This window comes from Schistocerca piceifrons, chromosome X, assembly GCF_021461385.2.
Source record: "Schistocerca piceifrons isolate TAMUIC-IGC-003096 chromosome X, iqSchPice1.1, whole genome shotgun sequence".
In the NCBI taxonomy this organism is placed as follows: Eukaryota; Metazoa; Arthropoda; class Insecta; order Orthoptera; family Acrididae; genus Schistocerca; species Schistocerca piceifrons.
Genome location: NC_060149.1, coordinates 117,346,266 through 117,490,444, shown reverse-complemented (window position 1 = coordinate 117,490,444; position 144,179 = coordinate 117,346,266). Strand labels below are relative to the sequence as shown.

The following is a 144,179-nucleotide window of genomic DNA, read 5'->3' as shown; positions in this document are numbered from 1 at the left end:
GCAGAGGGGGGGGGGGGGGGATAGTTGAACGTGCGTTCTCCTCCATGTAGAGTCACAAACTGCCAAAAATCGAAACCCTCTCACCACCTACCGGGTGGATGGACCGAGGGAGGGAGCTACTCCGCCATCAGACTCGCGGCTCGTGATGGCCGCTGTCCGTCTTGAAGTGATGGTCCTTCACCAACACAAATGCAGGTATAGATAACAGAACCATAGGGGATAAAAGGGCGGCTTTCCCAAATGCGTTTTGGTTGTCTAAAGTACAGTGATGCAGCTGCCCCTAATGGTTAGGGGCGCAGCTGCGGCCACGAGCTGTCACAGACTAGACAGGTCACCAACGCCTCCAATAGGCCTCTTGTTCTGGAATTGTAGACACTTTCGTTTAACGTCACGTAGGACTCCCCAGCTGGGACCGGGCGAGAGCCACGGTCTCGTAGAGGACTCACTCGCTCTTCTGCGCTGGATTTTTTAACATCAACTCGACCCCTATAATAAAGCAACTATTCAAAAAAAAAAGGAAAAAAACATTCGTGGGGATAATAAATGTCCTCTTTCCACGAAAATTGACGAAGTATCATATAGTTTTATGAGCAAAATCAGTATAGTTTTTTACATTCGCCTGAGAAACTTACCCTGTCTGTGAAGACCTTTACGTGAAAACTCGAAAAAAATAGAGGAAACTGGTATTTCCATTCGCGAATACCGATGTCGGTGATATAACAGATTAAAAATCATCCTTATAATTTACAAAGTCAACTAAGGTGCATCTCATGTCTAAAGAACCAACAAACGTGTCCTCCACCGGTCTTTCACCTGCTAGATGCACTCAACACACACCACAATCGATCTTCTCTCAGCCAAATAAAGATGGGAAATCTGAAGAAGCAGTCAATCGGACAGTTTACATGAGAGGGAATAATGGTCCAGCGCAAACACGTGTCCACATGTCTCAAATTTCCACGCGATCACGAAAGCTGTCCGACACACACTAAGTATTAGTCCCCTATTCGGCCGTCTAGAGGACGAGATGGTTAAGTCAACTACATTCCTGCAATGCAACAGGACGCTCCATTCAGGCGTCTCCTGCCGTTAGTGGGAAACGTGAATCATTCCCGCCAAAGGCCACCGCCACCGCCGCGCCAAGCACGCATAGACAGAATCATCCTACGAAATCGGTCACATATATACGAGCATTGGAACTTTAATAGTGGTAACTATTTATTTACAGCTCGTACAAAATAGATATGTGTTTCACAGTTTTACTGACCTTCAAAGTAGTCACCAGCATTATGTCGATGTGGCAGTCATAGGATACCGTACTCTTAGCAGTGCCAGTTGTGTTGACAGTTCGAATAGTGCGGTCTATTGCCCGATGAATTTGTAGCAGTTCTGAAGCGAATGCCATGAAGTGTTCCCTTCAGATTAGAAATCGAGTTGAACTCACGAGGGCTTAAGTTAGAGGAGTGCAGTAGCAGTAGGTGGTATAGCACTTAGCAGTCCCATCAGTCAAACAAATCGCTAACAGCTTGCACTGTACATGCTTGAGCATTATCCTGCAAAATGATGGTCAGGTCCTGCAGAAAGTGTCATTACTTCTGTCTCTATGCTGTTCATTTTTGGAGAACGACCACTATTAAAGTTCCAACCCTTGTATTTGATCGCTATACTTACAATTAAACGTTAGGATTGAGGTTTCAGTTGAACGCCATTCGACAATGAGCGAAGTAAAATAAGCCCTGCTGACAGCTGTGCCTCTGGAAATAGAAATATCTGTACCATTCTTATGACTTGACATATTCGTCCCTTTGCTATCACAGTATTCCACGTCAAATCCATACCTTCCTTACTACTGGAAATAGTCATTTCCTTTTGCACACGAACAGAAACATATACTTTATACACTTGATGTTGAAGGCAAACCTCTCACACACCCCTACTACTAAGTATGATACTTCACCAATAACTGATTGCTAGTGAAACGAAATAATACTGACCGAAAATCAATGATGGGTGGACATGTCTCATAAGTTTTTTTTAGAGTGACACCACTGTGTCCTAGAAAGAGAGGTGTAATCGTCTTACAAACAGCCAGATGTTAAAAAACACAACCATATTACCATCACAAACAATCTTGGTTCTACAGGTGCACACTTTACTTCCGCCAGAACCTCGTCTCCTACCTTCAAAAGCTGTGAGGACGGGGCGTGAATCGTGCTTGGATAGCTCAGTTGGTAGAGCACTTGCCCGCGAAAGGCAAAGGTCCCAAGTTCGAGTCTCGATCTGGCACACAGTTTTAATCTGCCAGGAAGTTTCATATCAGCGTACACTCCGCTGCGGAGTGAAAATCTCATTCTGGATGCGACAGCTTGTTTCCCAGCTTCAGCATCATAGCTAAATTGTCCCTTCTCTACTTTGCTAGTATCATTGTGAATGTAGATAGATGACTGTGCAGTACGTTCATTCAATGTTAATTCTCGAGCACATAAATCATCAAGGTATGCCAGAAAGCGCTCTACATATCTCTAGCACTTCGACCGTAGTGCGTAGCTTATGATCTTTCTCTATGTGGATGGGACTCACAGAGCATTCTCGCATTCTTAGGATAAAGTTAGAGACCGAAAGATCTCCTCGCATTGTCTTTGACCAACACTCCCTGCAGCTGATAAGAAGTAGACTGCTACATTCCACGTTTTGTGTAAAAACAGTGCGAACCGAGGCTGCAACTACTGCCCTGCACCCATCAAAGAGCACAAGATTTCTCCAGATGCGTGAATGTCGAGGAGTTACCACCCCTTATCGGTGTACAGTAGATATGAAACCGATGTGATGATGTAACAGACGCCTAAGAACAGGAAACGGGCGGTTTTTATGCATGATGGAGCTGCAGACGGACGGAGTTTGTTGCTTTTTACGCAAATCAACTGCATCAGCAATTCTAAAGTATTGTTCCAGTGTCTGGGGTCATTACCAAGAAGCATTGGTAAGAAAGATCATAAACACAGACACTCCTAAGGCTACATGTTCTGCAGTTAAAACACACTAGAATGTTAGATCGTTGTGGTTTCCCACCTTATTAGTCGTGTGGAATGCAACACTGTTACTATCCCAATGTGAGAAATATATTTCCAGCGCATGACATAAATTCTCCTTGCAGGTTTATCTACGACGAACTATGGTGATAAACTGTAGAATGAAAAACTGCTTCCTTGAAACATCGATTCCTTGTGATACACGTACAATATAGTTTTTCAGAGGTGTATAGCCCCCCCCCCACCCCCCCACTATTCTCATTGGATGATGGTTCAGAAATTATACTATGCTCGCATCAGTCCAATATAAAATTATCTTTAGTAACAGAGAATGCCTCTTACAAGGAAAGAGACAAACACCTAACAGCGGCGTCCGACATGTGAAATTACACGTCATTTCGCCACTAACTCTGTAAAGCAGATGTATACGTGGGAATTGTAGTACCTCACAAACACCTGTCGCTAACTTAGAATCACCGTAGTTATGAAACTGAGGACTCGATTTTATGCCCAAGTTGCGGCAGTGGGATGGTTCAAAAATGGTTCAAATGGCTCTGAGCACTAAGGGACTTAACAGCTGTGGTCATCAGTCCTCTAGAACTTAGAACTACTTAAACCTAACTAACCTAAGGATATCACACACATCCATGCCCGAGGTAGGATTCGAACCTGCGACCGTAGCAGTCGCGCAGTGGGATGGAGTGTCTCGCATAAATCTTCGTTCGTCTAGAGGAATGTGTCGAAACAGGATGGTCACGTTTCATCACACATGAGATGGAAGTCCTCTGATGACAGAGAGGTTTGCTGTTAACGATCGCAAATACACAGTGCTCTAAGTGAAATACAGAACACGTGGTTGTATATGAGTCGAACGCAGGCTATGTCACGTGACTGATGCATCCTGACAGAACAGCGGAAAGAATGGTCAAATGACCTCCGCCATCATCTCCTTCCCTCTCTAGAATGCATCATCAGTCTGCCATTAAATCGTACCTTATTACAGCTCCATCTCAATCGATCACCCCGTCCACTCTCTGTTATCCTCTAACGCAGATGCATGTAAGTTCAGAGGCAGATGGTTCACTGTTTTCCTGCAAAGCGTCAGATAGAGTAGTCAACTCGCATGCATCACTGTTACCTCAATACACATACAGTAGAATGCTGCCTCGACGGAGAAAAGTGACTATTTCTCTGGCTCCCTTCGCTTAAATGTCGAAGTTTTCTCGGATTCCTCTTGCTGCCCCATGATTGTTCCCATGTACAAGAATTGTTCTGCGCCAGCCAGAAGACACGCAATTACCTCCTCAATTTCCCTGCATTTCAGCGTATTTTCGCTCAATTTATACGTATTTTCCATCATTTTTCGCAATTCTATTGACCTAGACATGAGAATCACCTTGGTTGACTTTGTAAATTATAAGGATGATTTGGAAGCTATTATATCACCGACATCGGTATTCGCGAATGAAAATATCAGTTTCCTCTATTTTCGAGTTTTCACGTAAAGGTCTTCACAGACGGAATAAGTTTCTCAGTCGAACATAAAAAACTATACCGATTTTGGTCATAAAACTAAATGATAATGGACTTTGTCTATTTTCGTGGAAAGAGGACATTTAATATCGTCGCAAATGTTTTTTTTTTTTTTCTGGCAACAATGGAGAGTGGGGTGACGCCCCCCCAACCCCCCCCCCCCACCCCCCCTTGTTCTACTACTGTCCTCAACCGTTCTTTGGTGGCAATTGCTGACTTCGAAAAATGATGCTCAGGTGTTGGTACTCTCGATGTACACGTAGGTCACATGCACAACGCTGAAGCTTTTCTATGTGGATACTGTAGTCCACATTTGTACGAAAATGACGTTTGCAGGATCCAATGCTCTGTAGCTTGCAACGATAGCTTGTATATTAGAGGGAGAGGAATGAAGCGCGAAGCAACGCAAAAGATGAGTGTGGGTCCGAAAAATGATGCAATTACGTTGTACTAAGGAGGAATTTTACACACACTACAATGAGCTCGAGGAAAAAAAATCTACATTTTATAAACATTTTAGAATGTTGAAACACCATTTTTTCATGTGTTACGTCAAAATGCACCAAGAATTACTAAAAGGAATAAAGTGTTACGAGGTGCCATCACATCATGTCGAAAATTGCTTTGTTAAAGGCAAATCTTGGTTGCGTATCAGTGCAAATTTATGTGTAATCGTCGTATCTCCTTCATTATCTTTCGGCTTCAAGATTAATAGGTTTCCTTCAAGCCTTGTATTCATCTTTGAACCTTTCAAGTGCCTTATATGTACTGGAGTTAACCAGTGAAATCACATATTGACCACTGATACTTGCAACACTGTTTCACATATAATGTGTAGCGCTACTTAACAACAAATAAGCCTGCTAATATCTATAAGACATATTCACTTCCCATCAACCTTTCATCAAGCTCTGTGTTTGGCTGCTAAATTTTCCAGATTTCTTACCTGTACTAGGGATAATTAGTGAAACCAGACAAAGATTGATTACAGATGCTTATTGCGTTCTGCAATTAAATTTGATTGTCATATTATATATACAAAATGGCTGGGTGCCTTGATTCAAAATCCAGTGAAAATGAGCTCAGGGTGTTGGTATTTAAAAATAAAAAAAAAACGGAATCTCTGAATTATTTTCTCCAGCTCTGCCTTTCACAGTAACTTGACATTGATAAAGTTTTATGCTATCGCTCATGTACAGTTCAGACTGCTGGCTGACGGCTTCAGTTAATCTTCTGTCATTCATTATACAATTGCGCACAAATTTTTAAAAAGAAATAACGAAAAGAAACAAGTTACAATAAATAATGAACGATGAATAACAAAGGTTTAGAACAACAACTGATATCAAACACGAAAACCACGACCTAACACAGGCACAAAGAAACGAAGTATGGAGGTTGACATTGACCATACAAATAATCTCAACTGACGTCATATTGAAAACAGTACCGTGCCATTTTTGACAGATGGATCTGTATGCAGGCAAGTAAATTCAGGTGTGACGTTATTATGACGTGTACACGTTGTATCCAAGACATCAGATGTCGTGTATCGACTTTTGTGAGTGGTTGGGATGCTTAACCGCGGTACCTAGCTACACTGTCCAACCACATTAATGTGAACGCCTGTCAAAAGCCTGAATAAGCACGTTTTGCAGCATGGATCACAGCGAGACATGCAGGAAGAGAGCCATTGAGATTCTGAACAGAACCAACAGGGATGTGGGGCCATGCTGGGTGTAGTGCCATGGCTGATGCGCTAGGGTTCTCGGTTGAGAACCCATGTTGCAAGTAGCCAATCAAGGTGGTCCCACGGGTTCTCAACTGGGTTTTGATCTGGGGACTTTGGTGATCAGGGGAGTACAGAAACTCATCCTAATGCACTTCGAACCCGCACAAACACTGTGAGATGTGTGAGACATTGGATTCTCCCACTATAGATGCCATCATTCCGAGAAAAACCAAACTGCATGTAGTGGTGGACATGGTCAACAAGGATAGAGACATACATGTGTTGATCCATTGTGCCTTCCAAAATGATGAGGTCACTGAGGGAGTCCCCTCCAAGTTGGATACTTGTGATGACTGTTGCAGAGCATAAAACGTGATTCATCTGAAAAGGCCAGCTATCATCACTAGTTGACGTCCAGTTGCGGCATTGACGTGCAAATTCCGGCCTTCATCGTTAATAAACAGCAGTCAACATGGGTCTGCGTCTGCTTTGGAGACCCTTATACAGCAACATTCACTCAACAGTCATTGAGGAGACACTGTTGGTAACCCCTTGATTTATCTGGGCAGTCAACTGCTCAACAGTTTCACACCTATCCGTACTCATCTCCACAGCCACCGTTCAACCCTGACATTTATGGCCCATGGTGCACGACAATTGGCTTGATGCCGATTTTGGATGGCATCAATTTGCTATTCATGGTATACTTTAACCGCAGCAGTACACAAACAGTTTAAAAGCTTACCCATTTTGAAAGTTCTTCCATCGTTGGCCCGAAAGCCAATGATCATGTCATTTTTTATTTCAGATGACTCGCTCCGTTTCAGCATTCGACAGCGACTGCACAGTTTTCCGTGTCCCCTGTCACGCTTTATACACTGAAGCACCAAACAAACTGGTATTCAAATACAGAGATATGTAAACAGATAGAATATGGCGCTGCGGTCAGCAACGTCTATACAAGACATCAAGTGTCTGATGCAATTGTTAGATCAGTTACTGCTGCTACAATGGCAGGTTATCAAGATTTAGGCTGTTGGGTCTCACCCACTCATCTTGTATAGGGTGCCTAAGGGATGCTGCATTCTCGGAATGCTGTACAACAATTCAAGCAAATAAAATTAGTAGTTTTATTTCTATAAAGCAGAATCAACAATACTTAACTCTGGAGTTACATCAGTGTCGCAAGTAACATGCAAAGAGTAATTATCTTCACTATACACAAAGGTATTGCAAGTTGACGCAAATCACTGATACTGCTCTGCGAATCCTGTCCACTATGTCCACTACTGAGTACTAATGTCCGTATACGGAGCCGATCTGAGTCGGCCGAGGCTGGCAGGAGCGGCACTTATATTCACTTCGACTTCAGTGGGCTCCTGTCGTGGTGCAGTCCTATTCCACGCACCATTGGTCGACGTCGATTTACCGCCTTCTCTGGTCTTCCGGTCTTCATCTGCGTTCCAGCGCTTGTGGTTACAACAGAACACAAGCGAGTTTGAACGTGGTGTTACAGTCGGCGCACAAGCGATGGGACACATTATCTCCAAAATAGCGATGAAGCAGGGATTTTTCCATATGACCATTTCACAAGTGTACTTTGAATAACAGGAATCTGGTAAAACATCAAATCTCTGACATCGCTGAGCCCGAAAAAAACATCCTTCAAGAACAGGGCCAACGACTACTGAAGACAATCGTTCAAAGTGACACAAGTGCAACCCTTCCGCAAATTGCTGCAGATTTCAATGCAGGGCCATCAACAAAGTGTCAGTGTGCGAACCAATCCATGGACCCAGCATGTCAGAAGGGACTGTTTAAGCTTATGAAGGCTCTGTCATGGTGTGGGGCGTGTGCAGATGGAGTGATATGGGACCCCTGATACAACTACATGTGACTTGGAAAGGTGACACGTACATAAGCATCCTGTCTGATCACCTGCATCTATACATGTCCATTGTGCATTCCGACGGACGTGGGCGGTTCCAGCAGAACAATGCGACACCCCACACGTCCAGAATTGCTACAGAGTGGCTTCAGGAACACTCTTCTGCGTTTAAACACTTCTGCTTCCCATCAAACTCAACAGACATAAACATTATTGAGCATATCTGGGATGCCTTGCATCATGCTGTTCAGAAGACATCTCCACCCCCTCGTACCCTTACGGATTTATGGACAGCCCTGCAGGATTCATCATGTCAATTCCCTCCAGCACTACATCAAACATTAGTCGAGTCCATGCAACATCGTGTTGTGGCACTGCAAATTGACGTCGAACATAGATGGTGATCACAATAATGTGTCTAGACCACGTATTATTGCAGACAAGTTAAAAGGGGACTTCACATGTGTAGTAGACCAAAGAGATAGCTGGCAGAATTTGTTAGTGCAGGTTGCCAGGTTGCCAGGGTCAGGTATGCTCTCAGGGGCAAACCTATTGTTCTCCTTTGATTGACGGGTACTTAACCTATCATTCTCCTTTGATTGACATGTCCTTAACCTATTGTTCTGCTAAAAGGATCCTTCCTTTTGATGGCATACACGTGATGTATTGTTCCCCCACCCTCTCCCACTCCCCTCCCCCTCAGGAAACCTCACCTCTCGCTGCTACAGGTACACTTTCAGACCTGAGTTATTGGATAGACCCTCTCACTCTTATCAATTTGATTGACTTCTTAATTAAATTGATCAATTAATTAACCTATCCACCTCTGGTAAATCCTATCCCCTGCCACCCTCCCTCCCGAAAATTGGCTGGAAAAAGACTCAGTTGATCGGTGATTAGGAGGAAAATCGATTGCAGTGTATAGAATATTATTTAATTGTTTATTGCATTGTATGCAATATAGTTTATTTATTTAGTTAAAGAATTTGTTCAGAAATCGATTGCTGTGTATGGAATATTGTTTAAACAATTTAGACAATGTGTGGAATATTGTTTATTTAAACAATATAGGGGATTCAAGGCAGTGTATGGACTATATGGAAATTGGTGGCTCTTTGGTGGAGAGGATGGATCTCATAACAGGAAATTCATGGGTATATTACCAGAATGAGATTTTCACTCTGCAGCTGATATGAAACTTTCTGGCAGATTAAAACTGTGTGCCAGATCGAGACTCGAACTCGGGACCTTTGCCTTTTGTGGGCAAGTGCTCTACCAACTGACCTACCTAACCATGACTCACGATCCGTCCTCACAGCTTCAATTCTGCCAGTATCTTCCAAACTTAACAGAATCTCTTCTGGGAACCTGCAGAAGTAGCACTCCTGTAAGAAAGGATATTGTGGAGATATGGCTTAGCCACAGGTTGGGGGATGTTTCCAGAATGAGGTTATCACCCTGCATTGTAGTGTGGGCTGATATGAAACGTCCTGGCAGATTAAAACTGTGTGCTGCAAAATGATGGTCAGGCCTGCAGAAAGTGTCATTACTTCTGTCTGTATGCTGTTCATTTGTGGAACACAACCTATGACCATCATTTTGCAGGACAATGCTCAAGCACATGCAGTGCAAGTTGTTACTGATTTGTTTGACTGATGGGGTTGCTAAGTACTACCCCTGACTCATGAGTTCAAACCGATTTCTAAACTGAAGAAAACACTTTGTAGCATTCGCTTCGGAACTGCTACAAATTCGTCAGGCAATAGACCACAAAGCTCGAACTTTCAACACAACTGGCACTGCTAAGAGTATCCTACGACTTCCACATCGCTGGCAACGAGTTATAGACAATGCAGGCGACTACTTTGAAGGTCAGTAAAACTTTGAAACACGTATCTATTTTGTACGAGCTGTAAATAAATAGTTACCACTATTAAAGTTCCAAACCTTGTACTTAGTATATGTTGGACAGCTTTCGTATTCGCATGGCAATTTGAGAAGATCCAAAATGGACATCTTTTTACGCTGGACCATTATCCCCCCCATGTAAACTGTCCGGTTGACTGCTTCTTCATATTTCTCGATTTTATTTAGTTGAGAGAACATCGACTGTGGTGTGAACATCTAGCAGGTGAAAGACAGGTGGATGACTTGTTTGCTGGTTCTCTAGACATGAGAAACAGTTTAGTTGACTTTGTAAATTATAGGGATAATTTGGAATCTGTTACATCACCAAGATCAGTATTTGTGAGTGGAAATATCAGTTTCCTCTATTTTTATCGAGTTTTCACATAAAGTATAATTTTCTAGTTCCTCAGTGGTTTACACCATGCTACACCTAGCTAAAGTTTCGAGTTTCTGGAGAAATAACTTCCAGTCTATATTTTCGGAATTATGTTGCATGAGTGATACTGCTATGCAGACGATATTGCCCTGTGCCTGATATCGAGACGTATCGTGTAAATGGTATAATATTGTGGCAAATTATGTGTGAAAGTACATGTGTTCTTGTAATCCCCAGAGTGTGGATATTAGTGTAGAAACCAGCCGATCTTTGTACAACAGTTCGGAAAGTGACTTCGGTCTGCCGAGGGCACTCTGGTCAAGGGTCAGAAGTGGGTGACTTGCGACCATTGGCTTTGGGAAAATATCTAGTGGTGTGAGGTGCTGTCTCTCTTCCCGGTATATGTTAAGAGTGTCTGGCGGTCGATAGCTATATGAATGATGTAAAAGGGGCGATTTTGTATGGTGCAGGATACGAATTGTATGTTTACTACATCGACATGGTATGCAGTGATATATTGTTGGGATGGAGATTGGTTTCATACTCTAATATTCAAGTTCCCATCCTCAGTGGCAGAGCAGTGTAATTGAGTGAGAGTCTTTCCGTATTTCACGATATGTAGGGCACTTTTGCAGGGTTTAACTGTCAGTGCAATATGGCGATCTGTACAAAATAGTTTTTTTGCTGCTGAAAGTCTCATCTGCAGAAAACAATGACGGATGGTGCTCACACACCGGCAGCAGTTTGACGGGTAAGTTCAGTGACGAATGGGTTGTCCTGTTAGGATTGCTAGGAAGAATGCCACCTGTGCTCTTCTGGGAAGCATTGCAGCAGATTTCTATGGCGAGTCCAGAGGGGGGATTTTTCTGTTATTTACATAGATATGTGATGTTGGTATAACACTGAGAACCTTTTAGCTGCTATGCAAACATCTCTTGGTGCTGGATCTGCATCACAGCAATGCGTCATCACTGCAGCAATGCTGCCTAGGTGAACACGTGTTTCGACAGGAATTTCTCAGATGTCAAATGAAAGGGGTGTCACCACCTCATGCTTGCGGGACCCGAACAGACACCAGTGCATGGCTCGGCAGCTGACGGTCATAGCGTCACTTCGCTCGAGCTGCCGGTGCACCCCAACTCCTGGGGGCATGTTCGGAGTCAGCGGTGTCGGCGTCGGGTGTCAGGTGGCGGGATGTATTTTTTACTAGCGATCTTTTGTTTGAACTATAGACCATCGGTTTCACCGACCAACAGGATGCTGTGGACTAAAACAAAACTACCCCATACATGTGAAAAATATCGATTTATTTATTTGCATAATTTTTTATATCAACAAGATGTTAGCAGTACAATAGTTAAGGGGAGGTTATGTGTTAGTGGGTTAGATGGAGCAGAACAGCAGGTTAAGTGCAGAACACAAGGTTAATTTGCATAATTTTTATGTAAAACGGGACAAAGACGAATGCGCCAGAAATGGCGTGCAAAAACATGTGAAATTCGAAAAGTGTACCAGAAAATGGAGGGCGGACATAACTAACTACTTAATTTGGTATCAAAGGCGGTACAACAGTTTAAGGAAATGGGGGTGACATGGAAATCCACTTAACAGAACAATAGGTTAAGTGCCAAGAAAGGGCTGAACATTAGGTTAAGACACCCAGGTTACAGTGCAGAACATTGGGTTATGCAACATGTTTGCCCCATGTAATTACTTCTTACAAGACCTACATGTTTCCGAACAGCAGAGAATGATGGGCAGAAGAAACTGAACCCCACAACCTAATTTTTTTATAAATAAACAATATACCTTTGAATTTCCTGTTATGAGATCCATCCTATCCATCAAAGAGCCATCAATTTCCGTATATTCTATACACTACCGTGAATCCCCTAAATTGTTTAAATAAACAATATTCCACACATTGTCTAAATTGTTTACACAATATTCCATACACAGCAATCGAATTCTGGACGAATTCTTTAACTAAATAAATAAACTATATTGCATACACTGCAATAAATAATTAAATAATACTCTACACACTGCAATCGATTTCCCTCCTAATCACCAATCAACTGAGTCTTTTTCCTGCCAATTTCTGGGAGGGAGGGTGGGAGGGAATGGTGTTTTCCAGAGGGGGAGAGGATAATTAATTGATCAATTTAATTAAGGAGTCAATCAAATTGATAGGAGTGAGAGGGGCTATCCGTTAACTCAGACTTGAAAGTGTACCTATAGCAGCAAGAGGTGAGGTTTCCTGAGGGGGGGGGGGGGGAGAGGGCGTGAGAGGGGGGGGGGGAGAACAATAAGTTAAGTGCATGCCAATCAAAAGGAAGGATCCTTTTAGCACAACAATAGGTAAGGACCTGCCAAACAAAAGGAGGGCTCCTTTTAGCAGAACAATAGGTTAAGGACCTGTCAATCAAAGGAGAACAATAGGGTAAGTACCTGTCAACCAAAGGAGAACAATAGTTTTGCCCCTGAGTTAATACCTGCCCCTGATGTAGGTAACTTGTACTAGCAAACTACACCAGCTCTCTCTTTGGTCCACTTTTCACATGTTCAATATTTATTGACACAAGTAGTTTGACAGAACTTCAATATTTTCAAGCAACCCACATATCATCAATGTTGCTGAAACTTCTTGGCAGGTTAAAACTGTGTGCCAGACCGAGACTCGAACCCGGGACCTTTGCCTTTCGTGGGCAAGTGCTCTACCAACTGAGCTACCCAAGCACGACTCACGACCTGTCCTCAAAGCTTTACTTCTGCAAGTACCTCGTCTCCTACCTTCCAAACTTTACAGAAGTTCTCCTTCAAACCTGACAGAACTAGCACTCCTGAAAGAAACGATATTGCGGAGACATGGGATAGCCACAGCCTGGAGGATGTTTCCAGAATGAGATTTTCACTCTGCAGCGGAGTGTGTGTTGATATGAAACTTCTTGGCATATTAAACTATGTGCCGGAAAGAGACTCGAACTCCCGAGTTCGAGTCTCGGTCCGGCACACAGTTTTAATCTGCCAGGAAGTTCATATCAGCGCACACTCCGCTACAGAGTGAAAATCTCATTCTCAATGTTGCTGGCAGTATCCTCAGTTGGCAAAACCATTTCACAAAGTTATCATGAACTCCCGAAAGAAAGCGTGTGCCGCAGTTGTTGTTGTGGTCTTCAGCCCAGAGACTGGTTTGATGCAGCTCTCCATGCTACTTTATGCTGTGCAACCTTCTTCATCTTCCAGTAGCTACTGCAGCCTACATCCTTCTGAATCTGTCGGTGTATTCATCTCTTGGTCTCCCTCTACGATTTTTACCCTCCACACTACCCTCCAGTACTAAATTTGTGATCCCTTGATGCCTCAGAATATGTCCAATCAACTGATCCCTTCTTCTGGTCAAGTTGTGCCACAAATTCCTCTTCTCCCCAATTCTATTCAAAACCTCCTCATTAGTTATGTGATCTGCCCATCTAATCTTGAGCATTCTTCTGTAGCACCAGATTTCGAAAGCTTCTCTTCTCTTCTTGTCTAAACTATTTATCGTCCACGTATCACTTCCATACATGGCTACACTATATACAAATACTTTCAGAAACGACTTCCAGACGCTTAAACCTATACTCGATGTTAACAAATTTCTCTTCTTCAGAAACGCTTTCCTTGCCATTGCCAGTCTACATTTTATATCCTCTCTACTTCGACTATCATTAGTTATTCTTCTCCCCAAATAGCAAAACTCATTTAATACTTTACGTGTCTCATTTTCTAATCTAATTCCATCAGTACCACCCGATTTAATTCGACTACATTCTGTTATCTTCGTTTTGCTTTTGTCGTTGTTCACCTTATACCCCCCTTTCATGACAGTGTCCATTCCGTTCAACTGCTCTTCCAAGTCCTTTGCTGTCTCTGACAAAATTACAATGTCATCGGCGAACCTCAAAGTTTTTATTTCTTCTCCATGGATTTTAATACCTACTCCGAATTTTTCTTTTGTTTCCTTTACTGCTTGCTCAATATACAGACGGGAAGAGGCTACAACCCTGTCTCATTCCCTTCCCAACCACTGCTTTCCTTTCATGCCCTTCGACTCCTATAACTGCCATCTGGTTTCTGTACAAATTGTAAATAGCCTTTCGCTCCCTGTATTTTACCCCTGCCACCGTCAGAATTTGAAAGAGTGTACTCCAGTCAATATTGTCAAAAGCTTTCTCTAAGTCTACAAATGCTAGAAACGTAGGTTTGCCTTTCCTTCATCTATTTTCTAAGATAAGTCATGCATCGAAGCTGCTTACAAGAATAATATACAGAAGAATGGAAAAGAAAATTGAGAATGCGCTAGGTGACGTTCAGTTTGGCTTTAGGAAAAGTAAAGGGACGAGAGAGGCAATTCTAACGTTACGGCTAATAATGGAGGCAAGGCTAAAGAAAAATCAAGACACTTTCATAGGATTTGTCGACCTGGAAAAAGCGTTCGACAATATAAAATGGTGCAAGCTGTTCGAGATTCTGAAAAAAGTAGGGGTAAGCTATAGGGAGAGACGAGTCATATACAATATGTACAACAACCAAGAGGGAATAATAAGAGTGGACAATCAAGAACGAAGTGCTCGTATTAAGAAGGGTGTAAGACAAGGCTGTAGCCTTTCGCCCCTACTCTTCAATCTGTACATCGAGGAAGCAATGATGGAAATAAAAGAAAGGTTCAGGAGTGGAATTAAAATACAAGGTGAAAGGATATCAATGATACGATTCGCTGATGACATTGCTATCCTGGGTGAAAGTGAAGAAGAATTAAATGATCTGCTGAACGGAATGAACAGTCTAATGAGTACACAGTATGGTTTGAGAGTAAATCGGAGAAAGAAGAAGGTAATGAGAAGTAGTAGAAATGAGAACAGCGAGAAACTTAACATCAGGATTGATGGTCACGAAGTCAGTGAAGTTAAGGAATTCTGCTACCTAGGCAGTAAAATAACCAATGACGGACGGAGCAAGGAGGACATCAAAAGCAGACTCGCTAAGGCAAAAAAGGCATTTCTGGCCAAGAGAAGTCTACTAATATCAAATACCGGCCTTAATTTGAGGAAGAAATTTCTGAGGATGTACGTCTGGAGTACAGCATTGTACGGTAGTGAAACATGGGCTGTGGGAAAACCGGAACAGAAGAGAATCGAAGCATTTGAGATGTGGTGCTATAGACGAATGTTGAAAATTAGGTGGACTGACAAGGTAAGGAATGAGGAGGTTCTACGCAGAATCGGAGAGGAAAGGAATATGTGGAAAACACTGATAAGGAGAAGGGACAGGATGATAGGACGTCTGCTAAGACATGAGGGAATGATTTCCATGGTACTAGAGGGAGCTGTAGAGGGCAAAAACTGTAGAGGAAGACAGAGATTGGAATACGCCAAGCAAATAATTGAGGACGTAGGTTGCAAGTGCTACTCTGAGATGAAGAGGTTAACACATGAAAGGAATTCGTGGCGGGCCGCATCAAACCAGTCAGTAGACTGATGACAAAAAGAAAAAAAAAGTCGTAGGGTCAGTATTGCCTCCCGCGTTTCAACATTTATGGAATCCAAACTGATCTTCCCAAGGTTGGCTTCTACCAGTTTTTCCATTCGTCTGTAAATAATTCGTGTTAGTATTTTGCAGCCATGGCTTATTAAACCCGATAGTTCGGTAATATTCACATCTGTCGACACCTGCTTTCTTTGGGATTGGAATTATTATATTCTTCTTGAAGTCTGAGGGTATTTCGCCTGTCTCATACATCTTGCTCACCAGATGGTAGAGTTTTGTCAGGGCTGGCTCTACCAGGGCAATCAGTAGTTCTAATGGAATGTTGTCTACTCCCGGGGCGTTGTTTCGACTCAGGTCTTTCAGTGCTCTGTCAAACTCTTCACGCAGTATCATATCTCCCATTTCATCTTCATCTACATCCTCTTCCATTTCCAGAATATTGTCCTCAAGAACATCGCCCTTGTATAGACCCTCTATATACTCCTTCCACCTTTTTGCTTTCCCTTCTTTGCTTAGAACTGGGTTTCCATCTGAGCTATTGATATTCATGCAAGTGGTGCTCTTTTCTCCAAAGGTCTGTTTAATTTTCCTGTAGGCAGTATCTGTATTACCCCTAGTGATATACGCCTCTACATCCTTAAATTTGTCCTCTAGCCATCCCTGCTTAGCCATTTTGCATTTCCTGTCGATCTCATTTTTGAGACGTTTGTATTCCTTTTTGCCTGTTTCATTTACTGCATTTTCGTATTTTCTCCTTTCGTCAATTAAATTCAGTATCTCTTCTGTTACCCGAGGATTTGTGCTATCCCTCGTCTTTTACCTACTTGATCCTCCGTTGCCTTCACTATTTCATCTCTGAAAGCTACCCATTCTGCTTCTATTGTATTTCTTCCCCCTCTTCTTGTCAATATTTCCCGTATGCTCTCCCTGAAACTCTCTACAACCTCTGGTTCTGTCAGTTCACCCAGGTGCCATCTCCTTAAATTCCCACCTTTCTGCAGTTTCTTCAGTTTTAATCTACAGTTCATGACCAATAGATTGTGGTCAGAGTCCACATCTGCCCCTGGAAATGTCTTACAATTTAAAACCTGGTTCCTAAATCCCTGTCTTACCACTATATAATCTATCTGAAACCTTCTAGTATCTCCAGGCTTCTTCCATGTATATAACCTTCTTTCATGATTCCTGAACTAAGTGCTAGCTATGATCAAGTTATGCTCTTAACAAAATTTTACCAGGCACCTTCCTCTTTTACTCCTTACCCCCATTCCATATTCACCTACTACGTTTCCTTCTATTCCTTTTCCTACTGTCGAATTCCAGTCACCCATGAGTATTAAATTTTCGTCTCTCTTCACTATCTGAATAATTTCTTTTATCTCATCATACATTTCATCAATCTCATCGTCATCTGCGGAGCTAGTTGGCATATAAACATGTACTACTGTGGTAGGCGTGGGCTCCGTATCTATCTTGGCCACAATAATGCGTTCACTATGCTGTTTGTAGTAGCTTACCCGCATTCCTATTTTTTATTCATTATTAAACCTACCCCTGCATTACCCCTACTTAATTTTGTATTTATAACCCTGTATTCACCTGACCAGAAGCCTTGCTCCTCCTGCCACCGAACTTCACTAATTCCCACTATATCTAACTTTAACCTATCCATTTCCCTTTTTAAATTTTCTAACCTACCTGCCTGATTAAGGGATCTGACATTCCACGCTCCGACCCGTAGGACACCAGTTTTCTTTCTCCTGATAACAGTGTCCTCCTGAGTAGTCCCCGCCCGGAGATCCGAATGGTGGACTATTTTACCTCCGAAATATTTTACCCAAGAGGACGCCATCATCATTTAACGATACAGTAAAGCTGCATGCCCTCGGGAAAAATTATGGCTGTAGTTTACCCTTGCTTTCAGCTATTCGCAGTACCAGCACAGCAAGGCTGTTTTGGTTACTGTTAGAAGACCAGATCAGTCAATCATCCAGACTGTTGTCCCTGCAACTACTGAAAGGCTGCTGCCCGTCTTCAGGAACCACACGTTTGTCTGGCCTCTCAAACAGATACCCCTCCGTTGTGGTTGCACCTATGGTATGGCTAACTCTATCACTGAGGCACGCAAGCCTCCCCACCAACGGCAAGGTCCATGGTTGATGGATGGGGGAGGGGGTGCCGCAGTTATATTAGCTGTAACAACAGAAAGCAACAAAAAAGGGGAAATTGGCTGAAAAAGAGGAGCGATTTGTCACTTGTTAGCCCACTGACTGAAATCAGAATTATGTCCCCGAAAGATTTCATAAACTAGTTTCGGATCAGTCCTGCAGTGTACGAAAAATTACTCTCATGTACAGAAAAATCAGAACACCTTGAACGTCTAGAGATACGACGATCATATTCTCAGGACATGTACATTAGTATGTTCTACAGAAATGATTAGCATTTGAACGATGTCGGCTCTCGGATTCAAGATCAACATCGATATCGCGGCGCAGCACCACCTACGGGCGAAATGTGCCTGCGGCTCTCGTTGTCGCTATAAAACAAAGGTAATGGATCTGTGTCACTTGAGCAGACATACAGGATTCCTCGCAGACGTAAGCGCGAACCGTTCTGTCAAATCAGTGAATTTGAAAGAGGGAGCATTAAGGCATACCAGAAAGTGATGCATCCATCTGGGAAAATGCTGCTTATGTGGAACGAAGTGTCCCGGCAGTACAACATGTGTATGCAGAATGATTCACGAAAGGCCATAGAACATGTCGAGATGGACCAGGTCGCACTACCCAGACTATCCCCAGAGAAGATCGAAACCACATCCGAATACCATTGCAGGACAGATCTCTGTCCTCCTGAGCTCTGGCGCAACAGTGGAACAGTGTAACACATCGTACACTACCAGGGGTGACAGTCCGTCGCCGTTTATTACAGCACGAGTTATGTGCGTGTCGTCCACTTCTCCGCCGACCTTTGACTAATCTGCATAAACATGCAAGATGGCAATGGTGTGTAGAATGACGTCATTGGGGACAGCTATGGCACCAGATAGGGTTTTCGGACGAATCGAGGTTCTATTTGTTTGAAAATTATGGCCGCAGTTAGCCGGCCGAAGTGGCCGTGCGGTTAAAGGCGCTGCAGTCTGGAACCGCAAGACCGCTACGGTCGCAGGTTCGAATCCTGCCTCGGGCGTGGATGTTTGTGATGTCCTTAGGTTAGTTAGGTTTAACTAGTTCTAAGTTCTAGGGGACTAATGACCTCAGCAGTTGAGTCCCATAGTGCTCAGAGCCATTTGAACCATTTTTTTTTTGGCCGCAGTTTGGTTTACTGCAGACAGAGGGAGCGGCATCACAGCGACTGTAAAAGACATAAAGCATCAACTCAAGTCCTTATGGTGTCGGGTGCTATTGGGTACAACCAAAAATCACAGTTGGTGTGTGTCCAGGACACTGTGACAAGTGTGACCCACATGAATGACATCCTGCAACCCGTAGCCACATCCTTTCTGTACAGCACTCCAGACGCCATTTTTCAGCAAGTCAATCCACGACGATATGTTGCTGCACGAACATGTGCCTTCTTGGTGTCACAGGACGTCAGCCATTTGCCCTGGCCCGCCAGATCACCAGACTTGTCGCCAATCGAAAATTTGTTGAATATGGTGAAATGACGGATGAGGTGCTGAGGCCCATTGCCAACCACCACAGATGAACTTTGGAGCCAGGTGAATGCAGCATGGATGGATAAACCACAGGACGCCATTTGCGCCTTATACGCATCGATGCCATCACGCAAGAACAAATTATCGGGGCCCATGTCAGACCCTGTGCCTACTAGGCAACACGACACGTGCTGAACCAAGGTGACTAAAATGTTAATCATTTCTGCAGAACATACTAATGTACATGTCCTGTGAATGCGAACGTCCTATCTCTAGTGGTTCAACATGTTCTATTTTTTTCTGAACATGGTGTAGTAATATCAAATGGTTCAAATGGCTCTGAGCACTATGGGACTCAACTGCTGAGGTCATTAGTCCCCTAGAACTTAGAACCAGTTAAACCTAACTAACCTAAGGACATCACAAACATCCATGCCCGAGGCAGGATTCGAACCTGCGACCGTAGCGGTCTTGCGGTTCCAGACTGCAGCGCCTTTAACCGCCGGCCACTTCGGCCGGCGTAGTAATATCGATAAGTAATAAAATAGAGAATAAAATACGTTAATGAGGGGTCAATCGTTGTCGATAAGAAATTAGGAGTTACTTCGAGATATCTGGTGACAGCCAGCTCATTCGAGTGCTTCAAGTTTCGTTCTGTAATTAAATCAAATAGAATTACATGTACTAAAATTGCATGTAAACCTCTGAGGTAATTGTATCTGCCTAGGCAATTAACACAAAACAATTTTTCACGTTTTGTGATAATTTGATGAAACTGAAGTGCATTTCACAAACCTCTTACTAGACATTGCTGATATTAAATAACGTATATTTCGAAGTGGAGGCGTTTTTCCAAACTGCTATGTAATTCATCAACCTACACTATATTTTCAATTTAATACAGTAAGCAGTGTCATAGAGAATCTCTCAGTTACCATCCGAAAGTGCTATATACAATAAGTACTCTTGCACTGGCCTATTAAAACCGTTTTGCGTAAAAAGACAACTTAAAAAATTGAATCTGAGATACAGTATGAACAAAGGTAAACTGAAAACATAAACAGTGCACTCTGCAACGCCACATGGCTGGTTTATGAAGGTCTATCAACATCCGAATCGAGCATTTTGTCAAAATGTCAATCCTTGACCTCACACGTTCAGTGTGTGTTGACAGTACTGAGATTTTTTGACGCCCATCAGTGCTTCTCGTCAATATTTTTAGTACTGACAGTACGTCAATTGGCGCCCTCAGACGGTCAATGTATTGAGTGTTTGACAATATTATTCAGTGTGTAAAGGCCCCTTAGAAGTAGCAGCTCATTAATCTTCTGTTGGTATAGTCTTTGCAATTTTGGAAGCCACTGATTTCTTTTCTTTCTTTGAAAGCAGGAACTTGCCAACATTCCGAAAAATGACCTCACAATACGATATATGTTGCGCAATTTCTGTTTTTCGCCAAGCTAGAAATAAAATTAACTGGATCTTAACCCTGCGGCAGGCGCGCTTAAGATTGTTGCATCAGCGGGTGCGGGCGGCACTCAGTGCCGCCTACATTTAAATACATAAAAAAGCAGTTTTTTTTAAATTTTTTGGTGGAATTAATTATTTATTGTTTATACATCATTCTTAACAGCAAATTTTAACATGATTTGTATACATGTACTCAAGGTGCATGGGAAAATTAAAATTGTTACAGAATATTTGACATACGTTTCCAGAATATTTCCTAAGCACTACTTTAATAACAAATTCTAAATAAATTATAACCACAGATATGATTCGATTGTTTACCATTGCTAAAGCAAGTTTTACAAAAACGTATAATACGCATAAAAACTTTGTAGTAATAATAAAGAATAAGGCAGTGAGTACATACACATCAAGAACCACACACTTTCTTCCTCCTGAGAAGCTCTACAATCATTACATGTGACAACATTGTGGCAAAGTTGCTTGCAAACTAATCTTTTGCAGCTATTGCAAGTGACAGTAGTTTTATTATTTTTTTACCACCACAAAGATGACACCTCCCACTCCTCCTTACAGTCTCATCGTGATTGGTGAGAATTGATTGATGAGGTGACAGAAATCCTTGAATATCTCGTGGTAGAGTAGAGAGCTGAGCCCTTTCTTTCAAATGGCAGTCCATCAGAGCCAAGGCCAGGTTTGTTAGGTAGGTTCTTCTTCTGGATCTTTTCTCTGGATTGCTTGCAAAAAACAAGACCTGGGAATTTATCCCACCAATATCCAAATAACGAAAAAACAATGCTAAGGGCCATCTTCTTGTGTTCCTTTGTGTAGAGTTGGATATACACATATAATCCACAGTATCGACTCCACTTTTTGTTGCACTGTAGTCCAAATTTGCAACAGACTTGCCTGTAGCGGTGTCGATTTCAGCAGTTTCATTCATTGACGACAGGAAAAGCACAGCCTTGTTCCTTTTTGTTTGGCACGAAACAAGACAGAAATCATCTTGAAATCAGAAAAGACAATTTCCAATTTCCCGCGATCTGTTGGGCAAAAATTCCGGAGGAATATCCTTCTTGTTCACTTTCAATGTTACAATGGACGTTAGCCCATTCTCTAAAAGATGTTGGGCTACAGGGTAACTACTGTAGTAGTTGTCCGTAATTTCATTCCTGTGAGTTCCCTTGATTGGCTCAACCAATCTCTTCACAATATCCATTGGCTGGTTGTATGCAACATATGGTCCAGGAGTCTGTCTGCCGCAGTATACTTCAAAATTAAAAGTATAAAATGTCTTGCTATCGCACAATGCATACAACTTCAATCCATACTTAATGGGCTTATTGGGCATGTACTGAACAAAACCACAACGTCCGCTGGACTGTAGTTATTTCTGCAGTTGTTCAGAAATGCTGAGTGGAGATTGCGGATGGGAGCAAGTTTATCAGCTGCTAGTCGTTCTTTTCTTGTAGAAGTATCGTCAAACCTGAGTGACCAGAGCAAGAAGAGAATGCGCTTGTAGCTAAATGCTGCCCTTAGAATAATCATTCCTGTTCCATTTGATGCCCACAGTTCTAATACATTTGTGTGTCCTCCTTTCTGTACAGCAAAGAGAAACACTGCTCCTAAAAGAGCCGATATTTCAGAAGCAGAAGTAATTTTGCCATCTCTAGCCCTTGAGTAATTCTCAGGTGGTCTCTTGTTATTTATGTACTTGTTTGTGTTTGCAACGACAGAATCAATTATCTCAGGATCAAACAATTTGAGAAAACTTTCAATTTTAGTTTTAGCTCCTCTACTATTGCGTTTCGGGCCAGGTAGGACTTTCATTATATTCTTACGTTTTGGTTTCCCTGGTAGTGCTAACGGATTATTTATCTACAAAGTTTCTTGGTCCTTATCAATATAAAAATGGCAGTCATCGTGTGGCATTCCTTTCACTTTATTCCCGTCAACGCATGACTACTCAGATTCGCTGTAATGATCTGCAGTTTCAATTATTTCTGCTTCCTCATCCCTGTCAGAGAAATCTGCGTAATCTTCTTCGTCAGATGATTGCAGAAGGAGACGCTCAATTTCTTCTGGTGTTAATCCTTTCCTTTGTGCGGTCCTGGGAGACAATAAAATAATTCTAATACCAAAGCAATGTTATAACTAAATCATCATTCACCCACACAGTTGTAAAACAAAGCTTGTAATCATCAAAACATTCGACAGTGGTACGGCTACATGTACTTACATTACCGGGCGCGTGCGGTACGCAGTGCCGTCTCGGTGCAGTCGTCCACTTCACAGGTGAGTCACAGCTGTTATGGTGGGTATAATGACGGCGTAGTAATGCAGTTTGGCGCGTCACTAAACAATCGAAGCATATCTAGCACCACTGTTGTGTGCTCGGCGCGCTGACGTAGTTATTGAACGAAAACAAAATTGGCGGCACTGTATGCCGCCACGCGCCCGCCGCAGGGTTGATACAAATATTACAGTGACCTTGCAAACACCATGCAACACACATTTTGTAAAAAGGCCTACTTAAAATTAGCAGAACGCCCAAGTTCTTTTCATAGAAAATGTGTTACTTTTAACATGGTTATTAATGTTTGTATTTTTCTTTAAATTACTTTCATAATGAAGAACAACTTTCTGTCATTTTAAGCGGTGCAATGCACTGAACGCTTTGGCTAGTTATGTGTATTACCCATTTCTGCATTATGAAGGTAGTTTGGATATTCATCACAATCCTAAAAACGTAGGGTGTGACAACGCAGGCTACATACCTGTAGTCTGCCCTGACACATGAAACGTAACCTACTGTTCTTAGATGTAGGAGGGCGTAACAAGGCAAGGAATTTTTTTTTCAAGTAGTTTCATATTTTAACCTTGTGGTGTCATCCGAAAAACGGGATGCCAAAGCAAAGTTGCCACCTTGCACCGAAACTTCAGAAGACTATAGTCACTGGATGTCACACCAACGAATGAGAAATGCCAGCGTAGCCACCTCTCCTAGGCGCCGGTCACAGTGGGACCGATATATGTGGATTACAGAGACAACAGACACCAGCCGAAGATAGCCATCTTTTAAAATCAGTACGTCAATACGTGCGCGGTCACAGTGTAACCGACCTCATCGCCCGAACGTACAGATTTCGGACGACAATCGATGAAATTCAAACCAGTTCTCTCTCTTCGGTCATAATGGCCGACACGACACGAAACACAGACTTCGAGAAACAGATAAATTCAATAAAAGGAGTAGTTTGTGGCATCCTGAAGATGAAAAATATCATTATCGGTATATAGTGTGGAATCTGTGGACTGAAATGCAAGTTTATTGGAAATCACAACTATGCAAGATATTTACCGAAAATTTTAGGCGTTAGTAATAACCTGGAAAAATAATCTTTTCAAGTGGCAAGGATGGTGTATCTTATGATTAAAGTTACTGTAGTGGATCTTTTTGGGTTGTGCTAAATGGATGTTAGCTGTCTACAAATTATTATCACTGCTTACTGGCGTTGTTTTGCCAGTAGTTTGGTGATTCTATTACATGAAGTGGTTTGCTACTGTGATGTACGTATGTATTTCCACTTCACAGTGCATTAGGTATTCAGAGTTTCTTATTCCAAACTTCGTGTTTGTCTTTCATATGTATGCTGAATGACAGCCATTGGAGGTTAACTTCAGCCCAACAGGTTTCGAGTGATTTTAGAGATGAGATGTGAGCTCTATTTTTACTCACGTTAAAAATACAGTTCTGGCTCGAGCAAAACTATAAGTGACGCTTCGACATTTGACATCTGGCGATTACATCTTCCTAGTGATCAGGACTATACCGTGTACTGAAAAGTTCAGTTTAAAAGTTGGATGCCATTTACGATGCCCTAAATACTAATTCAAAAGCTAATATTTTCACTCTTGCACCCTATATACTGTTAAACTTTTAGTTTTGGAGCTATGCTTCTAGCAAGTGCACTAAAAGACGCTGTAATATACAGTAGTTGATTTTCTTTATTAAAAGCTACCCCCAGTCTGAAATAATATTGCCACCAGAAATCTTGTTACGAAGTTCCCAGTACTAGAATCTGATTATTTGAATATTCCACTGCCAGTATTGTATTAAGAATCACCGTTTTTAGAATAAAGTGAGTTGCTGTGAAATCACAAATCTACATTTCATTAACTAAATAATACTTGCTTACTCACACAAAAATTTTGTCCATTCATCATACAATAGAAACATCTATTTTTACCACGTAAATTAACCATTATGTGTTCTTAACATCATTGTCAGATCTTTCTGAGGAAGAGAAATTTGTTAACATCTAGTATAGATTTAAGTGTCAGGAAGTCGTTTCTGAAAGTATTTGTATGGAGTGTAGCCATGTATGGAAGTGAAACATGGACGATAACTAGTTTGGACAAGAAGAGAATAGAAGCTTTCGAAATGCGGTGCTACAGAAGAATGCTGAAGATAAGGTGGGTAGATCACGTAACTAATGAGGAGGTATTGAATAGGATTGGGGAGAAGAGAAGTTTGTGGCACAACTTGACTAGAAGAAGGGATCGGTTGGTAGGACATGTTTTGAGGCATCAAGGGATCACAAATTTAGCATTGGAGGGCAGCGTGGAGGGTAAAAATCGTAGAGGGAGACCAAGAGATGAATACACTAAGCAGATTCAGAAGGATGTAGGTTGCAGTAGGTACTGGGAGATGAAGAAGCTTGCGCAGGATAGAGTAGCATGGAGAGCTGCATCAAACCAGTCTCAGGACTGAAGACCACAACAACAACAACATATTTAAGTATTGATTTATTATTAGATATTCTGTGCATCAACAAGTTAGCAGCATTGCTTACCCCTCTCAGAGCAAGAACTGAAAGGGAAACGACGCACGTTCAAGCTTGGCGATAACCACTTAGCTAAGAAATGCTAACTGCAGAAAACTGGCACAATAAAAGGTGTCAAATGGCTCCATTGTTCGGATGCGTCACATATCGAAATTGCTTGGAACACTTCATGTCGACTTCCCTGTTTTATTCATTTTTGTAAACGCCAGCGACCTAGCAGGTGTAGTGTCAAACTTGCACAGTGAAGTTAAGAATTGCAGTTTCTGCTGGTAGCCCCGAGCGCCGATTACGTCAGCATTTCTCCTCACACGTCTCCACCCACCGCAAAGACCAATCTTGTCATTTAGATTTTTGCACATCAGTTTCAGCAACTGTTTTTGAAGAATGCCAGTGTGAAGAAATACCACACTAGGTCCGTTAAAAATTGTTTTTAACGCAACTGGTGTAATATTTCCTCTCATCGGATATCCTGTTGTCCCATTCACACTGCCACTCCCCAGTGCATTCGGACTCCTTGATACCCCCTGGCACCTATACTTGCTTAACACAGTCAAAGACAAAGACTGGATGTGATGAAAGCTCAATGAGTAGGAAGACTCCTTCACACAGTGCAAGTAAAATTATGTTCCACTACAATTTCAAATGAACCACTTCAAATATTTATCGAAAATTGCGAAAAAAATACAATACAAATTAAAAATATCGGCAATCTATATTGTCATTTCGATATCGATATACCAGTGGAAAACACACCGCTTATATATATCGATACTTCTTGGGAAATTATCGATATATCGGTATAGCGAAATTTTATCGACAGCCCTAAAAGAGGCATTGTGGTACCCATACCACCCTTGGAGGTTAAAATCTATCCTACTTCATACATAGAATAGATTCTAACCTAACCTGCTCGTACCCGCCAAAAACTGGTGAATGACGCGAACGCACAGTGACCAAGCTGCCGTCCGATGTTATCAAGCGACCGCTGGGAACGTTGTCTGACGGCGGTTGTCAGTGCCACTCTGAACGTAATCCCAACTACACCGCTGCGATTGATGGTCTAGCAACGGCTGAACAGAGGAACTCGCTGCACAGTTCGCAGTCAACAATCAAGATGTCAGCATTATCTGAGGTACACTACCAATGTATTAAATGTCTTAGCCATAACATCATGTGAACTTAATGTCCATTATTCATCCGATGAAGAGTCCTGTAAATTAGTCTGTATCAAATGACACTTTAATATTCAGAAACATTTGTAAATCCTCAGAACATTCCTGTGGGAAACAGATTGTATAAAATTAAGCAAGTCTTCATATTTCTATTGTAATAAAGTGAACTAATATTTTGTACGTTCTGCTCAAGCTCCTTCTACAGTAAATCAAAGTACACACCTTTGTACCGGCGAGTGTATTTTCGTATGGCATAACACATTCCATTTAACTCAACACTTAACACTTCAGTCCAATAGGCCGTTTCATCATCATCATACGTCACTTACAATCACACTTTAAGTTAATATTGCAGTAAGAATAATTTTCATTTTAAACCTAAATGTAGATAGTTGCAGATCCAGTGACAGAGTTAGCTATGTACTGTATACATAAATGTTCCTTGTCTACACTAACAGTTTCATTCACAAGAGATTCAATAACTATTTTCGTAGCATAGTGTCGAACAAATAGCGTATGTTCCAACGAGCAATGAATGAGAAACGGTATTTTGCTATTTATATAACTAAAGTACTCCGCATTCTGGATGTTTTGTGCTTACCTATTTGCTGCCCTATTTTATGATTACATAGTTCAACTTTCTTCTTGCAGGCAGTTTATACGATGTACACTGTTTTGCATGTTTTGTAGTAGTTCTTACACAATTAGATTGTCTTTGGAAAAACAGCACTGTCTTTTTTATTTTCCACGACGAAAAACGTTGAATCTACGCAATTACAACGTTGTGCTGCTGAACCTGTTACTCAATGCAGAATTAGAAATCTTCTTTTGAGAAAATACAACAACACAGGTAAAAAGACATAATGTTTACTATAATACAAATCTGCACAAGCAGCAGCAGAAGGCACAGAAAAATTTAACATCATTTCTTTTGCAATTACACTAAACATTTACAGTCATCATGTGGGTTTTGCCAGACATACATGCAAATCCAACATTCATTTGTATTTGCTCACAGAAATTAAGTTTTTCAGCTTGGATATACTGTCACATGTTAAGTAAGGCTTTCTTCTTGATATTTTTTACTGCCAGAATTTTATCACACAAGACAGGGAAAACTCTAATTTTATCTTACGGCAGATTTCTTTTCCCAGTACCTCTCAGCATCTTTGCAATGCTTCGACAAATCCATAGCTGCTAGATGTTATGACTTTCCTTCCCCTTAGTGAAGTAGGGATTCAGATGAAATATGTAGCCAGTTACTTTTAATATGTCTCTTTGCAACCCATGGTCTAGTGCGTTAATATCCCTGAAAGTTTCTGGTTCCACCTTGCCAGGGGGAATTTGTTGTTCTTGGCGTTGGAAATCCAGTTTTCTGGGTGATAGGATATTTTATGCCTTACTATGAAGGCCAAATCTCTACCACGTGATAGGAAACTATGCCCTGTAACGAAGAGTTTCTGGTGTACAGCAATGAAATATTTACGAATGATCAGATTATGGAAAAGTATACTAATATTTTGAACGTTTCTATCAAAATTAGCAATATTTAGTCTTACGTTCAAATGAGAACAATATGAAACGTAGGAATTATGGTCAAAGCATCTTAGTTTCATTGCTTTTCTCTGAAAGCTATCCTTCATTTTGTCTAACGCAATAGAGAAACACTTTTGAGACATTCAATAAAAATCCTGGAAACTTTCGTGATACATGTTCAGTTCTTTCATTACGCCTACTGTGCTCTACTACTGCCCTTTTTTCATATTCTGATCCATCCGTAGCACGACCGTCCAGCGTCGCTCTGGTAGCGCCTCTTCAGTGTGAATTGCTCATGTCCCATCCACGCCACGTCCCTGACTTACCACCACCAAGCGTCCGCGGCACGCTATTTCTTCGTTAATTTTTAATTCGTTTGCAATAATGGCTACTGCAGTGTAGCATCATGATCACGGTCTCTCGACTTCGATACAGCGTGTACAGGTCATAATGACTTCATGCCTTACAATATGGGATCCACTAGAAATTATACCCGCAACGAATTTGTGACGTCACACTAGTCGCTCTGTTCGCCAGACATCGCAAACGCTCGGCTCCCTGCAGGTCTGAGGGTCGAGTAGACTGCACTCTACTATTTGCAGTCGTGACGTCACTAGTGGGCCTTCGACTATCGACTGTTGCGAGCGCGTGTGAACAACCCTTGTGTGAACTGTTTGCACTTCGCTTATTCATTTACTTAGTAATGTGCGTGCCTCAGTTGGCTGTTAGAAACCAATGGCTCAATGAAAATGTATCACAAACACATCACTTTTGTCATTAAATGTTAATAACGCAGCAGTGATACTAGGCTTGAAGAAATATTATGATAAACAAGACTTGAGATAAAAATCATACGATTAAACATTGGCATAATGGATAACATCGTGGTTTACGGAGTGAAAGGATGTAGGTTCGCAAATCATCTTAGCGTTAACAAAGTCTGGGACTTTGTTATGAATATAATACAAGTATGTTATCATATGACATTTCATTCCGATCAGAGAACGAAGGAGGAAATAAATATTTGGGTGTTTATTCCGAATATGTAATGATTTCCGAGTGTGTGGTTAGGCAGGAACCTAAGAGGGCAGCATTGAAATGCTGCAAGTGAAACGAGCAACAATAAAATTCATATTCTCCTTATCACAAATGCTTCGCTGTTTATTTCCGAATGTGTGGCGTTTTCCGGGTGTGTGGTTTGTCACGAACCTTAGAGGATAGCTTTAATTGCTGTGATTGAAACGAGCAGCATTAAAATTCATATTATTTCTTCTCACAAATATTTGGCTCTCTGTTTCCGAATATGTGGCAGTTTCCGGGTGTGTGGTTTGACAGGAAAGTATGAGGACAGTTTAAATTGCTGCGGGTGAAACAATGAGCAATAACATGCATATCCTTTCTTGTCACAAATATTTCGCAGATTGCGCTACCACAAACACATTACTGGAATGAGTTCTCGCTACAACTGTGAGATTCTCCACTCACACGTCCATAAACATGAACTCGGCGCTATAGCGATCGACAAATCGACAGCCACGTTTCTGCTCGCCTTCACAGAGTCACTATGTCACAATTAACGTCAATTCCTGCAAAAAGTAGTGTGAAACGTATTATACGAAGAAACTGAACTGACACTCGGCACGGCAGCTGACGGGAGCGACCGTGAATGCATTTCCCATTTGCAGTAGCTCTCATTAGCCACCGTGCTGATTGTCAGCTTAGTTTTCACGAACAATACACGACCCACAGGGCTGATGGGAAATCAGTATGTCAGTGGAAAGGTACCTACTAAAGGTCTTGACTTTGTCTTATATTATCGAGAGTTCGAACACTTTTAAACGTACAGTTAAGAATTATTAAACTCGCCTGAAAAAGCAACTCGCTCCCCGCTGGAGACGGTACTCATTAAGACCTGTAGTGTCATGTGCTGTGACGCATGCCACAGGACCTGTATACCTCGTTGGCCAGGTGAAGTTGTCTTTAAAGTTGTCTGAGGGTGGCCTAGAAAGCCAGTTCGCAACAAACTATAAAATAAATATTGTTATGGATCATCAATAATGTGTACATCGTTCTTCATATGTCTATGTTCCTTCAAGTACTGATGGAATATTCCATAAATATTTTCCAGTTGCAGTCGTAAAAAACTCTAATTAATATCACTATACATTCCAGGATGGAGCACGCTTGTCGGAAGCTGCAACTAATTCGCCTGTTAACCGGACCCGCTAACTACAGTTGAGTCGGCGTGAAGTTGAGCCGTGACAGTTACAGTGGCCTTGGCGCGGCAGTTTCGTGGGCATGCCTCAACCAATAACGTAAGGCGAGTCTGTAAACGTCTCTATGGCAACGTCTCAGTCTTGTCGTAGCTCTGCAGATGGCTCTGTTTTCGCCTGCGGCCGTTAGTGCTTTGCAGTTGAAAGCTGGCAACAGCGCTGTGAGCTGTTTGGGATCTTACGCCGCCTGGACTTGCGTCTAGGGTAGGGTGACCAAACGTCCCGGAAAACCGGGATTGTCCCGGTTTTCATCCCTGTGTTCCGGTGTCCCGAAAATTTGTTTCGGAATTCAGTTTTTAAATACATTTCGTGAAACTTTAAAATTTTTGGGATTTCGCTATATTAACCCTGCTGTTCTGTTCGGGTCTATATGACCCGAAACGAATATGAACGTTATTTTACATTATGTAAATACCAATATATATTTATGAAACTTTGTGACTTTGTCTGAAAATGGATGAGCAGCATGTGTTTTAAAAGGTTTTAAAAAAGTTTAAGAAGTTTGGGCTTCAACTGTAATAGTTGCATATGTAATGTTCGGGTCATAATGACCCGACACAAATATGTTTAGTGTAACTCGTATTTATTTCTAAAATCTGGAAATGGCGAAAATTATTTTTGTTGTGTTGTGTGGGAATAGTGACTGCATCATTCCAACTTACTCTCAACAATCACCTAAAGCTCCATGCGTTCACAACAATGGGCTTGTTTGTTGCTTTCCCCAGGAAATAATAATTGGCAGTTCTCAATAATTGGAATGCTTTGTTTCTGCCCAGTTTGACTTGTGACACCATGGCGATGAGACCATTGAATGATCGTGAGTTGGAAGAAATAGTAAATGCCTCACCAGATGAAGGATCACTTTCTGAGTTTGAAGATCACATCAGCAATGCATCTGAAAGCGAGTGTTCCGATGACAGTTACGACAGTCCACAGCCCATACAAAATAGTGTAGAGACTTTTCTTTCTAAAAATGGGAATATAGAATGGCAGTTGCATCCACCAGCACAACATGGTCGCCTACCAGCTTCGAACATCATCAAGAGTACCCCAGGAGTTACCAGGTATGCAGTCAGCAGAATATCTGATGTAAAATGTTCATTTGAAGCAGTATTTCACACAGCGCTTCAAAATGAAATAATAGAGATGACAAATATTGAAGGGCAGCGAGTTTATGGTGAACAGTGGACAGATATTGATGGTTCTGTTTTCCATGCATACTTAGGACTCTTACTCCTAGCGGGTGTATATCGATCTCATGGGGAGTCTACAAAAAGTTTGTGGGATAAAGATACTGGGCGAAACATATTTCGAGCAACCATGTCTCATGAAACATTCTGTAAGATATCACGTGTCCTGCGATTTGACAAGAAATCTACTAGAGAGGAAAGACGACGTACTGACAAACTTGCCGCAATTCGTAGTATTTGGGAGAAGTGGGTAGAGGTCCTTCCTAAACTGTATAATCCAGGAGAAAATGTTACTGTTGACGAGCAGTTAGTAGCATTTAGAGGTCGCTGTCCATTCAAGCAGTATATCCCAAGTAAACCGGCAAAATATGGGATCAAAATATGGACCATGTGTGACAGCAAAACTTCATACGTACTGAAAGCCCAAATTTATACAGGAAAGGTGAGTGGAGCGGCACCAGAAAGAAATCAGGGAATGAGGGTGGTATCTGATCTCACTTCTGAGTTACGTGGTCAGAATATCACGTGTGACAACTTTTTTACGTCGTACAATTTGGGGCAGCTGCTTCTGAAAAGGAAATTGACTATGTTGGGAACTATACGGAAAAATAAGCCGGAGCTTCCACACAAAATGACCAACAAGGAGGTACACAGCTCTTCATTTTACTTCACAAATGACACTACTGTGGTTAATTATATTCCTAAGAGACACAAGAATGTTGTACTTATGAGCACTCTCCACCATGATGCGGAAATCAGTGACAGGGCTGATAAGAAGCCAAAAATGATTTTGGACTATAATTCAACCAAAGGTGCTGTAGACACGCTTGATCAGTTATTAGGTACATATACATGCAAACGAAAAAGTAATAGGTGGCCAATGATAGTTTTCTACAATATTCTTGATGTTTCTGCTTATAATGCATACGTTTTGTGGATTTCGGTTGACCCTAATTGGAATGCAAGCAAATTGACTAGAAGGAGAATATTCTTGGAGGAACTTGGAAAGTCACTGATAAAAGAACATATTGCATCAAGAACGCATTTCCCAAGAACAGAAGATTCTTTGAGAATGGTCACAAGCATCCAAAACCCGAATGATGTGGGTGGTGTGTCAGAATCGGTAACAACAAGAAAATCTACAAAACGTGCACGCTGTAAGTTCTGTCCATCAAGTAATGACAATAAAACAAACATGGTGTGTGGAAAATGTAGTAAACATATTTGCAAGAAACATGTAACCTACTTGTGTCCACAGTGCAAGCAGTAAGAAAAGAACTGTAGTATTTTATAAGATGATTGTATTGAAAATTCTGTTGTTTCAAATTTATGTGAATACTTGTGCCTAAACTACAATCAGTAAGAAGAGAGGATTCTAAAGTTGTAGTGCTTTCTATGTTGGAATGTAATAAAAAAACTGTAGTGTGTTCTGTACTGTAGTGTGCTCTAAGATGAATATCTGTAATGACAACTGTCTGTTGTTAGAAAATGTCAATACTTACGTCTAAACTGTCAACAATAAGAATAGAAGTATGGAAAAACTGTAGTGCTTTCTAAGTTGAATGCCTGTAATGGAAACTGTCTGTTGTTTCAAATTTATGTGCATATTTAAATGAAAAATATCCCTCAATAAAGTTGTATGCATTGTTATTATTATTATTATTACCATTATTATTATTATTATTATTATTATTATTATTACTAACAAGGTACTGGAATAGAACAACAATGTCGATAGCTAAAACTGTACCAAAATTTATGTTTCTAAAGCATTTTGATATGTCGGGTCATATTGACCCGAACAGTATATATGTCAAGTAAAAGTGAACAGAACAGCAGGGTTAAAGGAAATACAACACTTAATATATTTTAGCTTATTTGTCTAAAACCTCCATTGTCCCATACTAGTAATCACAGTATCAGTATTGATACACTCGGGCAATAATTTACTTTGAGCGGTACTTTGGCCAACAAGTAGTAAGTTGTATTATTGTAACAGAGCTATGAAACCGTCCGATTGTCGCGCCACTTATACACTCATTGCCAGAACAGTGTAGTAGTTGATGTTTTGTCAGACAAACTGCAACAGTTTTTTCTCATATTAGTGGTATTATTGCTGCAGTGCTGTGAAACGCAATACCGAAACGTGCCTGCAAGTTCAATGACTGTTATTCAAAGGAATGGAATTTCATTAAGAAAGGTCGTTTTGATTACGAAGCAGAGTATTCCGTATGTAACTGTTTTATTAGCATAAGCCATGGTGAACGTTCCGACATAGTTGATCACATCAGGTCAAAGAAACACATTAACAGATACAGTGCACCGAGCTGCAGTAAAACTCTACAAAAATATTTTGTGAAACATCAGTCAAGTGAAGAGACGAAAGTTCGAGCAGCCGAGCTTACACTAGCCAACCACACGGTAAAACATCACCAAACTTATAGATCTAGTGATTGTACTAATAAGCTTAACAGCATTGTGTTTGATGATTCTTCCATTGCAAAAAAGTTTAGTTCAGCAAGAACTAAAGTGTCAGCCTTAGTGAAAGGAGTTATTGCTCCGCAGAGTGTAAAGGAAAGCCTTGAATACATCAAAACGTCTTCTTTCTACGGGACATCCACTGATGCCAGCAATCATAAGGCCACTAAAATATTTCCGTTTGTTGTTCAGTTTTTTGACATTAATCAGGGAATTCAGACCAAACTTTTGAAGGTGAGTTCCCTACCTAATGAAACATCTGACGAAATTTCAAGATTTTGTATGAATACTATCGAAATGTTTGATCTTGAGAAAAATAAATGTGTGGCATTTTGTGGAGACAACACCAACACAAACTTTGGTGGTTTAAAAAGACAAGGCAAATGCAACGTATTTACCAAATTAAAGGCAACATTGCATGAAAAAACTGAAGGCATAGGGTGCCCTGCACATGTTTTACTCAATAGCGGGCAGACATCTGTTGACAGTTTAAGCTGTGCTGTTGGAACTATCGTCATGAAGGTATACTCACACTTTTACATATATACTGTTAGAACAGAGAGGCTTAAGGAGTTCTGTGATTATGCGGGAAATTAATATATGAATGTAATGCGTCACTCGAAAACTCGCTGGTTATCACTGTTTCCAGCAGTTGAAACAGTAATCCGCCTGTTTGAACCGTTAAAAGATTTTTTCCTAAATGAAGACAAAGTCCCTAAAATATTGGTTCAGTTTTTCAGTAACCCTTTAAGTGAAGCCTACTTATGGTTCATTCACAGTCAGCTTAGCACTTTGCAGCATGGGATAAAGGAAATTGAGGGAAGCACGAAAAGTGTAATAGAGGTAAATGATGTTTTGAAAAATACTCTGGAAACTGTTACTAAGAGGAGAGAACAGCAGTTCATTTCTTTTAATGTTAAATCCATCCTTAAAAGAGCAGAAGTATCAGAAGCAGCGGATAGGAGTTTTAGAGAAGAAGTTAACAAGTGTTATGACACTTGTGTAGAATATCTCAGCAAGTGGAGCCGGTGTTTGATTGGATGTTACTGAAGAAAGTGCCAAAATGGGAAAGTGTTGAAGAGACCGTTTCTTATTTGAAGAGTAAAGAAATTGAAATCGATGATTCCATTCTCTTTGATCAGTTCGGCATACTGACAAATTTTGCTGAAGAAAGTCTTCACAAGTGGAATGATGAAAAAAAAACGCCATTGGAATGTCATAAGAAGTGGGTGAGTTTTTTTAAAAGCTGTGACTGTCTTCAGCATTACTCTGAGTTGGTAATAATTGCAAGGTATTTATTTGCAATCCCAGCCCATAATGTCAATGTGGGAAGAATATTTTCGTTCATGAATATCCAGTGGACTGATGAAAGAAACAGAATGGAGGTGGACTCTCTTGAAGCAATCCTGCAGATCCTGTACAACTACAAAATGGATTGTGCCGAATTTTATCATTGTGTCTCAAAGAACAAAGAACAAAACAACATTTAAAATTAAGAAACCTGGATACATGTGGAATGAGGTGTCCATTGGCACCCAGGTGAATGTGTCCCGGTTTTCACCGAAAATAATTTGGTCACCCTAGTCTAGGGACAGCAAATCTTGGTGCCGATCGGGTGAGCGGATCGGTTGCACTCGGCTGGCTCGGGTCTGTAGCACTAACGGCCGGTTGTGCAACGCCCAGTTAGCAGTCGGTTAAGCTCTAACCGCGGAATAGCGCGAGAAACGCGTTGTACTAACCCAGGCTAACGCCTAACCGGAGAATAAACATCGGGGATAGTTTAGCCGGTGGTTTCTGGCCGGTTAGCCAGCTTAACCACGGAATAAGTTTTAAAGATGGCAGGAATACCCACAGATTCAGACAACGGTGACGAGTTTTAGGCTGAGGTGTTCATAAAAATGAGGAAGAAGAAGAAAGTGAGACGCCACCCGAATTACACTCCTGGAAATGGAAAAAAGAACACATTGACACCGGTGTGTCAGACCCACCATACTTGCTCCGGACACTGCGAGAGGGCTGTACAAGCAATGATCACACGCACGGCACAGCGGACACACCAGGAACCGCGGTGTTGGCCGTCGAATGGCGCTAGCTGCCAGGCATTTGTGCACCACCGCCGTCAGTGTCAGCCAGTTTGCCGTGGCATACGGAGCTCCATCGCAGTCTTTAACACTGGTAGCATTCCGCGACAGCGTGGACGTGAACCGTATGTGCAGTTGACGGACTTTGAGCGAGGGCGTATAGTGGGCATGCGGGATGCCGGGTGGACGTACCGCCGAATTGCTCAACACGTGGGGCGTGAGGTCTCCACAGTACATCGATGTTGTCGCCAGTGGTCGGCGGAAGGTGCACGTGCCCGTCGACCTGGGACCGGACCGCAGCGACGCACGGATGCACGCCAAGACCGTAGGATCCTACGCAGTGCCGTAGGGGACCGCACCGCCACTTCCCAGCAAATTAGGGACACTGTTGCTCCTGGGGTATCGGCGAGGACCATTCGCAACCGTCTCCATGAAGCTGGGCTACGGTCCCGCACACCGTTAGGCCGTCTTCCGCTCACGCCCCAACATCGTGCAGCCCGCCTCCAGTGGTGTCGCGACAGGCGTGAATGGAGGGACGAATGGAGACGTGTCGTCTTCAGCGATGAGAGTCGCTTCTGCCTTGGTGCCAATGATGGTCGTATGCGTGTTTGGCGCCGTGCAGGTGAGCGCCACAATCAGGACTGCATACGACCGAGGCACACAGGGCCAACACCCGGCATCATGGTGTGGGGAGCGATCTCCTACACTGGCCGTACACCACTGGTGATCGTCGAGGGGACACTGAATAGTGCACGGTACATCCAAACCGTCATCGAACCCATCGTTCTACCATTCCTAGACCGGCAAGGGAACTTGCTGTTCCAACAGGACAATGCACGTCCGCATGTATCCCGTGCCACCCAACGTGCTCTAGAAGGTGTAAGTCAACTACCCTGGCCAGCAAGATCTCCGGATCTGTCCCCCATTGAGCATCTTTGGGACTGGATGAAGCATCGTCTCACGCGGTCTGCACGTCCAGCACGAACGCTGGTCCAACTGAGGCGCCAGGTGAAAATAGCATGGCAAGCCGTTCCACAGGACTACATCCAGCATCTCTACCATCGGGTCCATGGGAGAATAGCAGCCTGCATTGCTGCGAAAGGTGGATATACACTGCACTAGTGCCGACATTGTGCATGCTCTGTTGCCTGTGTCTATGTGCCTGTGGTTCTGTCAGTGTGATCATGTGATGTATCTGACCCCAGGAATGTGTCAATAAAGTTTCCCCTTCCTGGGGCAATGAATTCACGGTGTTCTTATTTCAATTTCCAGGAGTGTATTTTGATGAATTCGACGACTCAGAATTTATATGCAGATTTCGCTTGTCAAAAGGAAGCCGTGCTTCGTCTTTTCAATCTTGTACATCAGAAACTGGAGCATTGGGTGGACAGGTGAAACTATTTCTCTGCTTTCTAAGATAATACTGTTAAATTGTGTAAAATGTATTTCCTTTCCGTACTTCGTAAATTCCGTTGTGTTATTTCTGTAAATTAGGCACATTCAAACGACGGTTCGTGCCAAAATAGTCCTGCATATCTGGCATGTGTTACAGTTGTTGCAGTAGTAGAAAGAATTGACTTGTTTTATTTAGAAGACAGTCCCATAATAGACTTAACGAAATCGAAAATCCACACCAGTTATGGGTACTATTTCTCAGTGGCGTAGCGTGATTGGAAAGGTTGGGGAGACTCTGCAGTTATTATAGGGAAACAAAATAGTACAATAAACAATAATTTAAACAAATGAAACAAAACACATCAAATAAAACAACAACTACTACTACACTACTACTACTACTACCACAGCCACAAATAATAATAATAAGAAGAATAATAACTAACTTGTTCAAGAACGATGACAAATTTGTAGAACTCCAGCAGAAAGAGAAGAAGCACTTACATTTTCTTGTACACAAGTGCAATGCGCCTGTCTTTTCTTTCCACGAATAAATCTATAACTCGGTCTACAAATATCTGATCACTGAATAGCTCTCCAATTAGTGACTTTTCTATTGCTAAAGTGCCCAAACACGAGAGCCGGATGTTGGACATTGAATTCCTTAAATAATTCTTCACTCGTTTAAGAGTACTCATGCTTCGTTCACTGCTTGCTGTAGTTGCGGGTAGGGTAGGGTGTCCATTCGTCCCGTTTTTCCCGGGACAGTCCCGTTTTTTACCAAAATGTCCAGCTGTCCCGAAAGTTTTTTTGGGGACGCTCAAATGTCCCATTTTTTTATGATTCTGCTTGGCTAGAGTATTTTACCCTACTGGTTGTTTGACTTGCTATTAACTGCGCAATTATTTACGCTAGGAAGCGTGTGACTTTCAGCATACCCCAAACATGTGCCGAACAGTCAAAAATCGCAAGTAATTTTAAACGTGCTATAGGTTACGAATAACAAAGAAGATTCTTCTCTTCTAAATCGATCCACTGAATCCGTCCTTTCGGTCCAGAGATACTCTACACCACTGATACTTGCTCTCTGGCTTTCGTCACCACACTGTTAATGTTTTGCAGTGTGCAATCACTGTTTCATTATGCCAAAACGAAAGTGTAATTTTAACAGCCATATAATAAGCGACTTTCCTTTTATCACTGGTAGTGGAGAAACTGTAGAATGTACGTTGTGCAGATCAAAATTTGCTATTGGTCATGGTGGAAGGTCTGACATCGTGAATCACATTAAGACGAAGAAACATCGCATGAGTGATCAAACGAAAAGAGCAAATAAATCCGTGAGTGACTAGTACGTAAACTTAAAATCAGTAACAGAAATGGATAGGCAGTTGGCAGCAGAAGAAGCTACGTTTGCATGCCACAGTGTAATGCACAACCATAGATTTAAGTCAATGGACTGCACTACAGCAGTTGTTAAAAAACTTTTCAATCCTAAATTCGCATGTGGACACACAAAATGTAATGCAATCATTTCAAATGTTATTGCAGCATATGCAGCTTAGCAGGTTTTAAATGAATTGAAAAGTGCTCGATTCATTCCTGAAATGATTGATACAAAGAATCATCTGGATTTGAAGTTGGTTCCCCTCCTTATCAGGTATTTTCACCCTGAAAATGGCATCACAGTGAAAGTGCTCGAATCGGTTAATTTAAGTGGAGAAACTTCAGATTTACTTCAGAATTATGTGCTGGAGGTTTTAAAGAAATATGATCTTGAGGGAAAGGTGATTGCAGTTTCTGCAGACAACACTAACACCAATTTTGGTGGTAAGCAGAGGAAAGGGAAAAACAATTTGTTCTATAAACTGCAACAGAACACAGTGAATAATATAGTAGGTGTTGGCTGTTCAGCACATGTGGTGCACAATTCCTTACAAACTGGCTCAGATTGCCTACCCATCGACTGCCGATTAATTGTAAACAAAATCTGCCAGCATTTCCACATATGTACAGTAAGGGTTGAATCTCCTAAGTCATTCTGTGAGTTTACTGAAATTGAATACAAAACTGTACTTGGGCACAGCAAGACAAAGTGGCTATCTCTGCTACCAGCATTGGAAAGAATTGTAGAAATATTTCCTGCTTTGAAATCATATTTCATTTCCCTTGATAAGTATCCTGTTATCCTTAAACAATTCTTTGATAACCCTGTGTCTATTGTTCTTCTACATTTTCTTGTTGGCCAGCTAAAACCTTTCTTCACAACAATTAAATGTATTGAGAATCAAGAAATCACAATAGTGGAAGTTTATCAAGAAATAAACAAATTATTGGGCAAATTACAATGTAGAAAACCTGAAAGATTTCTCACATCCTTTGTACATGAGACTCTAAGAAAGGTGGAAGGAGAGGGTGAAATTACTGTACAACAATTTCATATTTATGCTGTCATCTTCTATGACTCTTGCATTGAGTATATTAAAGAATGGTATTTACCATTTCTCACACCTTTTAAAGCATTTGACTGGGTTAATATTGAAAAGGAGCAGCTACAGTGGAAGGATATTCAGGACTGTTGTGTTTTTGTTAAAAGTATTGTACCAAATTTTCCTGTTGATGAAGACAAACTGTTCGATGAATTTTCATGTGCACAGAACTTCATAAAAAGTGAAGATGGAGACAAAGAAAGTGTCAGTGCAACGTGGTGTAAAATATTTGCTTTTTTCAAAAGTAAAATCATTAACATGAAAAACATGATTCATTTGGTGGAGTTTTGTCTGGCAATTCCTGGGTCAAATGCTGCTGTGGAACGTGTGTTTTCGTTAGTGAACTCTTTGTGCTCAGATGAAAAAAACATAATGAAAGGTGAAACAGTGAGGGACTTGCTCATTGTCAAAACACAAACATGGCTCAAATGGCTCTGAGCACTATGGGACTTAACTTCTGAGGTCATCAGTTCCCTAGAACTTAGAACTACTTAAACCTAACCAACCTAAGGACATCACACACATCCATGTCTGAGGCAGGATTCGAACCTGCGACCGTAGCGGTCGCGCGGTTCCAGACTGTAGCGCCTAGAACCGCTCAGCCACTTCTGCCAGCTTCAAAACACACTTTAATGGTGTATCGTGTACTGATTTTTATGATACAATTTCAAACGAAAATGCACTTCATGATAAAGTACATAAAAGTGAAAAGTACGGTGATAGTGTGGCAGAATAATTGTAAAAAGTGATCTGGGATCATCTGAGTGCGTTTTGTAAAGGTAAAGTTGTATGTGTATTAAATTTAGTCATTACAATATTTATGTCCCGTTTTTTTTTCTTCATTGTCCCAGGTTTTTCTCTAATTTATTTTAAATGTCCCCTTTTTCAATGAAAATTAAATGGACACCCTAGGGTAGGGTCAAAACCAAAATCAGGAACTTCGTTGTTTCTTCATAAGCGAAATCTAAATCATTGTTGACAATGAACTTTAAGATTCTTGGAGATAAGTGTTTTTTCTCATCAGCGTATACGTTACACATTTCATTTTCAACTTGTTCTTGTTTGAAAAAAGGGTACTGTTCTAATAATTGAAGCAGTTTCAACTTTAGGAATTCTTTTTGATAGTTCGGGAAACACTTTTCGTTCAAAAGTTCAACAAACAGAATTTGGGGAAAGTCTTGAAACATTCTTTCCATCTGAACAATTTACAAATCCTGTATCTCGTAAGTTAGTGACCTGAGAGATGTCTTTTGACTGTCACAGAATGATAAGTTGCCATTCAAACACAAGCTGCATTTAATGCATTCATCAACGAATGTTTCCGTTCTTAATTGTCGTAAGTTTCTCAAAACAGTTCTTATTTCGTCGTGGCAAGCAGTTATACTGATAAATTTTGGCTGAATAACAATAAGGAGATGATCAACATAAAAAAAGCACCCTCTATAGAAGCAAAGCCAGTAGACAAACGTAGGATCATCTATCCATGGTTTCATTCCCAAAGCACAGCTCAAAGATTATGGGTCCCACTGAGAGTCTGTATCATCAAATATAAAATTTAAAAAAAAACTAGATAGTCCTGAGAAATGACTAGATGTTGAAACTGCCCTGGAACGAAAGTTCCAGCGAGTGTTGCTTGCATGTGGCAGTTTAAATCCTATGTCAATTAGCAATACTGTTCGTTTTGATGATTTGCTGAAAAACGAATGGATTGCAGTAAGATCACTTACAAAAAAAAGGTTCAAATGGCTCTGAGCACTATGGGACTTAACTTCTAAGGTCATCAGTCCCCTAGAACTTAGAACTACTTAAACCTAACTAACCTAAGGACATCACACACATCCATGCCCGAGGCAGGATTCGAACCTGGGACCGTAGCGGTCGCACGGTTCCAGACTGTAGCGTCTAGAACTGCTCGGCCACTTCGGCCGGCGATCACTTACAAACATGCGTACTTGTCGTATGATTTTGGAGGCATGTAACAGTACCACATTCAGTTTGTGTGCGTAACAATGAAGAAACATCGCATAGGGACAGAACTGCTTCACCAATTGTTGTAGTCCTCTTTCTCTGCCCACCATTACTGAAGCGCCATCGTATGGTTGAGTAACCACTTTTCCTTCCACATTCCATTCTTTCAATACTGCATGAACAATGTTTGACAAACCTTCAGCAGTTTTATCTCCAGAAACATCGTAAAATCCAACGAATCTTTCCTGAATTTTGTCTGCAATACAGGACCTGAATATTATACTCATTTGACTCTTACATGATACGCCTAATGTTTCATCAGCCTGAATCGAAATGAAATTGCAGTTCTGAATTTCAGATTTTATTTTCTCATTAACTGCCAGAGTTATCATTTCTATTACATCATTCTGTATATCTGGAGACGTTCCTTTAAAGGTTGAGGATGATGACAGATCATCTCAGATTAACTGCTCTCCTTGAGCTAGTAAATCCAACAATTCCAGATAGTTACCGTTGTTGCTGGAGGATTCGTCTTCTCGATGGCCGCGAAAGGCTAGGTCTTGTTTACAAAGAAATACAATTGCCTGAATAAGACGAGCCAATACTCTCCTGCTGTATGCAACTTGTTCATTGTATTTTATTGCTGTCAGACCAGCGGCCTCAGAAAGGGCGTGCTCATTTCTACTTTTGCCCAATAACTGAAATGATTCTTTGTTCTACAGGTGACGTTTTGATGTCTGATGTTTTTGTGCTTTCAAAAATGGTTCAAATGGCGCTGAGCACTATGGGACTCAACATCTGAGGTTATCAGTCCCCTAGAACTTAGAACTTCTTAAACCTAACTAACCTAAGGACATCACACACATCCATTTGAACCTGCGACCGTAGTGGTCGCGCGGTTCCAGACTGAAGCGCCTAGAACCACTCTGCCACACTTTTGTGCTTTCCTGTCAAAGTTCTTTATTGTACAAATTCCCTCATTGCATCATTCCATTTCACCACCAAACAGAAGACATATATAACAATATAATCTGTTATTAACTGCATTCGCAGTCAACCAAGCATACTTTTCGTACCAGGCTGTCTGAAAAGTGCGTTTTTGTTTGGCTTCACTTAAAACAACACTCAGTATAGGTGTAGGTCGTTTGTCCTTCAATTCGTACGTTAATGTAGATAAAGGCGTTTTTAATAAAAATTCTATAAGGTGTAAAGCTGCTGGCTCACTCGTGTTAGCGACACAACGAAAATATGCACTAAAAGAATGACTATGAACACAAACCGCGCGACTTTTCACTTCTGTGTTAAAAGCCAGCGTAGAAGCGGCAGAGACTAGTCTCGATACCTGCTAGCATGTGCAGCGCACCGGCCTTCATGGAAGACGGGAAGTGGAGGGGAGCCGAGAACGCTCACGCACACACAGCCAGGTAAGGGAAGGGAGGCAGAGACAGAGCAGTCGAGTCTCAAGCAGGCAGTTACACCAATACTAAGGGTGCGGCGGCGCGGGCTACAATGATGTTTTCGCACATTTAGTGCTCCTAGTACAAAGTTGTTTGTATTTTTGCTATGAATTACAATTGCATCTTTTTTAAGCACGAATACAGGGGAACTAAGTCTCAAAGTCTCCTCTCACGCTACGCCACTGCTATTTGTATGGCACTTTTAACAACAAATGTGAATTCTCATGTTACAAAACGGTTTGATAAAACAGCAGTGTCCTAATTTCAGACACATGATGTCAATATTGATACACAATGTTTTGTATTGGAAATGATCCTTTTTGTAAACACCACAGCAGTCCCAGAACAACTTTATTTTTTTAAATACATTGTGTAATTACTGTATTGTTATAAAATCTGCAGTGTTTGTTACTCTTGATGATTAGCTGTTTGACCACTGCAGATTTTATAATAATAACACAGTAATTACACAATGTATTTCTGAACCATCCGTGTGTATTACTTTTCTTCCTTGATGATGGTTGAAAAAACCAGAACTGATAGAAAATAAAGTTACAATGTACAGCTGATGGCAAAAAAAATGGATTGTTTCAAATACATAACAGCTGTTGACAGTTACTTTTATAAGTTAATAAGAACAACTTCAGCCTTTAGTGAATATATTTGGATGAGAGGCCCATTTTTGCTTCAGAGCGACAACATTGTATCCCACCATTCTTCACTGAAGTCTGTGAACTATTTGTGCTTACTCAAGCCAAGTTTAACACAGTAAGATTATCAGGAAACTATGCAACATAGCTGTTGTGTTTCTCAACATTAGTATTATCCACACCAGCCCATCTGGAAACACCTCGACCTCTCCTTCAGTTTATCTGTATATACTTTATATGACTTGCAGATGTTAATTTTGTAATTAAACTCCGTAACGCCTGTGTTGTCTCTGGTTGTTGCAGTCTCTGAAAAGATCACATGACGTTCATTATTTCAAAAAGCTGCTTGCCTTTCAAAATAGTTACTATATTAGCTGCCTATGAGAAATTCATCGTCTACGATATTGGACAGAATATTCTTACCTAGAAATGTTGCGTCAGAATCAAAATGACTAGTGTGGCCATCTGAAGAAAGTTTAATTAAATTGTGTATTTTTGTACACACAATGAAAAATTTATGTCCGACAAAAGGCCCACCGCCAGTCTGGAGCCAATGCTGCCTTAATGCAGCATAATGTTTTCTGGTCTCTTTCTTTAGCGTGTCATATTTCTGTCACTGCTGATCACTGGTTCTGCATTATGTTGTTTGTGAATTATAGAGATCGCATACTTTCTCCCATGCTTTGTTCTGAAATATGGAAAGATATGATATTGGTCAAACAACGAAAACTTAATCATTTAACCAATTTCACGAGATATTTCATTATACATACATTACAAGCTTATTTAAATGTTTTGACTGACCTTTTCACTACATGATACTGCATCCGTTTTCTTGTTCTCTATTATGCTTCTGAAATCGTGAACGGTATCGACAAGCTTTAATACATCTCCCAGGGAATAGTTTTGGGCTCTCGATCGCTTTTCACTCATTTGAATCGAGCTCTTTTTGCAGACGACGAGACGTAAATAAACTTTAAAAACGCGCAAAAAATACCCGGAGTGCTCTCCTGCTGTTGCCAACTTAACTCAAAGAGATCGCTATTCCAGGGTAAACTAACCAGAGAATAAAATGGCATCGTACAACGCTCTTTCAAAGCTATACCGTGGTTAGCTTATTCCATGGTTAGCTAACCTTGGATTTAACTGGGCGTTATACAACCGGCCCTAAGAGCCTCCAGGTGACAGCCAGTGAGAGCTTATACATTTGCAAAGGGCAAGGAGCTGCTTGACTCATTCCTGTGAAATTCAAAAAGGTGTGTTAACCTCATATGTCGCTTATGCAGCTTTTAAGACCTAGTTTAGGATAATGAAGGACTTCACACAAACAAAAAGTTATTCGAAAATATATCCCACAAGTTCACTCCATTCATCATGAAAATAAACCTGATGTAAACAAACACAAACCCGATGATCGGTCAGAAACCATAGCACACATACATTCTTGGAAGTGGGTTCTACTTATGCATTAGATATGTTATTGCTACACTACGTTAAATGAAACTTTAAGATATTCTAATGTATTAACAGCCATCAGCGTTTTTCTTAATCACGGTTCAGCTATGTAGTTTTTATTTAAAAAAAAACGTGTACAGCCACAGTCTATGTACTATTGTGCTCTGATTGTCGCGCTGTTAATGCGCAGTATGAAAATGGCTTAAGTTGCTTTCTGCTCCGTAGTAAAACGCGTGTGGAACACGATTAAGAACTGCCGAGAAATAGGTTGTTCTTAATGTTTTCCATAAATTTACAGAAAATTCGGCTTTGAAGTTTTCCGAGGGACTACACTATGTGATCAAAAGTTCCAGACACCTGGCTGAAAATGAATTACAAGTTCGTGGCGCCCTCCATCGGTAATGCTGGAATTCAGTATGGTGTTGGCCCACCCTTAGGCTTGATGACAGCTTCCACTCTCGCAGGCATACGTTCAATGAGGTACTGGAAGGTTTCTTGGGGAATTGCAGCCCATTCTACAAGGAGTGCTGCACTGAGGAGATGTATCGATGTCGGTCGGTGAGGCCTGGGACGAAGTCGGCGTTCCAAAACATCCCAAAGATGTTCTATAGGATTCAGGTCAGGACTCTGAGTAGGCCAGTCCATTACAGGGATGTTATTCTTGTGTAGCCACTCCGCCACAGGCCGTGCATTATGAATAGGTGCTCGATCATGTTGAAAGATGCAATTGCCATCCCTGAATTGCTCTTCAACAGTGGGAAGCAAGAAGATGGTTAAAACATCAATAGGCCTGTGCTGTGACAGTGCCATACAAAACAACAAGGGATGCAAGCCCCCTCCATAAAAAACACGACCACATCATAACACCATTGCCTCCGATTTTTACTGTTGGCACTACATACGCTGGCAGATGACGTTCACCGGGCATTCGCCATACCCACACCCTGCCATAGGATCGCCACATTGTGTACCGTGATTCGTCACTCCACACAACGTTTTTCCACTGTCTAATCGTCCAATGTTTACGCTCCTTACACCAAGCGAGGCGTCGTTTGGCATTTACTGGCGTGATGTGTGGCTTATGAGCAGCCGCTCGACCATGAAATCCAAGTTTTCTCACTTCCCGCCTAACTTTCATAATACTTGCAGTGGATCCTGATACAGTTTGGAACTCTTGTGTGATGGTCTGGATAGACGTCTATCTATTACACCTTACGACCCTCTTCAACTGTCGGCGGTCTCTGTCAGTCAACAGATGAGGTCGGCCTGTACGCTTTTGTGCTGTACGTGTCCCTTCACGTTTCCACTTCACGATCACATCGGGAACAGTGGACCTAGGGATGTTTAGGAGTGTGGAAATCTCACGTACAGACGTATGACACTGGTGACAGTCAATCACCTGGCCACATTCGAAGTCCGTGGGTTTCGCGGAGTGCCCCATTGTGCTCTCTCATGACGTCTAATGACTACTGACGTCGCTGATATGTAGTACCTGGCTGTAGGTGGCAACACAGTGTATATAATATGAAAAAGTATGTTTTTGTGTGTGTCCTGATACTTTTGAACACATAGTGTATATTTAATACAATTGAGTTACAAATACACACGGCATGGGTAGCGGAACTTGTAGCGTAGTAGATCGATAATGTCGTGTAGTTCATGCCTCACTCGATCAAGTCTCGCCTTGGTCATCCTTTTTTTTCGTTCAATTTCAAATACCTACATTCCGTAATTGTACGATTCATCATCACTTTTTATGAATAGTGCACGTGTTCTCGTTTATAATTACATATTGCAACCGAAATTTCCATTTTAATTTCAAATATAAATTCGTAATTATCGATGTTTTATGAGAGATTGTTAATAAAGGTTGCTTAAATTAAGAAAACATAACAGTCGAATTTTTAGAACAAAATGGAAAATCAAATTCTCTTTATTTGGACTGTGTCCATTTTTTTATACCATAGATGTAATCTCACAGGAACCAGAGTGGTAAGTGTCATAGAAAAACAGATAAAACAATCATTTACACAGTATCGAGCCCACCTTACGGATGTTGCATTTTTACATTTTGCGCTGTACCATTACAATATCAACCCAACACAACTGATCTGGAGCCACCTTACGGGTTTTGCTGAATATTATTTTACTCTCTTTAAAAATTAAATGACATTCGAAGCTGTTTCGCCGCGCGGGATTAGCCGAGTAGTTCCGTTTCAGCCGCGCTCGCGAGTGGCCGCTGTTAACTGTTGCGCTGCACTTCAGTGTTTACATCGCTGTACTTGTGCTTCGCCGAGTGCCGTCCGTCCGTTAATCTCCGTGTTCGTTCCTGTTCCTTGTGATCTGATCGCTCTTTCTGGTCTTGCTGCTGCTACTTGGAATTTCGGTTGTTAAACCGAAATTGCTTCGCTTGATTAACCATGGCTACAAACTTCAGGAAGAATACTCTGGTATTTGCTTTTGACAAGGAATCCCGTCCTGTTCAGCCGACATCCCTGGAAATAGATGACTGGATTACACAGGTAATTCGTCTAAATTCTCAAACAGTCCACACGTGGCAACTGGATCAGGAAAAATACTGTGTTTTTGTCAAGTTAATCAGTGCTTCGACTGTTGATAAAGTGTTACGAAAGTGGGGCTATGAAGTAGATTTTGTACATAGAAATGGTTATAAAAGTAAGGTTTCCATCTATGGAGCGGACATTCATTACAAAACCGTTCGTGTCTTGAATCTTCCCGTAGAAATTGAAAATGATAAGATTAAGGAAGCTCTTTCAAACCACGGAGACGTTAAATCAATTGCAAATGAAAGATGATAGCCTCGCTTTAAACTGCAGTGTTTTAACGGGGTCCGCTGTGTAGAGATGGACGTTAAGACGAATATTTCGTCTCGCATAACTGTTTGTGGGTATAAGGCACACATTGTTTATACAGGTCAGGAAGCTACATGTCATATATGCAACGAAACCGGCCACTTCAGACAGGAATGTCCGCGGCGAACTGTTGTTCTTAAAAGTAATTTGATACAGCGTCAGAAGCTTACCTTAAATGATCTGTTACCAAAGAATAGCCCGGAACAACTGGTCGAGGATGTTAACGCAGCGGGCCAAGCTGATGTCTCCCTTCACGATAACAGTAAATTTCCCCCGTTAACAACAAAAGGAAACCCTGTTGCTACGAGTCGTGAAAGTGAAATGCAACCGAAAAAACGACCTCTGGAGATAGCTGATAGTTGTTCAGAGGACGAGCTGTCTTGTCCCACTCCCTCACTTCGCAAGCAAAAACAGTGCGATGAGGAGGCAGAGGAACCTGAAGGCAAAATGTGAATGGAAACTAATGAACAGAAAGATAATACACATACGGTACCAGAAAATGAAGGGGGTGTAAGCAGCATTAATTTGCAAGAAACAACAGGTGCAGTAACCGATTGCAAAGATCAGAATCTATCTGTTAATAAACAAAGTCAGGGAGAGGTTGCAAAACTGCAGTCTCCATTTGTTTCCCTCGATCAGGAAGTGAGTGAAATTAATAAAGAACGAGGAAGTGGTGGCCAAACTGAAATCACGGTCAACACCTCAGGGCAGGCGCTGGCAACCGAAATTGCGAAAGCGTCTGCTGCTGCTCAAGATAAGCCACGAAGTAAAATATCGACGCAACCAAATGAGAATATAGCTCGTAACCAAAGGAAGGGAAAATCCGGTAGGGGCGACCCAAGCCCAAGGAATGTTCAGTCCGAAACGGTCATACACGAATCACTGGAGGAAAAATCAGAAAGTTTACCAGGAAATCAGTCTGCTTGCAGTACAAGAGAAAACATCAGAAGTAGAAAAAAACGGGGCAGTAACTAATAAACTGATTGAAGTGTTATTCCATGTTCAGCCTTCCGAGAAAACTGTTACAGCTTAACTGAACCCTGAACCACAGGAATCTAAATTAGTTCATCAAAACAACTACATAGTGACAGCACAATGACGCAATCTTATTCTGCCACCACAATAAACATAAATAAAATCACGATCAGTTTGAAATTATCGGCCCTTAAGGAATTTTTGTGCGAATCCACGACTGATATTGCCCTGTTACAAGAAGTTCTAATTTCGGATTTCGTAATTCCCGGTTTTTTCAGTTACATAAATGTATCTCCCGAAACAAGTGTTGGAACAGCTATTTTGGTGAGGGAAGGGATTACAGTAAGCGAGGTGGAACGACTGGAATCCGGAAGGGGAATAGGACTAAATATCTATGATGTGACTATCATCAACTTGTACGCCCCTTCAGGAAGTTCTCATCGAGCTGACAGGGCACGTTTCTTCAAAGATGACCTGATATACTTGTTAAGGAAATCGCCAAGACAGTTATTACTTGGAGGTGGTTTTAATTGTGTTTTAAATACACTCCTGGAAATGGAAAAAAGAACACATTGACACCGGTGTGTCAGACCCACCATACTTGCTCCGGACACTGCGAGAGGGCTGTACAAGCAATGATCACACGCACGGCACAGCGGACACACCAGGAACCGCGGTGTTGGCCGTCGAATGGCGCTAGCTGCGCAGCATTTGTGCACCGCCGCCGTCAGTGTCAGCCAGTTTGCCGTGGCATACGGAGCTCCATCGCAGTCTTTAACACTGGTAGCATGCCGCGACAGCGTGGACGTGAACCGTATGTGCAGTTGACGGACTTTGAGCGAGGGCGTATAGTGGGCATGCGGGAGGCCGGGTGGACGCACCGCCGAATTGCTCAACACGTGGGGCGTGAGGTCTCCACAGTACATCGATGTTGTCGCCAGTGGTCGGCGGAAGGTGCACGTGCCCGTCGACCTGGGACCGGACCGCAGCGACGCACGGATGCACGCCAAGACCGTAGGATCCTACGCAGTGCCGTAGGGGACCGCACCGCCACTTCCCAGCAAATTAGGGACACTGTTGCTCCTGGGGTATCGGCGAGGACCGTTCGCAACCGTCTCCATGAAGCTGGGCTACGGTCCCGCACACCGTTAGGCCATCTTCCGCTCACGCCCCAACATCGTGCAGCCCGCCTCCAGTGGTGTCGCGACAGGCGTGAATGGAGGGACGAATGGAGACGTGTCGTCTTCAACGATGAGAGTCGCTTCTGCCTTGGTGCCAATGATGGTCGTATGCGTGTTTGGCGCCGTGCAGGTGAGCGCCACAATCAGGACTGCATACGACCGAGGCACACAGGGCCAACACCCGGCATCATGGTGTGGGGAGCGATCTCCTACACTGGCCGTACACCACTGGTGATCGTCGAGGGGACACTGAATAGTGCACGGTACATCCAAACCGTCATCGAACCCATCGTTCTACCATTCCTAGACCGGCAAGGGAACTTGCTGTTCCAACAGGACAATGCACGTCCGCATGTATCCCGTGCCACCCAACGTGCTCTAGAAGGTGTAAGTCAACTACCCTGGCCAGCAAGATCTCCGGATCTGTCCCCCATTGAGCATCTTTGGGACTGGATGAAGCGTCGTCTCACGCGGTCTGCACGTCCAGCACGAACGCTGGTCCAACTGAGGCGCCAGGTGGAAATGGCATGGCAAGCCGTTCCACAGGACTACATCCAGCATCTCTACGATTGTCTCCATGGGAGAATAGCAGCCTGCATTGCTGCGAAAGGTGGATATACACTGTACTAGTGCCGACATTGTGCATGCTCTGTTGCCTGTGTCTATGTGCCTGTGGTTCTGTCAGTGTGATCATGTGAGGTATCTGACCCCAGGAATGTGTCAATAAAGTTTCCCCTTCCTGGGACAATGAATTCACGGTGTTCTTATTTCAATTTCCAGGAGTGTAGAAAAGATCAGTCACCTAATTTTAATTTCTCAAGTGAACTAAAACAACTAGTTACTGGTTTAGAATTAAAGGATATATGGGAAATCAAATACCCCTCCACTGTTGAGTTCACTTATGTCACGGCAACATCACGTAGCAGGATTGATAGACTACATATTTCTAAAAATCTTGAAACTTCCGTGACTAAAGTAGAAACCATTCCTACGTACTTTTCAGACCATTCAAGTGTCTTAGCTTGCATAAATCTAACAACACAGCCGGTTCGCCGATTCAAGAATCAGTGGAATTTGAACACTTCCATGTTAGTAAATCATGATTTAGAAGTCTGATTAAAGAAACATGGGCAATATGCCTGCGAGCCTGTAGTAGATATGCCACTGCTATTGACTGGTGGGTTAAAATGGCAAAGCCAAAGTTGAGGAAAGTTATTCAATACAGTGCCCAGACCGCAAGGGAAATGAATTCACTATAGAGTATTACTATTCCTATTTGAGAGATCTATATGATCAAGTCTCAGCAGGTTCCTCACTTCGGATAGCAGACATCAAAAAAGTCAAAGCCAAGTTACTTAATATCAAGAGAAGTCAAATGGAAGGGTTGAAAATAAAATCGAAGGCAAATTCGGTGTCAGAAGGTGAAACTACTTCCCTATATCATTTAGTGAAGTATACGAAAAACGGGAGGACTTTTATTGATGAAATTCGAACAAAACACGGTACGATTCTCAGAACCCAGCAGGATATCAAGGACGAGATTTATCGCTATTATTGCGAGCTATATTCTGTACATCAAAGTAGTGATGCTTCCTTGGAAGAATTCCTTGACATCCTAGCCTCGCAGCTGACAGAAGATGACAACGAAAATTTTCTCGAGGTTGTCAGTGAAGAAGACGTGCATGAGACTCTGTGTGCCTCACCACCAAAAAAATCCGCAGGACCGGATGGTCTGCCAGCACAGTTTTACATCCGTTACTGGCCAATAGTAGGTGCGAAAATCAGACATTGTAAATTAGGTTATTCAGCGTAAAATAATTCCGGCTGAGTTTAAGGAAAGTAAAATTGTTCTGGTGCCAAAAAATTATGGAAACAAAGATTTAAATTTTTTCGTCCAATTTCACTGCTGAATTCTGATTATAAATTAATAGCTAGAATAATAAACAAGAGAATTTCATGCCTTACAGATAAAATTATTAGTCAACATCAGAACTGTGCGCAAGGCAGAACCATTTTTCAAAATCTAGCGGAATTGAGGGATATCATTGCAATAACTTCTGTAACAAACATAAAGTGTGCTTTATTGTTTTTAGATTTTTATAAAGCGTTCGATGTAGTAAATCATGAATATCTTCTACAGACATTGAAGAAAATTGGTTTCAACGATAGGGTCATACAGTTGATTAAGAACATAGCAACTGGAATAAATGCTAAAATAGCGGTGAACTGTCAACAATCCAGGCCGATGAAAATACAACGAGGTGTTCCTCAAGGAAGTCCTCTGTCCATGTCGCTCTTCGCCATTTCGCTGGAACCTTTCCTCCGACATGTCCATCCTAGATTAAAAGGCTTAACATTATCAGGAAATAAAACAGTTATAATAGCCTATGCTGACGATATAGGGGTCATTATAAGGAATAATGACGAGGTAACCACGCTAGCAACAGTGGTTGATTCATACTGTAGAGCATCTGGAGCCAATGCAAACAAAAAAAAAGTAAGATGTTAAATCTCAGAGGTTCTGATAATATCAATGTCGAGTGGGCAAAATTAGTCCGACAACATAAAACACTTGGGATCACCCTGACAGCATGCCCTATAAAAATGACGGCTTTAAATTGGAAAGTTGCAGCAGATAAAGTGCAAGGAGCCATTGTAGAGAATTTAACTCGATATATCAACCAAGTTCAAAGAACACAGTATATCAACTCAAGCATCCTTGCTAAGGCTTATTATACTGCCCAGCTGTTTCCAATGCCGAGAATGATAGCGAGAAGAATAATGTCCAAAATCACCAACTTTTTGTGGAAAGGTGAAGTGTTCAGAGTACCTGCTAAAGTAGCCACTTTAGATCCTAAAAACGATGGATTAGGATTAACTGATATAACAGATAAAGCCTCTGCTCTTTTTATCAAAAGGCAAGTTAATTTAATAAGAGACTCGCGAGAAAGCATAACCAGCCAACTTTTCGAGATCATTAAACCTCCAAGCCTGCTTCCCCCGATTGATGTGCAGAATATCAACAGTCGCTTACAGCATGTGAGGATTTTCTATGTTGAGTTTAGTTATGTCAGTGTCGAACTCAGGCAGTCCCGACACTTAACATCGAGAGCCATAATGGGGGAACGAAAGAAAAGTGAAGGAAGGAACAAAATAGAACGACAGTTTCCAAACATTGAGTGGACTGAGATTTGGAAAAACATTAGTTCTAATGTGTTCACGTCTAATATAAAAACGTCATGGTACAAGACAGTTAACAACATAGTTAGCACCAATGAAAGACTGCACGCAATTGGACTCTGTGAAACAAATTTATGTCAACAGTGCCATCTAGTGGTCACATGAATAGTTGGAAGTGGATCCAGGAGCAAATAGTTCTGATTACAAGAACATCCCCTGAGTATATATCGCTGTCATTGATACACAGGCCTGAAGCACGCTATTTCCCAGAAGCAAAAAATAACGCTGTTTACTGGTTGCTGGGAAATTTTGTTAACTACATCCTTAACAAATTAGGATCCGATAGCATCATAGAGTTCAAGGTACACATGCTGTGTGAGTTCCACAAGAAAAAGTTCGGTAATATGTTAAAAATTGTAATTGAAAGAATGGGCATTGGTTAATATAAAAAAGAAGACTGTGTTGACAGTGATGTATTGTGGTTACCTTAAGGATATTATTTAAGATTTTACAGTATATTTATGATGTGTGCTTTTTCTACTTCAGAGAGTAGTTTTTGACATTTATAAGCTAATGCACAGAACTTATGTGACAGTGAGATTGTGTGTCTAATAGTGTCAAAACACAAAACATTAAAGGTGCATTATTGGCTTATATTAGAAATTTGGAAATAGACAGTTTTTATAGAAATGTCCTTATCGATTGATTAAAACCATGAGATTCTATCTGATAAATGTAATATTCAGTGGCTGGCACATTGCCATGTTCATTTTTGCACTGTGATGTGTAAGTCAGTTTCGCAGCACTTCAGATACTTAACATTCAATTAATATCCAGAAAGTGTAGTTGGAAAGCTAGTCAACTTTATTATATATCTCCTTTCTGCCATTCTCAAGTATTTCAGAAATTGTCTAATATGATTATTAAATTGTTTTATATTTAAAATTATCCCATCAACTTGCTGATATCCATCATAAAGAACTAATTATGCTTCTCTAATGATTGGAGCTCATGTAATTCAAAGTGCAGATTTTACTTCTTCAGATTTGAAGTTTGAATGTCTTTAAAAAATTTTTCTTGATGTTTAACTTAATTCTTTCTGGTAATTTAGTCAGTAATACAATCTTCTGTTGTCTTTCCTTAACGTCAGCGTAACTTCATGTATGCATAACTTAGTATGTATTTGGAATGTGTAATATTGTTTTTTTTAATAAATGTTTTTATTAAAAAAAAAGCTGTCTGAGGCGCTGCAGTCATGGACTGTGCGGCTGATCCCGGCGGAGGTTCGACTCCTCCCTCGGGCATGGGTGTGTGTGTTTGTTCTTAGAATAATTTAGGTTAAGTAGTGTGTAAGCTTAGGGACTGATGACCTTAGCAGTTAAGTCTCATAAGATTTCACACACATTTGAACTTTTTTTTTTGAAGCTGTTTCTCTGCTCATCTCTTTTCATGTCTGAACTGCAACTGCTCACTTCATTGCAGGTTAGTTGGACCATCTGGTTGCCCAGTGCTGTTAAAGTTAAATGCGCCAGTAAAGCTGTTTTCCTGCATTATCGTTCAGCTTATGTGCATGTAACACAGCATAAAACGTATCGTTATGATCGTTCTTGACTGAACTGAATACAGCTTGGCTTCCGCTGCACGTAAAACGAAATCCAATGTGATTCAAGCAAACGCGAAGAATACATAGTGTAATGTTTAAATCAGGTTTATTCTTATGGTGAACACATTATAAAAACATACGTAAGTTCTCTCTGAACAACGAGTAGTTTCTCATGAGAAAAGTGTTCCAGTTCTTATTATCTCAAACGACTAATACTATACATTTCTGATTACAGAGGACTATGCAGACAAATTGGAATGAATCCGGTGTTTATCGCTGATGACAGCATAAACGTCATTGTCGCTGGTTTCCTTCATTAACCTGAAGCTGAATTTTAACTTTAAGGAGCGGAACTTCATGTAGTTCTCTAGAAAAGTTCTTTTCTGACTAAAGTAGTTTACGAGTAGCTTTGCATTATTATGTAACATTCCTTTCAGTGGACTGAACCTGCCAATAACACAAAAACTATTGTAAGTATATTTCACACTCATGGAGGTGCAGAAGTATTTATTAAAGTATTGCGCTGGTGTGGACAGTCAGAAACAGTTGACTGACATTGTGATGTAAGCTAGTTAGCTTAATGAGTTTATTATTAGAGCAAGATCTGTACTATCTGTATTTATACTTGTCTGTGTCGAAATATTTTGAAAATTGGACAAACTGTTTTATAGTGCATAGTCTCAATAGTAGTGACACAGGAAATTTTCTTGTTAAAGACGTTTCGAATGAAGAAATTGCAAGTAAAGTGTGAACTGTGTTGCAGGAATTCATGATTAATGATTATTAACACTACTTTAGCACTGTACAACAGTGAGAGTTTAGAATAAAAACTGTTTTTGCTGCCTGATTGCCATTTGTGTTTTTAATGATAAGTAAAAAGCAAATGAAAATTATCACTGATAATGACAATTAGTTACAGAAGTATAGAAAATCGTCAAAACAGATTTTTATGGTGAGAATCATAACAAAGCAAGCGATAGTTTGTTTCTTTGTTACGATTTGTAAACTTACATGGGCTATGCCTCATCAAATGAATAATACTGTTTATCTTAAAATAATAACGATTATTAACAAATTTATTATTTCATTAGTTTCGATTTTGATGAAATTTGGTACAAATTCCACATATAAGAAACCTAATATTTGGTATGAGCGTAGAAGAACGTTGTGGCAACATAGTTTTTTCCATAATTTTCTGGAACAGCTCGGACTAAGGCGTTCGTGATTATAAGTCACAGAGAATGATGTCGAAATGTAATCTATAGTAAGGATTTTCAGGATTATTAGGAAGCTGTATTCCTTACCTCCTCAGCTGATTTTCATTCTCCTAAAATAAAGAGAAAAGTGACGGCCATCTGTGAGTATTGTTAACTTTCCTGCCACAAAGTGGAATATCAGAACAAATGCCACAAGGCCTTGTCGTATACGTCACTTAGCTAAAAAAACTGTTTTTTCCCCTTATAAATCAAATTATTTTGGTTTGCATACGGTTTATAACACACATTAGCGCTATTTCCTCAACAAACCAAAACAAACAAGACGTGTTAGATCCGACACCGCATTGTTGTAAGAAGTTTAATTTTTACTGAAATTTTGCTGATCATGGCTGTATCCCGGTCAATTTGGCGATGTAGGCATTCATTACTGCCACATATTGCGGAGCACAAATTACAACTCTATTTTTATATTTTTCAAATGAGCGCTTTATTAACTTAAACAAATGCATTATAACCAAAACACGCGAATAGTACAAAGTAGACTACTGTAAGCTTTCGCTGACTGTCACCAGAAAGCCCTACGATTTGCAGACCCGAGGCCAGTCGAGAGCGTCCGATAGGCACCAAGATTTGACCTCCCTAGACGTAAGTGTCTGGACTTTTATGAGTACCCTCCCACCGGCAATCCCGTTTGTACCAGCTGGGCTTTTTTTACCTTTCGCCACCTACGGTAGTACCGCAGATAACCGATAGGTGTGCACTACTCGTAACTCTGAAATACTCTTGGTTAACCCTATCTTCTGAACAACTATACTTCGAATTTTAGTGTTGAACACATAAAACATTACATTGGGACACCCGATCTATTGGTAGGCATGAAATATAAGCAAATTTAAAAATGCACAGAAAACTGCGTTGTGTAACCAGTCATAATGATTACATGACACAGAGGACAAACACGATGGTACTGTTCAGTAAATTGTATGCAGTCTTACAGAGGTCAGTGTTGCTGACACTGGTTAATAATGCAGCTCTACCCTACCTTATTAAAAATTAGGTTTTCAGGTTTTTTCGGACCCAATGAAAAAGTTAGTTCGATTCGGATCACTATGATATTGTGGGTAGTGGGATATAGACCCAATAAGCAGTAGCAAATTATATTTTGAAACATGCAGAGATGAATTATAAAATCAATACTGAAATAACGCTATGTATTTATCATTTGATTTCTGATTGTACGTTTGCTGTATAACAATTATCATAACCTTTATACAATTTTAGCGCTCCATTTACGTTGTGAATCTTATACAGATATCTTTCATGTATCAGTACTGACAATTCTTTGGGATATTTTGATGATGACGCTACTGACAAGGAGTTTTGTTGTAGACTAGCAATACTAGGTGCTGTTGCTAGCATTGTATATATATTTATGGTCTCAAGACTCTAAAGTATTAATTTTATATAATAACAAACTGCGCATTCAAACTCATACATCTTGCCGTTCGTAAGGGTTAATGTCGATTGTGTACCAAAGGTTGTTTTCGCAAAGACTGTGTAGAAATACAGTTGTGTGATTGCTGGCAGTGCTTGAGTGCTACATTCCATACTGTGTTGAAGATCTTTGTGCATCATTTCTGAAGGCACCCTAAGATGCTTATGTTAAACTACCCGACGATTAAACGACGCTGTTCTGCGCCTGAGTTGTGTTGTGATAAAGTGTAAAACTGACATAAAAGTGAATAATGAGCGCGTACTTACAGGTCGCAGAAGATGAAGGAGAAGAACCCATAGAACTCCCTACCGAAGATGATGGTACATTATTGCTTTCAACGCTAGCAGCTCAGTTCCCTGGTACCTGCGGTCTCAAGTATCGGAATCCAGAATCCCGGACAATGAGAGGCGTTCGACTCGTAGAAGGAAGGTTACACCCTCCAGAGAATGGCTGGGGAACAGGAGTGTATTACTGCGTGTTTCCTAAAGGTTAGTATATAAAGTATTGGCTAGAGTGTGTACAAACAGCACTTTCTCTCATTCTTGGCGAGAGTGCGCAGATTCTGGTCATTTAGCTGGAGTAACGTGATGAGGAAGAATGTTTTTAATTATGTTTGGATTTATTTTTGTCAGTGTCATAGTTTATTATCAAGGATATTTACAAACAAACAAATCTACTGTATGTTGATGTGTTTGACGTGGAATCATTTAAACTGCCTAGTTTACAACTGCCTGCTTCTATGTCACTTGTTAACAACCGAAAACATTTTTTTCTGTTTGTTGCCTACTTTATTTTAGTACGGTTCAAGTTGTGTAAACAAATAGTCTTACCCTTTGAAGTTGCCATTCAAGTTTCCAACCACTGTCCCGCTGTTCAGGGTCTTTATTTTCAAACTGCAGAAAACCGGTTGTTCAGCTGACGGAGCTAGTACCAATACCGCACAACCCAGAGTTATATGTATTCAGAATGTAGACTTATTTGACTGTGTAACATTTTTGCAGAGTGCAACTGACGAACATAAAGTGACATGACGTTATATTTTCCGTTAATCTTTCATGCCTTATGTACTTCTCGATGTGATGACGGACTTTGTGACACGCTTTTGAAACTTGTGGTCTTATGATGTGAAGATATCTAATGAATGCCATATTGAATTTAATTCGTTACAATTTGTTTTTCTTCCCAAAAATTACGAGTTGTCACGGCGTGCTTACGTTAGGCTGATTGCAGTAGGGCTGTAAAAATGTATTTGCCAACTATGTTTTTGTTTTGTTTTTGTTGTTGTTGTTGCTGTTGATTTCTGTGGATCTGCTTGTAACAATACAACAATACTACTGATTCTGTACCTTTTAAATTCGCATTCGTGTTGCAGTCAGGTTAATGCATGTTTGGAAGTTATATTACAAAAGAGTACACTTTCAATTGATCATATAAGCATTCTGTGTAAACTAAAAATAATTCTCTCAGAAATTTCTGATCTTGCATTGAAAGTTATTTGTTCGATCCTAGATTATAATAGTTGTAACGGTGTTAACCATTATTATTCAATTGAGCCGGTCAGTATCTTTCTTTGGTGACTGATTAAAAAAAATTCACATAGAGTTGTAAAATATTATCTTTCAGTATACATTATAAATTAACTTCAAGAATTTCAATGTGATTTAAAATAATTATTGACCAACTGCTCCATATACTAAAAATCTCATATAAATTATAGTATGTGTGTGTATAAATAAACAACTGTTGTGTATCAGCAAACATTTAGGGTATATTTAAATGTGTTTTTGTGTGTATTAACCAAACAGATTTTTGTAATAGATATGTTTTTCTTTGAATAAGTCTATGGAAAATTGCCTTTGTTCGTATTTAAAAGAGGGGAAATAGCTAATATTGCATAGAACATCCAAAGTTGAAATGACTAAAGTATAACTGAGAATTTTCTCATGTCTAAAGGGTCAGTTTTCTTACAACACTGTGATGGTAAGATTACTAGCTTGTCACATATTAAAAATTCAGTATTTTGGAATATACTTTCCCATAGAGAAACAGTTACATTTGCCAGGTCCAATTGATATCTTTTCAGTCTGTTAATCCGCTGTTGGAAGTAGGTCACCAATACGTCGTCATAGATGTGTAATCATAACACATTGGCATTGTAAACTAACAAATGAATCCAGATACCTAGTTTGAAATCCACAAGCTTATTATCCCAATAGGCTTACACATATTGACATTTGAGTAATTTATGAATGAACAGAATTTATTGTCAATATTGACCATTGCAAAAATGCTGTTTTCCAAATAAAGAAATAAATTAAACACTTATGTACTGCAAATGTTTTACTTGTTGTAAAGGGGTCGAAGAAAGAGAGAGAAATGGAGTAGGGTTGAGGGAAGTGAAAGTAAATACTTTATCTCCAACTTATGGCCTAAGAATTAATTTTGGGGGAATTGATGGATTAACCAATCCTCGCAACACAGCAGATTAAGGGAAGTGTTAGAAGGAGAAGCAATAACAATGATTAAATAATAGCTGAGGTGCTGTAATACACTGCTCAAAAGAAATAGGGGGAACAGGACATTGGGCATCTGCCATACACCATTGAGCCATAATTGAGGACTGAGTATGTTACCCAATTATACCCTTATCTTTCAAAAATTAAGTACATGACAAAACATCACAATGTCCTTGTTCATTTACATAACAAGGACTGAAATGTCAGAGAGGTGTCAAAAGTAGAAACAAACATTCATCCCATCACTCTGGGCACTGTTTGTTGGACTTTGAGAGTTTCAGTAACATGGGATGTGCCCTCCATGAGCATTTATCAGTTCTTGACACCCACATGGCATGCTCCGTATAAGTCTACGGAAGTCACCCTGCAGTATCCTTTTCCATTCTTCAATGAGAGCCCTTGATGGATCTTGGAGAGTCTGTGGTGGAACAAGTCAATCACTAACACATCTGTCATGCTTGTCCCACTCATGCACAACGGGGTTTAGGTCGGAACTCACAATTGGGCGCACCATTAATTCAGTGTCCAGGTTTCACAAGACATGCATGGTGACACCCACCACGTGGGCCTTGGCATTATTGTGTAGGAGAAGGAATGCAGGGCCACCACCGTACGCAGCTGCCAACAGGATGTGTTCGATGTTGCACCTGGTGGGAAGGTGACCACGGACAACAATATCTGTACAGCTGTCAAAGCTGTCAATAATGATGCCTCCCCACGTCAACACAGAACCTTTGCCAGATCTGTTGATTTCCTGGACAATAATTGGCGAGTACTGCTCAAATTACATTTCTCCATGTGAACATGGCCAACATCTTGCATCAGAGGAAATACCAACTTATCTGTGAATAACATGTTTTGCCAATAACAAAGTTGTCATTTGATGTGGTAGCACCAGACCTGAAGGCGAGCTGTGAGATGTTGACTTACGAAGCGAATTCTCAAACAGCACACCTATGTCATAAGGTCCTTTTTTGCAACCTGTTCCAAATGGTCTAATTGGAAACAGCATCTGCAGTTGCCCTTCTGAGGTTGTCTTGCAGGGCTTTGGTGGTAGCAGTACGATGCCGCAATGCAGAGATGCTCAGGTATTGCTCTTCACATGGGATTGTCACACATCAGCGACCTTGTTCTTTTTGCCTTGTGTACTGATCTGCCTCCCTGTATTGTGTCCACAACCTATGGGTTACAGTTGGACAGACATTTACATCTGCAGCAACATTACAGAAAGTATATGCTTCTTGGATCAAACAGACTGCCCTTGCAACTTGTACTGTATTAAGATGTTGCATTGCATGTGCTTGGTTGAATACAATGTCAGTAAATAACTGCCGTCTGTGTACTTCACCAGAGAACACTGGGCCACCAGTGCTCACTTCCTTCTGAGGGGTCACCTGATCCTGTAATGCATGACACAGTTGATAAGTGGGGAATGACTTAAATTGTTGCATACATGGAAAGTGAATATCTCAAGCTATGCAATAAAATGACAGATACCGTCTGTATAAAAGAGATTTAACATACCTGATGTTGACACATGTTCCCCTAATTCTTTTGTGCTGTGTAGTTGTTTGTGCAGGCATTGGTTATAATTTTCTCATTAAAATTTGGAGAGTAAGAGAGTAGTTTGGTAGTATAGTGGAAATAAATAATATTTTCAGAAAAATTGCAAGTTGATTAGCTAACTAGCTAAGAGTAACAACACAGACGTTGCTTTAGTCTTTTCTGTATTGTCATTTTTATGTCCCTTTTTTTTGTACTTTTTTCCAGGAAATTTTCCTCTGAATGATTACTTCTTTCCATTTATTCCTCTGCATTTCTTTACTGTCATGTTTCTGTGAGAGAGTGCTTACTTTTTATAAGTCAAATGATGTCATACATCATAATAATATTCATGATATATGCAGTTGCTAACTGGGTGCAATACCTTATTCGTGCTGAGGACGATCACTTTTATTCACTGCTTGAAGTGCTGTCCAGTTGCTGCCTAGTGCTTACTTTACTTTCAGTGTAGCCTCTGTTCTGGCAGGTATACTGGGTTGGGATCCCATTCTCCAAGGAGAGCTCCAATATTGGCAGGCATATATGTTGAGTATCCACAGTCTAGTATCATGCTGGTATCCAAAACATCCGGTGAATGTATGGTTAGGTCCAAATCAATATTTTGACCAAGCAGGCACATTACTAGAGTATTTTTCTTGTTGTGATGTTATCACCTTGAATGCCACATGGTATACCTTATAGTTCTTTCATAATGACATTTGCAGTTTTCATTCAGTAGATATTCTAATACGGTGCAATGATATTGGCATGTAAAGACCCTTCACCCCTTTTCACAAGAAATAACATACCTATTAACACTCACACCAGCAGATTTCAGTGAAGACGCTATTCACCAGATATCCCTCTAACCAGTTATCCTTCATTAGAGTATCACATACTATAATGTAAGTAATTCATTACCACTAAAGAGGATTTTTCCCCAATTACTGCATATGTCATGTGAGGAAGCATATGGCATGCATTAGTATCATTTGTCACTTTGTAAGAATGAGTTTCAAACTGCTTTCTGTCCATGAAAATGTAGACTAAGTCTGTTTCCACTCCACTTCCAACTCAGCTTGTTAAGCTTAGAGGAATTCAAACTTTCTACATTGCTTTATTACATTGGGTGCATCTTATTACATGGTCATATTACCAATAACATTCGCACTGTGGCCTATTTAGTGCACCTGGGCTTTTGCTAGAAAACACACACACACACACACACACACACACACACACACACACACACACACACACACACAGAGAGAGAGAGAGAGAGAGAGAGAGAGAGAGAGAGAGAGAGAGAGAGAAGTTACACTTTTCTCAGTGAGCAATCAAATAAATTGAAAAGCTGTTTAGAACATTTTAACACCTTTTGACTTTATTTGATTTAGCAAAGACAGTGAAAATTGTGTCTATGTAATGTTGTATTTGGTTCGTTTTAAGTCATTGGTCGTTGTACCAAGGGAGATGGCTCAGCAGATAGACAATGGCTCTGGTCATACCGATTATGGTATACATTATCTCTCACAAGTCACAGTAGGCAAATGCTTCGAAAGTTGGTTCAAGATTCCATGATTGTGACTGACAAGAAAATGAAGTACAAACTTGGATACAACACACAAAATATTAAAGGAAATTTAGCTGCTTCATCATGGATAGTAATAAACTGAGTAGTTAGTTAATAATTTTCATATGACATTTCAGTTTTTTATTAGAAAACTACAAATATGTCCACATGGAAAGCAGGAAATGTGACAAAGGAAAACTTCTGGGGAGTTGGTTGTTTCTCAAATCTGTTTCACATTTACAACTCTCAAAGTTATGCAGCACAGTATCCTGCAAATATTTGTAAATAATAAATTCGACCCTTATTTTATTTAGTTGGTATTACCATCAAATTTCAAACACTAGACCCACTAATGCATCCTCTATGTGCTTCAGGAAATTTAATACATTACTGTCTGTTACATCAGTTCTGTCCTAACCATATCACAAAAATATTATATTATAATTTTGTTAATTACAATAAGCCTTCCCTCAAGATGGGGTCTGATAATATTTTATACTGAATTTGTGGTATCCCATGACCACACAAGTAAGTATAACAGATAGTCAAATGAAAACAAAACAGATGGGAAAAAGTAAGTACATGTTATTATTTCAGAAGTAATCGCTGTAACTGTTAATACATTTATCCCACCATGAGACAAGATGTTCAGTGCCTTCGTGGAAAAATGTTTGGGGTGACAATGGAATCATGACTGTACCCAGGCATGCCTTCTTTGTCTGAAGCAAATTGACAGCCGTGAATGTGTTTCTACAGGGCGTAAAAAAAAATTGAAATCACATGGGGAGAGATGGGGAACGTATGGAAGAAGTTATTCCCAGTGAATCTTCTGCAGCATAGTGAAAACAAGCTAGAGAACATCCGAGCTTAGACCCAATCCCTCTCCACGTATTCCATATTTTTGGGTAGCCCAAAGAAAATCATTTGCGGCCATTGATTTGCTTCGAAGATGCACCAAGATACAATCATAGTCCAATAGACAGCCACAAACATTTTTACATGAAGACATTGATTGCCTTGTCTCACAGTGGAATAAACGTGTTAATAGTTATAGCAATTAGTTTTGAAATAATAAACAGTTTACTTTACTTCCTTTTCTTCTGCCTCATTTTCATTTGACTGCTCCTGTTAGCATCACAGACTCTATTACCATTTATCACATAGCCTCAAACAGGTGTTTGAACTTATCATGAAAAATTTTTGTTGACAAACTGGTTTCCACTACACATCTGCTCACAGCCACAACGAGACTAAAGACTGCTGTACAAACTTCTCTGGAGATGATTGAGGCATGTTACTGTCATTTCGGAGTGAAGTGTCTCTTGTCAACTGCATTGGCTTCTGGTTACGTTTATGTACCATTGAAAATGACATAGTATTTCATGCAATAAGAATCGAACTTTACACTTCCCGTATACATGAGTGACGATAAAAAATTAAAAACGCCAAGTTACAGGTGATGAATCAAGTAGTGAAATCAGCAGAAGCACATTGCTTATTATGTTTACATTTTTTGGTGGCTCACAGTCAATATCATTTTTATCACTACTGGACTCGAGATGGGAAGCGAAGTATTCATTATAAATTGCCTGAATATCATCAGGAATGTCAGCACCATTTGTAAAAAGTTACAAATTTGGAAAATAAACTTTCCCATCTATCAGCTGCACTGCTTAGACATAGGTGGTAAACTGGAGATTCCTTACTGGATTGTGGCAGCCCATCAGCCAACAGATAACCTTCGTATCCATCCAGATATTTAACATACAGAATAAATCCACTGGTAGTATGCTAAGTATGTGTTATTTAACATTATATTCCAGCAGTAGGACACTCCAAAATCATTTTGCATTAAACTACTTACGTAAGTATAACATTGCGATCTTATGGTGGTGTTTTGTTTTCACATTACCTCCTGTAGCTTTCTTTTTGAAAACTTTATCGGACCCAGGGAGTGCTGTGATTGCTTCCACCATGTGATTCAAGGTTACCTCGAACAGAGAGAGCTGAAATCTAAATATCAATGTTTGTCACTCATGCTTGAGTTTTTTTGCTTTTTCTGTAAAATCATGCTGAATGATTCATGGTATGCTTTCCAGGAGATAGTCACTTATAGCGATGTAGATATTTCATTGTTATCACATACTGTTACACAGTAATTGAGTACTTCAAACAGTTCATTGAAAGAGGTATTGCTGTGTTATACATGTGTAGGCTGACAAACTGTTTATAGTAGTTTTTATTTGGAAAACAGCTAAAGCTTGAGTGGTCAGTTTCATATCCCTCACAAATAATCACTTCTTGTCAAAGTATTGAGAATATACGTACACAGTAGTATCTATACCATTCTTCACTTCAAAGTGTGCTAAAATTTGGCTTGACCTTTCATATGTTAGTTTTCATTGGGAATTTAACTAACAGGGAAACTAGTAGCATCACTTTTCAACAAGTGAGAGGCATAAATGATGACCTGGATGTAATTTGTCGTTGTCTAATTTATTTTATTTGGGCTATTAATTTTTGTGGCCCATGAAATGAATTATAATAGATGAAGCCTTTCAACTGAATAGCATTGCACAAATTAATTATTTTATTCTCTCATCTTCCATGTCACAACAATTCACCTCAGGCTGTATGTTAGGAGAGGCTAAATAGGTGATGTCCTTTTCCAAAACCTTGAAGCACACATGTAGCTGAAGCACTTTTAATCCAAGAGACAAATTACAACAAACCACTTTGTTGGGGGATGCTGTATTGAAACAAGTTGTACAGCAACTTTGTTACATCAAAATCAAATGGGCCCACTTACTAGTCACAGTTTTGTAATTTAATGATTCTTAACATTTGGAATTATTGCATAGAATCAAAAACATCCTGTTACTCAGGTGTTGCGTTACTCAGGTGTTGCTCTTTGGTCCAGTGATAAACCTGGTTTCTCACGGTAGCTTTTTGGGAACTTTCAATTATTTGGCAATTTTCCAAATTTCCTTTGTCAAAGAAATTTTGTGGAATTGCAGAAAACAAGAGAAAATCTGATGATCATTTGGAAAATTCTACAGCAAAAACAAAAAGAATGGAGACAAAATTAAAGTGTTCGGATCTCATAGTGCTCGGATTGCCTTGGAAGACGACCGAACAGCAGTTGCGAGAATATTTTGAATCCTTTGGCGAAGTACTTATGGCACAGGTGAGTTATAGCTTTTGATTTATTTTTCAAGTCTAGGTGAATGATGATAAAGCTTCATTTGTCAGATTGGCAATACTGATAACAGCCATTAGATGTTCTCATTTAAAGCAGCTATGAAGTGTGGTAAAAAGTATATTCACTGTAACTATTTTAAAGATGTATAGAGTTGAAGAATGGTAAGTAATTACCTCTGAAGTAATCAGGCAGAAGCCACACATTGTATGTCCTACTGTTGCCTCTGTTGGAGTGAATGTGAAGTTCACTTTTTAACAACATCTGTGTTGTTATCCTTCCAACATTAACATGTACTTCACCTTTAAAATTGGAGAAGACCTTGGGTCATAGCCTGACAATCATTTCCGTACAGTTATATCCCCTGCTCACTCTGGACAAATGCTATAGTATGTGTTTCGCGTTAGTTCGAATGAAATAGTGCAGAAGTTTCTGTTAATTATCACTTCATATAATGGCGGAAAGCAAATAAACCTGCTTCAGCTCAGGTCTTCAGCATTATGTGATACTTCAGAACATGTTGCTCCAGGCACTTGTACGTTTTTTAGCACACATTGGCATTTAGATATTATTTCTTTCACTGAACTCTTAGAAGGCATCTTTTTATCTCCATAGTATCAGCGGTGATGCAAGGAGCCAGGTGTTCATAGTCATGTTACAGTATGTGTTTTGCGACAGGATTGTATGAATACTCTTGTCAATACACTGATCGGTCAGAACATTACGACCACCTACCTAATATTTGGTATGTCCGTCTTTGGTATGATAACAGTGATGACACATTATGGCATGGAAGCATTGAGGCCTTGGTAGGTCACTGGAGGGAGTGGGTACTACATCTGCAGGCACATGCGCGCGCGCCCACACACACACACACACACACACACACACACACACACACACACACACACACACACACACACAAGTTCCAGTAAATTCCTAGGAGGAGGACGATGAGCTCTGATGCAAAGTTCAGCCACATCCCAGATGTGCCCGATCGGGTTCAGATCTGGAAAGATGGAGGGCCAGCACATCAATTGTAAATTGCCCCTGTGTTCCTCAAACTCCATCACACTCCTGGTGTTGTGGTATGTCACATTGTCTTGTTGAAAAATGCCACTGCCGTCAGGAGACATGATCGTCATGAAGGGGTGTATGTGGTCTGCAACCAGTGTACGATACTCCTTGGCTGTGATGGTGCCTTGCATGAGCTCCACTACATCCTTGGATGCCCACATGAATGTTCCACAGAGCATAAAGAGCCACTGCCAGCTTGTCTACATCCCGCAGTACAGGTGTCGAGGAGCTGTTCCCCTGGAAGACGATGGATTAGTGGTCTCCCATTGGCATGATGAAGAACATATTGGGATTCATCGTACCATGCAGTGCTCTGGTATTGCACTGACATCCAGTGCCTATGGTCACGTACCCACTTCATTTGCAGTTCCTGATGTCATGGTGTTAACATTGGCACATGCACGGGTCGTAAGCTGCGGAGGCCCATCGTTAGGAGTGTTTGCTGCACTGTGTGTTGAGACACACTTGTACTCTGCCGAGCATTAAACTCTGATGTTAGTTCCACCACAGTTTATTGCCTGTCCTGTTTTATCAGTCCGCCCAGCCTACAGTGTCTGACATCTCTAATGAGGGGTGGCTCCCCAACCACACAACTCCTGGATGTGGTTTCACTTTGGTTTCACCACGTGTTGAAGACACTCACCAGAGCACTCCTTGAACACCCGACAAGTCATACAGTTTCCGAAATGATAATGCAGGTCTCTGGGCCAACACAATCCGCCCACAGTCAAACTCATATAGATAGTACACCTTCCTCATTCTACACATGGACAGCATGTTCACTGATACTACCTACTCTGTCCATGTATGTGACTTCCAGTCATTCTCTGCCAGGTGATGCTGCTGTCGTCTACATGGGTTCATATTGATAGTAGGTTGATGGCCATAATGTTGTGACTGATCAGTGTATGTCATTTAATTTTTACAGAAACCTATTAGATAGTTTTGTTGATAAAAGAAACAGGTGTTAGATATATCGTCGGTTGTGTGACACTTTGGAACATGTTTCTCTATGTACTTAGGTGCTTTTTTTAGTGCATATTGGCATTTAGGTATTAGTCTTTTCACTGGGCTCTTTAAGAGGCATCTTGTATCTAGATGGCATCAGTGGCGTTGTGAGGAGCCCAGTGTCTAGTCGTGTTACAGTGTGTGTTTTGCAACAGGATTCTATGAATACTCTGTCAGTATGAGGTATTAAGTTTTTTACGGAAACCCTTTTGATAGTTTTGTTGATAAGAGAAACAGATATTAGATATGTCGTCGGTGAAGAAACATTGCTCCATTAAGTAGCAAAACACATATTTTACAGTAGATACAAGTAACTGTCTAGAATACCTGACACATTTCATAGAGACGCTAAATTTGCATTGTAGCACTACAATGAAATTTCAGATCATATTAAAAAGTTTCGCATCAAATCAAAAAGTGAACCAAAGAAAGTACTCTTTAGTAAGCTTAACAAAGACAGTTATGTGGAAGAACTGTGTATGTGTTTGTGGTAGGGTATGTTACCCAGTATTTTTTGCAAGTCTCCTATGTGACTTGCCACTTTTATGTTGTTTATTGGGGCTGAAAAAGCTAATAACACTATCATTTTGGAAATATTTTTTTTTTTTTTTTTTTTAATTGATAGGCTTCACGGAAACAACTTCAAATACACATGCTCTTCACATAATTCTGATAGTATAACTTCTTTTCTTCAAGGAAAGAGCTGCCAAATGTTATTCAAGCAGCAATAATGAACTACACTGCAGTGTTATTCCTGAATCAATAACTTCCAAGATGATGACCATTCGTAAGGGATGTCGTAATAGCAGTGGCAGTCCTTAGGAACAATGGAATTCTGGTTGTAAATGATCCCATTTGAAATTCTTGATTTTCAGTCTTGCTTTGTGTAGTTTTGGGAAGCGGACTTTTCTAAGAATTTTTCTCAGACTCCTTGATATTTCTTGCCACACTTTATTGAAAATGCCCTTGTAGCAAATAATACCATTTAGAGGTACTGTATCGCCATCAGGTCTATAACTGTAGGTTCGTTTTTTACAGCTTCCCATGCCTAACTGAGTCACACAGCCACAAAATTTTCTCTGCATAAATTGTGAAAAAGAAGTGACATAGGTAATGAACTTCATAAGGCCATGGCTTTTTTCACACCTCTTTATATATCAAGGCGTATTAGCTAGGAAGTGTAACTTCATATCCTTTAAGCTTGCGCACTATGGAACTGTGAACTGGACCATGTTCCATCTGAGTACGACATTTCTCCAAAAATTTTTGCATAATCAGTGCTCCTGTATCAGTTGCTAGTCTTAAAAGAGCATTTGATAATGTTACGTTTCTGTTCTGATATGTGGAGCTGCCAGTATACAAAATGAATTGGATGGGGTCCTCCTTATAGTTTCGGAGTGCCCATGATTCATGAGGCAAAACTTGATGCAACCAATTCACCTTGTGTTTCATCGAACCAGTAACATACTGCTTCAAGGCTTTCTAAGTTATGACCAGCCAAATTTGTTTTATGATGAATTGCAGTTGCCTGTAGAAATAAAGCTACTTTCACGGCGTGTAAGTCCATGGTGTACACTGAGCAGTGCTTCTGCTGGGCATCTTTTTGAAAGCCTTACCTGCTCTCTCCATTCTGCGTGCTACTTCCACATGTCTTCAGTCAAGTTTCTGAGCCTGTCGCAAGTCACACTGGTCTTTCTGGAGGAAAATAAGGTAAGGGTGCCCTCTTCAAAAATCAAGTTAAAGGTGGCCCAACTTAATGGTGGCACCTTCTCTGTATTACATTTTTCCTTTTAGAATCCATACAAATGTCATTTGCATTGTAGAACAGGCTTGATGTACAGCTTCGAGGAGGGTTTCCTGCAGTAGTGCAATGGAAATTTCACAAAACATTCCAGCAATTCTTTTATGGAGGTTCTTTCATCTTTTTTCTTAATTTGTTTTATGATGATTCTGAATCAGGGCCCATGTGTGGAATTATTGAGTCAGTATCGAAAAGTTCATTCCTTAATCCCAAGAGTATTGAGAAAAATCTTTTTGCATACTTTGTTTTCCATCATTCCTCAAATAATAAATCATTGTGCTTTTCTCCTGGATTTGCCAGTAAACTTCCCTGGACATTTGGTTGGAATTATGTCCACAAGACTGATTACATACATCTTCCTCTGATCCCATGACATTGTTTCCCAGAAAGTGTTAAATATTGCCTTCCTACCACCAGTAGAAAATTGATAACACTTCATTTGAACAGATAATTGACACGTCTTTGAAGTGCACGTTGGACATAATTTTTGTGCCTCTCTTTGAAGTATTTTGAGTAATTTTGCCACTTTAAATTTTTTGTTAGATCCAATTTACGTTGGCCATACATTCTCAGTATTTTATTGGTGCTTTTCTTCCAATCTTCGAAACAGTCTTTCGATTTCCTTTTTGTGTCAGTACATAGGTCACCATAAAATTCTTGATCTCTACTTTTAACATCCTTGCTTCTGTCATCTTAGAGTAATTTATCTGAACTTTCTGGTGAACAATTAGCACCATCCTGCAGCAGTGAGTGTGAAGAAGTACTGTCATCTCCACTGATAGCTGTGATTACTGTATCATTTTTAGCATTCTTGCTTACGACCAGCAAAGTTTCTAAATAAAAAAAAATGTAAATCAACTTAATAAGATCAAAGTTGAAGCTCAAATTCACGTTAATTTTTTGAACATGGCTGTGCTCAGCAACATTGTCAGATTCGTGATTTATGACGACGATGATGATGATGATGATGATGATGATGATGATGATAACAATAATAATAATAATAATAATAATAATAGTAGTAATAATAATAATCACAATAATCACAAGAAAAATTACACGCATCATTAGATGGCCCAAGAAAAGTGACTGAGAACCCCACTTATGAAATTATTTCTCCTATGCATGTAACTTCAATGTTACAACTGTTCTCACCTGTTATTTATTCTGCAGTTGCAAGAGAAGCTACAGTTAACAGAGTATTTTAAAAATCTTTGCAGAAATGACTAAAGCACAGAATGAGTGAAGTGTGGCATTCTGATTTACATTACAGTAAAGCAGCTGTGATGTTATTAATGTCCTTAGTTTTAGTGGATTGCTGTTGATGTGGAGTAAATAATAAAACAATTTTGTTACTGCGGTCAATCACGCACAGGAATCTCTTCTTTACTACACTAATTTCAGCTGAGAAACATTTTGTTCCTCAGTAAAAAGATCATATTGTAAAATGCTGTCCATCTTCGTGTACTGAAGCTACAACCAAGGAACCAGTTTTGAACACTGGGTGGTACATTGTAAGCAATAACACCGTACTGTGGCTACTTGGGTTTTTGCATTAACCACATTCAAAATACACTAGTTATGTGGTATTTCATTCTTTTGCAGTTACACTTTATTTCCATTTTTTTTCCTATGTCACAAATGTGGTTATTGTTTTAGTGCACTTTCTTTATAAATTTCAGAAATTTTGCTGTGGTGGTGGTGGTGGTGGTGGTGGTGGTGTTGGCAAAGTACAGACTAACAGACATTACAGTACCTCACTTGTTAGCTAATGCGGGTCGTCAGTGATTAAGTACACTCTCAGGATTTAATTTAGTCATAAATGATTAAAAGTTTGAAAAATAAATATTGTGAAATGAGAGTAGGCAGGGCTAAGCTACATGATCTTTCTTATTGCTTGTGACCATTTAACAACTGTCTCTGCTAACATTTACACCTGTTTCATTTGTTGAAAGATGTGACTGCTGCTTGTAAGTTATTGTCAGTCATATCAATACAATTGTAGAACACCAGGTTCACATTCGGGAGGACGACGGTTCAATCCCGTCTCCGGCTATCCTAATTTAGGTTTTCCGTGATTTCCCTAAATCGCTTCAGGCAAATGCCGGGATGGTTCCTTTGAAAGGGCACGGCCGATTTCCTTCCCCATCCTTCCCTCACCCGAGCTTGCGCTCCGTCTCTAATGACCTCGTTGTCGACGGGACGTTAAACACTAATCTCCTCCTCCTCCAACACCAGGTTCTCCAGAGCATGTTAAATGTTTGTTAAAACCATCAAAGTTACCTACTTTTAAATACATCCATGTTATTGTGGATGGCGATCAACATTGATACCAAAACACTGGAGGATTACAGGGTTTTGTCTGTTCTACTTAGGCATTACCTTACTATCTTCATTAGGTATCAGTGATTTTTTTGGGAGGTGGGGGGGGGTTACAGTTCATCCATCCCAGTTGCCACATTTAATTTTAAGATTCTCATTGAGTCTTCACTTTGTTTCTGATATGTCTCTGCCTAAGTGAGATATGGTACTGACATTCTGGTTATTGCTTGTGTAAAAAAAAAAAATAAAATAAAATAAAAAATAAAATAAAAATATTTGCCTAGACTGAATCAGTTTGAAACTTGCTCAGCAGGATGTACGCCATGTTCAATTCCCTGCTTCAGTCTTTAGTTACGTGCACTAATCTATGAATAGTTAGCAAAAGTGCTGCATATCATACAGTAAGTTTAAACTTCTCCATTTGTCTTGCCACCTAATAAATGTATTTTGGTAATTGTATTGTATGTTTTGTGCTTTGTTGGTCAAAGGCTTCTTTGTGCATATCATCTTTGTGTTAAATTAACTTCACTAGTGTTTTCAAATTGACTGTGCTCCATCAACTCTCGATTCTATTTAAAAATCGATTGTACCCTCCTAGTTAGCTACATTATGAAGCAACCCCAACACCGCCAAACTATATTCCACATATTTTCTGAACACTCAGATAACGAGTTCAACATTTTGTCTTTTTGAAGGTAAAGAACAGTGAGTTACGGAGATCCCATACACATATTGCATCAATATTGGGTTCTCTATAGCATATATTTCCCAAATTGCAAAAAAATATGCATAATCTGCAGTACCAGGCTAATCTAAATGACAAAGCATCTGCCTATGTTTCTTCAGCTTTATCCAGTTGTTTCGAATGCTCTTATTAAGTACATTCACTGTCGTGCAGAAAGAACAATTGTTGATTCCTGTCTAGGAAATTTGTCATGTCTGTGTAAAATGTGTGATAGATTTCCTGTTGATAGCACTAATATGTGTAACATGTGAAAGAATCTTAAATCCAGCTGCATCTACAGACACCACTAATGTTCTTAACACATTAAACAAGTTTTCTGAATTTATTTTCCTAACAGGCAATACATCTAAATCATTTTTGAAATAAAAGCCAGGACAATCTATCCATATGTATGTAAGTGTGTGTGTTTCTGTTAGTGAGTTGCCTTTTAGACACCCTTGGCCATACTTGGCCATTTGTCACTGTATCAGCTGTATCCATAAGCCTTAAACAATATTTCCTCCTTTGTAATCTGCACAAGGCTTAATGTGAATCCCAACTAACACTGTCACAAATAGTTTGTATTTTTGCAAACTTGAGACTTACTTCACATTTTAAAAAAGTGGGGATTGCTTGGGTTCACATTTTTTATTTAACTAAACTTCCTTAAATAATGTAGATGAGGTACAATGATAGTGTCAGAAGATTTGAAAAACTTGTTAGCATGCGGAGATATTGTAAACAGTGTCGAACAAGCAATAACAAACTGTGAATACGTATGATGAGACTTGGACTGAGCATATTACTTGGTGCTTTACAATCTCTAACTTGGGTTGTCTCAAGAATAGTGTGCAAAAATGCTGTGTTCAAGTCACTGTGCATCCCACTAATTATACATGTACACTTTTTCAATCGATCCTCATATTGAACAAAAAATTAAAGTTCCTGCAAACTGTTACATACTCAATATCATGTGGAGATTTTTTCAAAGTCAAAATACACTAACACTATACAGTCTCTTTTTCACAATTGTACTCCTGTGTTCATTTGCTGAATTTTTTGCAGTGTTGTCATAATGAAATTTTCTCATTGTGGTGAAATGTCTCTATGATTTGTATGCTGCGCTCAAAGCATCTGCTTGCAGTATCTCTCCCCTTTGATGATGTTCTTATTCATCATCATCTTGTCTTGGGCATAAATAACTGCTGCAGTTTTATATTAAATAGAACACTGCTACTGAAAAGTAGGAGGTACCTTCTGCCATGCGTTTCACAGTGGTTTATCAGTTTTCAGACACAATTACACAAATTAAAAAGCAAATGATAATATCAAACTGTTCAGTTTCCAGAAAATAATCATCTAAATCTGTTGCTGCAGAGGATAACCTCACAGAACTAGAAAAGATTTATTTTGTAAGCAGTAGAAAACCTAGTTTACACATCCACATATTTGAGTTGTGTTGTGAAACAGGCTATGGAGTCCTAAAGTCACAACACATTTTTGATAAACAAACTGGCTAGTTAATGGTTTACGGCAAAGTATGCTTGGTGGTAAACATTCCCTGGAAGAGAAATTTAATAACTTAAAATTTAATCTATGATTATTATCAAATGCAAAATTCATATTCACAAATCATAGAGAGTTTTTGGTACTGTATAATATGGCTTCAATCATCAACATTAGTCCATTTACCCATTGCAGAGTGTCGTGACCTCATTTCTTAAGTTACTGATTCTTTGACTTGATGTCTCCATTCTCCATCCACTGCTCTTCTTAATGTAATGTGAAGAGATAACTGGTAATCTTCCTCACTTAAACCAACTGTCACTGCTCTTCCTTATGGTCGTCTGCCTTCAGTTTCATCTTACATGTTGATCTTTTCTAAATTATCTCATTCTTGTTTCAAAATGTGCCCAAGGAACTGGAAGTATCTGTGACTGACACAGGAAGATAAATTTCTTGTGATGTTAAATTCCTCTATAGTGGAAATGTGGTTCTTCTTTGTGTCCATGATATGTATAACATCTTATGCCAGCACCACATCTCAAAGGCGTCAATTCAACTCTTGTTACTATCTTTCACAGTCCAGGTCTTGCAGCCATATCAGAGCGTACAGAACACCATTGATTCTTTGAGCAAATCTTTGTTGTCTTGGATATTACTCATTTCTGCCAGATTTTAATGTGTGTAACCATTGTGGCTCTGCCAAGGATGATACATTATTTTATTTCGTTATCACACTTTCATGTGTCACTGATCAGAGATCTTAGATATACGCACTCATTTGTCTTCATACTGTGAAACACCTCTTCTACTGTATAAGTTCTCATAGCTCTTGAAATATGCATTTTAGAGGCCATGTTTCGTAGTCTTTTCTTCATTAGAATGATAGTTCCTGTCATGTTCCTGAATACTAACCATTCCTCTTGGAACACCCTATATTTATTCTTAGTGACCATGATTTACACTATGAATACTGTAAGAAGGTGTTTGAGTTACCCTTTTGAAAATTCCATTTGTCTTTACACAGCTGATTTTCAAAATATACTTATAAAAGCTATACTGTTGTTAGTTTCTGGTTTCATGTGCACATGTACTTTGCAACTCATCGTCTACTGAGTAGCGCAGTGTTCGTTATAAACAGTATCAATTTACTTACTTCTGTTATGTTCACAGATGCTGTGCAAAGTATGTGCCTTTCAGTATGCCTCTGTGTAAGACAGTGATGCTAGAATTTTACCATCATGGCAGTTATGTGAAATGAGTGTGGGAGACAATAACAGCTTTCTTGATTCATCTTAAAATGTCTGCTCTTAGAATAGATTAAACCTTTTTGAGGTTTGCAACATGTTTCCTGTAGCCTCCGCCACACTAATTAAACAAACTCATTATGAATCGTGCAGCTCTTCTCTGAAATTTCTGTTGCTCCACTATTCCAACTTGGGAAGGATCCCAGACTAATGAATAATTCACAGGATTTTGTTAGATGAGTGCTTTGTAAGTGGCTTTCTCTTCTGTGAATGAATGATTGAAGCTTCCTTGCAAGGAAGCTGCCTGGCATATGCCTTGCTTGCATCAAGGGTTATGTGATGCTTCCTTTTTAAATCAGTCTGGATGTGGTCTCTCTTGATGTTTGACAGTAGTGAGTAGTTAGAATGTTTAGCAGTTGTATAATGAAACATGTGTATACTTTGGCCTATTTATGCACCTTACATTATATTTGTTTTATGTTAAGGGTCAACAACCACCCATTACATAAAATGTTGAACACCTGCAGATCTTCTTGCAATCCAAAACAGTTTTCTGTTGATTTGGCCATGTTGTATACCGCTGTGTTGTCTGCAAACAGGTTCAGAGGGCTAAAATTTATTTGCCCTGTGTTCTATATCTGTTCTCAATAGCAGCAGTACTGTCATACCTCTGTAACACAACTGATATTACTTTTAGAATAATATGCAGAATTATGTTTTGGATCTGCTCATTACAGCTTCAGCTCACTGAGTTTAACATGTGGCATGATAGCTTGAAAGATATAAAGATTTGGAGGGGGGGGGGGGGGGGGGGGTTACAGATCTCACGAATGAAAAGAGAGAGCTGGGTGTAGTACATATGACACTTGTGGTATTTGTGTTGATTCTGACACAGGAATTGTTTGACACGTTGTAGCCAAGTATAAACTCGTGTACCATAGATTGACATAAGTGATGTAGGTGTTTAGTTCTGTGCATTTATCCTCTGACCCTTCAAAACAATGACCTTTGTCTCTTTCCAGTTGCATGGAAGCTCCATTGCTCCAGAAATCTATTGGAAGTTGCTGCTGCAAGAGGGCTCAGTTCCTTCACATAAGTGATATGAAATCTAGTGGGTACAATGGTTTTCCCTCAAATGAGTGATTTTTTTACAGTTTTGCAATAACGTTCCTCTATATCTGTTACATTTGCAACCATGCAGGGCTTGAAAGTAGGAACTGCAGTGCATTTTTCTTCTAAAACTGCAACACCGAAGTCCGAATTTACTATTTTGGCTTTCACTTATTATTTTGTTTTGATACCACTCAGATTTCCATATAAAAAGCATGGCATTTTAAATGGCTTAAGGTTGCTGCTGATTTGTGTTTAACTGCTGGAAATCAGTTTAAACTATTTGGCTGTATTTGGTTAGATGATGGATTGATAAAGAGCCATACATTCACATACTATGATTGTTAAAGTTCTGGCAATTCTCATTTGAAACAACCATTAGGGCATTAGTTAAGGAATGGGGAACTTGCATTGACTGACTGTTTTGTCGGTTCTTGCTCGAATATTTTATACAGGAATGAAATGCGCACAACAATGGTGTCATATTCTACAATATTTATTATTTGTTTAACAAACCGGTGTTTGGCTGGTATGCCATCATCAGGTACAAGATAAGTATGTGGTGCTGTGAATTTAGTTACATCAAGGATTTTAAACTAGTGGATCTACAGAATATCTCCATTTTTAGAGATGAAAAAGTTAATATTAGAATTAGGAATAAAACAAGAGGTGTTATTTCAGTGTAAATGCAATGTAAGATTATTTAACTAAGATAAAATATGTGATACATTAAATAATAAACTATAGGCAAACTACAACAGTTCTTCATAGAAGAATATAATTGAATAACAAACTTTGGTGAGATATTCAAAGATGTGTCACCAAAGTTTATTGTACAGTTATTTTATTCTGTGAACAACTGTTGTAATTTGTCTATAGTTCATTAGTTAATGTGTCACATATTTTATCTTGGTTAAATAATCTTACATTGCATTTACACTGAAATAATATCTCTTGTTTTATTCCTAATTCTAACATTAACATATTTAATCTCTGAAAATGGAGATACTCTGTAGATGCACTTGTTTAAAATCTTTGATCCAATAAAATTTGACTGCACCACGTAGTTATCTTATGTACCAGATGATAGCATATAACAGCTGGAAACTGGTTCGTTAAACAAATAATTAATATTGTAGTTTTTGTGTGTGTGTGTGTGTGTGTGTGTGTGTGTGTGTGTGTGTGTGTGAGAGAGAGAGAGAGAGAGAGAGAGAGAGAGAGAGAGAGAGAGATTGATTGATTGATTGATTCAAGCAAATGTTAATGAACACACCTGATCCTTATTTGCCATCTTTCCAAACCGTTTGCTTCTCCTGTTTTCACATTAGCTTTTCAAAAGGAAACCTTTCTCTACAGTGAACTTACACTGTTGTTGACTCTGGTGTTGTATGCTGATGTTAGCAGTTCATTTGTGTTGGTCATAACCAATCAAGTGATATTATATGGTAGCCATTGAGACTCATTGAATCAGTTACTTCTTTCATCAGAGTATATGAACTGATTACATTTGTTTTCAATATGGAGAGCACCAGAATAACTTTTAATTATCTGGCTATTACCAATTTTAGCCCTTTGCTGCTTCAGAGGTGCTTGGTACAGGCCGTGCTGAGTGCTGTGTCATTAGAGTCTAAGTCCTTCTTTCTGTGACCGCTTCCTGTCTGCTGTCTTACCTGTGCTGGCCTCCTGGTACTATGCTGAATGTTTCCTAGGTAGCTTGTGAGCCAAGTGCTGTAGAAACTGTATGTCCATTCCCTCCAGTCATGGTAACATGACATTCTTTCGTAGAACAGAAGAACCCAAAGTTAACACGTGTAGAGTATGGAGGTACCTGTTGCTCAGTACGATTAACACGTCCTCAGCACCTGGGGATCGGCGCGGCATGATGAGTTAACTCGTCCACAGTAATCAAAGGATTAAGGCTGGTTACTGATTTTTGTATTTCTTTGTTGATTCAAAATAATTAGACGTGCTGACAGACTGACTTGTAGCATAGCCCAAGGCCTATGTTGGGTTGGAATGTGACAGTTTCATTGTGAGTTGATAAGCCAAAGAATATGAGTGGAAGAAAACTATATGCACTGACAGACTTACCTGTAGTCTACCTTGAGGGCGAGGTTGGGTTGGGAAAGTTGTAATTTGCTTGTGAGTTAGCAATGCCAATGAATCTCAGCATGAGAATGCAGTTGCAGTAGTAGATTGATGTGCAGTGTAGCCCAAGATATACATTCATTACTGCAATAACCTACTTATATGTCTAAGATTTTGCTGAAAATTCTGATGTGGTTGTTAAATCCTAACCTAGTAGAAAGGAATATGAGCTAATTTTATTTATGAACCATAGAAAATGGTGAACAAGAATCTCAATTGCTACCTACATCTCGCTCATGATTCGCTGTGTTGAATTCCCTCGATTCATCATGTGAACCATTACCAACAGTAGCACACAACAGAAAAACTGTCCACACTGTATGTTTGTTTGTTTTTACTGAATCCTGTATTTAAAAAACCAATAGTTTTTCAGTTTTTACATGTCATTGTTCTCTGTCACAGACTTTGTATTAACTGAATGTGACATTGTTATCTGTGTGTAATATTGACACTTAGAAGAAGATGTAATTAGAGGAATGATGAACACTAACTTCACTTAACGAAGGTTTATTCAGTACTTGCACATACAGTAGCGTGGAGCGAACTGCTTCCGGCCAGAACACATACAGTATAAATACAGTTACAGAACATTCCATTACACTGATTCTTGACATTTGTGGATACTTCTAGAATGTACTCGAACCGAATATAGAAATTAAAATGGTACAGTCCAGGTGAGTATTGAACTCACAACCCTCCATTCAACAATTTATCATCATAACCACGGTACTACTCAGCTTCTTCCATGACATTGCTCCCTCCTTAAGAGAACAGCATCTCGGTGTTATGTCCTCCTAATCTGGGAATGAGTCATCGGTTCTGCATACTCTGACTCCCGATGAGTGATGCGCGCCCTGGAGGTGATCTTCTTAGAATGGGTCGAAATCTTCAACTTCATAAGTAACATCAGACAATTGTCTTGCAACGTTATAAGTTCCAAAATAGCGCCTGAGGCACTTCTCAGAGAGACCAACCTTCCCAACGGGAGTGAAGATCCAGATGAGGTCACCAGTCTGGCAGACAACAGGGCGGTGGCTTGCGTCATACCTCCGGTGATCGTTTTCTTGAGCCTGCAGTGTGCGGAGTCGAGCTAACTGCCGAGCTTCGCCAGCTCCGGTTAACACCTGGCCGATGTAGTCGTCGTCCACATCATCAGGATGTAGCGGCAACACAGTGTCCATTGTCGTAGTCACCTCACGCCCATGCACCAGGAAAAATGGCTTAAATCCTGTGGTGTCTTGTTTGGCGGTGTTGTAGGCAAATGTCAAGAAAGGTAGCACCTCATCCCAGTTGCTCTGCCCAACATTGACAAACATTGATAGCATGTCGCCCAAGGTCTTATTAAGGCATTCAGTAAGCCTGTTCGTCATTTGATGAGTAATGTTGCACTGACGGTTTATCTCTGTCACAAGATTCGATGGAAAAACTTTCCCTTGATCCGTAATTAACAATCTTGGAGCACCTTGTTTTAATACAATGTCTTCCACGATGAAATTGGCTATATCGGATGCTTTGGCCGTTTTCACAACTTTTGTAATGGCATAGCATGTCAGATAATCAGTGCAAACAATAATCCATCTATTGCAACTAGCAGAAATTGGAAATCATCCAAGGAGGTCAATCCCAACACGCTGGAAAGGTGTTTTGGCTTGTAGAATTGGTATGAGTCGGTCAGGTGGTTTCTGAGGAACTGCCTTTCTCCTCTGGCACTCTCTACAGTGCGACACACAGGTCTACAGTGTGACACGTAGTGATGGACACTCCTAAATAAACCTGGGCAGAAAAATCTCTTTCAGAGTCTATCGTAGGTCTTAATAAATTGTAAATGTCCGGCTTCAGGTGTGTCATGGAATTTCTATAGAACATCTAAGCACATCTGTTTAGGAATCACTGGTAGCCACCTCTTTCCAAGTGGATCAAAATTTTTTTGCAAAGTAATCCATTAACTACCTTAAATTGTCCTTTCACATCCTCTGACTGATTTAAGGCAAGCATAATTTGAAATATATTGGCATACTTCTCCTGCTCAGCAGAGAGATCCTGGAGTGCAGCAAGACAGTCACTATCTTCATCAAAGTCTTGATGGTCTTGCAGAGGGTTTCTTGAGAGACAGTCGGCAACTTAGTGTTTGCTTCCACTTTTGCACACTATGATAATGTCATACTCTTGAAGACGTAGTGCCCACCTGGCGAGTCGTCCTGTTAGATCCTTAAGACCTGTCAACCAACAAAGTTATTAATTGTCTGTTACAGCTGTGAATGGCCTTCCATAGAGATACTTTCAAAATTCGCACATGACCCAGATCACAGCAAGACATCTCTTTTTGTAGTTGAGTAGTTTCTCTCGGCTTTTGTAAGTGTCCTAGAAGCATAGGCTATAACCTTCTACATCTATGTCCATACTCCGCAATCCACCATACGGTGCGTGGCGGAGGGTACCTCGTACCACAAATAGCATTTTGTCTCCCTGTTCCACTCCCAAACAGAACAAGGGAAAAATGACTGCCTATATGCCTCTGTACAAGCACTAATCTCTCTTATCTCATCTTTGTGGTCTTCCACGGAATGTAAGTTTACGGCAGTAAAATTGTGCTGCAGTCAGCCTCAAATGCTGGTTCTCGACATTTCCTCAGTAGCGATTCGTGAAAAGAACACCTCCTTTACTCTAGAGTCTCCCACCCGAGTTCCTGAAGCATTTCCGTAACACTCGCGTGATTATCAAACCTACCAGTAACAAATCTAGCAGCCCGCCTCTGAATTGCGTCTTTGTCCTTCCTCATTCCGACCTGAAAGGGATCGCAAACGCTTGAGCAGTACTAAAGAATAGGTCGTATTAGTGTTTTATAAGTGGTCTCCTTTACACATGAACCAAATCTTCCCAAAACTTTACCAATGAACCGAAGATGATTATCCGCCTTCCCCACAACTGCCATTACATGCTTGTCCCACTTCATATCGCTCTGCAATATTACGCCCAAATATTTAATCAACGTGACTGTGTCAAGCGCTACACTACTAATGGAGTATTCAAACATTACGGGATTCTTTTTCGTATTCATCTGCATTAATTTACATTTATCTATATTTAGAGTTAGCTGCCATTCTTTACACCAATCACAAATCCTCTCCAAGTGATCTTGTATCCTCCTGCAGTCACTCAACGACGACACCTCCCTGGACGCCACAGCATCATCAGCAAACAGCCGCATATTGCTATCCACCCTATCCAAAAGATCATTTATGTAGATAGAAAACAACAGTGTACCTACCACACTTCCCTGGGGCACTCCAGATGATACCCTAACCTTCGATGAACACTCACCATCGAGGACAACGTACTGGGTTCTATTACTTAAGAAGTCTTCGAGCCACTCACATACTTGGGAACCAATCCCATATGCTCGTACCTTAGTTAGGAGTCTGCAGGGTGGCACCGAGTCAAATGCTTTCCGGAAGTCAAGGAATATGGCATCCGTCTGATACCCTTCATCCATGGTTCGCAAGATATCATGTGGAAAAAGGGCGAGTTGCGTTTTGCAGGAGCGATGCTTTCTAAAGCCGTGCTGATGCATGTACAGCAACTTCTCTGTCTCAAGGAAATTCATTATATTCAAACTGAGAATATGTTCGAGAATCCTGCAACAAACCGATGTTAAGGATATTGGTCTGTAATTTTGAGGATCTGTCCTTCTACCCTTCTTATATACAGGCGTCACCTGCGCTTTTTTCCAGTCGCTCGGAACTTTACGTTGGGCAAGAGATTCGCGATAAATGCAAGCTAAGTAAGGAGCCAATGCAGTAGAGTACTCTCTGTAAAACCGAATTGGAATCCCATCAGGACCTGGCGATTTATTTATTTTCAACCCATTCAGCTGCTTCACAACCATGGGAACCAGGATGGCTCCTTCCTATGCCAACCTTTTTTCATGGGTCTCTTGGAGGGGGCTTTCCTGCCATCTGTAAGCCTTTAGCCCCTGCTTTGGTTTAGATACACTGTGACATCTTTGCCATATGAACTCATGGTGAGGCTGACCTGCTAGAATTCTTAGAATCTGTAAATACCTTCTCCCAATTAAATTTTCCAAATTCCCTGCCACTTTCCTTGATGTTGACTTCATCTTCACCAAAGGTCAGCTACACACTTCCATTCATATTAAACCTAATAACAAACAGCAGTACTTACATTTTGATGGTTACCACCCTTTCCGTGTCAAACATTTCCTCCCATACACCCTTGGAATTCGAGGCAAACATATTTGTTCAGATGCAGACTCTTTATAGCAATACACCACTATTCTCAGTCTCCACTGGACATAATTGCCTCACCAGCCTAGGTCAAAAGCAGGATTCCCAGGCCTTCAAATACAATCCTGGTACTGCTGGTCCCGCCAAAAATACTACTTATGAGTACACCTCTTGTCACTCGCTATTATCTGGATCTTGAATATGTTAATCAGCTTCTTTGACTAGGCTATTGACTTCCTAAAATCATGTCCTGAAATGAGGTCCATTCTTTGCGGCATTTTGCCCAACACACCTAGAATAGCTTTTCGTTGTTCTCCCAGTCTCCACAGTATCCTAGTCAGACGCTGTGCTCCTTCTGCACCGATTTCCCTACCCTATGTCTTCTACCCCTGTTACCATCCCCATTGTATGACTTGCAGTGTGCACCCTTCTACCTATACCAGCCGTGTAACTATAAAAACATATTCTATAAAAAGGAGAGCCACCTGTGAGATGAGATGACACATCGCATACCAGCTGTTAAGTAAACACTGTTCGACCTTTTACACTGGGATGATTAACACCAAGTTATCATTTAGGATGAATGGTATAGGCAGAGGGTGTATACAGACAACACACAGTATCCTGTTGCAGAGCTTGCTCTGCAACATGACAGTCGTGACTATAGTGCCTGTTTCACCACATGTGCCATCTGGACTCTTCCCCCAGACATTAGTTTCTCAGAACTCCGCAGGTGGGAACTAGCATTATGACATGTCCTTGGTTCTTGTCACCCAGCTGGCCTCAATTTACATTAATATCTTCCATCTCAACATTTCTTCTCAGTAACTATTGCTTTCTTCACTCCCTTTTAGTTTTCTATGCCTTTTTATTTTCTGATCTGTCCATTCCCCTCTCCTCCCCTCACCTCTACCACATACAATGTAGTTAACTTCCTGTTCTTATCAACTTGTGCATGGTGTTTAGTCAGTAATCCTTGTCATGCATATTACCCTGTTTTCCACCTGTAAGCTCTCTGATTTTCAATTCTTGTCCGGTGCAGTCTCCAACAGTCAGTCTTTCCTTCTCATCCCATCTGGTAAGCATCCCCTGACCCGTGGTTCTGGACGACTTTCTCATTTCCTTCACCCTTCTTCCTTCCCCCTTCAACCTGAAGAAGAAACCACTGGCTCTGAAAGCACGTAAATTTCAATACATTTCTATATGTGTGTTCTCGTGCCACTGCTTATTACATAATTTAGATTATCACCTGGATTTTAGTGCCTGCTAATGAATAATGTTAAAGGGATTTCATTGGCATTTAGACTGTTTTCCCTGACCATGTCTTGAGACTTAGCATTCTTAAGGAATTTGTACACTGTATCACTAAACTGTATGCAGTATTGAAGGTACTAAATCAACTGAGGCATCACTGAAGTAGCTTCCCTGAGTTCTTTAATATCGTATAGGCATTAAAGCAGAAAACCTGGTAGACAGAATGACCCAAAATGTACAGAACACACTTACCATGTAATGAAAGTTTGAGACATATGAACACTGATCACCCAGAATGTTATGACCAACAACCTAATATCAGTATAAACTGATCCAGGCAATAGCAGCATCACCTGGCGAGGAATAGCTGCTAGTCAGACGTGGGCACGGTGTATGTAGTATCAGTGATTGTTCTGTCTGTGTGTAGAATGGGGAAGGCGCATGATCTGAGTTTGACGGAGGGCAGATTGTGATGGCCCAGAGGCTCAGCACAAGCATTTCGGAAACTGCCCAACTTGTCAGTTCTTCACGAGAAGTGGTGAGTGTCTTCAACATATGGCAAAACCAATGTGAAAACACGTCCAGACATTGTGTGGTTAGGTAGCTACCCCTCATTACAGATATCAGATGTCATAGGCTGGGCAAGCTGGTTGAAACAGGACAGGCGGGGAACTGTGGCAGAACTAACGTCAGACTTTAATGCTAGGCAGAGTACAAGTGTGTCTGAACAGAAAGTGAACTGAACACTCCTAATGATGGGCCTCTGCAGCCAATGACGCGTGCATGTGCCAATGTTAACATCACATCGGCAACTATGACTGAAATGGTCACGTGACCATAGGCACCGGATGTTGGCGCAGTGGCAGTGCATCACATGATCTAACAAATCCCAATAGCTTCCTCGTCGTGCTGATGGGAGGGTGCCAATTCATTGTCTTCCAGGGGAACAGCTCTTAGACAACTGGACTGCGAGATGGCAGCTCCATTATGCTCTGAGGAACATTCACATGAGCATCCATAGGTCCAGTGGAGCTCGTGCAAGGCATCATGATGACCAAGGAGTACTGTACACTGGTTGCAGACCATATACACCTGTTCATGACAACGATCATGTTTCCCGATGGCAGTAGCATGTTTCAACACGATAATGCGCCATGTCACAAGGCCAGGAGTCTAATGGAATGGTTTGAGGTACACTGTGGCAAGTTCCAATTGATGTGCTGGCTTGCCAGGTCTGAACAACAAGATCTGAGCCCGATTGAAGACATCTGGGATGTGATAGAATGTGGCATCAGAGCTCATTGCCTTCCTCCGCAGAATTTATGAGAATTAGGTGGTGTGTGTGTGTGTGTGTGTGTGTGTGTGTGTGTGTGTGTGCGCGCGCGCGCACACACACAGATACGGTGCCAACTCCCTTCAGCGATCTATCAAGGCCTCATTGCTTCCATGCCATGGTGTGTCACCACTGTTATCCATGCCAAAGGTGGACATACTGGCTATTAATTAGGTAGGTGGTCAATGTACTGTTGTGCAGCTAACTACAGCATATAGGAGTCTGGAAAAAATGGTAACAATGTAGTAACCTGCTGCAGGCAGTATTGAGTCAGAGAGCCTTGCAGTATTGGAAAAGGGGCTGGTTGTGAGGAACCATAAGCTGTGGTCAGTGAGATCATCTATATGGCTATCATACGCCTTATATTGTTGGTGGAACGAAGTTACTCTAACTTCTCACATGAGCAGTTTTTTCCTTTTATGTGTGTCTTCACACTCTGTTGGGACAATTGACTAGTATGTGGTGCCTGTGATGCAAATTTCAGTGTGTGCTGTATTGTAATGGAAAATTTTGTACTTGGACAAGAGTGCAGAAGTAAACTTTATTGCTGATCTGCAATAACATTTAATGCAGACATAGTGCCTGTATTATCTAAAGATGCGAAAATGTTAAAGCTACTAAAATGTGTTGCATTGACCAGTCTCTAACCTATGCTTGGAAGAGTTAGTGTTGTTGGTTGGATTTTTTTTTAAAGGAGTGGTTAGTACATCCTATTTCAGTCAGGAACAATCCTACAGCCATGTTGTAGGTCCTTATATACTGAATTTTGTATTTGCATAATAAGTTTCAGCTAAAAAAGATTATTGATTTTAATGTGTGTGTGTGTGGGGGGGGGGGGGGGGCAATAGAGCATTTTAAGTTTTCTTCCTTTTTGAGCAACTCATCTTGTGACATTAAAGGATATGCTAAATACCTTTGCGTCACGTCCAAAAGAGATCTGTAATTGTCATGATCGGCAGCAGTAGCACCAGCAACAACGGCTGCTACATTGCTGAATTTTTTTTGAAACATGAGCTACAGATTTCTGCTGCTATCTTAATATCACAATGTGGCTGACATATGAATTTTTTTATATGCCTATCCTAGTATATCTTTTTGTATATGTCAATTTGGGCAGACGCTGAAGCTTTAGAAACTTGTCTCAGTAATTAGTATGTAAACATTTAACTATAGTTAATTATTTAGAGGCCTTTCCTTTTTGAGAGCCTTAAGTACAATTACTAGGTAATTTTAATTAATGTTCCAGTTCCAAAACACTGTAAAAAAAAGAACTGCTAATCAGAATGATGTCAAATTTGAGGAGTGGGGGAACATTATGAAAAAAAGTTTAACAAAAATTTTACCACTACAGGGCACTGCAAGCAGCAGAAATAAAAGAAGCAGGGTGCACTGTTGCTCTTCATTTTGCATCAAACCCTTCGAATGACTGTCTCAATGCAGGTTTGTGTGCTGTTGCTAAAGCTCTGCAGAAGCTCCAGACACTCCATAGTGTGAGGAAAGTCATTGGTTCGATGTCTGCCCAGGGTCTGGAGAAAATGATTATGAGATTCGAAAAGGCAGGGTTTTTTGATGTGCAATGTGGCAGAGCATGGAAAACATTGATCCAACATTGGTAGATGATGTGGCCACTGTAGTACAGAAGGGGTATGCAAGTATGCAGTACACAGGGCATTGCCTGAACTTTGGACGTGCTTCTGAACACAGTGCATAATATTCTACGTAAAATCCTGCATTGCTATCCATACAGAATTACCTGTCTCCTGGAGTTAATTCATGCTGACTTGCCAGTAAGACAAAGGTTTTCTCTAGAATTTCTTGCACAGGTGGAAGCGCACAGTGGATGGCCATGGAACATTCTGTGGACAGATGAAGACCATTCCCATCTCAAGAACATGTCAATACACAGAATTGCAGAATATGGGCAATGGAAAATTGACTTGGACATCATATGCTACCACTTCATTGTGTGGTGTGGGTTGGTGGCATCATTTGTCATAGTGCCATATTTTTTTCAAGGAGATGTCCTGTTACCTGTATTGTCACTGGTAAATGCTTTGAGAGTCATTTGCACAGGTCATCATTCCAACCCTTCAACAGCATGGATGTGTGGGTAGGATCATTTTTATGTAAGATGGCACTCCTCTGCACATTGCACAACTAGTAAAGCAGCTGCCGCAGAAACCTTTTGGAGATTTCAAAATTATCAGCCATCATTTTCCTACAGCCTGTACTTCCAGATCACCTGGTGTTAATCCGTGTGAGTTCTGGCTACGGGGTTATCTGAAAAATGCTGTGTTCCGTACTCCAATTACAAACATAGCTGAATTGAAGACATGCATTCTGAACCTGACCCCTGAGACACTCCAATCTGTTGTGGAAGATGCTGTTTCTGGATTTCAACTTGTGACAAAAAACAGTGGACAGCATATTGAACAAGTCTTCTGCCAGTCCCACAACAATTAAAAATCAGTTTCACTGTTGCTTTTTATGCTTTTTTTCTTCAGGACAATTAAAAATGGTTGCCACTGTTGCTTTTTATGCAGTTTTTTGGCCTCAGGACAATTAAAAGCCAATTTTTCCCATCCGATGTGGTACGACCTTGCCGTGGTGGATGGGCTTACCTAACTAACAGTGCCACAACTGTTGAATACCAAACGTGTGAGGTCATGCACATTGCAGCGGTTAATTAAATGTGCAGTGCACACCGTAGCCATCATATTGTGATTCATCTGTCATTTATAGCCAAACACATTGATGTGATGCTTACAGCACCATCTAGCAGCAAAATATTCATTAATCTTTTTTTTACATGATGTTTCCCCTTCTTTGATAATATTTTTTCCAAATTTAATGCCGTTCTGAGCAGCAATTTTTTTTTTTTTTCTCTTTTACAGCATTTTGAAACTGGAACTTTACTTATGGTCACCCTGTGTATGAATAGGTAGTAGTAAATTACTGAGCACAATGTTGCTTTACATTTATGTACTATTGCAGGAAAAGAGAGAACATTATAGGTGAATTCCCAAACAAAGAATCAAGTACTGTGAAGTAAGTAAATTTTACTTTAAATTTTAAATTCACTGTTTTGCTCTCAAGTGCCAGAGTGTTGTAGAATGAGTTTAAAAACTCTTCTGTATCTTTGGTACTGTACTGCTGGTGCAGGCAGGTGACTAGGCAGTACGGGATGAGGAAGGGAGAAATGTGTGGTACTGCATAGACACTAAGTTGGAAATGAGTTAGAGCCAAAAATTGCTATGTTAATAATTTGTGTATTTATACTGAGTGAAATTTAGTACAGTGATTACTTTTTGAGTAGTTTTTCCTGTACACTTTGTTTTAACTTATAGCCTGGCATCTCATGAATGATAGTACTTACCTAGTGTACACAAGAAGCATGTCAACTCTGAGACAGAGGACTTTCCGTACAGAGTTGAGGAATGAATGGAAAATACTGTTGCGTAGCATAACTACTTAGTTCCAGTTAGCAAGTTTTTGAGAATATTGATTTGTAGGTCTGTTGTAGGAGATAGATTTTATTAGACTGTATTAGGGAAATTATTTATGATTTACAAACAGTTAGGAAGTGTTTTAGAAATACCCAGGTATGTACTAATCTGTTTTGATATTTGAAGGACGATTGGTCTAAAATTATGTAGTTTTGTAGTCTGTAGTACAATACATTTTGCAGACATGTACTTCTATGACATGTGGTGCAAGTGTGTGTGTGTGGGGGGGGGGGGGGGGGGGCGCACGCGCCTGCACCCTGCACACGTACATAACTCCCCAGCAGTTTGATCAGGAGTCCAGGAGTCGGAACTGGATGCTTATTGTTTAAGTTTATTATTGGAGTTATAGTGACTATGGCATACAAAGACTATAGCAGAAATATGAAGTGTGTCATTCCGTATAAGTGTGAACTAAGACTCCTTCGAACTATAATTTTGGAACTTCTGTGAAAGACTCTTGGCCCAAGATTTTGTCAGACTCATTTACACTTACGTCATACTTGAGTGAGAGCAGTAAGCACTGATTACTTTTTTCCCCTTGAATTTCAGCACTTTATCATATTCTTCACCCAAAACACCTGAATTTCTTTTTCTTCTACTTGTTTTATTCTAACCTTTAGCTTTGTTCCTCAAAACATGTTTTTCTCGAAAATTATTTCTCAAGTTGCAGTTTCATTGTCAGTTCTGACAGTTTGTCTATATACCTCCATGGTAGCAGTAAATCATTGTTAAAAATTACGTATTTCAACAGTTTCTCACACATCTGGCTCTACTGAACTTGTACCATTTGATGCAGACCGAAGGTTATATTTTTTTCTTGTTGCTGTACTCTGAGTTCAGAATTGGATGTTTCTAGCCTTCTTTTACCTCCTGCTGCATCCACCAATATATTAGGTAGACGATCTGAAGGTGACCGTGATTTACCTGGTCTTTTCACACTCATGATTTTGAGTGTACACAACTCTCGCACACTCACAGGTGACTTCAGAACCATGAGCATGCTGTCACACCCCTATTACATCTCCACATCTTCCCTTCTGCATGTCCGAAAAGCTGTAGCCACGTCGCCTCCTTATGAGTGAGATGTTGAACTCATAAAAGTGGCAAGTCATTAGTACTATGTTCTAGAAATTATTATTATTATTATTATTATTATTATTATTATTATTATTAACCACTACTCTCAGTTCACTGAGTAATCTTTATGCATTATGCAATATTTAATACAGACACTTGGACTGTTTTTTTAAAAAAAATGTATTTCTGTCCTCTCTTTTGTCTCTTTGGCCAAATCATTATACAATTTTAATCCCTGATAGAGAATGCATTATAGAGATTTTTGGTAAATGTCAGTACAAGCTGACACCTATCCCACAATCATAGATAGGCCTTTTTGTCACATATGCACAGTTGTTTTTCATAATGTGCACAAAGCTTGGTAGATGAATTCTCCTGATGCCGATACCTATTTTTCCCCCTTTATGTTGCCTTGGACTACTATTTTTAGTTGTTATCCTTACAGCCATTTTCTGCAGTTTGAAAATTTTTTCATGTTTTGTGCATTTGATCCTATTTCATAATTCGAGAATTAAGTGTACATAGGAACAGTAAGTCACCATAAGACACTGGCTGTTACACACTGATGGTAGGCCCCTAAGGGCATAACATGCTGATGACCTCTGTGAAAAGCTCTCAGGTTTCTAGCCAGATGGCAATGTTAAAACACAGCAACCTTTCAACGAGTGCCATACTTGTCATCTTCTGGCAAATTGTAAAGATATGTGGATGCTGTAATATTTATACTAGTGGAGTACCCCTCTCCACTTGGCAACAGGTGGCCATGTACTTTCCAGCTGGTGGGCCGGGAGGGGGATGAGGCTGCAGTGGTGGGGGTAGTGGATGCTCCATCCACATCTCTGTGTGGGCATTCTGACTGTGTCTTGTGAGTTGGACACTGCTGATCGCACTCTCATTGTATTGTTGTATTGCTGATAATGCCACATTCCCTGCTGCCGTCAGTTGCTATCCTTCATCTTTGTTGACAATATTGCTATGTCCCTGTATTTCATTGGATGCCTTTATTATGCTGTCCAAGGAGCTGATTGCTTGGCAGAGCACTTTGGTGTTGTGAAATTCAAAGGTTCTTTGAAGCTATGCTCTGCTATCACAAATTTTTTTTTTTGGTCTCAGTTGTATGTATCTGATGAGCTCCTCACAGCTGTTTAAAATACAGCACTGTGTTTGCCCAGTGTATGGCCACATTTGCAGGCCATATTGTATTTTCCTGACACATTCCTTTTTAGTGGGTCTTTCAAAGAGCTAAGCCACTCTTTTCATCTTTGGCACGGTCAGAAAATGGTTTATATGTTGGATTTTTCAATTAGTTTCGCAGTTTTGTCTGAAAGCGGTCCGTGATATGAAAGGAAAGCGAGTTTGCTTGCCTTCTTCTTCTTCTTCTTCTTCTTCTTCTTCTTCTTCTTCTTCTTTCTGGTTTTCAGTATCTTCTCTCTTCTTGAATGCCCTGCTAATTTGTGTCTCACTGTACCCATTTTCATGGAATACTTCTCTCAGGTGTTATAGCTTATCTTGGAGGCTGTCTTTGTTGCAGGTGACTTGTGCGCTATGTACAAGGGTTGTCAGCTTTGTCTGCTATTGTGCTGGATGATGGTAGCTCATGGCATGCAGGTACAGGTCTCTGTGTGCCTTCTTCCTATATACTGAATGGCCTAGTGTACCATCCACCTACTTGCGTATTAGTATTTCCATGAAAGGGAAACAACTATTCTCCTCTATTTCCATAGTGAAAGCAATGTCTTGATAGATGCTGTTAAGGTGGTTCAGAAACTTGTCCAGTGCCTGTCTCCCATGCTTCCATATCACAAAAGTCCATGTGTTCACAAAACTCGTAGTTGCATTTGAAGTAGGTGGTCATCAGGGCATGTTCAAAGAATTTAACTATTTGTGGATCGACATGTTGAGAAAGCAGCATCAAGAAGTCTTGGAGATGTACTTTCACGAATAGCGATGTAACATCTAAACTTATGAGCAGGTCATGTCTTTATAATTGCATGTCCTTAAGTAGTTTCACAAAATTGCCCGAGTTCGTGACATGATGACTACAGTGTCACCACATATTTGGCCGGTCTGTGATTGTGAGAACTGATGAATTGACAGTGTTGAGTATTGGCTACAGAGGCATCCCTTTCTTGAGGATTTTTGGCAGTCTGTACAGGTGTGGTAGTTGTTGGCACCCTGGGACAGAACTGTTTCTTCACTGCCTCTGGTAGATCTAGAATTCTTCAGCAGAGGCTCAGATTCCTGGTCATCCTCGAGATTGGGTCCTTCTTGAGCTTCCTGTAGGCTGGGTCCTGTAGAGTAAGCCAATTTTATGATGGTAGTCATCGGTGCATATCAGCACCGTAGCATCCACTTTGCCTACTGGAAGGACCATAGTGTCAGCATCCTCTGTCAGTGATGGGATAGCCTCCTGTCCTGCCACAGTCATGTTCGCTTCTGGAAGTCAGGAGTTGTTGATGACCCTGCAGGTTTCATGTGGATCTCCTCTACTTCTTCCGTTGACACACCTTGGACTGCTTCCTCTACTCCACTAACACAAGGGTGATTTGATAAGCCTGGTAAATAAGGGGACATTTATGTTGCATCTTTTGCAGGATTATTTCAAGGATTGAATAAAGAATTTCAAGAATGTACAGTGTACAGTTCTTTGTTGACAGCTGTTTGAATTTTTGTGTGTGTCAACTGTGATTGAAAATGGAGAAAACTGAGTTTTGTGCTATTATTAAACATTTTCATTTGAAGGGTTGGACTGCTACACAAGTCAAAACAGAATTGCATGAAGATCCCATGGACTTTGCACTGTCATTGAAGACTGTTTACTTTTGGAATGTGATCAGACAAGCACCAAAGATGAAACATACTTTGGCTGTCCAATTGAGGTCATCACAAAGGAAATCATTGACAAAATCCATGATATGGTAATGCAAGACCGACAAATAAAAACTCGTGAAATTGCTGAGATTGTAGGCATCTCAGCTGTGTGAGTACATAATATCCTGCACGGAGAGTTGGCTTTGAAGAAACTGTGTGCAGAGTTGGTGCCGCGATTGCTCACAGTTGACCAAAAGAGCATTCAGCACAGCATTTCAACACTGTCTGCCGATGTTTAATCACAAAACTTTTTGTGCCAATTTGTGACTGTTGATGAAACCTGGAGCCATCATTTCACACCAAGAGTCTAAATGGCAGTTAAAACAGTGGACAAAGGCTGGTGGAAGTGCACCAAAGAAGGCAAAGACCATTTTGTCAGCTAGTAAGGTGATGACCACCGTTTTTTGAGATTCCTAAGGAATATCCTCATAGATAATTTGGAAAAAAGTGGAACCATAACTGGATCCTATTATACTTCATTGTTGGAGCATTTGAAACTTGAATTGGCTGAAAAAAGACGAAGATTGGCATGCAAAAAAAGTGCTCTTTGAGTAGGATAAGCCATCCTCCAACACGACAGTGACAAGAACAATGAAAGTGCATGAATTGGGTTTTGAATTGGTTCCTCATCCAAACTGTTCTCCAGACTTAGTCCCAAGTTACTTTTTCCTGTTCCTGAACTTTAAACTTTGGCTTGCTGGGAAGAAATTTTCGTCAAATGAGGAAGTGATAGTTGCCGTCAACGAGTATTTTGCAGACTTTGCCAGAACCTATTTTTCCGATGGAAAGAAAAAGCTGGAGTATCTCTGGATCAAGTGTATATCCCTCCCAGGAGACTGTAGAGAAGTAAGATTAGTTGTTTATGAAACAAACATTTTTTTCTTGCTTTTTAGCAATCTTATAAAACCACCCTCGTAATGTCCCCCGCCTACAGGAAGCTCAAAGTGGATCCAATCTCGATGATGCCCAGGAAAACCGTGGCTCCACTGAAGAAGCCAGATCAGCCAGAGCATCCAGAAACGCTACGCCTTTACTGATTGATGGAAGCCCACAAGGAAAGGCCACCTCTACAGCCATTCTCTCTCTCTCTCTCTCTCTCTCTCTCTCTCTCTCTCTATTCCTTTAGTCGGTTCCGACTCTTCGTGACCCCATGAACCAAATCACGCCACTTTTTCCTGTCTTGCACTTTCCCCTGTAGACCTTCCAGGTTGGAACACATTGCTTCTGTGATGCCATCAATCCATCTCATCCTCTGACGTCCTCTTCTTCTAGTTCCTTCAATCTTCCCCAGCATTAATGTTTTTCTCCAGTGAGGCATGCCTTCGCATTGTGTGTCCAAAGTAGGTCAGCTTTTGTTTTAACATTAGACTTTCCAGGGAGAAATCTGGTTTAATTTGCTCCAATATTGATCTGTTGGTTCTCTTTGCAGTCCATGGAACTCTAAGAAGTTCCCTCCAACGCACAATTCGAAGGAGTCAATTCTTCGCCGTTCAGCCTTTCTAATGGTCCAGGTCTCACATCCATACATCACAACTGGAAAGACCATAGCCCTCACACAGCCATTACTTGACACCATAAATTCACACAATTACAGACTGGTCAAATATCTGGTGGCACCTCTAAAACTGCTTGTGGGGCACTAGTCATCAAGTAAAGAACTCAGCTGATTTTGTGAAAATATGTACCCCCCATGAACCATGGACCTTGCCGTCGGTGGGGAGGCTTGCGTGCCTCAACGATACAGGTAGCCGTACCATAGGTGCAACCACAACGGAGGGGTATCTGTTGAGAGGCCAGACAAACGTGTGGTTCCTGAAGAGGGGCAGCAGCCTTTTCAGTAGTTGCAAGGGCAACAGTCTGGATGATTGACTGATCTGGCCTTGGAACATTAACAAAAACGGCCTTGCTGTTGTGGTACTGCGAACGGCTGAAAGCAAGGGGAAACTACAGCCGTAATTTTTCCCGAGGGTATGCAGCTTTACTGTATGGTTAAATGATGATGGCGTCCTCTTGGGTAAAATATTCCAGAGGTAAAATAGTCCCCCATTCGGATCTCTGGGCGGGGACTACTCAAGAGGACGTCATTATCAGGAGAAAGAAAACTGGCATTCTACGGATTGGAGCGTGGAATGTCAGATCCCTTAATCGGGCAGGTAGGTTAGAAAATTTAAAAAGGGAAATAGATAGGTTAAAGTTAGATATAGTGGGAATTAGTGAAGTTCGGTGGCAGGAGGAACAAGACTTCTGGTCAGGTGAATACAGGGCTATAAATACAAAATCAAATAGGGGTAATGCAGGAGTAGGTTTAATAATGAATTAAAAAAAAATAAAAAAATAGGAGTGCGGGTAAGCTACTACAAACAGCATAGTGAACGTATTATAGTGGCCAAGGTAGACACGAAGCCCATGCCTACTACAGTAGTACAAGTTTATATGCCAACTAGCTCTGCGGATGATGAAGAAATTGAACAAATGTATGATGAGATAAAAGAAATTATTCAGACAGTGAAGGGAGACGGAAATTTAATAGTCATGGGTGACTGGAATTCGACAGTAGGAAAAGGGAGAGAAGGAAACATAGTAGGTGAATATGGATTGGGGCTAAGAAATGAAAGAGGAAGCCGCCTGGTAGAATTTTGCACAGAGCATAACTTAATCATAGCTAACACTTAGTTTAAGAATCATGAAAGAAGACTGTATACATGGAAGAACCCTGGAGATACTAAAATGTATCAGATAGATTATATAATGGTAAGACAGAGATATAGGAACCAGGTTTGCAGATGTGGACTCTGACCACATCTATTGGTTATGAACTGTAGATTAAAACTGAAGAAATTGCAAAAAGGTGGGAATTTAAGGAGATGGGACCTGGATAAACTGACTAAACCAGAGGTTGTACAGAGTTTCAGGGACAGCATAAGGGAACAATTAACAGGAATGGGGGCAAGAAATACAGTAGACGACGAATGGGTAGCTGTGAGGGATGAAGTAGTGAAGGCAGCAGAGGATCAAGTAGGTAAAAAGACGAGGGCTATTAGAAATCCTTGGGTAACAGAAGAAATATTGAATTTAATTGATGAAAGGAGAAAATATAAAAATGCAGTAAATGAAGCAGGTCACAAGGAATACAAACGTCTAAAAATGAGATCGATAGGAAGTGCAAAATGGCTAAGCAGGCATGGCTAGAGGACAAATGTTAGGATGTAGAGGCTTATCTCACTAGGGGTAAGATAGATACAGCCTACAGGAAAATTAAAGAGACCTTTGGAGAAAAGAGAACCACTTGTATGAATATCAAGAGCTCAGATGGAAACCCAGTTCTAAGCAAAGAGGGGAAAGCAGAAAGGTGGAAGGAGTATATAGAGGGTCTATACAAGGGCGATGTACTTGAGGACAATATTATGGAAATGGAAGAGGATGTAGATGAAGATGAAATGGGAGATACGATACTGCGTGAAGAGTTTGACAGAGCACTGAAAGGCCTGAGTCAAAACAAGGCCCTGGGAGTAGACAACATTCCATTAGAACTACTGACAACCTTGGGAAAGCCAGTCCTGACAAAACTCTACCATCTGGTGAGCAAGACATATGAGACAGGCAAAATACCCTCAGAATTCAAGAAGAATATAATAATCCCAAAGAAAGCAGGTGTTGACAGATGTGAAAATTACCGAACTCTCAGTTTAATAAGTCACGGCTGCAAAATACTAACGCGAATTCTTTACAGACGAATGGAAAAACTGGTAGAAACCGACCTCGGGGAAGATCAGTTTGGATTCCGTAGAAATGTTGGAACACATGAGGCAATACTGACCTTACGACTTATCTTAGAACAAAGATTAAGGAAAGGCAAACCTATGTTTCTAGCATTTGTAGACTTAGAGAAAGCTTTTGACAATGTTGACTGGAATACTCTCTTTCAAATTCTGAAGGTGGCAGGGGTAAAATACAGGGAGCGAAAGGCTATTTACAATTTGTACAGAAACCAGATTAAAATCCAGGGAGAAGAAATAAAAACTTTGAGGTTCGCCGATGACATTGTAATTCTGTCAGAGACAGCAAAGGACTTGGAAGAGCAGGTGAACGGAATGGACAGTCTCTTGAAAGGAGGATATAAGATGAACATCAACAAAAGCAAAACGAGGATAATAGAATGTAGTCGAATTAAGTCGGGTGATGCTGAAGGAATTAGATTGGGAAATGAGACACTTAAAGTAGTAAAGGAGTTTTGCTATTTGGGGAGCAAAATAACTGATGATGGTCGAAGTAGAGAGGATATAAAATGTAGACTGGCAATGGCAAGGGAAGCGTTTCTGAAGAAGAGAAATTTGTTAACATTGAGTATAGATTTAAGTGTCAGGAAGTCGTTTCTGAAAGTATTTGTATGGAGTGTAGCCATGTATGGAAGTGAAACATGGACAATAAATAGTTTGGACAAGAAGAGAATAGAAGCTTTCGAAATGTGGTGCTATAGAAGAATGTTGAAGATTAGGTGGGTAGATCACGTAACTAATGAGGAGGTATTGATGAGGATTGGGGAGAAGAGAAGTTTGTGGCACAACTTGACTAGAAGAAGGGTTCGGTTGGTAGGACATGTCCTGAGGCATCAAGGGATCACCAATTTAGTATTGGAGGGCAGCGTGGAGGGTAAAAATCGTAGAGGGAGACCAAGAGATGAATACACTAAGCAGATTCAGAAGGATGTAGATTGCAGTAGGTGCTGGGAGATGAAGAAGCTTGCACAGGATAGATCAGCATGGAGAGCTGCATCAAACGAGTCTCAGGACTGAAGACCACAACAACAACAACAACAACATGTACAGACATGTGATTACAAAGACATGACTTGTTCGTTAGTTTTGACTTTACATTGCTATTCATGAAACTACCTCTGCAAGACTCCTTTGGCATTCTTGTCTCAACATTTCAAGCCACAAATAGGTGAACTCTTTGAACATGCGTTGATGACAACCTACTTAAAGTTCAACAGAGAGTCTTATGAACAGATGGATGGAGAGGCCATGGGATCACCACTGGCTCCAGTGATCCCAACCCAATACGTGGAACACTTTGAGGAGGTGGCTCTTCAAACTGCTTGCCAGAAATCCAAGCACTTCTTCTGCTGTGTTGATGATACTTTTGTGGTATGGGAGCATGACAGACAGGCTGTGGATGAGTTTCTGGACTGCCTCAAGAGTACCCATGAAAACATCACTTTCACTGTGGAAATAGAGGAGAATGGTTGTTTCGCATTCTTGGACATACCAATAAGGAAGATGGTTAATGATACACTAGTCCAATCAGTATATAGGAAGAAGGCACACACAGACCTGTACCTGCATGCAATGAGCTACCACCATCCAGCACAACAGCAGACAGTGCTCACCACCGCGGTACGTAGGGCACAAGATGCCTGCATTAAAGGAAGTCTTCGAGACGAGCCACACCACCTGAGAGAAGTATTCCGCAAAAATGGGCACTGTGAAGCACAGATTAGTAGGGCATTCAAGAAGAGACAAGATGCTGGAAATTGGGAAGAAGAATAAGAAGATGAAGACAACAATGACAAGAGACTTGTTTTCCTTCCATTCCTTGGATTACTCTGAACCAAAATTGTGTGGCTGCTCAAAAAATCCAACATATAAACTGTCGTCCAACCAAGACAAAAAAGTGGCTTGGTTCTGCAAATGACCCACAAAAAAAGGAATGTACAGCATTGCCTACAAATGAGATCAACAGTTCATTGAGCAAATGCAATGCTGTATTTCAAAACAGCTGTGAGGAGCATATCAGGCATGTGCGACTGAGAAAGACGGAAAAATCAGTGATAGCAAAGGATAGCTTCATAGAAGACCACACCTTTGACTTTCAGGACATCAAAGTGCTTTGCCGAGCAACTGTATATTAGGACAGTATCTTAAAGGAATCCATTGAAATACAGGGACACGATGATCTTTTCAACAGAGACAAAGGATACAAACTAAGTGCAGCATGGAATCCAACGTTAGCAGCAATATGACAAGAGTGTGACCATCATCCCGTCTGACTCAACTTGCAAGACAAAGCTAGAACGCCCACACATAGATGTGAATGGAACACCCGTTACCCTCATCACTGTAGCGTCACCTGTCGGCTGGACAGTACAGGACCACCCATGGCCAGTTGGAGGGTTTCTCCAGTAGTACAAATATTACAGCAACCGCTTATCTTGACTCTTTGCCAGAAGATGATGAGCATGGCACTCGACATGAGTATGGCACCCAGCTGGAAAACAAAGAACTTTTCACCAGCAGTATTTGCCAGGAGAGCCTACATTCACATAAACATTCTCTTTGCCAGCATCACTGTGTATCATTCCATGTCAATCAGCAATTAATATTTGTCCCCAAAACCCTTTGTTTGCTACATAATCTATAGGTTACCATTTATGTTTAGAGTCACAATTGTTTTCCCAGTTTATACTGAAATTCATGCTATTTATTTCCTTTATATTCAGAGTTAATTAATTATATAATGCTCATAGAGCATATTCCTTAGGATTTCATTTGCCTTCTTAACTAGATGTTTTGGAGTTTTATCGGCGATCATAATATTGGTGATTCTTTCATTGTTCATCTTCATTAGAATTTTTGGCTGCTGTTTGACAGATACTTATATTAATGAAATGTCATTTGTTCACTTTTCTCTTGAGTTGCCAACTTGTTTTCCAAGTTTTCCCAGTGTGTTCTTTATTTGCTTCTCACACTGGAAAATCCATAATAATAAAGTAACTGATTGAAGTAACTTGATTTCTGATGTATGTGATGAAGTATATCTCTGTGTATGTTATGAACATCTAAAATATGTGTGTATTGCTTCAGTGTCACAGTACAAAATTGTGTAATGCTCTCTTTTGTGCAGAATTTTACGTAGCAGAAGCAGTGATTACTACTCTTAACTTTCTTCCATCTGCACACTTTCATGGCATGTTTATCATATATGATGCTTAACAGTAGCCCTCAGTTCCCTGTGATGGGAAAAGATATTGGAACTCTCGACAGGCTACTTCACTGGTTCTGGCAGCTATGTCAATTATTTTCCTGTTGTTCAAGTTTTCTCAGGCACTTATAGTGTAGTAGATATACACACCATCCCATCAGAAAAGTTTTGGCTATGACAAAAAGTGTGATAAAACTTCCAAATAATAGGATTTCTAGCACTGTCGGGTGTGAAGTTTGATGTGGTATAGTCCATGATCTACATATACATAAATACTCCGCAAGCTTTTACGGTGCGAGACGGAGGCTACCCTTTACCACTACTAGTCATTTCCTTTCCTGTTCCACTCGCAGATAGAGCAAGGAAAGAGCAGCTGTCTACATGCTTCCATATGAACCCTAATTTATCATCTCTTATCTTCATGGTCCTTATGTGAAATGTACATTGATGGCAGTAGGATTGTTATGCAGTGAGCTTCAATTGCAGGTTTTCTAAATTTTCTCAGTAGCTTTTCTCAAAAAGAACGTCACTTTCCCTCCAGGGATATCCATTTGTGTTTGTGAAGCATCTTCATAATACAGGCATGTTGATTGAACTTACTGGTACAAATCTAGCACCCCGTCTCTGAATTGCTTCAGTATCTTCCTTTAATCTAACCGGAAGAGTGGATCCCAAACACTTGAGTTGTACTCAATAATGTGTTGCACTACTGTTCTATATGCAGTCTCCTTTACAGGGGAACCACACGTTGCTAAAACTCTCCCAATAAACTGATATGGACCATTCATCGTCCCCACTGCAATCCTCACATGCTCGTTGCATTTCATATCACTCTGCAACATTACACCTAGATAGTTAACAACCTGTCTGTGTCAAGTAGCACACTGTTAATGTTGTATTCGAATGTTATGGGATTGTTTTTCCTACTCATCTGCATTAACTTATGGTTTTCTACATTTAGAGCTAGCTGCCATTCACTGCACCAACTAGAAATTTTGCCTAAGTCATCTTATCTCCTCCTACAGTCACTCAGTGGTGACAACTTCATGTAAACCACAGCGTCATCAACAAACAGCTGCAGTTTGCCTCTCACCCTGCCCATAAGATCATTTACGTATATTGAGAATAATCGCGATCCTATCACACTTCCATGGCACACTCCTGACCTTACCATTGTCTCTGATTAACACTCACTCTGAGGACAACGTACTGGATCCTATTACTTGAGAAGTCTTCAAACCACTAATATATGTAGCAACCTATTCCGTATGCTCGTGCCTTTGTTAACAGCCTGCAGTGGGGCACCATGTCAAACGTTTTATGGAAATCTATGCATATTGAAATCTACCTGTTGCCCTTCAACTATAGTTCACAGGGTATCATTTGAGAGAAAGGCAATATTTCTAAAACCGTGCTGATTTGTGTACAGAAGCTTTTCTGTTTCTGGAAAATTTATTATATTCAAACTGAGAATATGTTTAAGAATTCTGCAGCAAACCAATGTTAAGGATATTGATCTGTAATTTTGTGGATCAGTAATTTTACCCTTCTTATAGACAGGAATCACCTGCACTTTTTTCCATTCGTTTGGGACTTTGTGCTGGGCGAGAGATTTGTGATAGTGCAAACAAAGTAAGGGGTGTATGTTGCAGAGTACTTGTAAAACCTATTTGGGGTTCCATCTGGATCTGGCAACTTATTTGTTTTCAACTCTTTCACTTGCTTCTTTATGCCAGGGATGTCTATCACAATGTCTTCCATATGGGAGTCTGCACGATGTTCAAACAATGGTATGTTCGTACAATCCTCCTGCATGAATTAGTTCTTAAATGTGAAATTTAAAACATCAGCTTTCCTTTTGCTATCTTCTATTGCCACACCAGACTGGTCAACGAGTGACTGGATACAAGCCTTCAAACAGCTTAGTGATTTTACATAGGACCAGAATTTTCTTGAGGTCTCGGCAAGATCTTTGGCTAAGGTACGATAGTGGTAGTTGTATGCTTCATGCCATGATCTTTTTACAGACACAAGAATCTCTGCTAACTTTTGCGTTGTCATTTGTGTGTTCCCTTTTGAACCTAGACTTCAATAGCCTTTACTTCCTGATAGGACAATAGGAGAAGAATTGGCACAGCTTCCAGAACCAAAGAGTTCCAGTATCTTGTTCCGTGACAAGGACATGAGGGGTATTGTTAAGGATCATGTATGATAAGCGTGTAACAGTTAAAGATATTTCATGGATTTGCTGTATGCTACAGTCCACAAAGCATTTGTAGAGTTCTGAATGGTGTATTATAATGAGGCTTTTGCTTTCTGATGAAATAAATGTGGTTGTATTACTACCACTTTGGTTATAAATTTACTTTAGGACATTGTCCCTTTATTTATTGACCAGATGTGATCAAAAATATTATAACTGTGGCATTTAGCATGTTGCTTTGCACTGTAGTATTTAGAATCATTTACCCAGCAACTATTTATGCAGTGACCATTGGGAAATCTGAAAAATTCTCACTCTACTGATACACTCATTTCATGTAATGTAAATTTTTTTCCTTTCTTTTTTTTTTTTTTTTTTTAAAAAAAAGAGATTAATTCTGTTCGGAAGAGCCTCCATTTTTTTTCTGCGCAGGGCTATGGTATTTGTCATATCTTGTCACACTATTCTCATGCATATTGACCATGTTTTATGTGTTAGTAGATATTTGTTGGTGCAAAATGCCAGCAACCAGATATCCTTCATAGTTATGATAGTTTTAGTCATCCTTGGATGATTCAATGGAAGATAACTGAATTTGGATCAGGTAACTGCTGCAAAATGTAGGGCAGAAGTGAACATTTTGGCTAAAGTGGGACATACAAGACTTTTACAGTACAAAATCCATGGTTCTGGCTACAACAGAAATTATGATTTGTATTTGAGTCATATTTATATCAAGAACTTATTGCACTACATGAAACAATGCATATGTCAATGTATTTGAGATCTGCTGATAGTGTATCAGCTCTTGAAATGACTAACATGTATATTCTGTTTTTCCTTGCTGAATGCTGCTAGTTGTGAGGACTGTAGTTTATCATCATATTTTAAGATAATGTATTTAACTGCACTACATGAGAGTGTTTGGCTTTAAAAACTGCTTTCTGTTAATCAAATTGTTTACTTTTATAGGTGAAGAAAGATCCCAAATCTGGCCAGTCAAAAGGTTTTGGATTTATCCGTTTTGGAAACTACGATTCACAGATGCGTGTTTTAGCACAGAGGCATATGATTGATGGGAGGTGGTGTGATGTGAAGATCCCAAATTCAAAGGTATGCTATTACAGTCTTTTGATCCATCACTAAACTTGCATGCTGTCACAGCTTAAACATTGGCCCACAGAGAATAATTTAGTCAGGAATGCATACTAAATGTATTTAGTTGTTTCCATGTTCCATAGATCATATTCATGATAAACAATATTGCATACACAGTTCAAAAAGTACATCTGTGTGGTTACATGTTGGTCAATTGTAAGTTGTAATTTACTACTTACATTCAATCAGGAACTTGTTTATGGTGTGAAATGACTTGTTAAGCAGAAACATCTACATTCACAAACACTTCTTCTGTTTATCAGAAATTATATTTCCATCAGCATATTCTCAAAGTCTGTTTCGGCTGTGTATTTTGAATGAAACAAGTTAACAGCAATCATTGATATCAGTGGAGGCACCTTTCTTACAGGGAAGCCTTAAAATGGCATATTTTAATATGAGTACAGAAAATATCTTGAATTAATGAATTTTACACATGTAATTAAGAACATTACATATTTTAGGGTCACTACTTTTACATGTGTTATTGTGGATATCAACTCCATACAAACTTCTGTTTTTGAGGACTTTGTTGTTGTTGTTGTTGTTGTTGTGGTCTTCAGTCCAGAGACTAGTTTGATGCAGCCCTCCTTGCTACTCTATCCTGTGCAATGTTCATCATCTCCCAGTACCTACTGCAACCTACGTCCTTCAGAATCTGTTTAGTGTATTCATCTCTTGGTTTACAATTTTTTACCCTCCATGCTGCCCTCCAATACTAAATTGGTGATCCCTTGATGCCTCAGAATATGCCCTACCAACTGATCCCTTCTTCTAGTAAACTTGTGCCACAAATTTCTCTTCTCTCCAGTTCTATTCAATACCTCCTCATTACTTATGTGATCTACCCATCTAACCTTCAGCATTCTTCTGTAGCACCACATTTCGAAAGCTTCTATTCTCTTCTTGTCTAAACTATTTATCATCCACGTTTCACTTCCATAAATGGCTACACTCTATACAAATACTTTCAGAAACGACTTCCTGGCGCTTAACAAATTTCTCTTCTTCAGAAACGTTTTCCTTGCCATTGCCAGTCTACATTTTATATCTTCTCTACTTCGACTATCATCAGTTATTTTGTTCCCCAAATAGCAGAACTTCTTTATTACTTTAAGTGTCCCATTTCCTAATCTAATTCCTGCAGCATCACCTGATTTAATTCAACTACATTCCATTATCCTCTTTTTGCTTTTGTTGATGTTCATCTTATAACCTCCTTTCAAGACACTGTCCATTCCGTTCAACTGCTCTTCCAGGTCCTTTGCTGTCTCTAACAGAATTACAATGTCATCGGCGAACCTCAAAGTTTTTATTTTTTCTCCGTGGATTTTAATTCCTACTCCAAATTTTTCTTTTGTTTCCTTTACTGCTTGCTCAGTATACAGATTGAATAACATCAGGGAGAGGCTACAACCCTGTCTCACTCCCTTACCAACCACTGCTTCCCTTTCATGCCCCTCGACTCTTACAACTGCCATCTGGTTTCTGTACAAATTGTAAATAGCCTTTCGCTCCTGGTATTTTACCCCTGCCACCTTCAGAATTTGAAAGAGTATTCCAGTCAACATTGTCAAAAGCTTTCTCTAAGTCTACAAGCGCTAGAAACGTAGGTTTGCCTTTCCTTCATCTATTTTCTAAGATAAGTCGTAGGGTCAGTATTGCCTCACGTGTTCCAACATTTCTACGGAATCCAAACTGATCTTCCCCGAGGTTGGCTTCTACCAGTTTTTCCATTCGTCTGTAAAGAATTCATGTTAGTATTTTGCAGCAGTTGCTTATTAAACTGAGGACTTTAATGATTTTCTTTATTTTAGTGGGTGATGTGTGAAAAATTTTCATTTCACTTAATTTTCTCTGTCTTGATTATTCAGTGTACTGTTTTGCTTTCTCTTCTGAACTTTTTGAACCAGTTTTCTGTCGTCTTGCTTTTAAAAAGTAATTATTAAGGATGTGCAGTGCACATAAACTGCCTTTCATGTTCCCATTGACTGTAACAGAAATAGTGTTGTCTTTTTTATTTCTTTCCTTGTTTCTTCTTTAACAATACTCCATATTGATTTGATTTTATTGTTTGAGCTGCCAATTTCTGACAAGGTACACATACTGGATATTTTTACAACTTTTCATAATATGTTACAGCACTGTCTGAGAATAGGTTTCTGCAGCCGTGTCCTCTCCAGGAAAACTTTTCTGATTTTGTGACAGTGTTGTCATGTCATTTTACAGACATATTTTTTGGCCACGAATGTAAGTGGCCCAAACATTGGTCTGTAAAACATGACAGTGCTGTCACATATCTGGGAACACTGTTACTGAGGTTGTTACAGTAATGTTTACAAAATAAAACTGGATCCTTGTTTGTTCTGGTCAGTTTGTAGATGCCTCTTTTTTTCAGATAATGGATACCAATTTACTAAAAATTTTGAAATTAGACTTACTGTGAATTTCACCCCAGCCAACACTTTTTATAGCGTTTGTTGAAAACTTTGATAGTTTTATTATTAATTACACTCACTGTTTTCTTTTGAGCATTTCTATACTGAACCTGCAGTTAAGTTATGTAATGTCATGATCTGGCAACCCATTTACCACATGTTTGTTTAGTTTCAGCTTTTTGTAGGAATACATTATCTATGAACATGCTGCTAGCTTGAGCAAATCGAATAGGGAAATTTATGACTAATACTGAATTGCAAGTTCCTAATAGTAACTTTACATCACATTTCATCATATTCCTTTAAGGAAGTTACATTAAAATCATCACACATCAATAATCCCTTATTTCTTCCAGTCCAACAGACAAAAGTAATAAGGCAAAAGATTAATTCTGAACATTTCAAAATTATTTAGTGAGGACGTATATACTGTAACAGTAGCATGTGTAGATTTGTATATTTTTAACATCCATCCCCCCCCCCCCCCCCAAATACCCCAATATTCTGAATAAGTAAGTTGATTTCCAGTTTTTCTTCTATTCTCACATGACTGCTTGGCAGTCTCTGTCAGTTTAACTCTTTTGCTGCTGTGGACACGTATACACCTCCTGCTTCACAGTTCCCTGGTGCTGTGGACATGTATATGCATGTCTACTATGATGCTGATGTCTGTAGGCATCCTGAGCCACCAACCTGTCACTGCTGAGGTCGAGTTACTTCCATATCTTGGTGAATGAAAAGTTTTTGAGTATTTATTGTACAGCGTATGTGCCTTGTTGTGTGCTCTCATTTGCAAAAAAAACTTGTTTTGATACCTTGAACCGTTCATGAAATATGATGATTATTATGACCACATAACTAATTATTAACAGGGACAGTAATGAGCGTATCCAACTGTCCATCGGAAAACGTCAATAACTCAAGAACAAAATGAGATATTGTTTTGCTCTCAATTTTAAATAAAAATTCACTATCATATTACATTTCATACACTTGCAGTGGATGACCTAAACTTGACCATATGCATAGGTCATGCATACGCAATACATTTTCACCTCTGCAAACTCTTTAAAATACTGTGCAATGTTTTACTTAATTTGATGTGGTGCAATAACTATGATGAATAACAAAAAGAAATTCAGTCCTTTATCGAGAGATGGTATCAGACTGTAAGATGTGTAAAAATCAATTTTTTTCAGTGAATAGTTGTTCTAAAATAAGATAACTATTTTGCAGTGCAAAAATCATTTTTTTTCAGCAAATAGTTTTCTTAAAAGCAGATGATAAGTATTTCATTGCGGCCAGAATGCCATCTCCCAGCACTGGTTTCAACATTTGGCGAGCAGTACAGCCACCAAAAAAGCTGTGCTCAGCACAGAATCCAGAGAGCATGTCAATAGCAGTGAAAGGGTTAATTTCCTGTAACACTGTCTGTCTGAATTTGGAGTTTAATATAAAAAAGTTGTCTTGCCTGACCCAAATAACCACAGACATAACACTTTGTGTGCTTGGGAACCCACTTATGTTTTCTGCCAGTAGATCTGCTAACTCGTCTTCACCCATCTTATTCACATGTATGATGCCATCTTCCTATAGGATTCACTGAAAAAAAAAAGAAAAAAAACCAGCAATATGAGAACTCACAGTCATCCCAAGGAGCCTGCCCAGCTTTGTGTTTACTCACTTTACAGTAGAGTTAGCCCAAAACCGTTCATGGCACCACAAAGCCCCGTAAGATAATTACTCTTATTTTGTCCAGTTCATGTCCAATAATGTGTTTTACATCCTTAGGCCGGCTATTTCCAGCTCCTCCATCTATAAACAGACAATTGTGTTTGCTAAAACCCTTACACATTTATCCTAAGTTTTCTATTACCTGGCTAAGTCTAACTCTTATTTGTTACCTGGTATCCTGAACCTAATTTTGCTTCAGCTGTTGTCCAGCACCCATTGTGTTTCTTCCTAGCAGCAGAACTATCTTTCCTATTCTGTTTATCTCAAAACTTATCTATGATTCCTAGGATTGTTCTCTTACACTATACATTCCTCTACATCTATATGAAGCTTTTCCTTCTCTTAATCCTGCCAGCAGGTAAAATCTGTTGAGTAACTGGCTTTAAAAACTGCTAAAAAAATTCAGCCTTGCTTACAGTGTTTTACCAAGACCCTTTCTCTCCTCCTACTCCCCCTCTCCCTCTCGCCTTTTAGCTTTAAGATTTTTCATGTTTTAGCTCTACCTGAAGGACATAAATCTTCTGCTCCTGTTCAGTAATTTTCTGGTGTTTTGGACTTTATCTACAATGACATGGGGAGTCTCAATAAGCATTTCATTTCATCACCTTTGCAGTATTCCCAGTGAAGCCATCGGCTACAATTTTAACAAAACAGCCATGTTGTAACTGACCATCAACATCCATGACTGAGCGAGGTGGCGCTGTGGTTAGCACTCTGGACTCAAATTCGGGAGGTTGACTGTTCAAACCATGTTAGGCCATCCTGATTTAGGTTTTCCATGATTTCCATAAATTGCTTCAGGCAAATGCCGGGATGGTTCCTTTGAAAGGCCACAGCCTATTCCCTTACTGAACCTTCCTCTCATCCGATGGGACCAATGATCTCACTGTCTGTTCTCCTCCCTCAAATCAACCACCCAACCAGCATCCACAGTTGTTGCACATAGCTGATTAGATATATAAAACCTTCAAGAGTAAATTCAATGAAATAAACCCATAGATCCAACAAAATACAAAATTACATCATTACATACAAATGTTCCTCTTGCATAAAATTAGGCATAAAATATGTCATCATTTTCTGTTATGTACCAGCACTAACATATCCAGGAACTACTCTTAAATTATATCAGAAAGAAACATTTAAAAGTAGCAAAACTGACAATGAGCTCAAGAGTACAGTATTACCAAACCTATAATTTGAGAGTTGTCTCTGTAGAAGGTTAAATTAATATTATTTCTACAAGTGATAGCAATGTGTCAAAGCCAGTAGAATTATGTTGACAGAAAAAAATTGCAACACCAAGAAGGAGTTATGCGACATAAATGAATGTTGGTAGCCTTGTTTCTACAGCTGAAAGATGTCTCTCCAAATTTTGCACCTGTTGCTTAAGATTGGTGCAAGTAGCACAACTGTGAAGATGCAAATTGGGTTTACTTTAAATACACACTAATGGTCATGAACGTTAGTTACCTTTGAGATTGGACATGGTGAGTTGATGTTAGGCAAGAATGCCTTTAAGGTGACGAAGGCGCCATTATCAACACTTCACTGAGTTTTAATGAGTCCGTGTAATAGGGCTATGAGAAGCTGGATGTTCCTTCTGCGATATTGCAGAAAGACTTGGCAGGAATGTAGCTAGTGTGCATGACTGCTGGCAGCGGTGGCCACGAGGATGTACGGTACCACCGCCATTTTCGACTGAAGTGATGTCAAGCAAGAGCTCATTGGAGGGCAGGGTGGAGTTCTGTTGTGTTTTCTGATTACAACTGGTTCTCCCTCAGTGCTAGCGATTGCCTTGTGTTGGTTACTGGAGGCCAGTTGAGCCCACAACCAATCTGTCTGTGTGCTAGACACACTGGACTTACACCTGGAGTTATGGTCTGTTGGGCGATTTCATATGACAGCAGGAGCACTCTCTTGGTTATCCCACGCACCCTGACAGTAAAGTATGTGTCATTGTGGTGGTTCAACCTGTTATGCTGCCATTCATGAACAGCATTCCAGGGAATCCAGAATGAGATTTTCACTCTGCAGCGGAGTGTGCGCTGATATGAAACTTCCTGGCAGATTAGAACTGTGTGCCTGACGGAGACTCGAACTCAGGACCTTTGCCTTTCGCGGGCAAGCGCTCTACCATCTGAGCTACCGAAGCACGACTCACGCCCGGTACTCACAGCTTTACTTCTGCCAGTATCTCGTCTCCTACCTTCCAAACTTTACAGAAGCTCTCCTGCGAAACTTGCAGAACTAGTACTCCTGAAAGAAAGGATATTGAGGATATCAACTTCTGTAAAATTTGGAAGGTAGGAGACGAGATACTGGCAGAAGTAAAGCTGTGAGTACCGGGCGTGAGTCGTGCTTCGATAGCTCAGATGGTAGAGCACTTGCCCGCGAAAGGCAAAGGTCCCGAGTTCGAGTCTCGGTCGGGCACACAGTTTTAATCTGCCAGGAAGTTTTGTTCCAGGGAATGTTTACCATCAAGATAACATTCACCCACAAACTGTTGTTATAACCCTACATGCTCTACAGTGTGTCGACATGTTACCTTGGCCTGCTTGACACCAGATCAGCCTCCAATTGAGTACATGCGACATGTCAAATAAAAACTCCAGTGCCATCTACAGCCAGCATTAACTGTCCCCATACTGGACAACCAAGTGCAATAGGGATGGAACTCCACTCAACAAACTGACATCCAGCAGTTGTACAACAGAAAGCATGCGTGTTTGCATTCGTGATTCAACGTTCTGGTGGCTACAGTGGTTATCAGTGTACCAGCATTTCACATTTGCAGTGGTTTTTATCTCATGCTTACATTAACCTGTGATCTTGCAATGTTAATCTCTTAAATATGTTACCTAAACAAATGTATTCCCGAAATTTTATTACTCTACATTAATTACTTTTTGGTGTTGTGATTTTTATTTCAGTCAGTGTATACATTTATATGAAAGTTATTTGTAACAGTTTAGTCATGAAATGTAATTTAAACATGATTGTAAAGTTTAACAGTAGTTATGTGATCACAATGAAATCATTAATTCCCTTGGGTAGTGTTACTAATATGTGTGTCTGAATCACGTTTAAAAGCTAGAGCAGAGAGAGTGGTGTGATGATATTATGCAGTTCAAAAACAACTTGACAATTGCTATCATCCGAAACAAATTCTGAGTATGAATAACTGATGAAATATAGATTTCTGATATTGAAGAGGTACAGTTAAATTAAGACGTATAACCCACACCACAGGGTGGGGGATAATTGTCATGACAAATGGCTTCGTTTTTGGTATGGGTAATACTTTACATTCTTCAGTCATTTAAAATGTACACTGAGGTGACAAAAGTCATGGAATACCTCCTAATGTTGTGTCGGACATGCTTCTGCCTACCCTAATGCAGCAATTCAGTGTAATTCTCTCTGGTTTCCGGTGGCTATCCGAGTTGGTGAAGACTGCCAGTCTTGCTAGTGAGATGAAGGCAGAGCTCACCATCTGCAGCATCGTCGACAGGACTGATTGCGGACCTTTGGTACAGAGCCGAGTGGAGGGCCTGAATCATGGGCTCAGACGGTTCTGCGACCATGTAGGCTGCAAATTCCTCGACTTGCTCCATAGGGTAGTGGGGTTTCGGGTTCCGCTAAATAGGTCATGTGTCCCCTACACACAGGAGGTGGCTACACAGGTAGTAGGGGCTGTGTGGCGTGGACTGGGCGGTTTTTTAGGTTAGACAGTCTGGGGAAAGATCAAAAAGGGCTCCAATCTCAAAGGGTACAGGGCAAAGAAATGACGAGAATCGACCAAGCAACAGTCGGTATTGTAGTTGTAAATTGTCTTAGCTGTGTTGGAAAAGTACCAGAGCTTCAAGTGCTGATAGAAAGCACTGAAGCTGAAATCATAGGAACAGAAAGCTGGCTAAAGCCAAAGATAAATTCTGCTGAAATTTTTACAGAAGCGTAAACCATGTTCAGAAAGGATAGATTAGATCAAGAAGGGGGTTGTGTGTTTGTGTCTGTTGGTAGTAGTTTATCTTGTAGTAAAGTTGAAAAAGATAGTTCCTGCGAATTACTATGGGTAGAGGTTATACTCAACAGCTGTACCAAAATAATAATTGGCTCCTTCTACCAACCCCCTGACTCAGATGATATAATAGCTGAACGCTTCAAAGAAAACTTGAATCTCATTACAAATAAGTACACCACTCATACAGTTATAATTGGTGGAGACTTCAATCAGCCAATTTGTTGGCGAAAATACTTTTTCAAAGCTGGTGGTAGACAAAAAACATCTTCTGAAATTGCACTAAATGCTTTCTCTGAGAATTACTTTGAACAATTAGTTCATGAGCCCACACGAATTGTAAATAGTTGTGGAAACACACTTGACGTCTTAGTCACAAATGATCCTGATCTAATAGAGAGCGTCATGATGGATACAGGGATTAGTGAACACAAGGTCATTTTAGTGAGGCTCAAAACCGTATCAATCAAAACCACTAAAAATAAACGTAAAATATATCTATTTAAAACAGCTGATAAAAATTTGCTTGATGATTTCCTAAGAGAGAGTCTCCATTCCTTCCAAGCTAATTATATAAGTGTAGACCAGATATGGCTCAAATTCAAAGATACAGTATCGACAGCAATAGATAGATTCATACTGCATAAGTTAATAAGAGATAGGACTGATCCATCATGGTACACAAAACACGTCAGAACACTGTTGCAGAAGCAGCGAAAAAAGCATGCCAAATTCAGAACAACACAAAATCCCCAAGACTGGCTAAGTTTCACGGAAGCTCGAAATTTAGTGCGGACGTCAATGTGAGATGCTTTTAATAGTTTCCACAACGAAATATTGTCTCAAGATATCATAGAAAACCCAAAGAGATTCTGGTCATGTGTAAAGTACACCAGTGACAAAAAACAGTCAATAGCATCACTGAGCGACAGCGATGGAAATGTTACTGATGATGGTACCACTAAAGTGGAGTTAGTATATAAAATTTTCTGTAATTCCTTCATGAAAGAAGACGAAGTAAATATTCCAGAATTCGAAACCACGGCAGCTGTTAGCATGCGTGACATAAAAGTAGATATCTTAGGTGTTGCGAAACAACTCAAATCACCTAAGAAGGGCAAGTGTTCCGGTCCAGATGGTATACCAATCAGGTTCCTATCAGAGTGTGCAGACACAATAGTGCCTTTCTTAGCAATTATATTCAACCGCTCACTTGACAAAAGGTCTATTCCTAAAGACTGGGACCGAGCGAGGTGGCGCAGTGGTTAGCACACTGGACTCGCATTCGGGAGGACGACGGTTCAATCCCGTCTCCGGCCATCCTGATTTAGGTTTTCCGTGATTTCCCTAAATCGTTTCAGACAAATGCCGGGATGGTTCCTTTGAAAGGGCATGGCCGATTTCCTTCCCAATCCTTCCCTAACCCGAGCTTGCGCTCCGTCTCTAATGACCTCGTTGTCGACGGGACGTTAAACACTAACCACCACCACCTAAAGACTGGAAAGTAGCACAAGTCACACAAATATTCAAAAAAGGAAATAGGAGTAATCTATTGACTTACAGACCCATATCACTGAATTTGCAGTAGGATTTTGGAGTGTATACTGTGCTCAAACATGATGAATCAACTTGAATAAAATGACTTACTGATACAGAACCAACACGGATTCAGACAATATCGTTCTTGTGCTATACAGCTAGCTCTTTATTCCCATGAAGTAATCAGTGCTGTCGACAAGTGATCTCAGATCAATTACATATTTCTAGATTTCCAGAAGGCTTTTGATACCGTTCCTCACAAGCAACTATTAATCAAGTTGCGTGCATATGGAGTATCATCTTAGTTGTGTGACTGGATTCGTGATTTCCTCTGAGAGAGGTCACAGTTTGTAGTGATTGATGGTAAATCATCGAGTAGAACAGAAGTGATATCTGGCGTTCCGCAAGGTAGTATCATAGGCCCTCTGCTGTTTCTGATTTACATAAATGATATAGGTGATAATCTGAGCAGCTCCCTTAGATTGTTTGCAGATGACACTGTAATTTACCGCCTAGTAAAATCATCAGATGATCAATTCCAATTACAAAATGATCTAGAGAGAGTTTCTGTATGGTGCGAAAAGGGGGGCAATTAGCACTAAACAAAGAAAAGTGCGAGGTCATCCACATGGGTACTAAAATAAATCCGATAAATTTTGGGTATGTGATAAATCGCACAAATCTAAGGGCTGTCAATTCAACTAAATATCTAGGAATTACAATTACGAGCAACTTAAATTGGAAAGATGACATAGATAATATTGTGAGGAAGGCGAAACAAAGACTGTGCTTTGTTGGCAGAACACTTAGGAGGTGCGACAAACCCACGAAAGAGACAGCCTACCGTACACTTGTCCGTCCTCTGCTGGAATATTGCTGCGCGGTGTGGGATCATTACCAGGTAGGATTGACGAAGGACATCGAAAAAGTGCAAAGAAGGGCAGCTCGTTTCGTATTATTGCGCAATAGGGGTGAGAGTGTCACTGATATGATACGCGAGTTGGGGTGGCAGTCACTGAAAGAAAGGCAGTTTTCTTTGCAGCGAGATCTATTTATGAAATTTCAGTCACTAACTTTCTTTTCTGAATGCGGAAATACACTACTGGCCATTAAAATTGCTACACCACGAAGATGATGTGCTACAGACGCGAAATTTAACCGACAGGAAGAAGATGCTGTGATATGCAAATGATTAGCTTTCCGAGTGTTCACACAAGGTTGGTGCTGGTGGCGACGCCTACAACGTGCTGACATGAGGAATGTTTCCAACCGATTTCTCATACACAAACAGCAGTTGATCAGCGTTGCCTGGTGAAACGTTGTTGTGATGCCTCGTGTAAGGAGGAGAAATGCGTACCATCACGTTTCCAACTTTGATAAAGGTCGGATTGTAGCCGATGGCGATTGCGGTTTATCGTATCACGACATTGCTGCTCGCGTTGGTTGAGACCCGATGACTGTTAGCAGAATATGGAATCGGTTGGTTCAGGAGGGCAATAAGGAATGCCGTGCTGGATCCCAACGGCCTCGTATCACTAGCAGTCAAGATGACAGGCATCTTATCCGCATGGCTGTAACGGATCGTGCAGCTACGTCTCGATCCCTGAGTCAACAAATGGGGATGTTTGCAATACAACAATCATCTGCATGAACAGTTCAACGACGTTTGCAGCAGTATGGACTATTAGCTCGGAGACCATGGCTGCGGTTACTTTTGACGCTGCATCACAGACAGGAGCGCCTGCGCTGGTGTACTCAACGACAAACCTGGCTGCACAAAAGGCAAAATGTCATTTTTTCGGATGAATCCAGGCTCTGTTTATGGCATCATTATGGTCGCATCCATGTTTGGTGACATTGCGGTGAACGCACATTGGAAGCGTGTATACGTCATCACCATACTGGCGTATCACCCGGCGTGATGGTATTGGGTGCCATTGGTTACACGTCTCGGTCACCTCTTGGTCGCATTGACGGCACTTTGCACAGTTGATGTTACATTTCAGATGTGTTACAACCCGTGGCTCTACCCTTCATTCGATCCCTGCGAAACCCTACATTTCAGCAGGATAATGCACGACCGCATTTTGCAGGTCCTGTACGGGCCTTTCTGGAAACAGAAAATGTTCAACTGCTGCCCTGGCCAGCACATTTTCCAGATCTCTCACCAATTGAAAATGTCTGGTCAATGGTGGCCGAGCAACTGGCTCATCACAATACGCCATTCACTACCCTTGATGAACTGTGGTATCGTGTTGAAGCTGAATGGGCAGTTGTACCTGTACACGCCATCCAAGCTCTGTTTGACTCAGTGCCCGGGCATATCAAGGTTGTTATTACGGCCAAAGGAGTTTGTTCTCCGTACTGATTTCTCAGGATCTATGCACCCAAATTGCATGAAAATGTAATCACATGTCAGTTCTAGTATAATATATTTGTCCAATGAATACCTGTTTATCATGTGCATTTCTTCTTGGTGTATCAATTTTAATGGCCAGTAGTGTATTTTGTTGACACCCACCTACGTAGGGAGAAATGATCATCATAATAAAATAATAGAAATCAGAGATCGAACGGAAAAATTTAGGTGTTCCTTTTTTCCCACACACCATTCAAGAGTGGAATGATAGAGAACTAGTAGGAAAATGGTTCGATGAACCCTCTGCAGGCATTTAAGTGTGAATTACAGAGTAACTATGTAGATGCAGATGTAGATGTAACATGGCCTCAGCATGTCGTTGGAAGTCACCTGTAGAAATATTGAGTAATGCTGCCTTTGTAGGCATCCATAGTTGCAGAAGTGTTGCCAGTGCAGGATTTTGTGCGTGGACTGACCTCTGGATTACATTCCATAAATGTTTGATGGGATTCATGTTGGGTGATTTGGGTGGCCAAATCATTCACTCAAATTCTCCAGAATATTCTTCAAACCAATTGTGAACAGCTGTGGCCTGGTGACGTGGCGCATTGTCATCCATAAAAGTTCCATCATTGTTTGGGAACATTAAGTCTCCAAGTAGTCGAACATAACCATTTCCAGTCAGTGATTGGTTCAATTGGACCAAAGAATTCAGTCCCCATTCACACAGCCCACACCATTAAGAAGCCACCACCAACGTCTACAGTACCGTGTTGACAACCTGGGTCCATGACTTTGTGGGGTCTGCGGCACACTCGAACCCTACTATCAGCTCTTACCAACTGAAATCGGGCCTCATCTGACCAGGCCATGGTATTCCAGTTGTCTAGGGTCAAGCCGATATGATCATGAGCCCAGGCAGGGCACTGCAGGCAATACAGCAGTCGTGTTGGCGATCTGCTGCCATAGCCCATTAACAACGAATACATTTGTTGTGCATCCCACATTGATTCCTGTTCACACTCTTGACACTGTGGATCTTGGAATATTGAATTCCTTAATGATTTTTGAATTGGAATGTCCCACATCATGAGGCAATAATCACATTGGAAACCTTTTCTTATAAATCACCTCAGTACAAATGAAAGTTTCGCCAATACACAGCCCTTTTATACCTTGTGTATGTGATAGTACCACCATCTGTATATGTGCATATTGCTATCCCATGACTTTTGTCACCTCAGTGTAATTCCTTTTATTAATACCTCATGCCAAATAGTTGCTATTCCAGATAGAGATGTTTGTATGTAACAGTGATGTGTTGGCACGTAAAAATTCTTGTCAAGTTATATTCATAAATACTTGTAGAAGTTGTCAGCTTGCAGACAGTTGAATTTCCAGGCCAGGTGGTAGGACCAGTAGCAACAGCACTTTTCGCGTTCTTTTTAACCTGCACCTCTCAGCTTTTATTGACTGTCACTGGAAGCATTTCTCATTTGTGCAGGGAAGCTGCATTGGGAATGGTTAGATAGTCCTGCTTGGAGCAAATTTGTTGCTTCCACATTATCTTCAGAATATGCTTGGGCTTGTTTTCAGAATTGTAGTAAATAAACATTCTCTTAATCCTTATGTTAATAAATTTTTCACTGGATGAGGTGGCACAGTGGATAGCACATTATACTCTCATTCGGGAGGACGATGGTTCAAACCCACGCCCGGCCATCATGATTTAGATTTTCCATGATTTCCCTAAATTGCTTCAGACGAATTCTGGGATGGGTCCTTTGAAAGGGCATGGCTGACTTCCTTTCCTAATCAGATGGGACTGATGATCTCACTTTTTTGGTGCCCTCCCCCAAACCAACCAACCACTAAATTTTTCCTTGTATTCTTGAAGTTGTGAATCATTGTAGTACCATTTCTACACATTATGTGGAGTATAATATGAGTAGTCTTATCATGCAAACCTTTTGTCAAAGGTCTTTCACAGAAGAAATTTCTTCTGTGAAAGATCTTCAACAAACGCTCTGTACAATAAGCCTACTCATATTATACCCCACATAAAGTATAGAAGTGGTATTACAATGATTGAAAGCTTCAGGAATACAGGGAAACATTACTTAATGTAAGCATTAAGAGAATATTTATTACTGTTGTGAGAACAAGTCCAAGCATCCTCTGAATATATTGTGGAAGCAGTTGATTTGCTCTGTAACCTCTCCCAATGTATACCTTTGTGTATACATGTGAGGAAAAAGGGGGATGGAGAGAGAGAGAGAGAAAGAGAGAGAGATATCACACTCTTTCTCTGTTTTAATAAGGGTTTACTATAGTTCTCATCCCATTTAGTAGCACTGATAATTTTCACTATGTTCATGTTCTTGTAAAATATCCATCTAACTTTTCTGTTTATTACATCGCTAAATTGGCCAAAATAGTTAAGTTATCTACAGTAAGTTAACATAATGTTTAAATAGATTGAGGTTTGATTTTTGCAAATTTACAGTATTAGATGGTATAATGTGCATCATATAGTGTTGTGCATTTAAAGATAATTCAGTCTGTTAATGTACAATAAACATTTTTCCATGTTACAGTTGTGGTGCCATAGTTATTGGAAAATTTTTGCAAAGAGTAATTCTATAATGAAAAATCCTATAATGCCAGTTTTTACTGTTACATTCTTGACAGCATTTCATAGGATTGGTGTATTTTTTATGGGTTTATGTAGGGGGGGGGGGGGGGGAATTGCCTGAAGTCACCTTTTAGTTAACTAGAGAGCAACATTTTCTTCCTGTAATTATAAGAAAAAGTGGAGAAGTGTCTGTCTCCCTTTGTTAAAACTACATTGCTCCTGTAAATCACAAACCACTGTTAATTACAGCACTTTCTTAAATTTTACACTAATTTTTGGCATCAGAGTGATACTCCTTTTTCCAGTTAATGCAAGGACACCACATTGTGCAAGGTGACATGTCAGTTAAGATACATGAGGAACTGGTTCAAAATAGCAGTTGGCTTCCCGGATTTAACTTTCCTGCAGTTTCCCTACATTACTTCAGGTTAATATACTGATACAAAAATTAATCTTTCTCTCTGCTGTCGTGTCATATAAAACTTTGCCAGATTAAAACTGTGTCCCAGACAGTGATTCAACTCGGACCCTTGCCTTTTGCGGGTAATGTTGTTACAGATTGAGCTATCCAGGCACGACTCACGACCTGCTCTTACAGCTTCAATTCTGCCTGTGCCTGAAGTTTCACCAGACTGATTGCAGCCATGAGTCCATGCCCAGTTCATTCTTGTGTTCTTAACTGGTGCTCTGTCTTCAATAAACTTGCTGTAAGTGGCCAGTAAACTCTCTCAGAAAAGAAGGATTACTTAATACAGTAATGGTGTAGATGTCAGATTAAAAGTATTCAGAACATGATTCAATTGAAGAATTTGTGTAAGTGCTATGTTCTGAACTTTTTAAAGTCTACATTGCTCAAGCCATTTTCACAAGGGGTATGAACTCCAGTGTCCCAACTTGGCTAGTGTAGAAACAGATAATAACTGTAAGTGCAACACTGCCCAGAGATAGTTGTTGGTGACATTTGACATGCGAATCATGAATAACAATTTGTTTAAAAAATAGAAATATGTGAAATAGCTGCATTAACTTTCAGTGATTATGGAAGATAGAGAAAATCCTGAAAATGCAGAAGCATTAAGGGATCCATGAGTGCTAGGCATGCTGTATAGTTAAGAAGGCAGGGAAGATGCACATTAGCAAGACGGAAAATACTGTTGTTACGCTGCAGGGTGGAGAAGATCCACATTGGCAAGAGGGAGAACACTATGTTACGCTGCAGGTAGTAGCGTTACTCTTTTGCTTCTGTTTTTCTATGTGTAACTGAGTGTGCTTTGAACATTCAGTGGCAGTTTTCACTTTCGTGTTTGTGTGTTGGCGACTATATTGTTCTCGTAGCGTTTGTTACAGGTGACTGACTAGAGAGCACAAAATGCTACACTAACAAGCTAGAACTGTAGGGTCATTCCACATCAAGTGACCAATTTTAGAAATCATTCCCATGCGACTATCTCCAAATTGAATGAAATTTTGTGCAGATATTTCCTGTAGAATAAAACAAATATGTATGAAATTATATTTCAAAGTAAAAAGAATCAAGGTTTTAGGAGGCTTTCTGTGGATGACTTGATGAAATTGTTCGGTTTCAAAAAGTAACTATCAAAATATTTGTATCCGTTGAGGACATCTCCAGCATTGGGAGATGAAACATTAGGCACAGAAACATGCCTTAGACCACAGCCTAATACCCATACAGCTAAAAAATTGCCAAGAATGGCTAAAAAATATTATGCAAGGTCTATGACAGATTTGGCCAAGTTGAAGTCAGCTGAAAATCACAACTAGTTGTGGCATAAGCAGTGTACTGTATTTGGAATAGATACAGTGTTTTGTGTTCTTCACACTTAAAATTTCAAGGCTGTGTCATTCACCATTTTCTTGCCATGCTAAGTCAAAGTTGGGAAAAATCACTTGTGACAATTGCTCATTCACTTTGTGACTGCAATGAGTTTTGGACAAACAATTTGTTAAGAATTGTACCAAACTGCAGCAGTTATTTGTGAGTATTCTAGAAGTTGTTGTTATGTAAGCGTACTATCAGAAACGTTGTGTGTCAAATTTGCATGTACTTTTTAATTATGATATTTAGCAATGCAACATCAATTTCTTCATTCTTCTTTCATTGGAAAGAGCAGGCTAATGTGCACTGTGTTTTAAGTTTTAATGTTGTTGGTAACCACCAAAAATTATAACCCTAATTACCAGACTGCGACCAACAATTAAAACACAACATGGGTAAGTTGGTATGTTCCTGGACACAACTGTGTAGATGTACCACCAATAGTTAAAACACAGCATGGGTTAGTATTGCTCAAGAAGCAACCATGTAGGTATGTCTAGTACTTGAAGGAGTACTTTTGTACAATTATCTATTGATGGATGATAGCCTGTTTTCCTTTTTTAATTATAACCAAGAAATTTGCAACTTTGTAGTCCACAGACACACAGAGCCATTTGTTGCCAACTTAGTTGTCAAGTATGTGCTAAAAGTAGAAATGTTTTCTTACAAGACAGCTTCAAGGTGTCTCATTAAATTATTTTGCTTGTGACATTTGGATGCATCTGCCGGACTTGGCTTACCATCTTACACAAATGGTTATTCAGAGTGCATCAAACCATTTTTAATAATTCTGAAGAAGGGCTTACATCACTGTCCCAATCCCAGTATGAACAACAAAGACTGCTGAAACCACACTCTGCTTATGACGTTGAAACAGATTCAATGATTCCCTTCTATCATGATGCCTTGATTCATAGATTGAGTTCTTGGAAAAGCGCAGCTGCACTTTTTTTTTTTTTTTTCCCAAAAACAATTTACATCATTAAAAGGACTTATGTGCTCTTAATAAAGAAAATGAAACTTAATTTAAAAATCTCACAAACTGTGGGTTATTTACAATGCCAAAAACTGTACGCAGTGTTCCAGATGAGGTTCACAAGGAACTTGCTGCTCTGTTGTCCTCGGATGATTCAGATACTGATGGTGGTGAACAAATGGAATCTACAAAAAGGGTCAACACAAGTTCTTAAGTCTTGACCATACTGCTCTAAAATGTCAAAGTCTCATTATAAGATTCACAAGGCTACATATTCAGTGTATTCTAAAGGGCAATAACCAACTACAGAAAACTTAGTTTTGCATACGAATGAAGCTGTGAATTTTAATGAATATCAATATAAAATTTACAAACATTAAAGGATATGGGCTGCTGCCTTGATTAAATTACTGATGGCAGGATATTACTTATAGAGAGAAGTGATATTGTGTCTGCAAAGAAGAATAAAAGAGATCTGAGACAGGAAACAGTGGAACACTGTACATTAGTTACATTCAGAAAATATATATAAGCAAGGATCATGAAACATCAGTGTGATAGAAAATTAGTGACAGGAGTGGTAGTCTGAAAATTATAGTAGGTAAAGGAGCTTATCTTATTATCATTAATGCACAATCGGCAGCTACTGCTCTGATTCCATGAGTAAGCTTCCATTTAAGGCATCAGTGCTGAAAATCTAAAGTAGCCATTGTAAAATAATGCACAGTATTTTCAAACACATATTCACAAAACAGTTATTGCTATGCCACCTCCAGATTCAGTTACTGTAATGTAGAATGCCAGTATGGACTTATTGAAAACTAACAAAGCCCCTACTATGCATACCAGGAAATCCAATATTATCACACTGCTTATTGAGCAATGGTATGCCCCCAAATTGTCATAAACCAGAGTAGAATTGCTGCTTGTCAGTGCCTTAAAGCTCATGATCTGTTCTAATGAAATAAATGAGATCACGAAACAAAATGGGCATAAAGTTATTAAACTGGCAGTGCACGATTGTCGCTACTATCTCATTGATGTAGTATAAGTGCAGGAAAAACCATATGACCTGCTGAAACCATGTTCATTTAAAACTGCAGATATTGAAGCTCACACATATAGCATCTCAGTTTTTGCTTCGATGGACTGATAAGACATGCATTCTGAAGATTAGTGATGACAAAACAGCAGAGGTTTCATTATAGCTGATGATTGTGAAGCTTCACAAATCAGAATTCTCTCTCTTGAACAGGATTATGTACTAAACTAATTATTGACTTGTCTGTGTGGCTGTTATCATTGCATTGCCAGTTATTTGTGGCTAAGAATCTCCAACTTTGGAATAGTGATATGCAGTTCTGTGTTTTATTTAGTACCAAATAGTTATCTGCAATAGCTGTCATTGGAGATTGCACCAGAATAATTTTTTACATTTCGCAAAATCAATGATTTCTGATTTCATAGACATCTATAGATTACTAAGGTTCATTTGAATATATAAAACACTGACATATGATTAACAAATATGATTATTTTCAAATAAATTACTGTAAGGTTGCTACCATGAACAAAGTTTGCCTTTGCTTTGACCCACATATATTTCATAGTTATTTCAAACTAATCAGTGACTCTCTCAAATAATTACTTCCACATTTTTTGTTTGTACGACTGTCTGCCTTGATCGGTTGATGTGTTCTGTACTAAAAACTGTCATCTGCAAATGTTGTTTAGCCAAGATGCTATTACAAATTTCTCATTGCTGTTGTCTTTGGTCTTCCATCACTTTCTTAGTTTTCACGTTTGAAAATAATTTCGAAGTGTGTTCTTCTTGTTGCCATCTCCAGTGGTTTTGTCATGGTGGCAGACAATTACTGTGTGTATTGTATGCTAAATGCTCAGTCTTATTACACCAATTAAAACCTTTTACTGCATTTTAATTCAAAAAAGTTCTGTCCTACTGCAGCAACAAACTTGTTCTTATATCTCTACACTGCTGAACATATGAAATTGATGCACTATACTAAAGCATTTCATTGTTCAATTATCCTTTTTTTAAGAAGTATGTGAATCAGTCCATCTTAAAGCATCCATGTGCCACAATGTCACTGTACTACTCAAGTTCTACAGCTGCTATCAGCCTGCTGTTACACAACTTCTGAAGGTTATATTATGAGAACAAAATGAATAAAGTCTCCTCAGATCCTGCACAATTTGCATACAAAAGAGTGATGCTTTAACTGATGAAATTTACATGTCTGAGAAAGTCATAAAAGAAAGAAAGAAAGAAAAGGAAATTATGATATCTGTAGTAGAAAGAATGACAATGTGACAGATATTTGTTGTAGCTGTGTAAAGAAGTCAGTTTAATGATAGAATGGAAGACTGTAACAGTACTGCACAAATGCTGAATAGGTCACTTAGTAAAATGTCATAAACTAGTGAATGAATGGCTTTAACATTAACAATATTATGAGAAGGAAAGTTGCTACTAACCATATAGCGGAGTTGCTGTGTCGCAGATAGGCACAACAGAAAGAATCTCACAATTATAGCTTTCGGCCATTAAGGCCTTCGTCAACAATAGACACACATATGCACACGCATACACACTCACGCAAACACAACTTACACACACGACTGCAGTCTCAGGCAACTGTTGATGAAGGCCTTAATGGCCGAAAGCTATAATTATGATAGTCTTTTTGTTGTGCCTGTCTGCGACTCAGCATCTCCACTATATGGTGAGTAGTAACATTCCTTCTCATGATATTGTTACCGTCCATCCTGCATTTTCCATTTTTGACTTTAATATTATGTATTTTGGGATAACTTGTCATCAGATAGCAGGCACATCAAGATATACAGATGAACTGAAGTTGTACGTTACATACATGACTGTCAGATGTAGCACCAGCTGATGATGTATTACTAAGTGACATTTTCAGCATTTGTGCAGTACTATTGCAATTATATAATATGGTTGCATGTTTCCTGTAAGACTTATTGTTGAATCCCAGAGAATGAAAGATACTAGGCAGCTGTACATGGAAACAAACACTAAAACAATGATGATAGTTGTACAAAAATCATAAAAATTTTTAATTATTATATTTGTAGTGCTGGAATACATTGAAATCGCCATGTAACAGCTTCGTGGCATGTGGCTAGAGGAACTAAAACAAAGTGCTATAGGTTGTTTCCACTATATCAGTGAGCTACATCATTTTGTTTTGGCTGCTCTAATGACATGGTACAGTACTACCATGTAGGTATTTCGACTTGTGCCAGGACTGTAGACATGTACTACCCCCCATAAGTATGTTGGTCATTTACAGTTCACATGTCACAGAACCCTTTTTTTCTCCCCCTCCCAGTGTAACAGTGTGCAAAAGTTACATAAAAAGGTAGAGTTTCTTTCATTTGATGCCAAAATCGTATTTCCTACAACAACTCTGTATGCTTCCCATTCGTAAAACTATCCTTCATTAGGTTCAATTGTCAAATTTTATAGGCCAATACCTGAGTTACACAAGATTTATTGTGCTGGATTCAACATGCCTGTGTAAGATAAGTATATTGTGTACGTCAAACTTGAGTGAAACAGTGAGCTTAAAAAAATAGTTGTGGACTGGATGGAAAGAACAGAAACTGGACATGGGATTTTCCTCCATATTACTGATGACGCATGTATGCTCAGGTTCAAGACCTAAAATACTAAAGTGGAAATAATGAGCATTGAAAAACACAGACAGCTATGTTAATGGCTGAAAAGACATTCTAGTGTTGGGTTGACACTAATTACCTCCAGCTTCAGTCTCAAGTCAGCCAGAGCACTCGTTAAATCCTTTTCCCTATTCTGATATGAACAGCCATTGGAAGTGATAATTATCTTTTGTGTATAACATACTGTTTTATAAAATGAACAGTATGAATTTGCTTTTACTGTTCTTTGACCCTTATCCCATATGTCCAGGTTGATATCTTTGTTGCCATAATCAGAAAAGATAAAATTGTGTGTTTAACTTCTGACTAAAATATTGCTTGGGAGTTAGCTCAGTAACACACCATATATGTCCACTGTTACTATTAAACTGATTTTAAAAGTGAAAGAAATAGCAGCTCCCTTTGCTGCACTTGCATCTTGTTTATTTACGTTATGTGAGAGGTGTTACTGTTCTTTCAAGCTCCCTTCCTAGAAAGTGATATATGTCTCCCACATCTTTCTTAGGAGCGAATATGAATACCTTTTAGTGGTCAAAATGATACAAATTTTTCTTTCAATATAACTATTCTCTCATTCACTCTGCCAATAATTATACAGCCAGTGCAAGAAAATTAAGTACCTGATATCCATTCCAACAAAGACTGTGCTTGTTGCACTGTAAATTGACAGGAATTTTTTCATCATGTCTGGTCCTTGTTTTACCTTCTTAGTTTCCATCTCAGTCATGCTGTATTCATCATATTTTCATTCCCCATGGTATTTAATTGAAATCTTTCACCTCAATATTGAAAAATGTTTTCTGTAAACCTGTTGTTGACGAAAACGAGTGTCAACACACTCTTCACTGACGGCACTCTCCCCTCCTTTTTTTTTTAATTGGAAAAAAATTTAAAAAATAAAAACAAATTGTGTTGTGTGAGGAACATTATTGTTGTTGCTGAAGAGTCACTCAAATTCTTTTATGAGTACATATGTTTGGCTTCAGCTGCACAGAAGGTTATGGATCCATGATGAGTGATGTCCACGTTTCAAGTTGATGATGATTGTTGTAAGGTTTGAAGCACATTTGTGGGTGAAGAATCTGGATTTTTTTGTTCATAGATGAATATGCAGATAGTTTACTGTTTAACGACCTTGCACTTACTTTCAAATTGTCAAGGCATTGCCCAAGATTCAGGAACTATTCAAAGGACAAACAGTAGGCTTTCATTGTTATGAATATTATTTGAAGCTTCTCAGATTGTACTTCTGTTTATCTCATTGGGGATCTTATACTCATCAACACACTTAAAATTTTAACCCACCCTCACGTAATCACTGATGGCAGCATTTTACATTGGATGGCTGGCCATACCATAATATTTCTCTGCTTGGCCATACCATAATATTTCTCTGCTTGTAGTAGTGAACTGGAAACGGACATGTGAAGTAGCTTTTGTATATGTTTTAAGTGATTTTATTTTTGATCTTGACCTCCACACCAATTCCGCATCATCTTGATTGTGTGGGTATTTATGCTTATATACATGCATATTGTGATTTATTTGGTAGTACAACATGGTGTGGTTGTGACTTTATGGAAAAACATTAAATTAAAACACAGTACCTTATTTCTTCTCTCCCACTGAGCGAGTTGGTGCTTTCATTAACACGCTGGACTCTCATTTGGAAGGATGGCATTTCAAATCTTAATCCAGCCACCTTGATTCAGGTTTCCCTAAATCATTTGAGGCAAATGCTAGCATGTTTCCTCTGAAAAGCACATATTTGATTTCCTTCTCCATTCTTCACTAATGCAAGCTTGTGTGTCCTCTGTCTCCCAATGACCTTGTTTGCAAGACGTTAGACCCCAGCCCTCATTCTTCCTTTCTTTTGTTCGCCTCCTATTCTGCCTCAGCCTTCCCGTATTTCTCCGTGGTATGTAAATGTGTTTGTTGAGAAACAGAGTTTGTGATACTGTTTATTGTCTTATGATTGAGGAGGAAATAATTTTTATGACACACAAATCTAGAAACTTTCTGGAAATGCTCATAGTCTATTCTTTTTTTGTTACAGGAGGGACAGGTTCAGCAAGTTCCATGTAAAGTGTTTGTTGGACGGTGCACTGAAGATATGCAGTCGGATGACTTGCGTGAGTATTTCTCCAAATTTGGGGAAGTAACTGACGTCTTCATCCCTAAACCATTTCGTGCATTTGCTTTCGTCACCTTCTTGGATCCAGAAGTGGCTCAGAACTTGTGTGGTGAAGACCACATAATCAAAGGAGTCTCGGTACATGTGAGCAATGCGGCACCGAAAACGGATCCAAACGGTCGCTCTTATGGGGGCAGAGGCCTCGGATCTCGGGAGCCGAAGAACTTGGCAGGCCCTTTCGGGGGAGCGGCAGGAGCTGCGCACCACTATCACCATCCTGGCGGTCCGGGAGGAGGTGGTGCAGGTGGTGGCGGATGGAACCGGGCTGGCCCAGGACCAGGAGGCAGGGCTCTAGACATGCCCAATCTCCAAGCGTTGGGTATTACAGGACAGGCCGGTGGCCCAGCTGCAGGTGGGGCTGGTCAAAATGTTGCCAATCCACTAGGCATGGGTGCATTGAACCTCGGAGCCGTAACTGTCAATCCTGCACTGGTGGCTGCAGCTCTCAATCAGGCGGGCTGGGGTCTCATAGGCAATTTACAAGGTGGCCAGGCTCCAGGACCTGGGCCAGGGGGTGCTGCAGAGGGAGGCCCGGGTCCGGCAGCATTCGGTCAGCCTGGAGCTCCGGGATTTGCTGGAGCACCAGGTGGACCAGGGCCGGGCCCTGCACCTCAGCAAGGAGCTGCACCCCCTGCTGCAGGAGCGCAAGCTGGAGGTAGTTTTCTCAGTTGGATGAGCCAAGGTACTCCCACTGGGGGAACCGACGCCAGTCAAACTGGCAGTGCTCCTGGTACGAGTACCCCCCAGCAGCCTGGTCCAGCCCCTGGGTCGTGGCCTCAAAGAGGCAACAAGGAAGGCTACCTGAAATATGAATAGGCAGGTAAAAGCAAAGTGGAGAAAAATGTGCTGTCAGGTCCTTAACACTTTCCAACACAAGGACAATGCTTTCTTTATTTACAAAATGCTTTCTTAACTGATGTAAATCGTTTTATATTCTTAAGGTAAGTCATGTCATTCTGAAAAGTGCTTGCCCACTTTGGTCATTGGTGCTTCTGTAACTGCCGCGAAATTTTAGACTTGTGCTTCCTAGGTTTTTCATCTGAAGTCATGCCAGTTATTTCTGATTACTAAGATAGATACTGAACATAGGAAAACCTATGTTTGTGAAATACAACATTTAAATGTGCATCTCAGAGCTCTGAAAGAAAAGTCATTTATCCAGCGTAATTGAAGTAAGATGATTGTGTTTGTATTCAGTGTCCAGAATCCCAAAAATATTCTCCCTCTCCCTCAAATCTTTGTACTGTCATCATCATCATCATCATCATCATCAGTAAAGATAGGGAACTCATAGCATAGTGTGACATTGTTAATACTTTGTAGTATGAAGTCAACATGGGTTTATGAAATCGAGTGTTGGCAGAATTATAAAATTTTTAACTTTCTGTGCTCAGAAAAGTTTTGTTCTTTCTGTTTGTAGAACCTTGCCATTTTGTAATGGATATCAGGTCAGTCCTTGTTTTAATTGTTAAAATTTTGATAACTTTTGTTCATGTATTACTTCATCTCAGTACTGGCATCAGATAATCATGAATTGAGCTGAATAGCTTATATATGTACGTGCTTCACAGAGGGTTTCTTGTTTTGTTGAGTTCAGTGTTGGGTCAGATTTTTTTCTCTCCTTTGGTAACCTTATTTCTGAAACTTACACAATAATTCTGCATCTGACTTTATATGTACATCTGACGATAAAATGAGTTCCCATGAGATGTATTGTGAGAGTAACAGAAATCTCAACAAGCTGATTATTTCTCATTTCACTTAGTTACTTTGTTTCCAGAATTCTGGTCACTATAATACATAATATGGTCTTTTAGAATTACTTGTAGCCAATGTAGTCATTTGTGATATTTCATCAGAAATGAAGGCGGAGGGATTAAAAATGACATCATGTAAGAAGTGTGTTGATATCAAGTTGTAGTAATTACTTTGCAGACTGTTTTATGTAAATTACTAATATTTTGTAAACTGTAGTTGACTTTCACTCTGAACCTCCATTGATAGTGTATATATTTCAATCTATTCCTAATATTGTCAACAAGAAATGGATCATTTTGCTCGAGAAATTGAGGAAATTAAGTTTTCTTTTCATATATTTTTATAATTAAATGACAGCATTATAAAAATATCGCGATAGATATTTTATATGATTACTAATTACAGTTTACTTCTTGTTAAAGACTTCAGTTCATTGGCCTTACGGCTTCCTCTTTCTCTTTATTACAGTCTCTCAAAAATGTCTACAGTTGCCATGTTTTAAAATCAAAGCACAAAATAAAAATTATAGGCCATTATTTGTTTTCACACTTGTATGACATTTGAATGCAAATGGCCATGTAGTGTGCTGGGCCAATGGAATTAATGATAAGGTCTATCATTGGCAACATAATGTGGCTCAGTTATATGCTACGGGCAAGGGGGTGGGGTGTAAAGTGTTGGCAAGGCAAAATTATCAAACTGAGAGAAGAATGTAGAAATAGTATGAAAAATAGTGTTGCACTGTTTTGTTTGAATGTTGGAAAAGAAAATATGAATTGAGGAAAAAAAAAAACATTACCTCCTCTGTATGTAATATAACTCTCTTTAATTACCTATACAGGGTGGTCAGAAAATGTCTGAAACGCTTGTCGTGATGTTGTAGGGCAGATTGTACTGAGACATAAATGTTAAGAAAAAAATGCGATATGTTGAACCGTTTCTGAGTTATTTAGTGTAGAATTTAGCCAATCGGGGCATCGCGCGCTCACATTCAAGCGGCCTACCAGGGGCGGTGTTGCCCAATGAGTGCTTTGTCTTGTTAGCTGAAACTTGAATTTACGTGCGCGACGATCTGATTGGCTAACTTCAATGCTAAATAACTCGGAAACGGCGCAATGTATCACATTTTTTTCTTAACATTTATGTCTCAGTACAACTTTCCCTACAACATCACTACAAGCGTTTCAGACATTTTCTGACCACCCTGTATATCGGACAGGTAGTACAAGTGAGGGATGTATAGGAAGAGGGATATATTCTGGACACTGGAAGCATATGTACCTTAGATCAGAGAACCCTTCCCCTCTCTCTCTCTCTCCCCCCCCCTCCCCCTCCCCCTCCCACCACCAACCCATTTCCCACTTGTCTTTCCTCTCTTCAGTCTCCCATCTCCAGCACTCTCAGCCTCTCCCTCATTCCTTCTGACCATGTTGTAAGTCCTGTGACTGGCTTGACTCAAATTTGTTTAGGTCAGTTAATCATATATTCTGGTCATTTAATATTGTCTGTCTGTTAATTCCAGTCTGACTAATTGACCTCTCCCTCGTAGTATTGGGAATGAACTCAAGTGTGTTATGAGTCTAATGTGGCAATAACGATTGCTGTAAAGATGATATTAATTAGGTGTTCAGAAAATGCATTGACAATTTAGGTTGTGTATATTTACAGGAAGAACAATACTATTATGGACATGACTTTTCTCTAGTTGTGGTTCCCATTCCCCAATCCTCCTCCTCCCCCCCCCCCCTCTCTAAACTACTTTATGAGCTGTGCAGTGACTGGTGATAATTGCTGTGGTTATTTTGTATTAAGAGAGATTGTATATAAGTAAACTGAATATGGTTTTTCAATGTACGATTGCTAGGAAAGGATGCAAAATTCTTTCATGTTTTTACTGCCTTACTGTACTTGTATAGTTACATTTGTTACATAAAGTTGGAAAGTGTTAACAATTGGTATCTTTGACAGATTTAGTGATGTGCCTAAGAATGTGCACGAAAAAGTGTTTTATTCTGTAGGAGAATGTTGTACTTGCACTTCGTAGCCTAATGTGCCTATCTTTCTCAATCTGCAGCCAGTTTTTCTCCCATTTGTTTTTCACTGTGTAAACTAAACATGCCTCAGGGAAGAAAGGAATCACTCACTTGCAGTTCAATGTGATATGTTTTTTGACAGTTAAAGAAGTATAAGACTGCAGAGCAGCCTAGTTATCAGTGTTTTGTTATTACTATTAATAATATTATTATTTGTATTATTACAGTAACATTATTTGAACTTAATAGAAGTATTTCTACTGTGAGAATGGTTTTGTTCGAGGAAGGAATTTAATTTCCTTTTATTTTATTTTCTTCTGTTTAAAAAAAAAAAATCTGGTTTCAGAATGGAAAACTTGACAAAATAAGCTGATCTTTTGCTGTTATCTTATGGATGATGTATTGTGTGCTGACAGAAACTATTTTTAAAGGCATCGCTATATGTGCAAAATGTTTTTGTGCTCAAGGAGACTATATTGTTAAACTAATTGATGTGTTTATTTGTAATCCAGAAATAACTAAAACAGTGTGCAAATTAATGTGATACAAAGGTAAATGATGAGAATTTACTAGACTGGAGAGAACTGTTATATTGTCTATAGATTAAGATATGCAGTGTGCATTTGATACAGTTTTTAATATTTTATAATTTCAGAAGGGAAACACAGTATTTTAGCAATATTTTGATGTTCTCGGTTACTCTTTTTATAGAATGAATGACACCAACTTTAGTAATGTTTCTTACATAGTTACGCCATGGTGGATATGAGTAAACGGTTTGGTGATGAGAATATTTCAGATCTTATGTTCACTAAAACAGAAATTATCTCTCAAAGAGATGTCACATTCATTGGTGGATGTGAAAAAGAGAATATGTTTCCTGTAGATTGTTTAGAAGATGGATGAATGAAAAATAAATCTCTCAGGGAACAAAGAAAGATATCTATGTGTAGTAATTTTAATTTATATGTTTTGACAGACTAAAGTTGAAAGTGATTGGACCAATTACTTGTATAAAATTGATCCAGAAATCTGTTTAATTGTGTGTGCCAGTGAATGGTGAAATAATACTTGAAAGTTGAATTAAAACCACTATTGTCAGCTGTGGCAAATGTTACCATGCATCTACACATAAAAATGGGAATTTCTCAGTGTGAGGAATGAGTTAGGGTGGGACTTGTATTTATGTTGTATCATTTAAAATTCTTCCATTTAACTGTCGTCTGAGACACAGGGCTCACAATTTGATAAAGCTGTGATAAAATGTGTGAATGTTAAGCATCACTATATGGAGCTGCCTACTCTGTTGTACTGTACCGTACCTAACTTCTGTCGTAAGAAATTAGTTTGATTCAGCCTTTCCTGTACAAAAAAGGGTTTGAAGAGAAGAAATGTCATTTTTCACCCACCTCATCCGTCAAATGTGAAATATTTAGCTATGGGCCTCATACTGTAAACACTGGATGTTGTTTTTCTTGTTAAGTATACCAGGCACTACTTTACTGTTTCTGAAGTTTTACATCAGTAATTTAGTAGACATGGGAACTGGAGGATATCATAATGAAGGGCTGAATCTAACACCTTAGTTTTCTTCAGTGTTGCTATTTTGTTAAGTTCATAGCATATACTGTTATTGGATATTCTTTTTGTTTATTACATTAGAGTACCGAAGCTGTCTGACCTTACCTTCAAAGAGAGCGAGTGAGTGATGACTTGAACCCGTCTGCATGTCGAATGCTTGTTTGTCGTTTTGAGTGTGTTTGATGAAGAAGTTTTATTATAACAGTGTAAAAAGTAGTGCTTACCAGTACTTGTATATTAAAGATAATTATTTATCTCCTAAACAATCTATATATTATATTATTATTGAGTGTTAAAGTGTTGTATCATATTGAGAACAGTATGATTGTTTCTTTTATATGACAAATACTTTTTGATGGCATGGATATATATAGTTACTGGTTTGAAAGTGCATGGATCTTATATTTTCTTCAGAATGTTACAAAAAAAAATGTAAAGTGAGAGCTATTCAGTGTGGACAGTATTTATAAAGGAATGTAATTTAGGTGTGGTATGGAGCAAGAAGGTTGTGTATAATACTGTGCAACTCTTATTATTTGCTTGTGGAACACTTTAAAGGGAAAAAAGGCCACCATTTTCATTATGAAACCTGTCAGTCCTAATACTTTCTATTATGTGAAAAACTAGTAAATTTTTACAATGGATACATAGTTGCCCTAGTTTTTTTCCCTTTTTCTGCAACTTTATTAGATATGGCTGTCGCTATCTGCCTTTTAACTGAATGGATAAATTTTTTGTAGTTGAAAATGTCAGTTGTTTCATGCAATTGTTGGGTCTTGGATTTTGGTTGGCACTTAACCTTTTGCCCTACTTTTATATGTCTTCACAAATGAGCTACAGTGGGAAAAAGTTGTAAAAAGATCACTTACTGTGTAATTCAGTCAGTCAATGTAGGCAAAAGCAGGAAGTGATTTTATGTTGTTCTCAGGATTGCTGAATTTCTCAAGGTAATGTCCTGTACTTAATGCTCAACTGTATTTATATTTCATTATTCCATTTTATATCACTTATTTGTGGAAATGGAATAGTTGATTTCTTTTTTTTTATGAGGTGGGGGTAAATTAAGGTTGTTTCCCAGTTATGCAGTTCAAAAAACGCTGTTTGTAAATGTTCCTTGAGGAGTATATTTTCTGTCTAATGCTTCAGACTCTGTTAATCCTCACAGGTCACATAATCACAACCTCATGTTTTGTGCCAGAATGTATGAACATCATGTTCTGTGCCAGAATGTGTGAACTGTGAAAACTATCTTCATGTTCTGTAAATCTTGCTATTGGCATATTTCATCAGTACATTTCCTAAGAAGTAGTATATTATGCTAAATTCAACAGTGTACCAACTACACTTGTTGTAGTTCAGTACAATTTTTGTTGCATGAAGTTATAATCCTGAAATGCTGTGCATTTGAGCAGACAGAAACGCTAACCAATAGCTTATTATGAGTAAAATTTGGTGAGTGACTACTCTTAGTAGTCTGTTTATAGGATCTGTTAATGACAAAATAGTTTTCTGAACAGAAATGGATGGAGTAGAAGTTAAAATTATGAAATATTTGCTGAATCTAATAACAGAAGTCAGTTCAAAATAATTATGGGACAGGAAGTGCCATTACATAACTGGTGTCCTTGTAAAGAGATGATGAGTGTTCCACACATTATATGCCCCTGTACTGTAATTTGTATTTAAAGGAGGCTGTGAATGGTAGCAATTGCTGTGTAAACTAGTTTGCACGCTCTGCCCAGTGCATTCAGAGTAGCTCAGTTATTTTGTTCTGTTAACAATGGCTGTTCATAGCCGAGAAAATTGTTGTGTAAATGAAGACCAGATTTGTGGTATATTTATGTAATACAAGTAATTTAAAAGGCCATTGCACTGTGAAGACATAGTGTGAAAAGAGGAAGAGTCACTATTGTGGTGAAGTTGTTGTTTTCTTCTTATTGGATTATATAAAACTGTTTTTACTAAAACTGAATTGTTGAGAAAAGCTTCCTTAGCACCAGATTTTAGATTACCTTTAAGTTTGTGAAAATGTCATTACAAAATACCGTGTAGAATGTGGATTAAAGTGTTACTTTGAAAGCACTTTTTAGAATTATGTTCTTCTGGGAAAGTTCTGAATCAGGATTCTCATTTTGTTTGCTATTAATAGAAAATATTGTGGAAGCAAATATGGTACAAATAAATTAATGTCATTGTTGGCAATGTGTGTACGTAAGCTATAAAGAGAGGCAAATCTTGAGTGTTTTTTGTTTTTTTGGTGTGAGTTTAAATTGTGTGTTTATACAGACAAAAGAATGACAATTATATGAAATCTTCATGATGTGTTGTTGTTTCCCTATCCTTTCCATCTTCAGTTACGTGTTGTGCTGGTGATTTTAAAGGCTGTTGTGAACTGGAACATTTTCTTTATTCATTAAAGAACACTTTATCAGTTCAATAATAATCAACAAAACTTAATTAAATTTATTTTTACTTAGTCCTTGTCATTTTGGTACTTTGTGCAGAAAATGATATTTGAAGCTTTACTAATGCCAAATTTTGTGCATTTGAGATTGAAATATAGTGTTTGGCAGTCTTCTAATAAATAAAGTATCAATTCATTATGGTTTGGATGCATATGGCACAAAGTTGGCTAACACCTGAGCTATAAGGCTTTAATATTTATTACATTTTACAGTAGGTGTAACTATGATTATGCTACCCAGAATATTGGCAAGTGTGTTGCTGCACATGGGAACATCAAATACCTTGTAAACATAAATGAAATGGTAGCATGATATATCAAGTAATGGAAGGAGTGAAGACAACCATTCAGCAAGTTGAGGCATTGTGTGGCTGACCACTCAATGCCTAAACTATATTTTGAGTGATCACCTTTACTTTTTCCATTATTTGTTTTTCCCCTAGGACTTCCCCGTATCATATTTATGTGTCATTTAATTATTTTAAAGTCCTTCCAGTACTATTCCTGGTGATTCATGTCCTTTTTCTTTCCCCCTCATCTAGGTACTTAAATTTCATTTAACACATTGACTGACACCCTCATAGTTAGGATGTTTCACATCCAGGCCAAGCCACAGTGTCGGGCATAAGTTTATGCTGTGGCTGCCAGTGGCCTCATGGGAGTCAACGTGTTAAATGGAACTTTTCCCTAGTGGTCTTTTGTACATTTAAGGCAATAATTTGCCCATGCAAACTCTAATATACAGTAGGTTTCATATTTTTTGGCATTACATGTTACACTATATGTTCAATCTACTCTTTCTCGTGGAAAGTGTTTATAAGCTATAAAATGAAAAGTTCATTTTTGTTAATGGACTGTTACTCAAAAGTCATGAGGTAAAATTTAAGATTGTGGTGGTATCTGCCATACTGAATACATGCATGTTTTAATAATAAAAACAAAGGATTTTCCCCAAATTTTATGTACTTGTAATTATGGTGATAAGACTGTTCACTGAAAAGATACTGCATTCTTCCATGGGAGGTCCAGATTTAACCCAGAATCTAGGAATTGCATATTGCAATTTAAGAGACACTGTTTAACTTTTGCAAATGTCATTAATGGTTTCTAAAATACTGTGATTTACTTTGCTAAATTCTAGTGGTATGTAGCAGAAATATGCATTTACACAGAGTGATGATAAAATATGGTTTCTAATTTTCAAGAGACTGCAAGGATAGCTCAATGGTAACAAAATCGACTTCTTAAAACTGGTCAAGTGTTCTTCAGTATGTGAAATCATTTATGCAGTTGCAAGTGAAATAGTCCAAGATGGCTTGATTCTGATTTTTAAACTGAAGCAAACACAAAGCATTTTCACTGTCAGATATGCATTGAGGGCACTGCACAATGTGCCTGTGTCTGCCTTGATGGAAAACAGTTTACCAAATTAATTTTTGCTGTTTTACCATTAGTGGGATTTTAATCATGAAAAATGTTGAAAATACAGAAAAATATGCAATAAAATAAACTTCAGTTTCAGTGTTCTTAGTAGTTTTCTACTGAATGGAATGGTTTTGACCCCTTTTTTGCCACCCCCCCCCCCCCCCTCCGTCCCTCATGTTTCAACAAGTATAAGGAACGGTCAAATGAAACCAGGACAGATGGGAAAAAGTAAGTAAACTGTTTATTATTTCAAAAGTAATTGCTGTAACTGTTGATACATTTATCCCACTGTGAGACAAGATGATCAGTTTCTTCATGGAAAAATGTTTGAGCCTGCACACGGAAACAGGATTGTCCACAAAATAACACCTCTTTGAAGCAAGTCATCAGCCACAAAAGTCTTCCTTCAATGCTCCAAAAATATGGAAATCACATGGCGAGGGATTGGGCCTGTGTGGAGGATGTATAAGGCTTCCCAGTTAAATTTCTACAGTGTACTCAGAAAAATCTTGGGAACATGTGAGGGAGGACAAACATGGATGCAGTAATGGTTCAGTAGGCAACTGCAAAGATTTTTACAAGAAGGCAGTGACCATCTTGTCTCACGGTGGGGTAAATGTGTTAACAGTTCACCCTTTTGAAATAATAAACAGTTTACTAACTTTTTTCCACCTGTCTTGTTTTAATTTGACTGTCACTTATAGTTAGTTACATAGTGTGATAATACAGAATGCCATCTGCAGCACAGGCTCTTATTGTGACCAACATCTACAGTTGACCTTAATTAACTTTAAAATTATGCATTTACATCTGTAGTGGGATGTTTAGTAAAGTGGAATCAGCAGAATAAAATGTGTTAAATAACTGATTTGTTTCTTTGGTAACTACTATGTAGGTACTTTCTTGCACAGGGATAAAGTATATTAGCATTGTGTGAGTTTTTACAACATGTGGCAAGATGGTCAGACCCATGGGTTATTTACTACAGTGGTGTTACATTTGTTAACATTTTGGGATTCTGTGTTTGATGTTCATATGATTGCCTGGTGAGTTTGAGCTCATGCGGGCGTTAGTATCACAGAGTATTTCATTGGTTAACACATTAATGTACATAAGTTGTAGATAAATGTTCATCTATTACTTTATATTTTTTCTGGCTGCTGATAATGTCACAACTTCATTAAAACTAGTTTGGGTAATAAATAATGTTTTGCATCAGGGCTTACTCATATAAACTCCACATTGTTTTCTACAGACTTCGGTCGATTGAGAGAACAGTAATAGTATATAACAATTGAAACTAAATACATTAAATGCTGTGCTGTGTTCTTGAATTATGGCTTTGTGTGTGTGTGTGTGTGTGTGTGTGTGTGTGTGTGTGTGTGTTGGCCGGAGTGGCTGTGTGGTTCTAGGCGCTACAGTCTGTAGCCGAGCGACCGCTCCGGTCGCAGGTTCGAATCCTGTGTTGGGCATGGATGTGTGTGATGTCCTTAGGTTAGTTAGGTTTAATTAGTTCTAAGTTCTAGACGACTGATGACTTCAGAAGTTAAGTCGCATAGTGCTCAGAGCCATTTGAACCATTTTTTGTGTGTGTGTGTGTGTGTGTGTGTGTGTGTGTGTGTGTGTGTGTGTGTGTGTTTGGATGGGGCGGGGGGGGGGGGGGGCGGCAGCAGTAGTAATGCTCGCCCACAGCTGTGGCATTCAGTAAGCCCCACTAGCTCCATACTGAATCTCAGAGGCAAGAGCTGTTTGCTTCTGTGAGCCAGGCCAGTTTCAGAATTGATTCTTAAGAGGTTATTACTGAAAAATAATTCAGATGTCAACAAAGCATTGGATTCATCCAATGCTAAAAATGTGTTAAATATACAGTTCGTTCACAGTTGATAAGAAATAATGGTAGACCTTTTTAGAATCTCTCTTGTACTCTGGAATGGTTCTTATTTTAGTGAGTTTTGTGCTGAACTGACTCCACATCTAACAAAGGAAAATATTATGTTAAGGCATAGTTATCACCTTAGAAAAGACTTGTGGGCAATTACTCCCTGAGGTGTAAAAACAAATGATTTTGATTGTGTTTAGGTCACGAAACTAACTTATTTTTAATGGACCATTATTATTATCGCTATTTAATGTAAGACTCAAATACTGGTTACATAAGTTATCAATAAGAATATTTTTTCATATACATGCCAGGAAAAATATCGTAACAGCAAAAAATAATGAACATAGAGTAGTAAAATTTTGGGCATACCTTTGTCTAGGAAACATATGAAAGTGATTAACACTGCAAGATCATGATTTAATGTAAGTGTGAGATAATCTATTGCAAATGTGAAATGCTGGTAGGTTAATAACCAGTGTAACCACCAGAACGTTGAATGCAAACATGCATGTATTGTGTTGTATAGGTGCCAGATGTCAGTTTGTGGATTGGAATTCCATGCCTGTGGATTGGAATTCCATGCCCATTGCATGTGGTTGGTCAATATGGGGACAGTTAATGCTGGCTGTGGATGATGCTGGAGTTGTCATTTGACATCTCATATGTGCTCAATTTGAGATTAATCTTGTGTTTGATCAGGCCATGGCAACACATTTACACTCTGTAGAGAAAGTTAGGTTACTACTGTGATATGTGGGCAAGTTTTATCCTGTTGTAAAACACCCCCTGAACTGCTGTGCATGAACAGCAGCATGACAGGTCGAATCAGCACACTGACATATAATTTTTCAGTTAGGGTGCATGGGATAACCATGAGAGTGCTCCTGCTGTTATATGAAATTGTACCCCAGATCATAACTCCAATTGTAGGTCCGGTGTGTCTAGCATGCAGACAGGTTGGTTGCAATCTCAACTGGCCTCCTCCTAACCAACACACAACCGTCACTGGCACCGAAGGAGAACCAACTGTCATCAGAAAACACAACAGAATTCCACCCTGCCCTCCAAAGAGCTCTCATTTGACACCACTGAAGTCTGTTGCCCAATCTTCTTGCAACCGTACTTCCTTGTGACCACTGGTGCCAGCAATCGTGCACGGTGGCTACATTCCTGCCAAGTCTTTCTGCAATATCGTTGAAGGAACATCCAGCTTCTCATAGCCCTATTACTTGACCTCGGTCAAACAGCGTCATTGTCATCTTAAAGGCATTCTTGACTAACATCAACTCACCACACCCAATTTTAAAGGTAACTAACACACGTGACCGTTACAGCACGTATTTAAAGCAAACCTGATTTGTATCATCATATACAACTGGCATGAAATTTTTGTAGACATCTTTCAGATGTAGAAACATGCCTACCAACTTTTGTTTATGTCACACAACTCCACCTTGGTGTTGTGATTCCCCCCTCCCAAACAAGTGTGCTAGCATTAAAGCATGATGCATTTTGGAGTAGGCTGCATCTTGTGAAAAGAAGATATGAACACCTTCCTGATACAGCCCAACTACACACATGCTTTGTACCATGCACCTGCGACAGCAAAATTGAGACACATGCATCACTAATGGATAAACGTCTGGTAGAATTGCCTTCCTCAAGATGTAGGTAGTTCCTGCAATCAACCAAAAATTGCTTCATTATTCACTCTGCAAAAGGTAAACAAAATTGATAGCACAACAGAACAATGACAATGTGATATCTTCTACACTGCTGTTGGGGCTACATTGTGTTGTGATTATTATTAGCATATAACTATTACTATTTTAATTATTATTAGTAGCAGTAGTAGTATTCCTGGGTGGTATTTCAAGGATTGGAAGCCATAAGAGCTAGAATTTTTATAGATGGACAAATAATTGAACATGTAAGGGAGTCTGAATATGTAGGGTGCAGTTTTAAATTTCCCAAGTCAGATGATTTACTTAAAATTGACCAGATTCACACATTCTGTGGAACTATACAACATACATTAAAATATAGCGTGTCGAAGGAAACATTAATTAAATACTGCAAAGTAATAGCATTGCCTTTGCCACTGCATGGTAGCAAATGTTGGACTCCAACATCTGATTACTTATGATGAATCGAATCATCAGAGGCAAAGTTTCTCAGCTTTGTAGCAGGATATTCATTGTTGGACCATAAAAGAAATACCAATATCAGACAAGGACTAAATGTTGAACCCTTTACAAATATAACGGAAAAAGAATGTCCAACATATGTCTAATGACAGGATAACTAAAGGCTGCAGTGCAGTGTAACCCAAATGGGAAGAAAAATGTTGGATGTCACTAAAGAGATGGTGTGAACAATTCTGAGGTGGAACAGGCCAAAAGACCTAATCCTTGAAACATAATAATAATAATAATTATTATTGTTATTATTGGTGGTGGTCAGACAAAAAGTATTATCTGCCTGAAGTCTTCCAATTTCTGCAAGTTTGGATGTAAACAGTCCAGCAATCAAGCGATTTACGGAAGTAAATTGGTACACACATGGTTGATTTCAAATGTTTGTGCAGTGTGTGGGTGAAACAATTCTCACTAGGGAGAGAAGTGGTTCAAAGGAAGCGGGTTTTGTAACAAGTGTCTATCCTCAATGTGGAGAGTTAAACTTCTTCTGTGAGAAGGAGCTGTAGATAGCACTCCCAATGGACTGAAAACTCAAAGGTTATCATAAATAAGCAATACCAATTGTATCGTTAGTTTATTGTAACACCCACAAAACTAACATAATCTATCTTTTGCTATTTTAAAAATAAGCATTCTTTTTAATTCTAAAGTTTACTTAGGTGCTAATGTAGATGATGTAGGGAGAGGAACACCAGCAAATAGCTCACTGCACTCAGAAGTAATGGTGTCAGAAAGGTTGGGAATCATTACTGTAAGGTAAATGAAATTCAGAGCAATCTTTTGTTTCAGTAAAGTTATGAACTGAAACTCATTTTTTCCTCACAAAAGAACAGATCTCATAAAATGATGTAAAGAATGCTCAAGGTCAACAAATGTACAACAAGCACAAATGCAGAGCAGCCTGGTGGCAAACTGCTTACTCCCATCCTGAGGTAGATGCAAGATTCAATTGCCACAACCAACCAGGAACACAACTCACTGTGCGGCTAAAATGCCAGTTTTCAAGGCCTACTAGGAACCGCAGGTGTCCCAGCGATGCTGGCAATTTGCCTGTGCATGCAAGATGCAGACTTACTCCATCTAAAAGTTCATATACCTTAAACTGCTTGCACTATTTTAGGTGCCTGAGTTATGAGGGTTGACTGAAAAGTAATGCCTCCACCTTTGTAACTCTTCAACAGTTGGCAGCCTTGGTATGCTGCAGGTACTGGCTTGTTCTGTAGCCTCTTCTCTACAGTTCCAGTTGGCGGGAAGCCTTGGCATTGAACGGTTGTGTTGTTACAGTGTGAAGTATGGAACTCTGCGCAGATGGCCGGCCAATGCGATTTAAGCAACATGCAGTCATTGAATTCGTGACAGCAGAAGATGTCACCTCAAAGGAGATTCATCAGAGAATGAAAGCAGTTTATGGTGATTGTGTTGATGTGAGTACTGTGCATTGTTGGGTGAGTAAGTTTAAAGATGTTGAGACGGTAACATTTGACCTGCGTGACAAAGAAAGAGTTTGACGTCCTGTGACAGCAACCACAGAGTTTCACAAGCAAAATGTTGACAGATTGATTCAGGATGACCGTCTTATCACCCAGAGAGAAATTACAAGCACAATTGCCATTTCACAAGAACGTGTGAGTCACATGTCCTGAAGCATGACAATGACTTCACGTGCCACCATAGTAGACTGAATGTCACCACCGTACGACATCCTCTGTACAGTCCAGATTTAGTGCCATCTGACTTCCACCTGTTCCTGATAATGAAAGATGATCTGCGGGGACATCATCATGCTTCTGATGAAGACGTTGAGAGAACTGTGAGACTGTGGTTGCGGAAACAATGTGTGAACTACTCCTGTGACGGCTTCAGAAAACTTGTTCATCGTTGGCAGAAATGTATCCAATTGGTTGGTGATTATGTGGAAAAGTGAATATTGGTAATTAAAGATCACATTCCAAGGATTATTCTGCATTTGATTTATTAAAATATTCCCATCCAAACCCAATTAACAAAGGTGGAGGCATTACTTTTCTTTTAACTTTCGAATAATAATGCAATTGTGGCATGTAATGGGGAGTCAATGTTTGGCAGTTGTGGTTCAGCAGACCATGGAAAAAAAAGCCACATCTTCACTTGTGAAATTCTTTGAATATATTCCAGCAGTCTCTTAGCATGGAGATAAAAGCAAGAGAAATTTTAAAGATATTGGCATCCCTAAGCAAAGAGGTTGTAGACCACACTGAAAAAAATGGCCTCAGTGGATAGAGGACTAAAGACAAAGATGTGACCTTCATTGAGGGAATCTATGTCACCTCACTTCTTCCCCTCCCCACTTAAAAGTAGTCCC

At 39.8% G+C, this 144,179-nt stretch overlaps 1 protein-coding gene across 2 annotated transcripts; it reads left to right on the top strand.

The window, feature by feature from the left end:
• Positions 1 to 58,750: 58,750 nt before the first annotated feature.
• On the top strand, positions 58,751 to 130,432 carry LOC124721338 (TAR DNA-binding protein 43-like). Of its 2 annotated transcripts, none has more exons than XM_047246257.1 (4): positions 58,751 to 59,129; positions 67,332 to 67,459; positions 104,853 to 104,993; positions 128,360 to 130,432. In XM_047246257.1, exons 1-4 carry the CDS (start codon positions 58,892 to 58,894, stop codon positions 129,311 to 129,313), a joined length of 1,461 nt encoding a protein of 486 aa, XP_047102213.1. In that variant the 5' UTR covers positions 58,751 to 58,891; the 3' UTR covers positions 129,314 to 130,432. The 2 variants fall into 2 exon arrangements, with proteins under 2 accessions (XP_047102213.1, XP_047102212.1); XM_047246256.1 differs by having other exon boundaries at positions 67,290 to 67,459.
• The last annotated feature ends 13,747 nt before the right edge of the window (positions 130,433 to 144,179 follow it).

Coding starts and splice junctions, on each gene's coding strand:
- LOC124721338 (XM_047246256.1), top strand. CDS start 58,892: ATGAGCGCGTACTTACAGGTCGCAGAAGATGAAGGAGAAGAACCCATA. Junction 59,130..67,289: donor TTACTGCGTGTTTCCTAAAG/GTTAGTATATAA, acceptor GTGGAATTGCAG/AAAACAAGAGAAAATCTGAT. Junction 67,460..104,852: donor GCGAAGTACTTATGGCACAG/GTGAGTTATAGC, acceptor TTACTTTTATAG/GTGAAGAAAGATCCCAAATC.